The sequence below is a fragment of the Misgurnus anguillicaudatus genome, chromosome 24, assembly GCF_027580225.2.
Source record: "Misgurnus anguillicaudatus chromosome 24, ASM2758022v2, whole genome shotgun sequence".
NCBI lineage: Eukaryota > Metazoa > Chordata > Actinopteri > Cypriniformes > Cobitidae > Misgurnus > Misgurnus anguillicaudatus.
This window is the reverse complement of record NC_073360.2, coordinates 28,797,024-28,941,202: the sequence shown is the minus strand read 5'-3', so window position 1 is coordinate 28,941,202 and position 144,179 is coordinate 28,797,024. Positions and strand designations below refer to the sequence as shown.

Here is a 144,179-nt window from a genome sequence, read left to right as displayed (position 1 = left end):
GACTTACAGAAAACGTTTGATCTCTGTCATTGCCAACGAAGGGTATATAACAAAGTATTGACAAACTTTTGTTATTGACCAAATACTTATTTTTCACCATAATTTACAAATAAATTCTTAAAAAAATCAGACAATGTGATTTTCTGGATTTTTTTTCTCATTTTGTCTCTCATAGTTGACGTGTACCTTTGACAAAAATTACAGGCCTCTCTCATCTTTTTAAGTGTGAGAACTTGAACAATTGGTAGCTGACTAAATACTTTTTTGCCCCACTGTACATACTGGTACCAAATGTATACATCTGTACCTAAATGATACATTTTAACCCAGATGAAAAAGAAGTACACTTCAATTAAAGTGCTCATTTTCATGCACTAATTTTGTACTTAATATACAAAAAATCTTCTTCAGGTCTTCTTTAGATAATCTTAAGAACATCTAAGTGTTAAGAACATTTCTATGTGCTTAAAATGTATTTTAAAAATCTATTAAGGTACCACCTGTAGTAAAGATTTATTTAAAAGTTTATTCAAGTACAAAATTAGTGCATGAAAATAGTGCACTTTAAGTACAGTACATTATGGAAGTGTACTTTGTTACCTGGGAAAACTTTTCCAAAGGGTGCTGCCCTAGTGACAGCTAGGGACCATTCTTCGACTATTTTTTTCTGACAGTGTAGGTATGTCCAAAAATTTTACTGGTTCAACTACTTACATCCAAACCGCTCTTGACAGTTTATTTTCCTGCTCCGAAATAAAGTTAAAGGAAAACTTTATTAAAGGAAAACATATTTTCAATATTTTACTATGTTCTTACCTCAATTTAGACAAATGAATACATGCATATCTTATTTCAATACGTGCACTTAATCTTTGTACAGCTCGTCGTGAATGTGTTAGCATTTAGCCTAGCCCCATTCATTCCTTAGGATCCAAACAGGGATCAATTTTGGAAGCCACCAAACACGTTCAATGTTTTTCCTAAAGTTGCATTTAAGCATATATGTGGACGTGCGCGTCGCGAATGTGCCGCCACAAACTACAAGTCTGGAAAAAAACTGGTATGGTGTTCCCGATTCTCCCGATTTTCACTGCTAAAAGGGAGTTTGGGAACTTACAGCAAAGCACAGATGACAACAGGTTTACTCGAGACAGCACAAGCTAGCATGAAGGTAAAGCTAATCTTTTACATTAGATAGGCGCACGCCATAGAGAGCCTGTTATAGCGATGACGCTGGTAGTGATGATTCTCTCAGACCAATCAGTGATCTACAGTGTTTTCACATCACGCTTTGGTATCAAGTGGCTCGCTTGAAACCCCAACCGAGGTGGTACTAAAAAAGTATCCGGTACTACATACAGTACTGCACCCAGTGAAAAAGCCCCCAAAAGGAAGCTGACCCGACCTAAACCAGGGGGTACTATGCAATGGAAAAGCAGCTTTCGTTTTCAGCACTTCGACCTCGGCACGCAGTAATATTGATGGATCGTCTAAGTTGAGGTAAGAACATAGTAAAATATTGGAAAATGGTGGTGTTTTCCTTAAAGGCACCAATGGAATTTGATGACACTTAAAAAATGAAAGCAACTCATTACAAGCAGTCTTCCGAGGTGGCAAAAAGCAAAATATGTGTTTGGGGTGACATGTTCGAGTATCAGACACAGTCGATCAATTTAAATCTAAACTTAAGACATTCTTCTTTAACAAAGCATTCACATAAAATGTCCAGTAAATGTACTTTTCCCGCAGTAGTTATTTTGTCTAGACTCTAGAGAAAAGTACTCACATACCTCATATGGGTAATATACTATTGCCGCAATAGTTAGCCTGTCTGGAACCGAGCTGACCTAAACCACTCTAATGTATGACACTTGCATTACATGCGAATGGCCCCTACGCTAATAGAACCCTGTTTTTGTCTCCCTGTCTCGTCCTCGACCCCGAGGACAATGAGACAAACAGACCCAGTTCCTCTTGCTGTGAAGGTTATCGCACCACTGATCTACTGGCTGTCCTTCAACGTGATGACCAGCCGATGCCCGACCAACGACCACCGGCTAAACCAGTTTAATCCGCTTACCCGCCGTCCTATCCCTACTGTATCTACATTATATATATATATATATATATATTAATTCCTCCCAAGGGTTTTTGTCCTTCTAGGAGTTTTTCCCAATGGGTTTTTTCCTAGGGGATTTTTTCGTCCCAGGGAGAGTCAGCCAACTTTGGCTTAACCTAGCACTTTACTGTATATGTAACACTATTAATACGCTTGCTTGTACGGTTTAACCTTAGCCGCTATCTCTACTTCTTATATTATCTATTGATTTTCTGTGTTCTCCTCTACATCTTCTCATGTAAAGCTGCTTTGCAACAATTAACACTTGTGAAAAGTGCTATATAAATAAAATTGAATTGAATTGAACATGTGTGTGGCTCGTCATGTCAAAAAATGTGCCTGCTGCAAACGCATCGAAAGGGTTCATGATAAAAGAGATGCTCATGTCTCGCAAAACACTCACTTAACACTAAACTCTGATTACACATGAAATTAAGTTAGTATCTATAGCAAACCCTTATGAAGCATCTGTAGCAGGCACGCATTTTGACATGACGATCCACACACATGACGATGTTTTCACGTTTCGCATTCGTGCCTCCTCGGAAAAGAGGTCACGAGCCGCCACTGATTTCAAAGAGTAAATATTTTAAACAGGCACATCGGTGACTGCCACTGAGTTGTCCCTGAATGTCCAATATTTGTTACCCAAACAGCAGTTGTTACCAAATCAGTGTTGTCAAATATAAATCAAATTACCCCATCGCTCACTGACCCATGATTCACACAAACAATAGCTTCCCGTCACTGACCCACACCAGACTCGTACCCGATAACACGCACGTACACCCGCACATGCTGATAATGCACAACCGTGATAAAGGCCCATCAGGCTGAATTGCCCACAGCTGTGGGACCCCTTGTTGCGCTGGCAACGTTACCCCTATCATAGAGAGCGCGCGCCTATCTGACCTGCTAATTTGGAGCATATGTAAGTGCTCTTAAAGTGCCGGGCCTTTTGACATGCCACAAACAGCAGCTGCCACAGCTGCCCTCCAGAAGCTTCATTTAATTCAATTACATCTCTGGGAGATATGCAAACGAGCCCGGGTTCGGAGAGGGTGCAGCCGCCAGGCAGCCAATGAGGCTGGAAAGGATAAGGTTTGGGGGGGTAGGGTGGAGGAGTTGGATAACAGGCACCCATGATAAACCCTCTCCAAGTCGATCCACTGGAGTTATTTACCATGATGCTCACAACCCCCCCCCACACACACACACATAACCACATACCCCCCTCCCAAGTGTCAAGGCCCAGGTGGCCTGATACGCAAATGATTGGGTGAGGCGGTCTCACCCCTCACCCCCATCAGAAAGTCACAACCACCTATGCCGTGGTGTGCAGGGGAGGCCTGGCACCTGGAGGGGTGTTTGGATGCGGGGGGGGTTTAATCAGGGTCATGCCGACTCCCATCACACCGATCAGTGAGACCCGGCCCCCGGGCAGCCCTGCAATTAATGCAACTTTCAAGAGAAGAAGGGGGAGATAAATATCCACCATCTGGCAATTAGGGTTCACGTAGCTGAACAAGCGATTGCGAGACAATTCGTCATGACACTAGCAAGAAGCGGCGCTTGATACTGGCCTGGCGCCCACAAACCAAGCGCTGCGTCTTTTAAGCGGGTGTCCTGTGAAAACCGGTGCTCTCGATTCTTCAATAGAGGTTTGATCATGGTTCTTCTGCGTCTTCTTTCGGAGCACATGCGTTTGAGGGCACAGACCCCTCTCCATCTGTTGGCTGCGGTGGAGCGCGGCTGAATGAAGCCCAGATCACGGTGATCAAATTAACTCCCCCTCCTCGCAGGGGCACAAAGGTTGTCAATGTGCTCCGCGTCGCATTTCAGCGCCTCATTGATGTTATGATTACTCATTTAAGCAAACAATGCGTGCCAAGCAGCCCTCTTTGAATGCCCTCTCGTGTGAATAGACAGAGCGGCTTGTTGAAAGATAGTGATTTAATAGGAGAACGGATTCTTTTCAGATAGTTTTTCTTCCCCTCCCCGCGTATTGTGAAACACAAATGGAGGGAGGACAAATACAGTGATTAGCAGGACGATTAATCCCAATTATTTGAGTTGCAAATTCAAGACCTTTGGCGACACCAAACCGTGGAGAACAAGAGCGCCGGGCAGAGTCAAGAACAGGACAAAAACACGAGAGAAGTCGACCGTGAGGTCAGAGAAAATTTAAATATACATTCCATTACAAATCAATGGAAAAGGAAGGTATGGTCTGCTTTCTTTCCATTAAGATTTTGATTAATTTTTAACCTCAAATTATTTAATTTAGTTTAATAAAAAAATATTTTTAAATAAAAAAATATTTTTAAATAAATATAAATAAATAAAAATAAATAAATACATTTTATATATATAATTAAGTTAAATAAATTAAAATAAATTAATAAATTAAGTTAATTAATTTCAACCTGTTTTTAAGTTATGCCAACTATACCAACTAGTCAAAAACTTCAAATAAAATGTTCAGTTGACTTGCATAAATAATTTGAATAAACTTGTATGCAACACTGCCACGTTTTTTTACAGTGGTGACGCATATTGAAATTGATTCAATCTCATAAATTCACAAAGTTTTTCGTTCTTCTTTTCCATGATCACATTTTCTTTTGAAAAACACATCATGTAGCCTTGAAAAAAAAACTTGTATCTTATACGGCCAGCACCTCACCCTTAACCCACGTTCAGGTCTGATCTGTTGACCTCAATCTTACAGTAATTGCCGACATGCCCTCAGCATCCCTCCATTGTTGTGCTTCCCCATAAAGGGATAATTATACACTTTGAATTATTAAGGATCATTATCAAAACTCGCTCTTAACTTGTTTTGCTCTACTGTACGGTTCCTCTGATCTTCGGCAATCATTACTTATTAAAACGCTGGATGGCTTTTCCCTGTTGGAATATGGAGAATCACGGTTTGATGAAGCAGCCATACCGCAAGCCCTTGGATCTTAACTTCACTTAAAAGGCAAGAAAATATTAGGGTTACTTACTGCCATCGCCACCACATATAAAGAGCAAATGTATAGTTATTGGTTCATTTGGACTCATTACCGTAGTGGCAGATTAATTAAACTAGTATTTCAAATTGAATGTGTATTTATCTGAGATGTGTTTGTAGAGTTTGTTCTCCAGGGCACTGGCGACAGTGGTGGCAAAAATCTCTTGGCTGTCGATACGATCTCGTGCGTTTTAAATCATTTACTCAGCCGTCAACCTTCCGGGAGGAAAATTGTCTGCAAAATAGTTTTAACTTGTCAATGCTTGACAAGTCTGATTTCTAATGCATAATTTCTAGCATTTTTAAATGTAAAAGACCTTTGGAGACAGTTTTGGGGCTTCTTTGAAACTGTAACTTGTTAAGCTAATTATAAATTAAAAGTAGTTAAACATCCAAGCTACTCTTTTGAAAACAAGTCCTACACTACAAGCTACTAATGAAAAGTAGCTGACTACATACAAGCCAATTAATAAGGTAGTAATTTCATAAAAATACAACCTGATCAGGCGAGAATTAGTACATGGGTGATTCTCACGAAACCATTGAAACAACACGGCACTAATGATTTTAGCTTTAAAATGTGTAATAAAGTAATATTAAAAAGCATCAGAATTAACACAATACTGTGTTCTACCTTGCACAATGTGTGATTTCAACATAAGAATTTATAATTGTAAATGTTATCTCATTTTCTGCTGAAATTCTCATTACCGCAATGTGTCCAGCTGTGTTTGAACATGCGTTATGTTGTAATTTAATCAAATTAACACAAAAATATTAAGAAAAAAAAAATGATGACAGAAAAAATATTTACTGAATATTCATGTATAATAATAATGAAGAAAAATTAGGAATATGATGTATCCATGCCTGATGTTCTCATCCTCCGCAACACTTTTTGAGAACAGTTTAAGCACACATACAGAATTTTAATAAAGTTTGATTTTGAGTGATCAAGCACATGGACCAGTTACTTCAAGACGGCTACCAGGTAAGATCATTTTTTTACAGTTAATTTGAAATATTGTCTTGTCAGAATGCTTACACGACATTTTGATTATCATTACCGCAACAGATGCTTATTAAATGTTAATTTAATTAATAGAAGCATAATACTTTGATTTTAAATGCATGTGCAGAATCTCCAAATTATGTTCTTTCAGGTTTGTCATGTCATTTTGAAAATATGTCAGTGTTGATGTTTTCTGACTGTTGCGGTAATGAGATTTTTTAGGACTAATTTTTTTAAATTATGTTACAAAAAGTGTTAAATGATAAGTAAAAGTTTTTAAATAAATGTTCCCATTTACTCCAGACTTTGTTTTTCAATGTCTGGTGGGAAAAAAAGTAAATTTATCAATTTTTAAATTTTCATGCTTGACATTTTTAAAACCAAGTTTTCGTGAGAATCACCCACATATTTTACGAGTTGGTTAGTTTGTATTAATTTGTACGAATTATAAAAGTACAAAAACATCTAATTATCATAAAAATAAATTATTACGAAACCCCACCCCTAACCCCAACATCACAGTGGCAACGGCAAATCGTACAAAAATTTATGAATGTAGTTGTATGTATTAATACGGATAAGTCACCTCGTAAAATACGTACAAATTGCCATGAGATTAAGTTTAAATAATCTATATATTAATATATAATCATAATAGCGCTTCTCTGGGCTCTGGTGTTGGGTTTTGAATGAAAAACTGAATTAGAGTAAAAGCAGATAAATCTTTGATCGATTAAGCCAAACTGCCGGAATAAAAACCAATTCACTAAAACAAATCAACATCAATATGGACAGTTGTTGCAGTACAGTATGACAAAAAAGTATTTTGCCTACATTGCTAAACTATTTTGAAAAAGCTACTATTGAAAATTTACAAAAGTAAGTAGCTGCTATTAGTTTGTTACTCTACACATACTTGGTATACATTTATCCATTCATTGTTTTAGTTCTGCATTAAAGGATTAGTCCAGATAATTTACTTACCACCATGTCATCCAAAATGTTGATGTCTTTCTTTGTTCAGTCGAGAAGAAATTATATTTTTTGAGGAAAACATTCCAGGATTTTTCTCATTTTAATGGACTTTAATGGACCCCAACACTTATTAGTTTTATAAAAAATATGCACTTTTAAACCACAACTTCTCGTATATCTTCGGTCCTGTGATGCGCCAGCGTGAGTCGCGACCTCACGCAATACGCCATCACGTCAAAAGGTCACAGATGATGTATCGAAACTACGCACCAGTGTTTAAAAGTGTGGAGAAAGAGGACCGTTCCAACGTTGTTGTATGAGGAATGATACTAATTAATGTCTTTGTGTCAGTTTATTGTTTAAATGGTCCACAAATGTGCGTTTCATATATCAGGGCTCAACATAAAGGACTGCCCGGTGGCCCGGGGCAAGCGTGAGAGACGTTCGGGCAAGTAAAAAGTATTGTCACTTGCCCGATTGGGCCAGTGGTTCACCCTCAGTCACTAAAATATATTTTTTTACATATTTTATATTTTTTTAATATATATTTTCATCAATGTATATTATTTTACATCTTGGAAGCAGACATTTACTTGGGTAAAAAAAACACAACGAAGAAACAATGCAATATTTTGCACAATTTGCTGTCAGTTTACATCTAAAGCAGAAAAGTTGGGAGCCTTTTTTCGTTGGAACATGTCTGTTGTATGTATACCTTTATATTTGACTTTTGAATTATTATTTTTAAATATGTGACACTGACATTTTTTTATTGGGCCAGTGAAAATTTTGGCAGGGCAAGTGAAAATTTGAACCACTGGCCCGAGCGGGCCAGTATAAAAAATTATTTGCGTTGAGCCCTGTATATGTGACACGTGACCTTTCCACGGCATTACGCAATTATGTGGGGTCACGCTGGCGCGTCACACAGCTGGAAGGAAGACGGGAAGTTGTGGTTTAAAAGTGCATATTTTTGATTTTTCTTGCCGAAAATGACATTCGTTTTGTTAGATAAGACCCTTATGCTTCGTTTGAGATCATTTAGAGTCCTTTAAAAACTGCAATTTTAAACTGCATTAAAACTGTTAAGTGTTGGGGTCCATTAAAATGAGAAAAATCCTGGAATGTTTTCCTCAAAAAAACATAATTTCTTCTCGACTGAACAAAAAAAGACATCAACATTTTGAATTGACATGGTGGTGAGTAAATTATCTGGAATTTTCTTAAGAAAATGGACTAATCCTTTAACCACAAAGGATACAAGCAAAGTAGTATTTTACATTTATGCATTTGGCAGATGCTTTTATCCAAAGCGACTTGCATTGCATTATAAGATAAACATTTATATCAGTATGTCTTCCCTGGGATCAAACTCATGACCTTTTGCGCTGCTAAATAAATGCTCTACCACTGAGTTATACAGGAGTACAGTATACTGTTACTTTAATTTGTAACTGGCTCATATATTTACCAATAATCTGCTTTATTCACCCTGAAAGAAAAGATTCAACTTGACAAGGCCCATGCATATTTAAAAGCTTTGCTCCCTACAAGGGCTGCCTAATGATTAGTTGGTGTACTGTGTATGATAATTATGTATATATAAATACAAACACATACAAATATATTTTAAGAAAAAAAAGTCTATAATAAATGTTTATATTTATATATAATATACATTATATATAAATATAAAAATGTATATACACATGCAAATATTTCTTAAATATAAACATGCATGCGTGGGTGTATTTATACATAATTATTATACACAGTACACACACACATAATATTATTATATAAACCAAAACTTTTATTCTGCAAACAGGCAGCCCTATGTTTGGGCTGTGTATTTTAAAAAAATTTTTTACATGTGGGATATTTCATTGGATATATCTGGACCATATGCTATAAAAGACACCTGGACCTAAATTTAGAAACACTGAAAACACAGTTTGTATACAGAGAAATCCGCTAGCATTAAAACCTGGAGAGGGGAGAGTCTATTTATGGCTCTACTTGTGAGTTCAAGCACTGAGAATAACACATGGTTATGAAAGGCCACAGCCAGAGTGGTTATATCACGTGTCCAAAAACATTAACATACCTCCTCAAGAGACTTCATAAAAGCTCAGAATACAAAAACAGGCAGCTGTTTATTTACAAGTCAGCACACAGGGTCAACGTTAGGTCGGTTAGCTTTAAAAGTGCGCCCCTGCTGGTAGATGCCATAATTACATGTTGGTTTAAAAATAGCCATGACTTGTGTAGAAATCAAATTTGTTCAAGCAACCGATTATTTTAAGTATATTAATTTCATTTTGTTACCAATATAAGAGATTTTTATTTTATTTTATGTTTTTTTGTGTATAGATGTAGCTCTTGCATAGCATTGCTGGAGATCTCAGTGGTGTTTCATTAAAGTATAGCTTCATCCCAGATGTTTCTCCTAAAATTGCGGATGAGAAACAAATAAATTTAATGAAAAAAGTTTATATTATATAATCTTCAGTAATATTGACATTTAATTGAAGACTTGGCAAATCTGTGTGTGCCATTTTTGAGATCTCTTTAAAACTCTAACGGAGATATTTATAAGATTTCGGGGTCTTTTCTCAGGATCTAGAGACACATAAGACATAATGCAGGCAGCCTGTCGATGAATTGCAAATTAAGTCACTTCATATTGGCTTCATCAGAGAGATCGGACAGTTGCTTCTCGATGTAAACATAAACCGAGTGCTCATCAACTAAGATGGCAAAATCTTAATAGCATACTGACATAAAAAAACAATGGTGAGCCTTATCTGGGGTGTAATAATGGCCTAAGATTACTTTTCAAAAAAAATGTGTCATTGAGTTCCACATGCCAACACCACAACGTGCAACGTGCGCTACGAGAAACACGTAAGGCATCGAGCCATAAACGTGCACTAGCACACGGCCATTTCTCCTTCCTGCGGTCACAGAGAAAGCTGCGATATCCTCAGACAACACGTGTTAGTCGCCTCACCTGTAGATCAGCCCTCCCATCAGACAAATCCAAAAAATACCACTTTGTCCCTTCTGGTTAAGGAGCGATGCGTGAGTCAGATTAAATAATCATTGGGAGCGGGGTGCGTCTCACCTTGGGCACATATTGTCCCCTGTCAGTGGAACCTTCGGGGACAGAAGGCTGCGCGGCGGGGGTGCGTGGTGGGGAGCGCTCCGCTCTGATGAAACGAAGCTGGCTTAATGAAGGCATGGCCCGTGGCTTCCGCAGCTCTGCCATATGTTTCGCCAAATGCAAATGGCCCCCCAATTCAAACAACTTTTTCATCTTGATCTATGCAAATGTGTTTATAAATACAGGCTTATAAATATGACATTTCTCGTTTTAAAGAGCGAACAGAAAACTTCGACCCCCGGCGAAAACGGCCGACGGACATGGGGCGGATTAATGGCGTCCCATGGGATGCGTACGGACTGATAAACGCACAAGCATGCGAGCGCAGAACATGCCTTTAACGTTAACGAGAATACGTTTTGGTGAAATTTGCTTAATCTGCTAAACTTTTATGATAATATACAGAATAAAAATGGATATTATTTAACTTAGTATGGGTTTAAGCGTGTTACGGTCTTAAATAAATCTACAAAAATGTAAAAAGGGGGTTATTGTCTCACTACGGTCTTCTGAGGTCCTGAAATTTAGCTGTGGCCTTCAATGTGTTTATAACTAAAGAGTTTATGTGACACTAATAGGATGCCTATGTATTTTGTGATACTCTCTTTTCACAGATGGCTGGTAGAGGTGATCAGACTGTCAGAGGTGACTGCACCTGAGGCTTTGTCTTTGTGCCAACGTCTTTATCAAAATCCTCCTGCTCACTGTGCCAGATCTGCATCCAGTGACACCACATAAAAGCCAATCAAACACTTTCAACACAGCTTGCCATCAGGTTTCTCTTAAATTCTGTACAGGAGCATTCAAATTCACTGCAGAATAGGTTCCCAAAAAGGTTATGACGTCTACATTTGTAAGATATCAAGCACAATATAAAGGATTAGGAAAATTGTTGGTATTAGAAAATGCTGAGACAACAAATTTAGAAATTAACTTGAAATTTAAACAGTTTAGTAACACTAACTGCAGTTAGTGAATGCAGGCTAAATATCATATACTTTTATTTAAATAGTAACTAGCATTTAAAGATTATGTACTGTACCTGTTTTTACATGCATCTTATATAACAGTAGACATAAACTAAAATCTATTTGAATATTTCAATATGGGGTGGTTTCACGGACAGGGATTAACTTAAACCAGGACTAGGCCTTAGTTTAATTATGAAATATAACTAGTTTTAACAAACATGCCTTACTTAAAACATCACTTGTGTGCATTTTGAAGCAAAACAAATGGCAATGATGTATTTTAAGTTATAAAACGGTTAGTTCCAATCCTTGATTCTGATTGGTCAATAGGTGGGCTTTATTCACGATAAAACACTGCTATGACTGCTTCACCCAACGGTTCTATTTAATATCACTGCGCCCTTAGCAACACATAAACATATAATGAGACAAAAGCTGTGTCTGAAACCGCTCCCTATCCACTATATAGTGCACTATATCGGGTGTCGGCCATTTTGTAGTGGTGTCCGAAACCTGAGTGAACAACTTCATTCCCACATTCATTCACTACTTTTTACCCACAATGCACTCTGATTTTGAGGGTACATTCGATGTACACTCGTTCACTCATATTTCCCATGATGCAACGGGAGACGAACGCGTAACTTGAATCAGCTGAAGGATACTGACAGTAAACACCAAACATTTTCTTCTTGTCAGTTATTTTCTACTTTTGGAAAATAAACAAATGAAAAATAATTGCGTTATCTTTTATTTAAAATCTAATACACATTTTTATTAAACAATGAATAAACAGCAGTAAATAAATATTATAAGCAGTTGTTTTGTTCTCTTTATTATCAACTAATACAATAAACATGACAAATGTGAAAAACAGTAAGAAAGTAAGCTTTACCATTTCACAGCACGATCAATAAAGCCACACAGGTGTTTTTGATGAATCTCTGCGACAGCTCTCTGACGCATGATATTTGCGTCAGTGTCCGAAATCGCTCACTCATTTTCATTTGCTTCTTCCCCATATAGTGGACTCAACTGTCATTCCCCATATAGGGAATAGTGAATGAGTGAACAAGGGAATGGTTTCAGACACAGCTAAAGTTTGAGAACAGTTTGTTGTTTGTATTTGAGCTTTCATGTTATTGTTCGCAGTCAGGGACTATTTTTTCTAGCGGAAGGAATGCTTTTATTGATTTAACTTCATGAAAGTTGCACTAATATTTTTTTTAACTTTAATATTGTGTGGTAACCGTTTTATAAAAGCAATAAGGTACTCGAGGCAAGTGCTGTATCGTGAATAAGTAACGGCTGAAGGGGTTGAAGATGTACTTATGCAAAGTCCTGCAATATACATTAATACAGGATGTATCTCTTCAGAGTAATGTACAAGTAATGTCCATTGCTTTGATGATATTTGTATATTTTTATAAATGTGAATATTTTCTTTATTTATTGTACTTTTCCACTGTCATTGTTTAAAGGGGCAGTGTGTAAATTTTAGCGACATCTAGTGGTGAGGTTGCGAACTCCAACCAACGGCTTAATCCACTGCTCACCCCTCGCTTTTGAAACACATAGAAAAGCTACGGTAGCCGCCACCGGACAAACATGTCATCGTCGGAGACAACTTAGTAAAAAAATTTGTCCGTTAAGGGCTTCTGTAGAAAAAATGGCGGCACAAAATGGCGACTTCCATGTAAGGGGACCCTCGGTGTATGTAAAAACGTCTCATTCTAAGGTAATAAACACATAACGGTTTATTATGAAAGGTCTTTATACACCCCTGATAATTTAGTTTTGTATATTATTTTGCATTGCTGTCAAGAGATCCTCCTAAAAATTACACACTGCATCTTTAAGCACCTGTACATCAAAATAAATTCTTCATACATGTAAACACACAGTACATGGCAGTAAAATAAATTATTTTTGTTATTTAAAATTTTACTAAACCTGAAGCTTTTTAGATTTCTTTTCATTTTCTCTTTTATTGTATTGTAATACATAGAGTGGTAAAAGCATTTCCTATAAATTATACAGTACTGCAGGTAAAAATAAAAAATACTTGAATGTATTTAAATATATACTTAAATACCAGCAAGTAGTAGGCCTACATTGATATTTTCTGTGCTAAATAATATTCACAACAAATATATTTATTAAAAGTATAGTTCTTCTTTAGTAGTACTTCAATGCACTTCGAGAAAGTATACTAAATACCAGTAAGTAATACTTAAATAGATTTTTAGCATATTGAAATAAATGGTGTCTCAAATTAGCACAGTTGAGTTCAATTAGATCTTTGTTCCTTTATCTAAAGACTATTATTTTATGTATTAAGTACAAAATTAATGTGCATGTGAAAAAAGTACATTTACTGAGTGTACTTAATCGTTTACGGCATATTTTAGTGCAGTTTTTAACATGGGGTGTATAGTTATGTAGGCTTCACAACAAAAAAACAATTGAAACTTTATGTCCATGTTCTAGTTTTGGGTGTTGGTTTCGTCATATTTTCATTTTTGTAATTAAAATACACAAAATTTTGTTGTGTTACCATTTACTTTTTTGTTGTTTATTGAAGTTATAAACTTCATAATTGTATTATTGTTGTTTAAATTAGAAAGCCTATTTAATGACAAGTTCCCATTGTGACAACTTGTCCTACAGCCTTCTGTAGGCCTACATTGTCACAACATGCACTCACCGCTGGCTTATTAAACAATGTACACCTTTTCAGATTTGTACTGTACTTTATCCCCCCCATTAGAATGTAATATGACATGTTTAATATCTGGTTCAATAGTGCTTTGTTAAATGAGTATTAGGCTCGTTGTCTCTAATTACACACACAATGGTAAGAGTCCGATGCGCAGTGTCTGGTGTGGATCTGAGTTATTGTAACCCTGTGAGCTCATTAGCCCATGTGCACCTTCGTTAATTTGGGGGGTTATGAACTGGATGATAATTAATCACGAGCCTGGCAGAAAGCGATGGCCTAGCGCGCGGCTGTGAGAGCGCATATCAAACAGGCAGCCGCGCGCCCGCCCGAGTCTTGTTGTTTGCGCGAGAGAGAGCGAAGTGTTTGCGAACAGACCAAAAAGGGAGTGAGAAATAAAACACCAACTACAGCCTGCGATTACTTGCCACGGTTATCTCGTTTGATATCGTGCGCACATTCCCAACTATTTAAAACATTTGGCCACTATTTGACTTTCAGACCTAGATTCTGAATAGAGTATAGACATATCAAGGTCATAAAGATATTTAAAAAGCTGTCTAAAAGTGAGATAAAAAAAAATGTATGCCACAAAACATATAATTGATGAAATCGATTGCCAGTACTTACCAATTTGCGCTGTTATATGAGGTTCCCTCCAAAATGATGTCACTTCCCGTTGTTAAAAGACAGGTGAAACGTGACAGGGGGCAAATGAAAAATTACGTGTCTTGGATTATTTTTGCGCCATTCTTTAATAAATTAAATAAATTAAAGTTACAAAAGTTTATGACAGCCAACAGCAAAAACATTGTCACACTAAAACACCTCTTAAAAGTTGTGAAATTTAAACCCAATTTTGAGTCGAAATTAAAACCGGGTTTATTTGTATTTCTAAAATGTATCTTGAACTTTACATATAAATAATCAAAATATTGTTGTTGTTATCGTCATTATTGCTGCTGCTGCTATTATTATTATTATTATTATTATTATTATTATTATTATTTATTACTATTATTTATTCAAATGGCTTCTCAACCCAAAGGCTGAAGCCTCCAGAGGACGCATTTGCAGGCTGCATACGTCATCAATACTATTTTGGAATATTAACAATTATAAAGTTGACTGTTATTCTTAGTTAATCGTAAATTGTTTTAAAGCTTATGACTTGCGAATGTAATGCTCAGTTAAATAAACCAGGCTTGATGACGTATGCAGCCTGCATATGCGACCTCCGGAGGCAGCAGCCTTCGTTTTGAAAAAGGGTCTACGACTGTCACCTGACAGTAGGCCTACAGTTTTGTCAGAGTTTGCGAGTTGCTGTCTTTGACACAATGGCGCCATCTAGCGAAATGAATTGTAATCATAGACTCTTGTAGTATGTTATTTGGTCACACTGCAAAAATGACCACGGTAGCATATTACTTGCCTCTTCATCAAAGTAATATTGTGTAATAGTCTATTTATAATTAAAATGGCTTATACACAATTCTAAAGAGGATATTTCACAAGACTTTTTTAAGATGTCAAATAAATCTTTGGTGTCCCCAGAGTATGTATGTGAAGTTTTAGCTCAAAATATCATATAGATAATTTATTATAACATGTTATATTTGCCACTTTGTAGGTGTGAACAAAAATGCGTCATTTTGGGTGTGTCCTTTAAAATGCAAACGAGCTGATCTCTGCACTAAATGGCAGTGTCGTGGTTGGATGGTGCAGACTAAGGGGCGGTATTATCCCCTTCTGACATCACAGGGGGAGCTAAATTTCAATGACCTATTTCTTCACATGCTTGCAGAGAATGGTTTAGCAAAACTAAGTTACTGGGATGTCATTTTTCACATTTTTTAGGTTGATAGAAGCAACTATAGCACTTAAACATGGAAAAGGTCAGATTTTCATGATATGTCCCCTTTTACTAGTACCTAAAACGTTTTCATTGCTTACTCGTTTATCAAAAGTAATAAAACGTTGATTTGAAATAGATTTGGCATTAGAGTTAAGTTGCAGGGTTCAATGGGTTAATTCCAAAGCAAAAACAATTAATAATAATATAACATAGTAATTTGAGTTTTTAAATGCTGGTAGCACCTTATTTTGTCAATGTTATTAAATCATCGTGAACGTTCTGCAAAGTGTTATGTAACTTGCTGTTCACTGTGACACCTGTACATCTTCACCCCATAGATTTCCCCTGCGTTTTAACAACCTAAACTGGGTGAGCAAATCAATTATCATGGGAAGTCACACCACTAAAGATGATAACAAGGTTCAACTGGGTGTTCATTTCATAGCCACCGCTGTTCAATTGTTTGAATACACAATACACTTTGTGAAACAGCAATTGTTAGAGACTAAATAAAACGTTTCTGAAGAAAAAAGACTGAAACAAATGATGTACAAATAGTCACCAGTAGAGGGCAAACAGCATTCAGAGGCACCACGTTATAATCATGGATATGTTTGTTTAGATTGTTGGTTAAGTCTATGTATAACTAAAGCAGTGTGTGACATAGTATGACAATAATAATAATAAATGTTTGAAATAATGTGGTTGAAAAGGCTTCCAAGACATTCTTTAGATTGGAAGATTAAAAAATTAAGTCAAACACACTGGATTGTGGAAAACTGTATTTCTTATAATATTTATAATGTTTACACAACACATATTTGCAAATGTAGCTATGCCATGCATGTTGCGTTTTGCAAAAAGTAATTACATTTATTCATGTGATTTATTAAGGGATGATTTAACATTTTTTTTAAGAACAAACAATAAGCACAGTAAACAAAACTATGTTTACATACAAGATTATGTGTTAGGAGTACAGCACTACTATATCGTTTTTTAAAAATAGCAATATTAAACACGGTTAAACAATGAAAAGTTAAGGATTGCTAAAGTTAAGGATGAGGTAAGAGTTTACAAAAAATGTGTGTCTTTAGTTTTCTGTCAGTTGACTTTGCACAGTCAAGGGTTTTATTAGAGTAATATGCTGTATATAATTATCAACCATTTAATTGCAGGTCTAATGACAGACATATGTATGCTTTATCAAAAACAACACCAAACTATAGTACATCCTTAAAAGAGTCATTGGTAAAGAAATACAGTTGAGGGAGGAGGCTCCAAATATGTGGGTTTAGTTAAACAGTAATGTATTTGACAGTTTAACCAGTTATGTTAAGAGAGTCATGGTATCAGATATAATATACTACAGTACGTTTATACTGTAGGGACTCTTCAACTTTAATCCCAAATGATGTCACAGGGCACTGTTAAGACTGCTGATGTTTGCCTACTACACATGCATGGTTTTAAAGCACACAGCACTAATTATAGCCCGAACAAAATTAACATTTATTACAAGAAAACTGTGCAGTGTAAACAGGATACATAAGTCTCCAGAGGGGCTTTATGTGGATATGTGCTATGATCTGAGTTAACTAGACCTAATCTTTTTTTTTAATTATATACAGTATACGTCAAAACAGTTTTACAACTTACATTGAAATTTTTATTATGCAAATCCTTCAGCAACCACAAACATGAATTCAAGGAAAACATGCAACATAAACATATAAGACAAAAATGTGCAAAGACAAATATACATTTGTGTGTAAATAGTCCAATTTAATAGTCCAAATACTATATCACCTTCGTAGAAAAGTATACATAGTAGGCCGATCTGTTGTATTATTTCTATAAGATTATGTGTAGAAACAGTTATCTACATTCTCCTTATCAATGGGAACATTACAGTTAATGTATAAAAAACTATATTGTTGTCAGACTTTAAGCAAAAATGTATAGTTGTGATCCTGCCTGTAAAATCCAGGCTAAATTCTTATATATTTGATTTCGTTCAATGATTTTAATCATTGATTTCACATCATGGCCTTACTCACTCAGTATTAAGGTTACAGAATATTCTTTACATTATGTTGGTTGTTTTTTGTATCAAAAAAGCTTAGGCTGGATATCACAGGCAGAGTGACATTTAGCAGCTATATGATCCTAAAAACAAATTATTAACATAACCCCCCCTCTCTCTTTCACCATATCAGAGTATGCAAGTGTGTGCATGTGTGTGGGGCTAATCAACATGTTCACGGCGTGCAACATCCTCACAGGATATGAGTCACTGCTAAATGACCTGTTAACATGACAGGATATAGTAAAACTGCTACAGGATTAGAGCTGCCATTTAAATATGTTGCTTTGCCCTTTTAGTTTAAAGGATAAACATATTTGCGAGTTGTTAGTTACAAATGCATGCTGTTCCTTAAATCTGGATACTAAAATCTTCCTCTGAAGTCATTATTTTTGCAATTTCATTAGTAACACTAGTAAAGACAGACTTTAGACTTAATTTCTTATCATATAATCAAGATAATATAATCTATTTGTGTCAAAGGAAGATAGTGTTGTACCACAGAGGTGGCCAAAACTGATGTCCGGTGGGAACATTTGTGCAGTATTTGCTTTTAATGCCCCCTCATGCTAAGTTAAACCATTAAAATATAAGGTAAATGATACAGAATGGACAAAATACTAAACTTTTAAGGTACTTACTGGACAAAATAATTTGGAAAAAGCAAACCACAGAGTATTAGGAAATCTGGGTTTTATTCAAATACACTAAAATATATATAAAAAGCTTACGGGTAATAAAGCAGACATTGACTTCAATTTTAGCTGATATTACTTGTTAATCAACTTTTGTGGTAATATTTTATATACTGTCAGAAAAATAAGGTCAAAAAATGGTCCCCAATTGTCACGACAGCAAGGGCACCACAAGCTATTTTGGGCCCCATGAAAGAATCTGAGGTTGGGTCCACTTCCACTTTCGCACCAAAAATACAAACAAAACCTAGCTATCTGCAATTTAATAATACATGCCTATTATTTTTGCTATTGCTTGTGACCACTATTATCATTCTTTAGTCAAAAACCATGTCTGTAGGTATGAGATGATTTATTGTTCAAATGTAAATTTAATAGAAAACAAATAAAAAAAACTTAAACAAAGATTAAACATACATGATATACATTTAGTTTCATACACTAGATAATTGTGGCCCTGCCTGCGAAAACCAAACTGAAGTATTTTTTGTGATTTCATGTTTTATAAAGTCACCCTCATAATGTAAATAACATTCTGTGAAAATATAAACTTGATATCTTTCATTTTGACTGAGTAAGATCATGTCAGCAATTGAAATCAGGGTAATTTTGCCGGAAATGCAGAAACAAGCCATTACTTTGTTTTATTTGTAACTCTTTGGTAGATACATTTATAATTTCTATTACATTACAAATATTACTATTGTGGGGCGGCTTTCAGGAGTACACCTTTGCATCTGAAGAGTAATTTGAAAATGTACAAATTAATGAAATCATATAAATTCGTACAAAGTTATTCGTGTAAAAACGTACGTTTATTTAAAAAAAAAAAAAAACGAAACCACACCCCTACCCCCAACATCACAGTCAAGGCAAATTGTACAAAAATGTACAAATGTAATCGTAGGAATTAATAGGAATTAGTCACCTTGTAAAATACGTATTGCCATGAGATGTCATTGGAAGAGTTCATATTCAGATACCAAAGGGTGCATTAGTTCCTCAAATGATACTATACCAAAATTACTGTACAAACTGATACTAAATCTGTACCTAAAAGTAAAATATTAGGTCCCTTTTAAAGGGTACTGCCCAAGTGACAGCTTGGTGCCATTTTCTGACAGTGTTATCATTGTCCTGCGTTATGTCTTTTTACAATAAGGATGTAAATTTTGTTAGCATTAGCAAGTATTAGTTAACATGAACTAACACATCTACAGCATTTATTAATCTTTGTTCATGTTATTTTCAGCATTTCCTATATTATTAAAATGAAAAGCTGTAAAGATTAACATTTCTTAATGCACCACAAACGAACATGAATACATCCTAACAAATACAACCTGTTAATTCTAAAAGGTTACCATATTTTGACTTTGCACACGTGTAAATTTTGCCAAGCCTCCTTTAATTCGTCTCAAAACTGAGCTTCGGTTAATACTCCAAACGCACCAACGCTACATGCATACAAATACATTAAAGGGATAGTTCACCCAAAAATGAAAATAATATCATTAATGACTCACCCTCATGTCGTTCCAAACTCGTAAGACCTCCGTTCATCTTCAAAACACAGTTTAAGATGTTTTATATTTAGTCTGAGAGCTTGTTGACTCTTCATTGAAAATCTACGTAGAGTATATTGTCCATGTCCAAAAAGGTAATAAAAACATCATCAAAGTAGTCCATGTGACGTGGGTCAGATAGAATGTGCGAAGCATCGAAAATACATTTTGGTCCAAAAATAGCAAAAATTACAACTTTATTCAGTTTTGTCTTATCTCCCGCGTCTGTTGTGAAGTGCATGCGCGAGACTAAAGTCACGTGACTGCAGTGACGCCGGTGACGTGTCATCCTCAGACATGTTTGCAAAGTTGTTGTTTTTTTCAAAATTACAGCACGCATCTCCCTCAGACTGTTAACGAAGGCTGGGTGCACAAAAAAAACAGCTGGGGCGCACCAGATAACACGTCAGCCGCGTCACTGCAGTCACGTGACTTTAGTCTCTCGCATGCGCTTCACAACAGACGCGGAAGAGAAGACAATGCTGAATAAATTTGTTATTTTTGGACCAAAATGTATTTTCGATGCTTCAACAACACACTCTAACCGACCCACTGTTGTCGCGTGACTATTTCGATGATGTCTCTACCACCTTTCTGGACATGGACAGCACATCGCATGTAGACCCTCAATGAAGGGTCAACAAGCTCCCGGACCATATTACAAAACATCCCAAACTGTGTTCCGAAGATGAACGGAGGTCTTATGAGTTTGGAACGACATGAGGGTGAGTCATTAATGACATTATTTTCATTTTTGGGTGAACTGTCCCCCTAATGCATCTTTGTTAAATATTTGGATAGAAGTGCAAAGATGTCAATTGTTTAAAGTTGGACATCACTTTAAACATATTTTTTAGCTGAATGTTTTATAGACAGCAAAACGTCAACAATATCACTGATAGGATCAATTATGTCGCAGAACTACTGCCTAACTAGTCTAAACATATTCGCATATACAAAGCCCTGATAAGCTAAATTGTTCCCATGAGACACTATGAAACCAAATATTCTACTTCCTTTGGTGACATCAGATAAGGAACCAGATAAAAATAAAAACTAAAATAAGTCACGCATGCATTTACATGAAATATAATGTCTACTGCTTAGATGTACACAATCCTTATGTACACCAAATCACATGAACAGGATTTCCTCTCTATCTCCTCAGTGTCACATACTCTGAGCAAGATTCCTGTTATCCATGTGATCGCTGTTTGTTCTTCACTGAATGAGCTGCCGATAACACTGTGTTGTCCAGATCACCTCTGATTTCCTCAAAAGGATGCACCTGTGCCCTGTGGAAGAGCGCTTTTTGCCCGAGCGCACAGAAAATCACAACAGAGCCCACGTCATGCGGGTCCCCTGGAGGACTCTGGGATTGTGTTTGCAGACGTATGAACCCGAACGGCTCACAGTTACAAAAGTGCCAACAGCAGTGTGGTCCTCAGGGCCGATGAAAGATTTCCTAACAGCTGCCGTTTAGAAAGTGACAAAGAAAACATGTAACTGTTATTGCTGCTCTTAAATTCAATGGCCTAGCTGACAGGTAAACATTATGTCCCCTAGGGAAGAGTACTGTATAACAAACAACACTATTAGCCAATGACTGATAGATTACTAATGAATATATTAAATGATGTTTTTAATCATTATTATCAGGTCACTTATAAATAAATATAGGTTGATATTACATATACTCAGCCCAGTCTCACGAAGTTTCGTTATGTAGTCACGTGTTTTTTTGGTTCTTTTTTCGTGCTATTATCACGAGATTTCGTGTTTTTTCGAAGTCGTATGGCGAGTTCCTGTTTTCGTGTGATTGTGACGTATTGGTTACTCGACTGTTTTGTCCTATTTTCTTACCATTGTCGCTTCGGTTTAGGGTTAGATTTACATAAAATGACATCCCTAACCAAACCCAACTCTAACCCTAACGCCAGGCGACATATAAAAAAATAAATCAGGAAAAATAGTATAGATCAATATATTAAGTGACATTCTAATGCAAGCACCAAATCTAACCCTAAACCGAAGCGACAATGGTTTAGAAGTGGGAGAAGGCAGTCGAGTGGCCAGTGCGTGGTGGTCACACGAAAACAGGAATTCGTTGTACGACTGCGAGGGAACACGGGGTTTCGTGATGATGGCACGAAAAAGGAATCAAAAGAAATACGTGACTATATCACGAAACTTTGTGAGACTGGGTAGATATACTAGCTTAAAATAGTTTGAATAGTTTTTTGCTGGGTTATTTTCCTTAATGCATTCTCAAAATGATGAGCTTTGTACAAATCGACGAGTTTAAGAAAGGCGGGGCATAGAGGTGCAACAATAATGTATGGTATGTGGAAAATTATGTTTTTTAACTATAAACCATTGTATAACACCAAAATGCACAAAATAATGTTATTTTTTAGCTATAATAGCATACAAAAGGCTCTTTAACCTTTAAAATGGTACCATTTTGAGATAAAGCTAGAAGTGACCAAATACATCAACGTTTTCCCTATTTAAGACGAGTAGTTATACGAGCAAGTTTGGTGGTACAAAATAAAACGTAGCGCTTTTCTAAGCGGATTTAAAAGAGGAACTATATTGTATGGCGTAATAGCACTTTTGGGAGTACTTCGACTCGGCGCGGTAACACCCTCCCTCTCCCATTATGAGAGGGAGAAGGGGAGCGGACTTTTCAGGCGAGTCGAAGTACTCCCAAAAGTGCTATTACGCCATAAAATATAGTTCCTCTTTTAAATCCGCTTAGAAAAGCGCTACGTTTTATTTTGTACCACCAAACTTGCTCGTATAACTACTCGTCTTAAATAGGAAAAACGTTGATGTGTTTGTTCACTTCTAACTTTATCTCTAAATGGTACCATTGAATGAATGGGGCTAAGCTAAATCCTATCGAAGCGTCGCAGCGCGCTCCAGCGCTTACGTGCACGCACACAGATGATAGAGGGATGTATCAACAATTCTTAGTTAAGGTAATAACATATTTTAATATTGAAAATGAGTAGACTATTCCTCCAACCCAACGGCTAGATTTGTCCCTTTTTGCCCAAGACTGGGTTAAAAACAACCCAACATGTCTTAGAGTGTATGTCACACTGTGTGACATGATTGAACTACCCAAGGAGTCAATGAGACTTAAGAAAACTATTTTATGAGCATTGTAGGCTTAAATAAAAGTGGCCAAGTCGACAGAGTTCCTGTATTTCCTGTTGCTAATGAAGTTGACTCACCGGAAAACCTTATCTCACGAGAACAAGTAACACTCTGTGGCAGGTAGTCTGTTTTATACAAGAACCAGAAAGTGTTTATATCTCATTTCTGGTTACATGCATGCTTTTAGGAATTGTGCATATTTGTTTTGTATCTTTATAGTGAGTTTTTCTCACCACAGTGTCCTTTACTGTATCTCACTCACTGGGATTGTATTTTATTGAGGTGTAAAACCTGCTATGAAACAAGAAGTTGCTGCCGTAAAAAAGTGAATTGAAAATGCTTGTCTTCAAGTTAAAAGGTTACTGTAAGTGTAGACAATTATTTAAAGGAAAACGGCATTATTTTTCAATATTTTACTATGTTCTTACCTCAACCTAGATAAATGAATACATATCTATCTTTTATCAATGCGTGCACTTAATCTTTGTACAGCGCGTGATGAATGTTTTAGCATTTAGCCTAGCCCCATTCATTCCTTAAGATCCAAACAGGGATGAATTTAGAAGTCACCAACTTTCATGTTTTCCCTACAAGTAAGTATGGTGGCACAAAATAAAACCTGGCAATTTTTTAAGCAGATAAAAATGACAACTATATTTTATGCGAAAGAGCACTTAGTTTGCAGCACTTTGACCTTGGCATGCAGTAATATTGACGGAAGTTTGAGCGAGAGGGGTAGGAGTCAGGAGTGATGATGTTACTGCGCCTGAGGTCAAAGTGCTGCAAACTAAGTGCTCTTCCGCCATATAATATAGTTCTCATTTTTATCCGCTTAAAACGTTTATTTTGTGCCACCATACTTACTCGTATTACTACTCATGTAACAGTCTTTAAAGGTGCAGTGTGTAAATTTTAGCAGCATCAGGTGGTGAGGTTGCGAATTGCAACCAACGGCTCAGTCCACTGCTCACCCCTCGCTTTCAAAACGCAGAGAAGCTACGGTAGCCGCCACCAGACAAACATGTCATCGCCGGAGACAACTTAGTAAAAAAAGTTTGTCCATTAAGGGCTTTTGTGGAAACATGGCGGCAAAAAATGGTGACTTCCATTTAAGGGGACCCTCTGTGTATGTAGATAAAAAACGTCTCATTCTCAGGTAATAAAAACATAAAGGTTCATTTTAAAAAGGTCTTTATACACCCCTGAAAATATAGTTTTGTATATTAATTTGCATTTCTGTCAAGAGATCCTTCCAAATATTACACACTGCACCTTTAAATAGGGAAAACATGGAAGTGTTTGGTGGCTTCTAAATTAATCCCTGTTTGGATCCTAAGGAATGAATGGGGCTAGGCTAAATGCTAACACATTCACAATGCACTGTTGAGGTAAGAACACAGTAAAATACTGAAAAACGGTGGTGTTTTCCTTTAAGCAACAGTATGTGTAATGTATGATGTCACACTTTTTATCTGACGCAGCTTAAATGTTTCATTTCACTGTATATGAAAATACATAAATGAATACATGTTTTAGGAAGGGGGTCCCTCACAAAAGATGCATTATATCTGCGTCTGCCTTTTTTTTCTTGTAAATGAGCTTTTATGTTTAGGTTCAGTAATTTCACTTTAAAGGCAATGAAAAGGTTATTAGTCAGTAACTGAAATGCCTTTTTTCACAATTGTTACTTTAGTCATTTTAATTTAACAAATTTGACAAATTTTAACAAATTTGTCTTTGCAACAAACCCTCTAAGTAGTACATGCAAAAATCTCCACTTCTAAAGTCTCCGGTTACTCTTCATTTTCTGAATAAAGGTAAAAGGCTTAAAAATTGGGTTAACACCTTCCTTTAGCTGGGTAAAAAGCACTTGCACCTTGGCGTACACGCATCGTCGTTTAACCTATTCTTCTTTCGTGCACTTAGAGGACTTTGCTGAAAAACCAAATATGGCGTTTACCAGATTCTGCCAACAAAAACGGTATTTCTGAATGGCCTGAGGCCTGGAATAAGCAGATTTGAAGCTAAAGTATTTGATGAATGTATAATATGTGCTGAGAGCTTAAGTCTTACGCCGATTATGCTTAAAGGGACATTCCACTTTTTTTGAAAATATGCTCCTTTTCCAGCTCCCCTAGAGTTAAACATTTGATTCTTACCATTTTGGAATCCATTCAGCTGATCTCCGGGTCTGGCGCTAGCACTTTTAGCATAGCTTAGCATAATCCATTGAATCTGATTAGACCATGATGCAACATGGCTGCAGCAGGCGCAGTGACACTACACACTGCCCAAAACTATTTCCCTGCCATTAAAAGTAACCAAGGGGACTATTTTAGGGCAATGCGTAATATCACTACGCCTGCTGCAGCCATGTCACACCAGCAAAGTCATTGATTATTACTCCAGAATGAGAGTTTAGTTCATAGCTATATCTGGATAGAAAATCGCAGCTTTTAATTTTCTGTCGGTCTTAGTACACAATGTAACTACAGTAGAATCAAGTTTTAAATAGAAAAATATCCACAAAAAAGTGGAATGTAACTTTAATAAACTGATTTTTGCTCATTTCCCCGATTTCGCATGGCATGTACCAGCTTTCTCATGGTTTTCTCCATGTGAGCATGTCTCCGCATGTGACGTTTATCTTTAAGTAAGTGCAAAGTAACGTATAAAAGTCTCAGCTCAACTAAAACAGTTGGCAGAGAAGCTGCGAAAATTGAAGCTTATGTTACATCTACTGTACAGGTTCTACAGACACGAGAAGAGATATAACAGTATAGCTTAAGACTAGTATATACTAGTATAGGCGGTGACGTCACTGCCTGCCAGAAACCTGACAATTCTCCAAGTCCTCTGTAAACGCAGTTGTCTGCATAGCCGGTTTATTGATTTGCATGTAAACGCATGAAAACAGTTTTCTATAATAAGCAGATTTTTGATAGTTATCCGCTTATTCTGTGCATGTAAACACACTCAATATCATTATCTCATTTTGACAGAAGTGGCGTTCAGCTGCTCTTGCATCTGAGCTTCATTTATAGCTTCATGAACCAACTTTGTTAAAGACAAAATACAATATACTGTAATGTCATCTCATTTATGAAATTCCTTTGACAGTATCGTATAGCACCTTTGGAAATATATTTACTGAGAAAATGGTGACGTGTTCAATACTTATTTCAGCCGCTGTACACACACACACACACACACACACAATCCCCAATCGGAAGTTATTATTCCGTCAAAGATCAGCGCTCTTGGATGTTACGTTAAACTTAATGGGAGTTATGTCTTGTCACATCGTGTGGACGATTAACACTTGGAAAGAGGAATGTAAACACTCGTTTTTTTCTGGAGCTATATCTCTTATCAGAATGCGAAAACACTGTGGAACTGCAGGTAAGCACCGCAGCTTTTAAATGTGGACATTGATCATTTATTTAATCGCGACGTGACTATTAAAACATGTTATGAGATATCGCCACTGGTATATTTATAAGCAGCATGCAAGAACATCTCTCTGACACTTATAAAAAACAGTTTTATATAGTACTGACAAGAACAAAGTCTAATAATAACCCAGTGCTCGTATTGCGTTAAGATGAAATGGTAAACCAATAGTAACATTATAGAAGTATAGTTTTATTAACTTTTACCTCGCGACAAAACAATAACAACACAAAAGACACTAAATATGAATAAGAAAACAAGTAATAGTTTGATCATGACACCAAATACTGCTGATTTGATCTCATTTTGACCATCAGGCCAACATGAGAGCCAGGGAATCCCTGTCAGAGATGTAGCCCAGAGAGGGCGGTGGTCAGCGGGGCGAGTGAACACTGACGTCCGCTCATGCTTTGGTTCTCATACGTACCGAATCTCACTAAGCAAACGTTCAAACAGGCGCTATCTTGACTAATCGACTGTAGATTTAAATATAATACATATATATTCTCGACTGAACTAATCTTAAAACTACACTTTGTGACCAAGAAATTGTAATATTTAAAAACGGTGAATCCGTCCATTGAGTTAATTTGAGATTCAAAGCAGCCGAAAGTGTTACCTGTCATTCTGGCCGCCCTCAAATCCATGGCGGAAGTAGTAGTTCTCAAACTAGTTCTCTTTAAAATTACTCCGTTGTTGTTTTCTAGTTTTCGTTTTTCAAACGTGTGCCGTCGAACTGTTGTATAAAAACAATATCGCTCTCGGAGTCGTGTGATATAGCTCTATATCATCACGGCTGTGATTGCCTACTCGAGCGATATTGCTTAAATATATATATATATATATATATATATATATATATATATATATATATATATATATATATATATATATATATATATATATATATATATATATATATATATATATATATATAACGGGAAAATAAGTATTTGAGACATCAGCATTATTATCACTAAGTGGGATATTGACACAAAATTTCCACCAGATGTAGCAATCAAGCCAAATATTGAATTCAATACAAAGAAATCAGAACATTTAAGTATACAAGTTGAGTCATAATAAATAAAGTGAAACTATATTTTCCCAGCAATATATATATAAATAGTTAGATTTTGATATTATAAATCTAAAAAAATACATAAACACATACACATATATATTATAAAACATAAACGTTTATTTTTATGCAATTAACCAAAAGTAATCTTTTGACAGCACTACATTAAACTCACATACCTGGGAACTTGTTACCTGTTAAGCTTTCATTATTGCGTAAAAAATGATTTAGTAGAAACCATGTGTGTGTGTCAGCATGTTTTTTCATGCATGTTGATCCTTAACAAAAATACATTGTATGGCAATAACCTTAGGAATTTAATCCTTGCTGTGCTGATCTGTAGAGGCCTGTCGATAGATGACTCTTTTTAACCAACAGAAATTACACAACTATTATACTGCATTTGAATAACATTGAGAAAACCAAACAAGAAACACACAGCTGGTGAAATTCACAGCTAAAGTGTTATATCATTATTCTAATATCCTGTTCCTCTTTGGACTTTATTTACAGTACAACTAATACAATTTTTTTTGACTGCCTAAACTCAAAGTTCATAAATGCTTTGTTTTCAGAAACTGTGCCCCTTATGAGATGTACTAATTTAAGCAGTGCTTTAAAACAAACAGCAAGAGGAAATAAAGGAGGGGGGTTTCATGCTTCAAAACACATTCCACTGTGAAATAAAACTAGTTTGACTTGACTGAGTCATTCTTGTGTGTTCACAGGAGACACCCAAATTTGTTAGCTAGCTAGTAATTTGTGAAATCCAGGTTTAGTTTTATAACCTAATGGTTGATTTCAATCTTTGACATGACCTTACTCAGTGAATTTAAAGATATCAAGGTTACTTTCCACAAAATGTTCTTTACATTTTTATCTAAAGACAGTAAATCACAAAAACTTACTTTTACAGGCAAATTTAAAAATTAAAACGCAAGATCTTTGCTATACTATTATCTGTGGCGACACATCGACCTAAGACAGCATCTACTTGGTTTCAAAACACCACAACAGCACATTTTACTTAAAGGGACACTTGACATGGATATGTTTACAGAACTTCTTTTAAGCAACTTATCTGAATGGCACCGACTTCTGGGAACTATATTTTCAGACAAAGAGGAGGTGAAAAACAGCTACTAGATCCACATCCACCTTGACCTCATCCTTCATGCTGGAATGTGAGAAGTGGAGAGCTGAACAAAAGCAGTCTGCCAACACAGCCTCATCAGATACAGACAGGGGGAGTAAGGGGGGGACCTGCATGGAGAGTCAGGTCATTACACCCTTTCCCTTTCCCACACAACCTCAAACTATGAGTTCTCATAAGTTTCTATTAACACAATGTTTAAATGTATTAAACAAGTAGCAATGATTGTCATGTAATGACAATGTTACACTCGTGATGGCAACACAGAGGAAGAAGATTCTCATTAATCTACTCTTAGTTCCTCCCTCACCAACAAGGCATCAGAAAGTGGATTTCGCTTTCTGCTGAGAGTTTCAGAAACAAACTATTTAGGAACCGAGAAAATATAAAAAGTTTATTAGAGGACTTTGCAAAATTGGCCAAGTAAGTTTTAGTTTTGATAAATGGTAGTCACTGATCCCAGTAATATTCCGTCATATAAATGCATGGACACGGCATGAATTCACACTATATAGGAGAATGAACAGGTTTCCAAAACACACAGGTGTGACATTGACCCACAGTTCAGAATAAGTTAAGTGAAAGTGTGGGAAAGGAAGCCCAGCTGCAGATTTTTTCTAGTCCGTCACCATCCCAATTCAGGATTACTGGGATCAGTGGAACAGGGGAAAGAGTCCCAGTCCGTCTGGATTTATGGGGCAAGAATGGAATTTAGAATTTAAAGTCCCACAAATTCAGTTCAACTGGGTGTTTTTCTATACATTACTAATGTTGACACATTCATGATAAGCGCATTATCTAACACGATTACAGAAGACTGATGGTCTGAGGTCCCGTAAGTTTTTTTTTCAACTTCAACTTGGTATTACTGAAGAAGTAAGTACCAGAGAAGAATGACTTCATGCTTTCATTATGGAAAGAAAAGCATATGCAGAGAGCCAATTCAGCCATTAATAAATCGACATTTTTGCTCAACCTTATTGGTAGAGTAAGCATTCACATAAAATGTCAAGTAAATGTACATATCCCGCAATAGTTAGCTTGTCCAGCACAAAGCATTCACATAACTCATCTGGGTAATATACTTGTGCCGCAATAGTTAGCCTGTCTGGAACCGAGCGGATTTTAAACCACAATACTGTATGACACTTGGATTACATGCGAACGGCCCCTACGCTAATAGGATTCTGTTTCTCTCTCCCTGTCTCGTCCTCGACCCAGAGGACAATGAGACAAACAGACCCAGTTCCTGCTGCTGTGAAGGTCATCACACCACTGATCTACTGGCTGTCCTTCAACATGATGCCTAGCTGATGCACGACCAACGACCACCGGCTATACCAGTTTAATCCGCTTACCCGTTTTATATCCCCATCGTGTTTATATATATATAGATATGTATCTCTCTCAAGGGTTTTTCTCCTCCTAGGAGTTTTCCCACAGGGTTTTTCTCCTAGGAGGTTTTTTCATTCCCGGGAGAGTCAGCCAACATTGGCTTAACTTAGCACTTTACTGTATACGTTACATTATTACTACGCTCGCTTGTACGGTTTATTCTTAGCCGCTGTATTCTATTTCTTATATTATCTATCGATTATTCTGTGTTTTCCCCTACATCTATTTATGTAAAGCACAATTAACAATTGTGAAAAGTGCTATATAAATAAAATTGAATTGAGTTTGGGTCAACCAATTGGGTGTTTGAAATGTTAATGACCTCAAAATATTTAAACCATTCTGCAAGGGGTGCCAAAAAAGTGTCTAGTTCGGTAGGTGCAAGTATTACATCTGGGAATAAACACAGAAAGCCTTTTTATTGCAAATTGCAAAAGAATCACCTTTTAGTGTGGCAATACACAAACAACTTAAGCTTTATATTAAGTTTATACATTTAAAAGAAAATGATAGATAGTAAACAACTGCAGTAGTAAACAAGAAGTTGAACAACTAAAGTGCTCCCTAACCAATTTCTGGCATGTAAAAATTGGCAATTATTAATTTGCATTTCGCTTTTTTTACATGTAATACATTTACTTTCTATTTTTTCTTCTTTTGCTGTTTGAGCATCTTCCTTCTTTTCAAGATCATGTCATAAAGTCGTTCTAGTCCTTCTCTGAGACCGTCACCAATGATGGCGCAGGTGGGCTGCAGGTGCCACGGAGTGCCGGGTCCCAGTTCATTTAACGCCAGCATGGTCTCTATCTGTGAAAGCGACAGAGCCTGTCTCAAGTCCTGCTTGTTAGCAATAATCAACACGGGCACACCTTGATTCTCAGAGGAACGGGCGATTTTGTAAAGTTCAGTTTTGGCCTCTTCCATTCTCTCTGCGTCCAGAGAGTCCACAACATACATGATACCATCCGTGCACCGCGTGTAAGACTTCCACAGAGGACGCAGCTTTTCCTGGCCGCCGACGTCCCAGAAGTGAAACGTCACTGTTTGCGAGTCTCCCAAATGTACTTTGACTTTTTCTGCATTGAAACCTTTGGTGGGTACAGTGTTGACAAACTCGTTGAACTGGAGACGGTACAGCACGGTAGTTTTGCCTGCAGAGTCCAGGCCCAGGATGGTGATGTGTGGAGCATTACCGAATGGAAGATTGGATAGAAAGTTGGGTTGCTCTGATATTCCGTTCCCCATTTCCCTCAGGAGTGTGAAAATAAAATGTGCTTAGGATGAAAGGGTAAAATGCGCTCCATATGTCCTAAATCTCAGTTTCACATCCAATATATACCTATAAAGTGAAGGGGGAGAGTCATTACATTTACATTTATGCATTATTCTTATCCAAGGCAATACAGTGCATTCAAGTCAAGTTACTTTTTACAATGTTTTATGGCTTCAAAATAAAGCTGCAATGATTAATTGTGTGTCCCATTAAAAATGCCTCTGAAATCGATGCAGAAATGATTTTGGATCGATTCTGTGTTAAATGGACAGCTTGTGCGTGTACTACGGCATTTGGTAGGAAGCAGTGTTGGGAGTAACGCATTACAAAATATATTACAGTACTATATTAGTTTTTGCTGTAACGCAGTAATATAACACATTACTAATAAAATTTTGGTAATATTGTACTCGTTGCAGTCTTAGTAACGTGCGTTACAACAATGCATTTCAAAATGAGACTGTTATTTTTATTTTTGACCAATGCTGCATGACCAGCATTCACACAGGAAAAAGCTGCGGGTAAAATAATAGTATGTCTGTTTCCAGGTGCTGTATGCAGCATGTTCATTTTTAATTTAATTTTGTATTTGAACTGCGATTTGGACACGGTGCGCGTTAAATATAGACGCGATTCTTAAAATGCCGCTTCTGGGAAGTCCGCGGCTGCATAAGCATTTACTAAAGTGGTCGCAATCAGGTCCGGTAGCGCCACATACGCATGCAGTATAAAAAAATAATTTTGCAAATGAGAGCACCAAGTAAAAGCAACAGAAAGTTTCTATCGGTCTCCCATGCTGCTTGAACCCCAGAAGCTTGTCAGAAAAATCCATATCAACACCAGGAATGACAAGGTAAGCTAACATTGCTATGGTTACAGTGCATATACATAATAGATTGCTAGGCTATTCGTATGCTATCTACAGTTTTATTACAAACAGCAACCTAAACTACAACGTAACATTAATGTAGACTTAAAAATGGTTATCTAAATATAATTTAGTACACTTAAACATCACTGTTTAAAGTTTTTACCAGCCTTTGCATTGTTTGGCAAAAAGCCATGTTCCTCTGTTTGTCTGTGTTTTATTAGGCAATTATGTGTTACCCTACATGTAATCCTTATATTGTACTGAAATGAGCTGTATTCCTTGAGGCCTAATCCTCCAATAGCACTTTTTGATAAGTTGTGTCAACCCAGTGCATGCCAGATTTGTGCTGTGAATCTGAATTAAAAGTGAATTAAAGAATAGAAATGAAAAGAGGTTGCGTGTCTTGCCATGTTATTAGTGTATAGGTTGCATTATAGTGGGCTCTAGCTCTATTGTGTTTGGTATGTGTACCATAATTTACCAGACTTTTACCAGATTATTTGTGTATGTTTATGATTCTGACCGTGATTGTTACTGTATTTGTCATAAGTCTTCACTGTGCCTATTCAAAGCTCGAGGGCCAACACATAACTTCTAGATTATAAGCTGCAATAAACTACATTTTAACATTTTATAATGCCTAGTCATACTTCTGTTCTTTTGATGAAAGTAATTCAAAAGTAAAGCAAAAGTAGTGTAACTCATTACAGTTCGGGGACAGTAATATTGTAATGTAACTAATTACTTTCAAATGAAAGTAATTTGTAATTTATAATGTATAACACTTTGGAAGTAACTTGCCCAACACTGGTAGGAAGTCCTTATCAATCTAAAATCATTATGAGGCGGAGTCGTTTATAAAGTGCATTTAAAAAAGCAACACTCATTAAACAAACTTGAAGCCCTACTTCAAAGCACCTCTACACAAGATGAAGAACAATGCACAGAAAAATGAGGAAATAAACAAAAATGTAGTTTATATAGATGGTTTCATCGGACGCATGCGGTGACGCGATACGTGTCTGGTCCAAACTTTACTTCCGTTTCAGGGTTTTTTAATGGTCTGACTGAACTCTTGAACAAATACCTTGTTGAAAATAAATGTTTTTGTTTCCTAGGTAATTTACATGTTGTTATTGTTATATAAATAAACTACTTTAAAAGGGCTTTGCTGTTATTTATTCTTAGCGGAGTTTACCGGAAGTTACGTGTTGACCACGAAAGCTGCTTGTTTGAAACTGTCTATAATAACGCATTGTATTGTCTTTAAACATACATTACATATTATCTAATAAAATTGTATATATTTGATTGACTATCAAAAACGTAGTCAATAAATGCACAACATAACTACATATGCCTTTTTATCTTGCATTGAAATGGCCCTAAAAGAATTTATAAAGAATTTATAAAGCCATAAAGAAATTATATAGATACATCATTAAGTTGTCATTAAGTGCACCCCAGCAACACACACCTACAAAACTGAAAGAGTGACATCTTTAAAAGGGGATCATGAAAATCTGACTTTTTTATGTTTAAAGGAACACGCACAGATTTTGGAAATTTAGCTTATTCACAGAGTTAGACAAGTCCATACATAACTTTCTCATCTCCGTATATATATATGTTAAAAGATCGCTGTGTCTCATATCACCTTGTTATTTGTACACGGTGTGACTATACAAATCACAACACATAAATAGGAAAATGTTCGCGTTATTTTGTCAGTTATTGGGAGCAGTTTGCTAGCTGGAGCCATTCACTTCCAGACTTTGTGCTAAGCTAAGCTAGCGAGAGCTGCGTCAGACAGAGTTACAGCACGCACGGAGATGAGAAAGGTATGTATGCACTTATCTAACTCTGGGAGATACGGTGAATAAGCTAAATTCCCAAAATCTGGGCGTGTTCCTTTAAGTGCTATAATTGGGTCCCCAGTGCTTTTATCAACCTATAAAATGTGAAAGAGAACAACCTAGTAACTTTTGGTAAACAATTCTCTGCAAGCATGTAATTAAAATTTGGCTTCACTTGTGATGTCAAAAGGGGATCTTATTACCGCTCCTTAATTTGCAGCACTGCCATTTAGTGCAAAGAAAGAGAAAAAAAAAATTGACAGCACAATTGAGTATCAATTTCAACATACTACCATCATGGACTTCAGTGTTTGCATTTCATCAGCTCATTTGCATTTTAGAGGACACACCCAAAACAGCAATTTTAACATGTTATAATAAATTATCTATATGTTTTTTTGAACTAAAACTTTGCATATGTACCCTGGGGACACCAAGGATTTATTTTATATCTTAAAGTCTTGTAATGTCCACCATCAATCTTGAAAAGGACATTCACAAGAAAAGCTTTATTACAGCATTTACACAACTCTAAGCTAAGGTTCAAGGTATACATTTTATCAGTACAGGTGTCTTTGTGTGTTCCCTTGGAATCGACTTCACAACCTTTGCACTACTAATGCAATATGCTACCAGCTGTGCAAAAGAAACAGAATCTCATATAATGTGCTTTTTAAAAAAAGTCACACACACACACACACACACACACACACACCACAAGCCAAAAGTTATTTTTACTCTTTACTAACACAAACATATGTAAACAGTCATACATAAATATATATTAGCTTATTCAATGGAGCCACCCCTTGTGTAAATTCTTAAAAATAAAGGCTCTGAAAGGGTTCTTTACAGCAATGCCATATAAGAACCATATTTAGTTCTCTTAACACAGTAGTTCTTAAACTTAAGCGTGTGCCCCCTTTGTGTAGGGTGCATCCCTTTGCGACCCCCTACAGGAAAATGATAACAAAAACAATGCACAACTGTTGAATAGCCTTATTTTTCTGATGTTTAATTACACCAAATTTATGATAAATTAATGCATTTCATAAAATGCCATAAAACTGCCCATCCCCAGTTTGCTCTAACCTTTCAAGTCAAAGGTTTTAAAATAACCATTTCTTTTTTACCTTTTTATGGCCTAAATAACCATTTTCCACTACATATAATCTTTTGTTATCCTTTATTTATAAAAGTGCACTAGGCATGCTGTCTCCAAGCATTTACAATCCAGTTAAATAATTTTAAAAAACGTTTTGTAAAGATGCATGTTGCATAGTGTGATTGAGACGTTTTTAGTCAATGAGATATACAAAAAAAAGCCCTTGAACTTCGCCCATTTCACCATAGGCAATATTACATCCCACTAATTCAGTAACGTAAAATTTAAATAAAAACTTAAAGAAACAAAGCTTTTGGAAATCTTACATATGTTATATGGCAGTGTTTCCTAAAAAAAGAGTTACGGAGGACTACAATGAAAGTGTCCGATAGACATTTCTGCTTTCTATTCACGCGCGTCCACCTGTTGAACCGACTATTTCATCATCCTGCATAAAGTCGCGCAAACGTCTCACTACACACTTTATCGCCCATAATAGTGACCATAATCGTTACACAGCTAAACAAAACACAACAAACCAAGCGACACAACTGCAATTCTCGTCAACATTATTAGATATGGTAAGCGCGTGATCAACAGCCCGCGCCTTGAGCCAATAACGCGGTTGCGAAACTTGCTTTTATCTAAGATGGAGAAATATCTATGTTTCCTAAGCATTGCCGCCATTATGATGAAAGATTTAAAAAAAAAAACTAAAGTCTTACCGTAGTTTAGCATTTAGACTTTGTAATGAAGTGTCATTTATTGTAGCTCAGCCTCTTGCTCTGCCTCTGACTGAACGCAGCTCGAGCCTCCCCTGCACGCACGCGGCCTACAGCTCATTTGTTTATCTTTAAATTGATTGGTCAGCGGAGGGCACGCGTCATGAACATGGGTGGTTGAAATGTGTAATGATGGTGTGCGTTAACATCTCTTATTTTTAACCACATTTGTTATATTTATCATATTTATTAATAATTTCATGTTAATTTGTTTATGTATAAAATTAATAAGGAATACACATTCTAATATAAATTCTTAAAAATAATTCTTCTAGCATCTCTATGTTGTGATTTTATTAAGATTTTAATCATTCTCAGTGATTATATGACACTATGTATTAGGTTATGTGATTATTATTTATTTTTATTATTTGTGTTTTATGATTTTTGAAAAATTTTTTTGTTTCTACTGTTTATTTGAACTGTAGGCATACATTGGTTTTTAACTTTATTTTGTGTAAAAATATTTCAGAAAGCGTTGGATACTAAAACAGTCCTGTTCAAAACAGTAGTCTGTTTAAACTAGCTTTATCTACATTGTACAGTTGGCATAAGCTTTTATCCAACATATCTTGGAGCCCTTACAGGTGAGTTACAGAAACATTATCTGCAAGATGCAAAATAATTTGTTTAGTATTAAAACAGGTTTATTTTCTCCAGGAGTTGTTCAGCTTTTCCTCAATTCTGTCCATTAAGGCACTATATGCACCTCTTCTGCGCCGATGTCTCTGTAACAAAATGCAGAAGATGGAAATGTTATATAGGCTAAAGAAAAAAACAATTAAAGTTGCCTGATCATTGACAAATTATTATTATGGGGGTTTTCTCACTGTATAAGATGCGGATTTTGGTGGCCATGGCATCTTTGGTAGAATTAACCTTGGATCCCATTGAAGATCAGCAGGTCTGAAAGTGTCCATTCTGCTCATTTTGTCTCTTTGAGAAATGTTCAGTTCAGGTTGGCTTTCTGTGACTGTAGGGATCAAATACACAATTTCAGTATTTCAATATAGTAGTTTAAATTTATATTTCATTTGCACTGTGCATATAATGGGGATTTACACTGGTATTCGTCATCATTTCTAAAAACTACTTTACCTGTTCTTAGGTACTGAGATTTAAAGATCAAACTCCCAGGATCCTTTTCCAAAGTAGTGATTATATCTGGCTTTCCTTCAGCACACTGCAAAGACAATGAGCTTGTGCATTTCATTCAAACACTGCCATCTAGTGTTAATATTGTTCAGTGCAGATAAGGTGAGCAATCTTACAAGAAACTTACAGGTCTAAAGTTATGAGGCTTTGGATCTTTGTATGGCCCCAGAGGATTCTTCCCTGCTCTCACAAATAACAACTTTGATTCTAGTGAGTCTGGGGGCTTGTAGCGTGTGATAAATGGCTTTGCTTTACATCTCTTTTGCTCAAGTTCAGGAAACATTGAAGTAGACAATATATTGATATTTTCCTTGAAGATGGGTTTATCTTCCAGGTTATCTTTGGATTTAACAAGCTGAATATTTTTTCCATTGATTTGCGGCAAACCCATAGATCTGTACAATTTTGGGGTGAAGTCAGGTGCTTTAATGCTCCATGGATCAGGGCAAACTGCTGGTTTGGGTGGGATGTATCCATAACTCCGACTTGAGATCAAGTTTTGGCTTACAGAGTAAGGCATCTTTTTACTGGTGTCCACAGATGTAGCAGTATCCAAATGCTTGGAAAAATTCATTGGTTCATTGTTAATTAGCCATGTGTCCTGGGAATAAACATTACATAAAATGAATAGTAACTGATATTTTCAATGGAGTAACTATTTCAGTATTGCAATAAAAACTAAATATGCAAAAAAGTCAAAGACAAAAGTCTTGCTTTCTATAATTGGTAGGTTGTAAAAGGTATTAGATGTAATAAAAAAATGTATTAAAATAAAAAAAGAACCGAATTTGTAGCAAAAACCATCAATTTAGAATTAACGCTGTCAGACAAAAATGGTACAAAAGCTGTCACTGGGGCAGACCCAGTTTAGGTAGAGATGAGGTACTAATAACTTTATGTTGCTAATATTCACCCTTTAATAAAGGTGTGCTTTTTAAAGCCCCAGAATTAGCTTTTGTGCCTTTGTTTCTAACAGTGTAGGCAAAGTTTAACAATTAACTTAGAATCAATGTAAACCTACCTTTTTGTCATACAGCTCAGTATCATGCAGATATGGCTAATATAGACCATAACCGAACAAATTGCTACGTATTGATCATAAAATATGGCCAGCTTAGCATGAAGCTTGATATACAAGAGAAAGAGGTTGCCAGGCAGCGCAAGTTTCGAGTTCTCATTCAAAGTCTCTGCATGTAAGCACAGAAGGGACTTTGTTCATGAAACAAAAGCACCTTAGCAACCATTAGACTATGAATTAAAGTCATGCTCTGTATGGCAAACCTGTTTATTGCAAGGAATACCTATGTTTAATATATTGTCAATAAATTTAACAATTATTAAAAAGATCTAAACAATACTAATAAAATAAATATAAAATAAATCAGGTTATTGTTTTTCCTCTTTAAAGGTGCAGTGTGTAATTTTTAAAAGGATCTCTTGATAGAAATGCAAAATAATATACAAAACTATATTATCAGGGGTGTATAAAGACCTTTTTATAATGAACTTTAGAATGAGACATTTTATCTATATACAAAGAGGGTCCCCTTACATGGAAGCCGCCATTTTTCTACAGAAGCCCTTAACGGACAAACTTTTTTTACTACGTTGTCTCCAACGATGACATGTTTGTCTGGTGGCGGCTACGTAGCTTCTCTATGTGTTTCAAAAGCAAGAGGTGAGCAGTGGACTGAGTCGTTGGTTGCAATTCGCAACCTCACCACTAGATGCCACTAAAATTTACACACTGCACCTTTAAAGGTATTTGCAATTACAGCTTTTCAAATAGCATATTTTACGTTTATGCATTTGGCAGATGCTTTTATCCAAAGCGACTTACAGTGCATTACAAGGTATACATTTATTTTAGCATGTGTGTGCCCTGGGTTCAAACCCCTTACCTTTTACACTACTAGTGCAATGCTCTACCAATGAACTATATAGGAGCACAGTTTATTGCTGATATTTTCTTGCTCCTTTGTCATATTTGCCTGAGTTCTTTAACTACTTTAAATGTGTTTGTTTTTAAGGCAGTTGTTCTCAAACTGGGATGCATGACCTCCTTAAAGGTGGGGTGCATGATCTCTGAAAGCCAATGTTGACATTTGAAATCACCTAAACAAACACGCCCCACCCCAATAGAATCTGGACCTTCTTTTGACAGACCTGGCCCACACATACGGAACCCAGGCAACAATGTTGGTTAGTAGACACGCCCCTTACTGCTGATTGGCTACAAGTGTGTTTTGGTACTCGGCCCGATTCCAAAGTGTTTTTCAAAAATCATGCAACTCCGCCTTTAAGGGACATATTAATTTATCATAAAGTCTGTGAAATTAAACCTCAGAAAAATAAGGCTACTAACTAACACCACTAAATTGTATAATTTAATATGCTTTGTCATGAAATTTCTTTGGGAGGGCCACAAAGGGATGCACCCTACACAAAGGGGGCCGCAAGATCAAAAACCACTGTTTTAAAGGGATAGTTGACCCAAAAATGAAAATTCTGTCATCATTTACTTACCTTCATGATGTATACATTTCTTTGTTCTGATGACCACAAAGGAATATATTTTAAGGAATGTTTGAAACCAAACCGATCATGAGCCCCATTCACTTTCATAGTAAGAAAAAAGAATACTATGGAAGTGAATGGAGCCCCGAATGGTTTGGGTACAAACATTACTGAAAATATCTTCCTTCGTGTTCATCAGAACTAAGACATTTATACAGATTTGTAACAACATGAGAGTGAGTAAATTATGACAGAATTTTCGTTTTTGGGTAACTATCCCTTTAAGGTCAATATGGGCTTTTAAAATAAACCAGTAGAGGTCAGCAAACAGCATACTATACAATAGTTTACTTAATTTTTCTTTTTCTTTCTTTCTTTCTATCTTTCTGTCTTTCTTTCTTTCTTTCTTTCTCATATATCTCTCTTTCACATATTTCAATTTCTAAACAGATATGTTTAATATTTTCAAATATCTTACATAAAACATAATTTGGTACCTTTAATGTTATGCAATAAAGACAGCAGGCACTGGAAAGAAAGATGGAAGGGGGAGGTCGGATGGATAAACCAGAGACGACAAAGATATTGTAAATACATTAAAAGCTGAAAGTTCACTAAGAGACAGACAGAGATTATAAAACTGTTAAACTATCAAAATTAAACTGTGCCATTATACTGGAACGATTAAATTGGCCTATAATCTGTACTATAAAATTAAATGAAGATTTCTATTTTCAGTGGGAATTCGGGGCAGAAGAATATAGAGAACATGACCAAACCCCGAACATTACCACAGTCAGGTCAAAGGTCACAGCTGGGTTTTATTAGGGTCATGTTTTAAAAGAAGCGAATGGCTTATGACAGTCTCTTGCTTGAAATATAACTCCAATGTCAAGCTGGTGGCACAATGAGGATGTTCAAACCTTCACACACAGCTGACTAAACTTCAGGTGCATCAAAAACCTGTTTGAACAATGGAAACAAGCATCCTAGTTGAAGGAACATGTGTGGGTCACGTGACCCCAAACACTCGTAAAAGTTCAGACTGAAACACCAACACCATTAGCCAGACCCTCAGTTCTGCTTCAAATTAAAGAAACACACACACGCCATTATTTCAGGTGGCATGGGTGGGCACATAAACTTACATGTATCTTTAAACATATATAGACTGGACTTACATGTATCTTTAAAGAGTATGACTGACCTTTTGGATGTCTATTACTTCTTTTTAAACCCTTTGGCTCCATTTTAAGATGCAGATACTGTGTTACTTTCATTGCAAGTCACACCTTAACATCATGTCAAACCATTGGCACTTTTGATTGTTTAACAATCTGTTGTTTCATTAGCTGTCACAGCTGTTTAACTCCATAAAACCCTTTCGTTTCGAAATCAAAGTATAAACATTGGGAATATGTTGTGGTTTCAGTTCTTCCTAATGAGTATCATTTAGTGAAGATATACAGTGTGAAGGAAGAATGTAATTATTTCATACACATTGTCTGCACCCGAAAAACAGATGGCTCTCAATCTTCATCCCGTGAATGTTATTCACATCTTTGTGAAGGAGTGGCACGCCCTTGATAAAAACAGTTTAACAGATGGCCTCTGGATATGCGATTCCCTCACAAAGTCTAACAGGCGTCACAAAACAGATTGTGTTTAACTTTCTCAGAGCAAAACTTTTGATGATTATCATTGTGTTGATATAAGCAGCCCAGAGATGACCAGTCAGAGACAAATGATTGTATTTAATCTTTAATAGGGTCAGTGATGAACCAAAGCTGTTACTCAGAATTAGCAGAGCTATGGATTTTGGTAGTTTGCCATAAATTGTATTAATGAATCGTACTAATTCTGCATTCATTTCATGAAGGTCTAACTAAATTTACACAGGGCAAATCAGGTAAATCATAGGTGCAAAATATATATATTGAAATATAAGCAAAAGATTATTTCAAACTTCTGGAGAAATAAGTTATATATTTTTATTATGATGTTTACAATACCATTATAAGCAAGCTGTTTACTACAATATTTAATGGTGTTTAACATCCCACCAACAGAACCCAATACTAACAAAGACCATTTTACATTAAACGTTCCCAACTTCCCATCATAAACAATTTTATTTTGTTAATACGATACTTTCCTATACTACAGTATACGAGTATAGCCTAGTATTTTTGCACTATCTATCTATCTATCTATCTATCTATCTATCTATCTATCTATCTATCTATCTATCTATCTATCTATCTATCTATCTATCTATCTGTAGCCTGTTAATCGAGGGATGCTCGACCAGAGAGGAGGTGTGTGTGGTCCGGACAGCAGACCATGAAACACTCGTGAGACGTCCTAGTAATACTTTTTGGGACAAACTTTATTGTCAATGAATGTAATGTCCTATAACACGAAAATTATGATGTCGGTTCCGGTCGGGATGTAAAACGGATGTAAAACGGACTAAATTATTGCTTTTAGAAACGCGCTTTAAAGTTGTCGGCCAGACTCCAGTTGGAGAAAGAAATGCGTCTACAGCTCAGCTTCGCTATTACTTTTATTATTTTCAACAACACTGTCAGATGCCAGAAAGGTAAGTCGATTTATAAACCTTCCGTCTTTTTAGGTACTGTACTGTGAGGAGGTAAGGATTATTTGGGGGTTCAGACGTTGTTTGTTTAGACTTGATGTAAATTTTTAGTTAATGACCAGACGAATTTGTTGTGGTGCGTCTTACCAGATGTTTTCTGACGAAAACAGACGACAACTATCATTACTTTACTGTCTGAACTCAAAATTAACCCACATAAAAATTCTGTAGTGTACTATAGTGAACTTAAAATACATAAGTTTGCTGTAATTGTGAACTGAAGTAAATTGGATACTAGCATGTAGTGTTTTTGAACATTGCTATAGCAAACATAAAAGTATAGTAGCCTACATTGTTTACCAAAGTTTTATCAGTTTACTATAGTAAATATTACAGAATATTATAAAACGGTTAGTTCCAATCCTTGATTCTGATTGGTCAATAGGTGTGCTTTATTCACGATAAAACACTGCTATGAGGTCCGTGTACGTTTTGATAGTTTGTTTTTTCGTTTAAACCAAAAAACAAAATAACGAGAAACCACACGTTTTTTGTTTGTCGTTTCAAACAAAAAAACAAAAACCGCTAAAATAACAGCCGTTCTTCCGTTTTTGGTTTCTGAATCTAAAAACGAAAAACGACTAAACCAAATTCAAATAACGGTTCGATTTTTGGTTTTTGGAAATTCCTTTTTTCATTTCTCTGTTTGAAGATCTACATTAAAAGAAAGACAGGTTGGCCACGTGACGCGGAAGTTATAGTAAATAGAGCCTATCAAAATAAAAGCCGGTCATGCAGCACTAACGTAACACCAGAGTAACGTTAGAAGAAAAAAAAATCAATAAATAAATAGGCTTTGTTGTTACTGTTAGCGCAGAGTTGTTACTGTTAGCGCTATATTATATAATTAAATTAATATTTAATGTGGTTTCCACCAAACTGTTCCCCCTTTCTACCAGCAGGTGGCAGTATTTAAACGACTGACTGTATTGTGTTTTAGTTTATTCTTCCTGGGGTCTCCTCAAAATTCATTACATGTTTCACTTATATTTTTACACCATTCACACACCTACACACAATAACAATATACAAGACATAGCAGCTCAATGTCAAAGAAAAGAAAAACTTAAAAACAGCTCATTTTCTGGTATTATTCAATCTTCATAAAAATCAGAGTATACACCTATCAATAATCACTGTGTGAACAAGAAGTTTTAACTTCTTTTGAAAGTGTTTTTTATTATTTTCCAGCACCAAAAATCCTGGTAATGAGTTCCATGCCACCATAGCTTGATAAAACACTGACCGCTGGTTTGTTTGACTTAAAGGCAACACACATCGCATCTCACCTGTTTGTCTAGTGCAATAATTATGTGTATCTGAAAAAAATTATAAATTGTTTCTGGAGTTTAGGATACAATAATATTTCTCATAAATGTTACTAAAAAATTCTTAAGTCTTATTTTTACAGTTAACCAACCCAAACTATCATGCATAACAATCACACTGGTTCTATATGGACAGCCCAAAACAATTCGAGCTGCTTTATTTTGAGCAACCTGGGGCCCGTACCATGAAAATGGTTAAACAAACTCAGGGTTACAGGATTAGTTTCAGGTTGACAAAACCAAGCCAATTTTCAGGCCTTGTTGGTACAAGCTATTTTCATGGTACCCAAAACCCAGGATTTGCACAAACTAATCCTAAACAAAGCTGGCTAACCAACTAAACCGGCTTCATGGTATAGGCCCCTGAAGTCTGTGTAGATTGTTTTCACTTGTATTTGACCAAACAACTGAGGTATAATCCAAATGAGAAAGCACTAATGACTGAACCAGTTGTTTTGTTGTCCAACAAGGAATGAACTTCCTACATTGTCTAATAATAGCCCTGCTTCTACCCATTTTCTGTAAAATTTGGTTTATTTGACTATTCCAAGACAACTTGCTATCAACATACCTAATGATTTAGTTTCTTCTACTTGTTCAATCAAAGTATCTCCAGATAACAAGTTTAATGTGGGTGTCGTGTTTAAAAAAATTTTTGACCCAACTACCATACATTTTGTCTTTTTTGATGACTAATCTATTAGCACTAATCCATTGTGTAACTAAGGTCATTTCTTTATTTAAGATGTTATTAAGTTGATCTACTGTTCTTGCAGATGCATATAATGTACTGTCATCTGCATATATTGCCAACACAAGGGGAAAATCATTTGTAAAGATAGAAAATAAAAGAGGCCCTAAACAACTACCTTGGGGCACTCCACACCTCATCTCTTCAACCTCAGAGTAACTACCATTAAAATACACACTCTCGGTTACTGAGATAACTCTCCATCCATTTAAAAGGGGCTGCTTCAAATCCATAACAACATAATTTTTTGATTAATATACTATGATCTAAAACATCAAACGCAGCACTTAAATCCAACAAAACTGTACCAACCAAATTTTTCTTATCAATTTCCGTTAACTGATCAGTTTCCGATCAGTAATCTGAGTCAGTGCTGTAGTCGTGGATTGACACATTTTATATGAATGCTGATAAATTGTATTTTACCCATTTAATGCAAAATACCCCTGTATTTGATCGTACACTACTTTTAAATTGAACAGTTTTAAATTCCCTGAGTAGAAAGGGAGGAGTGAGAATATGTGGGGGTGCAGATGGACAATGCTGTGGACTCGCACCCGGGGGTGGGGGGTATTTGGTCATATTTCAGACCTCTGAATGAAATACATGGTTGGTTGTCTTCTCTTGTCCAGTAGACTTTCCTCTTTCACATCTGCTTACACGCATCGCCCAAACATTAATTCAAATTGTATAATGTGAGGAAGCTTATACTAGACGGATAAAATGTTTATATAGATCTATAATAAACAGAATTAAGCCTTAGGGCAGGGGTCGGCAACTGGCGGCCCGCGGGCCAAAAGTGGCCCGCCAGCAATATTTTCTGGCCCGCCGGATTAATTTGAAGTCCGTTTTTTAATTTTTTTTTAATCAGACTTTTTTATTTTACAATAACAGTTTACAAAAATGTCCCCGTGTATCATTCCTTCATTCGTTTTTTCAAATCAAAACCAAAAAGAAAATAAAGAAAAACGACTTGTTTTTCTATTATTTATTTCCTGAACTAAAATCAAACGACTCGTTTTCTGAATGTGCGCTCAGATCAAAAATAAAAAAATGAATGAAAACGGGGTCCGTGTACTTTTGCGTCCATTCATTTTTCCTTTATAAACCATGATATGAAAAATAAAATATAAACGGTTGTTGTATTTTTAAAATGCAATGTTAAATTTCAAAATTTAAATTCAAACTGTATTTAGAACATCCAACCCCAAAAAAACAAATATTGATGTATTTTCAGATTTTTGTTTATGATTTTTGCACCTTTATTATACATTTAAAACTAAAATTAAAAAACGCGATTATTAGCTATTTCACATTCAGACTTCTTTGGCAGTGATCGCAGTGCTTTTCTTCATGCATGTAAACATCATCATTCTACGCATTTTGTACATTTCTTCAAGTTTTGTCAAATTATGTTAACACAGCAAGCAAAAACCGAGACTCTAGTCCGGCCATGTGCAATAGGAACACACTTCTACCCTAAATAACCTTAAATTTGGTTACATGCCGCTTGCCAAAATAACTTGGAGAAGTACTGTACACTGTAACAAATTTCTGTAATTTCTACAGCAAAATTTTACAGTTACTTCTTGTTCTGTCATTTTACAAAGTTTAGCTGTACATTGCAATGCATTGTGGGTCAAAAAACTATTACAGAAGTTGACAGCTTTTCCCCCACAATAAATTACAGGTATATTTGCGCTTGCCTGTAAATGATGCAGTATTACAGTTATTCACTGTTGAATGTGTTGTACGAGGCAGCTTGACGCCATTTTATGTCGGATTGCAGAGGAGCAGGGACATTGCCACGCCACTCATGCACAAAATGTAAGTATACTATTATAAATAGCTATTATAATTGTTAATGTTGGTTGAAATATAGTTTACCGTGTATCAGTTAAGCCCCACAATAAAGTTAATAAAGAATTTTTGAACAAGCAATCCCAGGTGAAGCAGTTTAGTGGTTAAAATAAAGTAAATGGTATAACTTTCATGTTAACCCTTTTCATATTTAAATTGGACTTTAATGCGTTAACGTCACTCAGGCATGCAAGCAGGGTGCGTGCATGCGCGTACATGCACGTCCACATTGATGCATAGGTCTTATACATGCACACATATATTTTGAAATATTAAAATATTGATAGGATCAGATAGAGAGTTTTTAACAAACGTGCGTGTTCATAGGCGCAAATTCTTTCTCCGCCGGTGGGCGTGGCAGCGTCAAGTAATGCTAAGCAACGAAAGAAGCTCTGAAGCGCCCACGCGATTTGAAGAGGAGAAAAGCGGCGCGGTCACGTTTTCCGCGTGGTTTCAGACGCGACATGTAAAGTAAATGTAAAGCAACTGTGCGCGTATGTGTTGGCCATTTCGGTGGTTGCTCGAGCCGAGCCCCGGAGGACCCAGGGGATCAGGGCATATCTGCGTGTTTATTGTAGCACTTCCACTCATAAAACAACAACCTTTTTGGGGTTATAATGTTTCCACCTGCGCTGAAAACGCGTTCTGATGGTGTACTGGTAGCGCAGATTGATACTTTTTCGCAACTATAATTGAGAGAGAACGGCCGTTTCTCAACCGAAGGCTTCAGTCTCCGGAGGTCGCATATGCAGGCTGTATGTCATCAAGCCTGGTTTATTATTTTCATTGCAAGTCATAAGCATATTACAACAATGTATGATCAACAAAGAATAATAGTCAAGCTTTCAAAAATGATATTGCTATGAAAAATTACTGTACATTTGAATCTATTTTTCTTTGTCTTTTAGGTGTTGGCAACAGCAACAGACGTTGAAAAAAGACTACAGTTTCCTGACTTAATTGTCTAAGGTAGTCTATTTTTTGTAATGAGTTGTAAGCATTGCAAAGACGGGCTATGAAGGACACAAATTAGTTTAACGTGGATATGTTCATGTGGAAAGCAACAGATTTTTTGCATGTAAACCATTTGTTTATGCTTAGGTGAATCAGCGTTTGGATGCTGAGCATCGGGTGGTTGTGCCTCCACATCCCAACTTCGTGGCTGGAATGGCAGCTTTGTTTTCTATCTACTACAACTTCAATCTGGTGTACCAGGAGGAGCAAGTGCACACTGGAGATCATTCAAAGGTAACTATGTGCTTGAAGTACAATGCGGTTTATCATTATTTTGTAAAGTGTGCTATTATGAGTAACAGAGATTTTATTTTGCTTTAAAGGTGCAGTGTGTAATTTTTAGAAGGATGTCTGGACAGAAATGCAAAATAATATACAAAACTACATTATCATGGGTGTATAAAGACCTTTTCATAATAAATCGTTATGTTTTTATTACCTTAGAATAAGACGTTTTTATCTACATGCACGAGGGTCCCCTTATGTGGAGGTCGCCATTTTGTGCACCATGTTTCTACAGAAGCCCTTAACGGACAAAATTTTTTGTCTCCGACAATGACACATTTTTCTGTTGGCGGCTACTGTAGCTTCTCTATGCGTTTCAAAAGCAAGGGATGAGCAGTGGGCTGAGCCGTTGGTTGCAATTCTCAATCTCTCCACTAGATGCTGCTAAATTTTACACACTGCACCTTTAAGTGTGCTTACAGGAAATTCCTTTAACATGATTTTTTAGTTGATAAATTGGGTTAAGTTAGCAGTTATTTACCCAAATGCTTTATATCATTGCAGAACCAATTAATTGTAACATTCAAACATTGACAATAAAGATTTATTTGATTATATATTTTGAAAAGTAGTTCTGCATTGGGGTAACTGAGCATTTAGGTAAATAAACTGCAAACTTGCTTATCTAGAATGTTTTTCAAGTCTGAAAGCACTATAAAGTTGCTTAATACACTTAATATGGTGTATTATGTTATGAATACTAAAATGTTATATTGTTGTGGTTTGTTTTATGTTTTGTTGTCCTTTGAAGCAGGGGATAGTCGGGAAATTTTCAACCAGAGGACCTGCTGCTTGAGGTTATGTTAATGCAACTAACCTAACCATAACTCATGCAATTTTGTGACTAGAAATCCAAATCATCCCTTCAACTGTTATGACCCTATATTTCACTATTGTCATTGCATTGCAGAACCACTTCCTGGTTTAGCTTGCCTGGACAGCACAACTGAAATTAAATTAATAATAATTACCAGCTGAATTTTTCTGTTGCAGTTTTTCTGCACTTAAGCTGAAAAGGGCAAATCAGCTTGATTTGCACAGCCTGATGTATTTTTGCACTCTCATGTAGAGCAGTTAAGGCACTTTTTCATAAAGTTTATTTTCATGTGATTTTGTGATTTCAGATGCTTCATTGGACTGAACCCATCCAGTGGGACCAAGACAGCAAAGGTGGTTAGCCAAAAAAGAGGGAAGGTACCGGAGAAAAAGAAGAACCGCATTAACCCTCACGTCTTCTCTCTCCTTAAGCGGCTGATAGATTTTGAATGGCTTCAATTGTAAGTCTCAAGCGACTTCCTCACAATATGAATGGACAATGTTCTAAATGTTTTCTGAATTTCACTGAATGTTAAGAAAATGAATAGAATATGCTGTTAAGAAAAAGACATTCTGAAAATGTACAGTATTGTAACACTGTATTTTGTTTTAATAATAAAATTTCATGATTTTGCATCTTGGACTATGGTTTTATTTAACAGTTGAAGAGAATCTTATCCAATGATGTTTGGATTTAAAGCAAGCCTGGTCTTATTTAAAACACTTTACAATAGGCATCAGCAAAGATTAACTATTTATTTTTTACAACAACACAATGTATTGTAAAATATTTACAGATTTTTGCTGGCAACTCGAGTTGGCAGCAAAAAGATGTAATTATTTCAAAACACATTATGTTGTTGTAAAAAAGATTCTACAATAACATATTGTATTGTGAGGAATTTACAGATATTACCTGGCAACTAGAGTTGCCAGGTAATATCTGTAATTTGAAAAGAAAACAAGATAATGTTGTAAACTACATTACAATAAAGTAGTGTTTTAATATAAAAACCTAATACTTTGCTGTAATTTATGTACAACAATAACCTGTAAATGAAATCCAGTATTATACTGTAATTCATTTTTACAGTTATTAAAAGCAAATTCACAAAACTTTACAAGACTTTACTGGCAACTTTTTTGCCAGGTACTTACTGTAAAATCTACAGGCAAATTCGTTACAGTGTATTCCATCATGTAAGCAACAGGTGTTCAAGGTGTTTGCTTTAATTTCTTTTACATGTTGTAAACATACGCATCGTCTATTCTTGGGCTATTAGACTTTCACTGACAACCTAAATTTTGCCTTGTTTTAGCCAAAATTGCTTGCTGGGAAGCCGGTGCATGCGGAAGACAGATACACATTTTATAATTAACGGCTATTAAAATGAACATGCAGTGTTGCAGTCAGAAACAATTGTCTAGTTTTAGATTCAGCCTGTGCGCATCTGTCATCGCAACAAGTTATGGTTCAGACACAGGTATTTAAACGCAAATCAACATTCATTCACAACGAGAAATGTTCAAAGTGAACGGGAAGGACTGTGCGAAAATAGAGAGATTATGCAGTATAAAAAAAGACCGACGTCCGTCTGAAACAGTAAAAAAGTAGTTTGTTATTTATATATATGATATAATTTTCACAAATCAGGCCCTATCTAAAACAATCAAATTGGCATGAACACCGACTGCTTGTTGATTGAAAATAGCCGTTAATGGTAAAACCCCTCAGTTGAAACTGGAAAACTAAGCAGAGGAAGAAGACCCCCAGTTTAAGATTAATGTAAAATAATTGTGTTATTTTACACTTGTATTGAAATTGTTATTTTTTTCATTAAAACCTTTAAAACCCGTTTTCATTTAGTCATGGAAGTAAAATCTTCTTCCTTTATTTCTTAACGCCATTCCAGCATCTACGGCTATATTCATGGCGACGAGAACCAGTTAATCCATACACAAGTTTATTCAGACAAGTTGATTTATACACAAGTTGGGGGAGGGACAATTTGGTATCTCCAATTTGCCTAACTTTAATGTTTTTGGCCTGTGGGAGGAAACCGGAGTACCTGGAGTAAACCCACGCTGACACAGGGAGAACATGCAGAAACTCCACACAGAAAGGCCACCTGCCCCATGGAAGTAAAAAAGCAGGCTTTTAATTTCTTTTTAAATGGCTATCCAATATATCATCAAAAAAAAAATTACAAGTATATAAGAAAAGGTTTGTACTGTAAAAATACTTTATTTGTTACGTTGTTACAACAGGAGATAAAGAATTTACAAACCGCAAAGTCTCCGCAAGGTTCAGCTCTTGGACAGCGTCAGTTTTTTTTAAGCATTACTTAAAAATGTTTCTCATCTCACCATATCCACAGGTACAGAGTCATCATATACAATAAATCCGTGAGGTAGCATTTAAAAACATTTAAAAACAGATGCATTTGTTTAAAGCAAAGCATTTATTTACCAGGCTGCAGGTGAAGCAGCTCTTTGTGCCTTCTAACGTCTCATAATTAGTCCATATTTATGTCCAAGAGACTCAATAATAATCTTTCACATTCAATCCTTAAATCTTTCATATTTAAAAGCGTTTTCGTGCTGCTGCGCATTCATGTATCCTATGTGTTAAACAAACCCGCGTTGTCGTCCCGTTTCGGCGCATATTACTATAATGCGCTCTTTAAATAACAAAAAAAAACATATTGCGCCATTGACTTTAGACTTTAGACCAGGTTTTTGTTGCGCTGCATTGCGCCGGGTGTAAGATAGAGCCCATTATCACAAATCAACATTTATTTTCAAAAATTGTAGATGTTCAGTCTTGCCAGTTATAATCTACGCGTTTTAATATAGTCTAAATGAGTAAGAAAGGCTGTGATGTTCACGTGCATAAAGCCGCGCTCTGCGAATTCACAGCCAGAAGAAGCCTTAATGTGAAACAGCAAACTGTGTAAGTAAAGTAAATAAATTACAATTATTTGCTTTTCAATTGTAAAATACTATTAAATAATTAGAATAACTTTCTATTTTGATTATCTTTTCACCAGTTTAAAAACAAAAAAGAGAAAATCACATTTTTCGTTTTTATATTTATTGGTTAAAAAAGAAAAATGAATGGACGCAAAAGTACACGGACCAAACGGGTTCGGACAAATTTTAATTGAACACCTTAGCAGACATATACCAATGAAATAAATTTAAACAGATCAGGTACTAACAGATTACATTTTAATAAGGGTTTTAATAAGGGTTTGAATAGCAACCATGCTTTCCTGTAAGTCTCATTCGCTTACAGTCCGACTTTTGAACTTTTTTCATTATTATTTATTCGCGTATATTATTATTATTATTATTTATTGCTACACTGACAAATAGCAAGAATGTCCTGAAAAAAATATGTATAATAGCTATCTTAACGGGCCGCTTTTTATCGTTCTCTTTATCTACCAGCGCATCCGCGATCATAACTGTCATTAGAGTTTGAGCATACTTCTAAAACACAATCGATCAAATAATTGCAGAGGTATGACTTCATGAATCATTTGCAAATTTACCTCGTAAATCATGTCAATTCATCACGCGTGAAGACGTTAAACTCCGTGACATTGCAAATTACTGAAAAGTAATTGCTGGCTTTTAGAAACCACTACAAAATATGATAAATATAAACTCTTTTACTGCAATAATATTTTAACTAATACACTTTTAAAGTAGATTTGAAAGGAATACTGTTGTTTTCTGCTTGAACTTGGGGCTCGAGCGCCCGACCTAAGGTTCGACCTGCCTTCGAAAACAGCAAGTCAAGTTCGTTTACCGTTAATTATTAAGACTAAATGGGCAGGTAAATTCGTTAAAAAAATGAAAGTAATCCGCCAAAATATGGTTTTACATGTCTATTAAAATAAAGCCATTATTAATTTTCCTAACGCATAGTTCTTTGATCTTTACCTCCGTTTAAAACATTATAAATTTGGCAAAGGAGGATGTTCAGCAATTTGAACAGCAACTCCGCAACCAACTCGGTTTATGATGGTGAGAAATTTGAGTGAGAGGCTTTGTCCTATTTAATTTATTATTTATATTTCATTATAAATACAATGAATACAATGTTAAAATAATATTTTTATTGGCACGAACACAATTTTTGTATAACATTTAAAATTATCTGTCTCTTTTCGTTAGAGACATTTGAATGTGAGAGTCTGGAAACGAAACGTGACGTTAAGTTTTGCGGACCCGTCAGGTCGGGAAATAAAGCGGGTGAACACAAATGAATCTATGAATAGAACCTTGTCGGAGCAGTCCAGCGGAGACCTCCTTACCTTAGGTGTGTATGTGTGTGTCCCGGTTAAATATTAATAAAAAAAGGAATAGTTCAAAAGTCGGACTGTAAGAGTATTTCATGAGAGCATAAATGCCTGTAATATTACCACTATAGTACTTGATCTGTTTAAAATGATTTCATTGATATATTATGCCTATAAAGGAGTTAAATAAAAAAAATGTCTAATCCAGTAATTAATTTTTTTATCTGAGCACACAATCAGAAAACCCATGGTGGTTAATTTTTTCATTTTTGTTTTTAATTTGAAAAAAAAACGATTGAACGAATGATACACAGACCCATTACCATGTTTTTAGCAATTTTTAATGCCGTCTTTCGTCTTTTAAATAGGAAATAAAGACAATGTTTCTTGACAAAAGATCAGATAGCCTATACTAGGCTAATTCAAAATAAGACGTAAGTGTGCCAACAACAGTTGGCCCGCCATCTACTGGCTAAAAAAAATATTGGCCCGCGGCCAAAGTTACTTGCCGACCCCTGGCCTACTGCATTAGGACATGATGTTTGTTTGATCTGAGCTGCTAAGAAGCTGATGCAGTGTTAGAAGGTTAAAACAGAAAGGCATGCAGGTTTAACTCTGGGCTGGGGGTGAATGACGATAATGATAACTAGTTGCAAATAAAATCGAAAATGAAATCAAAATGAACAACAATAAATACATCTGTATCAGTAATCTTGATTTAAAACACAGTTACCAAAGACACAATACAGTCAGTCGTTTAAAAACTGCCACCTGCTGGTAGAAAGGGGGAACAGTTTGGTGGAAACCACATTAAATATTAATTTAATTATATAATATAGCGCTAACAGTAACAACTCTGCGCTAACAGTAACAACTAAGCCTATTTATTTATTGATTTTTTTCTTCTAACGTTACTCTGGTGCTGCATATTATTATGACCGGCTTTTATTTTGATAGGCTGTATTTACTATAACTTCCGCGTCATGTGGCCAACCTGTCCTTCTTTTAATGTAGATCTTCAAACGGAGAAATGAAAAAAGGAATTTCCAAAAACCAAAATCGGACCGTTATTTGAATTTGGTTTAGTCGTTTTTCGTTTTTAGATTCAGAAACCAAAAACGGAAAAACGGCTCTTATTTTAGCGGTTTTTGTTTTTTAGTTTGAAACGACAAACAAAAAACGTGTGGTTTCTCGTTATTTTGTTTTTTGGTTTAAACGAAAAAACAAACTATCAAAACGTACACGGACCCTATGACCGCTTCACCCAACGGTTCTATTTAATATCACTGCGCCCTTAGTAACTCCGCTTCGCGTCGTGCCTAACAACGCCCTTCAGCCGTTACTTATTCACGATACAGCACAACCTCTCGTACCTTATTGCTTACATATAGTATACTGTAGTTATTTGATTATAATACTATAATATACTACAGTATATTATGTTTACTGTTGTAAAGGCTATAATATATTATAGTATATTTTCATGTGGCTAATCTTCAGAGCAATTCTAATTAATTTATGGTTATAATGGAAATTGTATTGGTTTTAATGGAAACTATAGTGGTCTCGGTGGTGTTGGTGTGATATTTTCTTGTAGATGGAATCAATACAACACCATAAAGTCCTGCCAGGATAAAGCCCAAAACAACCCACATAAAGACATTTTGGTAGACAACTGATGTTCATAATAATATTTAGAAAACACTAGAATTTGAGTTTTTTATTTCAGCAAGGATTTTTTTTCTATTAATGAAGATCATCCATCATATTACCTTATTCGTGTCTGTATCACTTTTCAAAGCTACTTTGACTTTGTTGTTTGAATGATATAAAGTTTGTGTGTATTTTTGTGTGCCTATAGTGGACCCTCCTGAATGCAGTCCTGGGGGTTACAGTGTTCTCCAGAGCCCGTACAGAAGCACCACGTTCAGCTCGCAACATCTGCTCCAGTCCTCTCTACAGGAGCTTATTTGTGACCATACACTCGCTCCTGGATGGTACCAGTTTCAGATCTTTGACAAGCCAGCCCGTATGCCCACCACATGTGTGGAGGTACAGTACATCTGTGTCATTACTTAACAGCGTCCTCATGTGCTGACTTAAACACCATATTAGTTTTGTTTTTAGATGGAACTTATTTAACAATGGTCATAAAGAAACGTAAAGAATTACTTTTATCTAAAGCAACTTACAGTGCATTCTCACATTTACTCTTGATATATGTACCCTCGCCAAAATAACGTTGACCCCATGACATATTGTAGATACGTTGAAACAAGAATTTCATGCCATCATAAAAACTAGGCGAACCGCTCATGCCCCCAGTCACCATAATTTTGTTAAATAAAATCAGCTCATGTTTTTGTTACAGAGCAAACATTTTTCACATTTTATTAATCTGGTGCTGGTCAATTACAGTTTAGCACTGCATTTGCTAGTTGACCAAGAATTTCAGCTTCTTTTATGTAACCATTGACTTTGTTTATTAGTTTTTTTGGGGTAAATAAATTGTAAAGAATAGAATATTAAGTCACATAATTTAGATAGCGTTTGTCTGTAAAAATTAGATTAGGTTAGGTTCAATTCTCTGCTTGCTACAATGTGTAATTTTGTCTTGGGAACCCCAACAGGTGAATCACTGTGGAACACAATCCCCAGTTTGGCTCAGTTTGGCGGATGGAGAGAGTCTGCCACGACCCCTGGAGGTGAAGCAACTGCGGGCCTGTGCCACCTGGCAACTCCTTGGAAGCGGCAGTAAAGATTGTTGTCTTTTCCGGTTGCCCGTCACTGTACGCAACTGTGGGAACTTTTATGTCTACTTGCTTCAGCCAACGCAAGGATGCATGGGCTATTGTGCAGAAGGTAACTGCTGAGCTCGCAGAGTATTTTTTATAAGGTACAAGGTCTTTTGGTGAACAAAGTCATTCATTTTTCTGATTTGGCATTGTCATAGATTCCTGTTGTCAGAGTTAGTGTCAATTCTGTTACTGTCAAACTTTGTTACCAAGCTAGAGTAACAGTGTTGACAGTATGTAACCTGAATGTCAGCCTTGTTACTTAACAAAATTGAGTTGACACTGACTATGGGAAATCATGATTTTCATTTATATACAGTATACAGTAAGACACTTTTTATTTTAGTTTTATTACATTTGTCTTGCTTTTAAGGGCTGTTCACATTATAACTATAACGTTAACTACGATAAATATATTAGCGTCCACATCATAACGATAACTTCAAATCGATTTAAGTTGGCTGTAAGTGGTTTATAAAATCGCCCAGAAAGTGATCCCAACGATATTGTTCAATTTATCTTTATCGTTATAGTTGTGGTGTGAACTCCGCTATTCTCTTTAATATTAATATAAAACAATTTTCAAAACTATAGTTTTTTATAGTTATAGTTATTTTTATAATGTGAACTGCCCTTTAAAGCACTGCAGACCCATCTATCGAAAAAGTCGCTAGATCACTTTTTAAGGGTCTGAATTTTCTAAATTATTAAGTTGTCAACACTAAAGAGCAGTGGCGGCTCGTGACTGCTCATCCGAGGGGTGGAAATTCAAAATATGTGTTCGGAGTGTCATGTTTGTTGCTCGTCTTTTCAAAATATGTGTTTGTTGCATCTTGTGAACCATGTGCATCACGTGTTTTGTCAAAATAAATGCCTGCTGCACACGCGTCAAAACCGTTTATGATAAAAGAGACGCTCACGTTCACAAAATACACGCAAGACACTCCCTTAACATTAAACTCTGATAACGTATGAGATTATGCGAATATCTGGCAAACTCGCACGTCTCTTTTATCATAAACCCTTTAGACGCTTCTGCAGCAGGCACTTATTTTGATAAGACACGTGATGCACATACTGTAGGATCTCTCGATGCACAGAACACATATTTTGAAATTACGAACCACACACATGACTGGCTACATACATGTTGTGACGAACTTCGCATTGAGCACCCTCGAAAAAAGAAGTCACCGGCCGCCACTGCTAAAGAGTCAATAAGAGCCTAACCCAACGCTATTTCATTGCAATTCGTACATATTTTACTAGGTGGCTAATTCGTATTAATTTTTTACAACCATATACGTACATTTTTGTACGATTTGCCTTGACCGTTGTGGTTAGGGGTGGGGTTTCATTATTGTTTAATTTTATGCAACCTGATCTCACGAATTTCTGTGGCATAGTCACGGAATTTTGTGCTAATTTTTCCGTGGCATTCTCACGGATCTCCGCATTTTTCAGTGGCCCTGCTACGGACTATCTTTTTCCATGGGATTCTTACGGATTGGTTACTCAACTGTTTTGTCCTATTTTCTTACCATTTTCACTTCGGTTTAGGGTAAGATTTACATGAAATGACATCCCTACCCAAACCCAACTCTAACCCCAACGCCAGGCAACAATTGTTTAAAGTTTAGAAAATATAAAAGAATAAATCAGAAAAAATAGTATAAACCAATATTTAAAGTGACATCCTAACGCAAACACCAAATCTAACCCTAAACCGAAGCGAAAATGGGCCACGGAAAAATGCGGAGATCCGTGAGAATGCCACGGAAAAATTAGCACAAAATTCCGTGACTATCCCACGGAACTTTGTGAGATCATTTTGATTTTATGATAACTACGTTACGTTTAATGTCATACTAATTCATATGAATTTGCCAACTTGTAAAATATGTACGAAATCTCGTGAGATCAGGCTGAGCTAACCACATACCTTTTTGCTTTGTACAGAGATGTCTGACTCCAGTCAAATGGGCTGCGAAAGAAATAGTGATGGGTCCTGCAAGGGTCAGTGCCTTTGAAACACACACAATACAGTAAAACTTTCATTTACACGTTCATCTAAAATTTGTATTTATCTGTAAAGAGTTTATTTTCATCCACGCACCAAAACAATTTCGAGTTTGAAATCATCTGGAATTTTCCTGCCCCCTACGTCTGTTCTAAATCTAGCAGAAGTTAATATGCTTGTGTTTTTTTGTATTTCCACTTGCAAAAACGTTGACCCACTTACGTGTCTAAAGATAAACACCACGCAGAACACACATACTTTAGCTACTGTATGTACAAGTCAACTATAACATAGAGTACTGTTGTTATTGATCGCAATGCGTCTTTCAGCTAAAAACAGTTACTGTAGCTTTAAATTTGATCTTCCATTAAAGTATTTTTGTGCTTGTTTTCTCAGATCTCCAGCCTCCATCTTCTTCAGTACCACTGATAGTTGCTGAGATGTTGGGCAGCAGTGTGTACTTGAGATGTATGTTTGATGACAGTAGTGGGAACAGCTCTCTGGGTTATATAGTGACGTGGTGGAGACTGTCGCCTGAGGGTAACAAAGAGGAACTCAGGAAAGATACCACAGTCGAGACCTTTGCTTTAATCGAGCTGGATGGGATAAACCTGCGACTGGGAGACAGGGTAACCACTTACTGTAATATTCATTATTATTCATATTCATTCATATTCATGAACTGTAACTTATATCCTGTAATGTTCTCTCAGATCTATTGCAGTATGGCTAGTTTTTATCTGGACTCTCCAAACATACAGAGTCTTCCTGTGGAGAGCGATGAGTTTTATGCAGGGATCCAAGTATGTCCTTTTAAATGCTATACTTCAACAATATTTCTATTGTATCGCAACCACTGTGTCTCATTTTTTATTCATGAAATAGACTAATGCAGGTGTCAGTAAAATCAGATATGTTTTTCTGAAGACCTCATGTATATTTATGCATGTTTTTCCAGCTGAAACCACAATCTGCCTCTATCTCAGAAGATGGGAAAGAGTATGAACTAGAAGTAAGGAGCACTGTACCTGTACCATGTTCATCAGAGAGATGCGTTCTGCTATTACATCTTACCACTAGTAGTCAAAGTAAGTTTTCTGTTCCCCACTGTAGTGTGAGGTATTCAGGTATTCATTTATAAATGGTGATCAGTAACCCTAAAAAAATGGTTACTACATTTTTCGTAAGTGTGTAAAATTGATTGTACGTATGAGGATTTAAAGGAACAGTCCACTTTTTTGGAAAATATGCTCATTTTTCAGCTCCCCTAGAGTTAAACATTTGATTTTTACAGTTTTGGAATCCAGTCAGCCGATGTCCGGGTCTGGTGGTACCACTTTTAGCATAGCTTAGCATAATCCATTTAATCTGATTAGACCATTAGCATTGCGCTCAAAAATGACCTAGACTTTCTTCTTTGGCAGATGAGGAAGACCTGGGTGTGGATTTAGTTTTGTCATCCTGTGAGGTAGAGCTTCCTCAAGCGCTTTGTCATAACGGAGTATGCAGCAAGGCTTCTGTACTCTACAGCGCAGTTACAGATATATGGCAGGATGGAGACAGAAGCACAGAAATACACATCCAACCCATAAACAGCACCAACTTTCTCTGGAATGGGTACAGGCCTCAAAGTGTGCAGGTGGGCCAATTTAAACAATACTGTATGACCCAGTCCGTAAAAATCCCAGCCAAAGTCTTTATTTTGTGATTTACTGTTTTTTTAATACATAAAATCATCCTACTTAGTGTAAAGAACATTCTGTGAAAATATAAGCATGATATTTTTTATATTGACTCATCAGACAATGTCAAAGATTGAAATCAATGTAAAATCTGTGAGTGAAATTGAACTTTGTTGCTCCAAATCTCAATAGATGCAAGTATGCTTTAGGAGTCTTGACACGATATACAATATGTATTTTCATACATATTTGCATATAAATACATATACAGCGGAGAAAATAAGTATTTGACACATCAGCATTTTTATCAGTAAGGGGATTTCTAGTGGGCTGTTGACACAAAATTTTCACCAGATGTAGCCTTCAAGCCAAATATTGAATTTATACAAAGAAACTTCAGGAAGACCTTCATCAGGTGCTCCACGTAATATCAATTAGTACTTGTTCTCTTCATGTGTTCAATACTTATTCCCTGTGTCATTTCACTTTATTTATTATGACTCAACTTGTATACTTAAATGTTCTGATTTCTTTGTATGAATTCAGAATTTGGCTTGATGGCTACATCTGGTGGAAATTTTGTATCTATAGCCCACTTAGAAGTCCCCTTACTGATAAAAATGCTGATGTGTTAAAAACGTATTTCCCCCGCTGTATATGAATATATGCTGAACATCATCTATTTTGAAGATATATTACAGTTTTTCTCAGTCGCTATGGGGCATTTTTCGAATCATTCTTAAAATTAGCAAAATTTAAGTGCATTTCTCAGAACAATTCGTACAAACTGCACAACATCGTGGATTATCTTCCTGTAACTGTAATGTCAGTCACTCCCATCAAAATGGCAAATCTTGTGTGTAATTGTTCATGAATAAGACAGTCAAAATGATTAGACATGTTGAAAAAACATTTTACAGTACAAATATAAAATAACACAATTTTAATGGTTCACTGTATTCTGCATGTACAGTGTCAATGTCAAATTTTCTGTAACTCAAGAATCACTTGATAGCAATTTATCAATTCAGTTCACATCTAAAACAAACACCTAAGGAAAACATGCTTACAGTAACAGATTATGACACAAAGGTCAACAATTTTGCATGACATGTCTTCTGCAATGAACTTATTCCTAAATGATTTAAGGTGTAAGACCATTCAACAGAAACCAGTTTAATGTATTTTGATGAAAATGATGCAATTGAAAATGTAGCAAATAGCAGACAATTGTACATAATCAACTGCATGATTGTACCAAGCATTTGCGATTTGTCCAAAACAATGAGAAAAGCTTTAATGTTGTGCGCAACTGACTTGATGGTGTGGAGGTTAAACAAAGTGTTTTGAAACATTTATTTCTGATCTGAGAAATGCTCCAAAGTGACTGAGAAAACTGTAATTTAAGTAAAAAATATAAATCACTTGGACTAGAAACCTCTACCGTACCTCAACATGTTGCACATCTCACACGTATACACGTACAGCATGACACCTCAGCTTTTGTTTCATAATATAAAATGTGTGACAGAATGAACACCTCACCTGATATGTTTTTCATTAGAAATTGCATTCTGAATAACAATTTGACTGAAAGTTGAACTTAGTTCCTCTACCGAATGATCTGTATTGGTAGCTTAACTAAACTGGTTTACATCAGAATTGTTTTAAATATGTGACCCTATCTGTGAAATCCCAGCTTAAAGGAATATTCAATTTTCTTAAAAGAAAAATCCAGATAATTTACTCACCACCATGTCATCCAAAATGTTGATGTCTTTCTTTGTTCAGTCAAGAAGAAGTTATGTTTTTTGAGGAAAACATTGCAGGATTTTTCTCATTTTAATGGACTCATTTAAATAGACACCAACAATTAACACTTAACTCAACACGTAACAGTTTTTTTCAATGGAGTTTCAAAGGACTCTAAACGATCCCAAACGAGGCATAAGGGTCTTATCTAGCAAAACGATTGTCATTTTTGACAAGAAAAATAACAAATATACACTTTTAAAGCACAACTTCTCGTCTAGATCCGGTCCAGCGTGACCTAACGTAAATGCGTAGTGACGTAGGGAGGTCACGTGTTAGATATATAAAACGCACATTTGCGGACCATTGTAAACAATAAACTGACACAAAGACATTAATTAGTATCATTTGACATACAACAACATAGGAACGGTGGGGCGGAGTTTCGCGTTCGTCTTCTGTGACCTCTTGACATCATGACGTATTGGTGGGGTCACGCTGGCGCATCACGACCGGATCTAGACGAGAAGTTGTGGTTCAAAAGTGCATATTTGTCACTTTTCCTGTCAAAAATGACAATCGCTTCGCTAGACAAGACCCTTATACCTCGTTTGGGATTGTTTATAGTCCTTTGAAACTCCATGAAAAAAACTGTTAATTGCTGAGTCAAGTATGAAATGTTGGGCTCTACCAAAGTCCACCAAAATGAGAAAAATCCTGCAATGTCCTCCCCAAAAAACACAAATTCTTCTCGACTGAACAAAGAAAGACATCAACATTTTGGATGACACGGTGGTGAGTAAATTATCTGGATTTTTCTTTTAAGAAAATTGAATATTCCTTTAAGTCACGTAAGATAATTATGAGATTTGAAGCATCAAAGTTTGATTTCAATCTTTGACATTCTCAGTCAATATTAAATATGTCAAGGTTATATTTTCACAGAATGTTCTTTAAATTATATAGGATGATTTTATGTAGAAAACAGTAAATTACAAAAAAATTACTTTAGCTGGGTTTTCACAGGCAAGGTCACACATATTCTTGTACATATGGACTACTGTAAATATGGGGCAGTGTTAAAAAAATCTTGTATTCCCCACATCTAAAATAATTTACTAGATTTTTCAAATAGCAAGGAATTCTTACCTTAAAAAAATGCAAATTTCTTCTTTGTAATTGAAGTTTGAAGTTTATTAACTTACCTGCATAGCAATACATACGTTTTCTAGATTTCAGACTTTTGGACCCCATGCACATCATCTGTATAACCTTCTTTTGTATAACCTTCTTTTGTATAAAACTATTTTAGATCGTTGTAAAAGACGTTCCATCTGCACACTGTTACTCGTTCACAGACCCTCACATCATCACATTTGACGGCAGGTAAAAGCCTATATTTATAAACAAAGCATCATTCTTTGTACTATGACATAAAGTGTAAATCAAACAAATCTTGTGTTTATCCACAGGATGTATGATAATTACCAGATTGGCACATTTGTGCTGTACAGGAGCACGTCTCGGCCCTTCGAGGTGCACGTTCGGCAGTGGGAATGCGCTGGCGCGACGGCCTACCCCACGTCGTGTGTCTGTGGCTTCGCGGCCAGGGACGGGGGTGATGTCATTGCATTTGACATGTGTAACGGGTTGTCGGGAGAGACAAAGCCACGCCTGACGGTCAAGAGCGGAGAATTGGTTAAAAGTGGCATCCGGATCGCAGAATCTTACCAGGGCCGTAAAGTCACAGTGAGTTTTATTGGATACAGAAACATCCTATGGGGCAGTGGTTTTCAAACTGTGTGTTGGGACTCACTTTAAAGTCTGTGTAAAGTCATTTATTTGGGGCGGGGCTCAAACGCCCCTAACACAATCACGAGCATCCATTCAGGTTGTATTAAGGCTTACTTAATACAATGTATTGATATATTTATTGTTATGATTTCCTCCATTCATATTTTTACTGTCTTTCTTATATTGAATTAACCTCAATATGGCAACCCAGTAAAGGGACAAACTATATCCAAAGCAACTGATATAAAATCTTTATATATTTATGTAGTATTATTTAAATATTATAGGGGCGGTTTCTCAGACAGGATTTGGATTAAATAAATCAAAATTAACTTTTTTGTCCATATTTCTATTTAAAAATATTTGGATGGGTCCTGATAGATAGACAGATACCCGTCTAAGTGGGTCATGTAATAAAAAGTTTGTGAACGCCTGCTCTAAGACATACCCTAGAACTTGAAAGATAATAATGATGAATTAGTTTAGTCAATATATGTTAATAAACAGTTTTAATTGGTCAGATTTCGTTCTCATCGGGGGCATTTGTTCGAGTGGATGTGGCTGACTGGGGAATGAGTCTGACTCTGAGGGTCCCGGGCTCCGATCGGGGCCACACTGAAGGATTGTGTGGAACATATGATGGACTGTCAGTCAATGACTACCACAAACAAGATGGAGAGACTGTGGAGAACAGCACTTCATTTATCAACGCCTGGAGGTTAGAGCTGATTTTCATTGAAAAAAATTGAGAACGGTAACACTTTACTTGAAGAGGTGTTCACAAGACTGACATAAGACCTTTATAATCATGACATGACACTGTCATTAAGTGTCATTTGTTTAATTATGTCATTTGTAATGCAAAGATGACATTGTTTCAGATGTCTTTGTTATGACAAGTTGAAATTAACCAATACATCATAACTTGTCTTGACAACTTGACCTTACCAAGACAACATAACTGGCCACTTTTTACCAGTGATACAAATTGAATTTGTCATTAAAATGTCATTAAGTATTAATACTCTGTCAAATAGTTTTATAACAACATCATGAATATTCTTCAGTTCATAATGTGTTTTTAAGTTTCCTCCAGTTGTTAGAGAAATAAAATCGATCATCCAATAATACTAATTAAAATTGATAAAATTATATTTTATTGCATTTGGAGACCAATTCACCTAAAATTAAATGAAAACATTACAATAATGGGTTAAGTCATGCAGCGTTGGGTCCATATTGCTGCAAAAACATTTAATTACATTAAATGTATTAAATATTGTGTTTCAATACAAAAAATTCAGAACTCTATGTGCGAGGAAGAACACGTTCTGTTAGTTGTCAGTTTTTTATGTATTATGCACATACATAAAGTTAAGTATAATCTTTTGATTATACTTTAGTCTGTTGCATTTTGTTAAGGTATTTAAAATTATTTGACAGAGTTATTGACAATTTTATTGACAAGTTCAATTTGTACCACTGTAGTTGTGGTGAAGATAAATATTCGTGATGCTGTTATAAAACTTTTTGAGAGAGTATTAACACTTCATGACATTTAAATGACAGTTTAATGGGTTTATGGGTTAACCCATTAAGCAAGGTAGTTTCTTAAGTTTGATAATTATTCTGCTATGTCATGTTTATGACAGATTTATGACAAGTTATGATGTATTAGTTTATGTCAAGTTAATGTCAACCTAATGTAGCTCAATTGGTAGAGCTTTATGTTAGTAACATCCCATAATGCATACATTATTCTGAAATTAAATGGATAGATTAAATTCACTGTAAGTTGCCTTGGATAAAAGCATATACAGAATAATATAAAGCAGAGATCTTCAACCTTTTACGGTCCAAGGTCACGTTAATGCGGGGTTCGTGAGTTCATAAATTGTGAAAATCAATGAATCAATTACAATTAAATAATAAAATGTAAATTATTAATTTTAAAATAAAAAATCTAAATAAAACACAAAATATATATTTAATTTGTTTAGTCTGATTGTCATGTGGCCATTAGACAACATTACAATTAATCAGAAAACTAAGAACTGAGTTTTTTTATGTACCAATAAAAATTACTAAATTAATTTGTAACAATAACTAAGTAACATACTATTGATAAATGGATGAAAAATCTATATTTTTAAAGTTAAACATGCAAATGTGCTCTTAAGTTACTGAAATATTGACTTAAAATCTCAGGGGGTACTTCAAGCAAATAATATTTACAATAACATTTTCATTTCAACATTTTCATGTTGCCTGATGAAGATCAGTTGATCGAAACATTGCAACGCAACTTTTTTTCAGCAAGCAGAAATTGTTCTTTGTATATTTTGAGACTTTTTGTCGTCTTATCCTACGCACCTATCTATTGACTTCAGGTGTGCGATGCTAATTTTCATCATAAAAAAATAATTTTGCAGTCAAATAATATTTGGAGGACCCCAGTAAAACCCCCACGGACCCCCAAGGGTCCTCGAACCTCCTGTTGAAGACCCATGACATAAAGGGCTTAGAATAAAGTCTGAGCACGTTGTCAAATTTAGGCTTACAGTTGTGCATATATAACTAGACTTTTATCAAATTTGAAGTAGCAAACTCATTGTTCTTGTTTCTTTTCTTATATCTTTACACCAGGTTAGCACCCCGTAGCAGCTTGTTTGATAAGATCCCTACCTATGAAAGCAACTCCAGTCTCAGGCAGTACTGCCGCTGCCAACAAGAGAAACAGCCATCATCTATCGGAGCATTTCACCCATCCGCAGTTTCCTCAAAGTGTTCAGCCTTTACTCATGTCCGATCTCCCACCATCATCCCTACGCTCGACGTGACTGCAGAATACAGATCTGTGCAACCTCGCCGAGAAACGACCAACCCTGCTGGTAGGCCCACCCAAAACCGTCCACGGTCAAGAACCCAACCTCAGAGACGCGTTACGAACCCCCAGAGGTCACAGACACAAAGACGCGTTAAGAGCCGAGAAAAGCGTCAGGCCCGCTATCACTCCAGATCATCTGTAGATGTAAGAAAGTCAGACCTGGAGTCTACTTATGATTTCCCAGAAGACCATTCATCAAATTCACCAGATACACCTGCACCATCTTGGCCTACAGAGTCTGGCCTGATGGAGTCGGAGGCCCGGCGGCTTTGCGAGGAAACGTTACGGAGCTCCGCAGTGGGAACGGGATGTAAACATCTTATAGGTGAGGTGCTAAAGCAGGCAGTGGAAATGTGTGTGATGGACCAACAGCTAAAGGACGATCAGACCTGGTTGGTCGCCACGGTGCCTCTTCTGGAGAATGAGTGTGAGAGGAGGGTGGCAGAGGAGGTGAGCAGGAGAAAGGAGCACCAGGAGGTTCAGGATCTTCTCAGGTGTCCAAACATGTGCAGTGGAAACGGACAATGCACGGAGTGGGGCTGCTCGTGCTTCCCAGGGTTTGGCACGTACGACTGCAACAGGGTTTCTGGTAAGTGGATCTGTAGTTCATGATTTACAGTATGGGGAGAGCGGGGCACAACCTAACGCTTTTTGGTTTTGGCTCAATCATTATTATCAATATATTTTACACAAGCAGCACACACATCTCTGCTACAAATGAACATTTGAAGTTTGTTTCTATTACATACCAATTTTGGACAATTACACCAAACGTGACAGAAGTGCAAACATTACAACTTACCCCATAGGTGGGGTTAATTGTAACAGGCAGGGGGTTAGTTGTAACACATGCTAAAAATTAAGTTTGCAGGCAAATATATAAATACTATTTTGTCTATATACTTGAAGTGGATATTGTTTATATATTTGTCTATAATAGACAGCTATCCACACCTTTTCTAACAATAGTTCAATTATAAATGTCTAAATATGTGAGAAAAAGCAGCACAATTATGACAAAACATTTTTTTTTATATCTGAACCAGTCTGTAATAACCATACTAAAGTTTCAAAATCAAATTCTGAGATCATGAGCATCAAAGTCTGATTTTAGCCATTCATTTCATTATGATTTCAATCTTTGATGTGACCTTATTTAATCAATATTAAAGATATGAACAAAAATAAATTTGGACATGATTTTTGATAAGACAGGCACATTTATTTTGTTGGCAGCCAGCCATCATTCGTGTGTAGCCTATTTAAAACAACTGGAAGAATTACGCTAACGTTAGCGGTTTTCATATCGTTATTGCTAAGGGGGTTAGTTGTAACACAAGGTTACAATTAACCCCGCTGGGTAAAAATATTTTCTAACCCACCAAAAAAGTTTCTAAGAGCTGCAGACATATTTCAAAACGATGCTATGTTTTAGTCAACAAGTCACTGATTAATATGACATAGCATTGGATTTGGTATCTTACACACCCAACTTAGGAACCGGAAAAAAAACATATTATGAAAAATTTACTTGCATACCACCAAAACACTTGTTCATCAATAACTCTCGTGAAAAAATACCGGAAATATACAAAACGCTAAACTTTGTAAACAGTCCATGTTACAACTAACCCCGTGTTAGTTTTTTTGCCCTGCGCACTCCTACTCTAAAAATGTGGGAGTTTTTACAATTGAAGTATCCTAAAACATGTCCATGTTTGATTTTGTGTTAAACCCAAGCATGATTTAAACAACTGTTGGGTTTGTCCATATTTGACCCAAGCATGTGTTGAAACAACCTAGCATTTTTGTAACATTGATAGAGTGCATATTAGTACCTCAATAGTACATAATGGGACCAAATGTATAAATGTCTGTACCCCAGTAACAGCTTGGGACCATTTTTGACTATTTGACATGCAGGGCACAAAATAATTAAAAACCTCACAAGACATTAATGCAAGTTTAGCCATTTTAGCAGGGATATGATAGCAGCTTACATCCATTTTTTCTCACATACTACATTCATTGAAATTTTTATTCAAATGACTTTGATCTACTTTTCTTGGGTTTTAGCCTTTTTGTCAGTAAATGTGTTTTTCTCTTCCAGATGAGACTCCTGAGATCACAGAGTTGGAGAACGGAGGGCTGTGTGATGTTCGATATGGCGTCTGCTCTTCTGTTAGAGTTCTCGGTCATGGCTTTAAAAACTCATACAGGCTTAAGTGTGAAGTCGTGAAGGAAAAGGTGACAAAAAGTACTTTTCATTCTAGCACTGAATTTGACATCAAGACAAAATGGTGCTTAATGTGAATGCATCCAAGCTTAATTTTGGACTGAGATTCACATTCAGCAGTGAATAAATGAATATGTGACAAACAGAACCATTGTGTCATTATACACTTTTTAAAAACCAATGATATTGGACCCACTTACTTTTACTGTTTTTAATTGCGTGCATATTTCTGTTAAAGGAATAGTCTACTCATTTTCAATATTAAAATATTTTATTACCTTAACTAAGAATTGTTGATACATCCCTCTATCATCTGTGTGCGTGCACGTAAGCGCTGGAGCACGCTGCGACGCTTCGATAGCATTTAGCTTAGCCCCATTCATTCAATGGTACCATTTAGAGATAAAGTTAGAAGTGACCAAACACATCAACGTTTTTCCTATTTAAGACGAGTAGTTATACGAGCAAGTTTGGTGGTACAAAATAAAACGTAGTGCTTTTCTAAACGGATTTAAAAGAGGAGCTACATTTTATGGCGTAATAGCACTTTTGGGAGTACTTCGACTCGGCGCAGTAACACCCTCCCATTATGAGAGTGAGAAGGGGAGCGGACTTTTCAGGCGAGTTGAAGTACTCCCAAAAGTGCTATTACGCCATAAAATATAGTTCCTCTTTTAAATCCGCTTAGAAAAGCAATACGTTTTATTTTGTACCACCAAACTTGCTCGTATAACTACTCGTCTTAAATAGGAAAAACGTTGATGTGTTTGGTCACTTCTAACTTTATCTCTAAATGGTAGCATTGAATGAATGGGGCTAAGCTAAATGCTATCGAAGCGTCGCGGCGCGCTCCAGCGCTTGCGTGCGCGCGCACAGATGATGGAGGGATGTATCAACAATTCTTAGTTAAGGTAATAACATATTTTAATATTGAAAATGAGTAGACTATTCCTTTAACTTGTCAAAGCGTCGTCAGTCAAATCCATTTCACTAGAGGAATACCCTTATGAATAAACTCCATTCCGCATTTTAGCTACAGCCTTGACTTGCCTCCCAAATCCATTACACTTGGCTCATTCAGAGTCCATATAAATTAAACTCCATTTAGTTTTTTTTACTACTTTTGCGTTCAGCATTCCCGTGACACACAGCAAGAGTAAAAACAAAGCTTTTAGGCAAGCAGTTGTTCAAGTTAGGCATCAGAATACAAGAAAATGTCATTTACTTCAGTAATTTTTTTGTGGGAAGACCCACCCACATTTTTTGCTTCCAACACTATGTATATGTATGTATACACGTATATGTGTGTGATTTTTTGCTCTGTTTGTTTAGATAGTAGATGGTGAATGGTCTTTGGATGATGCTCGGTTGGTCCCTGCATCATTTCAAAGCGCTTCCTCACTAGAGTGCCATCTTCCTATAGATGAGCCGCAGTCCTCCAACACGTCACACCCACCAGTCTCACGCTGGCAAATCAAAGTAAGTCGACACTCTTTAATGTGTGATTGAGATAGAGAGTGTGCTTATTTACAAAAGTAACCTTTTTTCGATAGGTGTCTAATGATGGACACAGCTTCAGCAACGCAAAGATACTTACTCTTTTTGATGGAGCGTGTCAGATTTGCACAGTCAGCACTGCAGTTATATGCACCCTTAAGGTTTGTGAAATCTATTTATTGGTACAGTGATTTTGTGCCATGCTTTCCATATTATTACCATCAGAAAATTATCCATAAAACCCAAATATCTCAATTCAAACATGTGACCCTGGACCACAAAACCATAAGTCACACGGGTATATTTGCAGCAATAGCCAACAATACATTGTATTGGTCAACATGATCACATTTTTTAATGCCAAAAATCATTATAACATTAAATAAAGATCGTGGTTCATGAAGATATTTTGTAAATTTCCTATCGTAAATATATAAAAAATGTATTTATCATTAGTAATATGTTTTGTTAAGGGCTTCATTTGGACAACTTTAACTCATTCCCTGCCAGCCTTTTTTTTTAAAGTTGCCAGCCAGCATTTTTTTCTGCTTTCAAAAAACAAACAAACAAAAAAACAAATAAACAAAACGGGGGGAAAAGTTTCATCCTATGTTCATTTATAACCTCTTAAATATGGGTAGGTTTCTTCAAAAATACCAAATTTTGAGCAAAAAGCTGGCTCCATGGATGATTCCTTCTGCGCATGCCTTGGCTCCAAACTGACGTTTTTACGTAACATGGCGGCGCCATGGTCGGACATTTTTAGCTTCAATTTATTACAATGGAGTGAGGCGATGTTGCGTCGTCTTTTTTTTACAGTCTATGGTTTTGAATGCTTATGTCTTCTGTATGAGAATTTTAGCTATGTTTTGGACCATACCAGTTTATATTTATTCTTAAGCCTAAAGTATTTATACTAAAAAGAAAAAAGTTTCATTTTAATTTCATGGGAGACGATTTTCTCCAAATGTAGATTTTTTTGCCCCCTCAGATTTTCAAATAGTTGTATCTTGGGGAAATATTGTCCTATTCTAACAAGCCATACATCAATGGAAAGCGTATTTTCTTCAGCTTGGAAAGCATTTATTCCTATATGATGTATAAATCTCAATTTTTTTTAAATGACCCTTATGACTGGTTTTGTGGTCCAGGGTCAGACTTTTTAGTAAAGATCCAGTTATCCAGATGTCAACATCACAAATTCACACAAGTACAGTATTGACAACCATGAATCTACAGTTCTCAGGAAATTAAAGTTTTCTGTGTGTTCTACCATGATCTGTTTGTAATTTGTTCAAATTGTGTTTCTTTTCTAGCTGTTTATCGACATGTGATGCAGATTTACTGCATGTTTTATCTTTACAAAGACTGTTATTTTTTGTCATTATGTGTGCTTAGACTTCTTAAATACAGGAAACAATTTAGCTTTTAGTCTTTATGTGCCACAAAGTCATGGTTTAGAGGACAAACAAAGCTTGCATTGTTTATATATCATACCTCACACTTCAGTGTTAAAATCTAGCACGAAATGTTTGGATAAGCGAGTTGTTTGGTTTATAATTTTTTTATTTTTCTTAAAACTTATTTCTTCAAATGTTTCCTGAAATAATGCAAAAATCTCTTCAGAACAGAACATGTAATATTGATGGATTGTGTTATGGAGAGGGAGATCACAGCCCGAACAGCCCGTGTTTAACCTGCAGACCGGATCTTTCCAAGTACAGCTGGTCTATTGCTGAAAGTATGTTCATGTCAATGTTACGTACATCCATGGTTTGAGTTCCAGTTATAAACTCAATTTTTTACAACTAAGTTTGTGATTATTAAATTTGGAGAGCAATTATTTATTTTTATTGCTTGCAATGATTTTTTTTGTTCATACTGTTGCATCAAAATGCAGGTTGTGACGCTCTCCTTATGTTTTATATAGAAAACAAGCCGCCGGTGTTTCACACAGGCCAGGACAATCTGAGGACGTTTTACGGAGAGAATTTTGTCTATCAGTTTTCGGTCACTGACCCGGAGGGATCTGCGCTCCTTTTCACACTTGAGTCAGGGCCCAAAGATGCTGTTTTGTCTCCAGCCGGTCTGCTCATCTGGAAAGCCGTGTCTATCAAACCGGTGACCTTTGAGCTGACTGTCACTGATGACTGTAACGCAGAGACACGGGCAACAGTGAAGGTAAACAAAACACATACAAATAGTATGAAATTATATAGACTTGAACCAGCAGAATCTCTTGCTATGTACTTTTTGTGCTTCCACTTTTGAACACAAGGGGGTGCTAACCGGCTTAGAAAAAAATTACATCTGTATAATTCAGTTTTTTTAGGATTACTAATCATTTTATTGGTCAAGTTGGACTTAAAATTATATTTTATGCATTTAAAATAATTTTACACCTTCAATATTTTCAGGTCTCACTTCAAACCTGCGACTGTCAGAACGGAGGTTCCTGTGTGACCAACATTAACTTCCCACCGGGCTCTGGTGAATACCTGTGTGTTTGCCCTGCGGGTCTGGAGGGGGGGACGTGTGAAGTCGACGTAGATGAGTGCAGGTCAAACCCGTGTCTTTCAGGCACATGTGTGGATGGATTAAACTCCTTCACGTGCAGCTGTCCGAAAGGCCTAACAGGTGAATCCCATAATGTACTATAGAAATGAAACATATACACTGTTAGTATTTTTGTCTTGTTTTCAGTAAAAATATCTAAAAATTCTTAAATTAAGGTGCTTTTTCTTGATGAGCAAAACGACCCAAGAAAATAAGTCAAATATCAAATTTAAGTGATTTTGTGCATAAAACAAGCAAAAAAAAATCTGCCAATGGGGTAAGCAAAAAAATCTTGAACATTTTTCTTCAACACTAAATTCAAGAAAAATTTAAAAAAAATATTTGCTTACCCCATTTGCAGATTTTTTTGCTTTTTTAAGCACAAAATCACTTAAAGGTGCAGTGTGTAGATATCAGTGCCATCTAGCAGTGAGATTGTGAATTGCAACCAACCGCTCAGTCCACCATTCACCGAAAAACATAGAGAAGCTACAGTAGCCGGCACGGGACAAACATGGTGTTGTCAAAACAAAATACAGTAGTGACAAAATACGCTCTGTAGAGCAGTTTGTCCATTTAGGGCTACCGTAGAAACATGGCGGCACAAAATGGCGACTTCCATGTAAGGGGACCCTCTGTGTATATAGATAAAAACGGCTCATTCTAAGGTAATAAACACATAACAGTTCATTATGTAAGGTCTTAATACACCACTGATATTATAGTTATGTAATAGTACATTTCTATCATTAGATCCGTCTAGAAGTTACACACTGCACCTTTAAATTTGATATTTTTGATCTAAAAACTACACTTATTTTCTTGGGTCGTTTTGTTCATCAAGAAAAAGCATCTTAATTTAAGAATTTTTTGATATTTTTACTGATAACAAGACAAAAATACTAAGAATAAATAAAAAATAAATATACATAAATAATTTTTTGCAGTGCATGTATATAATATTTAACTCTACTGCTCTGTACTACAGGTGTGATCTGTGATGTGGATGTTGACGAGTGTTTATCAGCACCGTGTTATCCAGATGTGGCCTGCAGAAACACCATGGGCTCCTTTTTGTGCGGCCCCTGTCCTGATCACCTTACTGGAGATGGAAAGACCTGCAATCGTATGGGTTTACCAGGTACATTTCGTTTTGAAATCAGTAGCTGTTTAATACGCCAAATTCTCATTACAAATCTCATTTTTAGGAAAGGCATCGGATAAAACTGAGGAAGGTATTCATGGTATTAATTCACAACGTGAGATTAACCATGGTTTCTCTAAACCCAAGCCGGCTGCGGGTAAGTAAATAAAATTAGGCAGGGTTCCCACGGGTCCTTGAAATCTTTAAAAGTTTGTGAATCTGTGGGAAAAACTCAAGGCCCTCGGAAGTTTTTGAAAATATAAATACATAGATACAGGTCATTGAAAGTGCTTGAATCTATTTTATGCAATAAGTTTTCTGGAAAAATCCCTGTGTAGTGTAGGATAATATCATAAAAATTCTAGACTTTTTAAGCACACGTGCTAAACTGTTCACTTTAAATGCTTATATCTTCTGTATGCGAATGTTGATTCATACCAAAATGCTTTTTTGTATAATTGTGTTTGACACATGAAAACGTCTCGGGTTACGTATGTAACTGTTGTTCCCTGAGAAGGGAATGAGACGCTGCGTCTCCCTTGCCATACTTACTGCGTCCCTGTAACGCCGTCTTTGGCAATATTTCAGATAGTGATATACTTCCTGGCTCCTGTGTCACCCTGTCTTTGTCGTTAAGCCTCACCATTGGTTGAATTTGATATACACGTGCAGACGCACTTACCATTGGAGGCGTCCCCAAAGTGTCACCGCAGTAACGCAGCGCGAGTTCCCTCGAAAGGGAACTGTAACAATGTACCTTAAAAGGTAACACAATGTAACCTTGATCTCACTTGAAATGTGTCCCCACATTTAGTCCTTGAATTTGAGGGTATTGGACCTGGAAAGTCCTTGAAAGGTCCTTGAATTTGAAGTTAATTAATGTGTGGGAACCCTGAATTAGGTTTTTATGGTAAAAACCTTGTAAAGGGTTTACCTGTACCTGCAATATATGTTGTACGATACGAAATTGTACAAAACTTTGATCATTCGATTCTCTTTAACCTCTATAAAGGCCAAAACCCGTGCTCCAGTCGTCCTTGTTACCCTGGAGTCCAGTGTTTTGAAAGCACATATACATCTGCTGGTTACATCTGTGGCCCGTGTCCTTCTGGACTCAGTGGCAATGGACAGACATGCACGTCTCGGACAGCAAACAGTCAGTTTCTTTTCTACCCCTTAAAAAATTCAACAGCTTAATCTTTGTTCTATTGTTTTTAATTATGAAGTAATTTTATGTCATTTTTACTCGCTTGTAGGGCAGACAAAGGTTGTAAAGGAAAGCGACAAACACTCTGATGTCACTTCCACCAGGAAGTCAAGTGAACTTCCTAGTGGAGCTGAGAGATCTATCTCATCATCATCTGGTGTCCGAAAGACCTCCACACACATCCTGGACAGGACGAACTCAAAAGCAAAATTGAACGAGGACGAATTTGAATCTGCACTTATTGAGGATAACAGAACCTGTGCTGATTCTCCATGTTTCTCCCAAGTGCCTTGTGAACCCACTGCATCCGGCTCCTTCAGATGTGGTAGCTGCCCACGTGGCTATGAAGGAAATGGACTTAGCTGCAAAGGTAAACACGTTATGCATAAATAAGCGTACATATAATGTAAAAGTCTAGTGATATTGATAATTGCAACCGGTGTATTTGCAGCTGTTTGCCGTTACCCGTGCGGTCCGAATATGGAGTGCTCGCAGCCTAACACCTGCACCTGTAAAGAGGGTTACACAGGATACAACTGTCATATCGGTCAGTCACAACCCGTATTCATGTTGCATTAAGTTAAACATTTAAGGATTTGTTTTTAATATTTTAAACTCTTGTGCCAATAGCTGTGTGTCGACCAGACTGCAAGAACAGAGGGAAGTGTGTGCGTCCCAATGTTTGTGAATGTCCACCGGGGTACAACGGAGTCATTTGTGAAGAAGGTAAACTGTCTGTAGTATTAAAGGGTCCATGTCACAAGACTTTTTAAGATGTAAAATAAATCTTTGGTGTCCCCAGAGTCGTATGTGAAGTTTTAGCTCAAAATACCATATCCATAATTTATTATAACATGTTAAAATTGCAACTTTGTAGGTGTGAGCAAAAATGTGCCGTTTTGGGTGTCCTTTTAAATGCAAATGAGGTGATGAAATGAAAATACTGATCATAATGATGGTGTTTTGTTACAATTAAAACTCAATTTTGCTGTCAATTATTTTCTCTCTTTTTCTTTGCACTAAATGGCAGTGCTGTGGTTGGATAGTGCAGATTTAGGGGCGGTATTATTATAATAAGATCTCCTTATGACATCATAAGGCAAGCCAAATTTCAGTGACCTAATTTTTCACGTGCATTTTTCAGGTTGATAGAAGCACTGGGAACCCAATTATAGCACTTAAACATAGAAAACGTCATATTTTCATGCCATGGAGGAAGAGCACTTTGTTTACAGCACTTTGACCTCGGCGCGCAGTAACATCATCACTCCTGACTCCTCCCACTATCACTCAAACTTCAATCAATATTACTGCACCCGAGGTCGAAGTGCTGCAAACTAAGTGCTCTTCCGCCATACAATATAGTTCCCATATTTTATCCGCTTTAAAAATCACCACGTTTTATTTTGTACCACAATACTTACTCGTGTAACTACTCATGTAACAGTCTTTAAATAGGGAAAACATGGAGTCTAAATATATCCCTGTTTGGATCCTAAGGAATGAATGGGGCTAGGCTAAATGCTAACACATTTACAATGCAATGTACAAAGATTAAGTGCACACACTGAGTAAAGATAGGTATGTATACATTTGTATGTATACAAGTTGAGGTAAGAACAAAGTAAAATATTGAAAAACGGTGGTGTTTTCCTTTAAGCTACATTTTAGCTTGAACAGATTTGGAAACGTCTGACATCTTTTTTTTTTACAGGATTTGGACTAATAAACATATAAGTTTACACTTGTGTTTTTCTTCTTAGCCAACTGCGATCCCCCTTGCCAACATGGTGGGCGCTGTTCGTCTAGAAATCTCTGCACTTGTCCTTACGGCTACGTGGGACCAAGATGTGAAACTAGTAAGTGCAGCCCTGCTGAAAAATCCAGCTAAGACCAGCATAAGTTTAAGGTGGTTTACACTGGTCCTCCCAGCCTGACAAAGCTGGTCATGCTGGTGGGCCAGCTGGTCTTCCAGCCTGACCAGCTAAGTCCAGCTAGACCAGCTTAAAAAGTGACCAAAACACAGCTAGACCAGCTTCCTACACCAGCAAAACCAGCTAAAACCAAGCTGGAGACCAGCTGAAACCAGCTCACCAGCTTATGCTGGTCTTAGCTGGATTTTTCAGGAGGGAGATGTTTGATGTATGTTTGAATACGAAATAAAGTTGATGTTCATAATAAGTGTGTTACTCAGAAGTACAGTATGTTTACAGTGGTGTGTAACAGACATTGTGAACACGGTGGCGAGTGTGCTTCGCCTGATGTCTGTAAGTGTAAGCCGGGCTGGTACGGACCCACGTGTAACTCAGGTGTGCTATTTCATCCTTTGGCTTTGATCTCAAATTTAAGTGTTGTACTACAATATAACATGCGTTTTACTGTTTTTGCTCTCAGCTGACTGTAAGCCTGTGTGCTTAAATGGAGGAACTTGTATCAAACCAAACGTCTGTGCTTGTCCCAGTGGCTTTTATGGTTCACAATGCCAAATTGGTACTTTTTGTTATTTCTGTTATTACTGTTTTATATGAATTCTGATAAAAAAGGCAAATATATTGGAAATATTTATTAAAACGCTTGCGGTATTAATATTAATAAAGTTGCTTGTGTTTTATAGCTCTGTGTAATCCACCATGTAAAAACAGAGGTCAGTGCATGAGAAACAACGTGTGCTCGTGTCCAGAGGGATACACCGGCAAAAGATGTCAGAAAAGTGAGTTCTTAGTATATTTAATTTTGGTTATCATTTGTTTATGTATTTAGCAATGTACAATACTATATATAAAATAAACATTTGGCCGTATGTGTGTGATGCATTTACTTATAGGTGTGTGTGATCCCATGTGCATGAACAATGGAAAGTGTGTCAGTCCAAACACCTGTTCCTGCCCATCTGGATGGAGAGGAAGTATTTGCAACATCCGTAAGTGAATGCTGAGTTATTTTTTAACCCAGCGTTTGGTCAAAAAGGGACAAACCCAACAGTTGGGTTAAATCAGTGGTTTTTATTGGCATGCACCCCCCTTGTGTAGGGTGCATCCCATCCCTTATTCATGGCATAAGGGTCAGTGACGTGATATTAATTATTTTGGGTCCGTATGGATAAATTAAATGTAAAAGGGTTAAAATTTCAAAATAAATATGCAGATTACTTGCATACATTCTCTTTTTTGAGGACCAAGTCTAAAATTTCTGGTTTTATTTCATTTTGAAAGAATATTTGGGGGATAATTGCAAAAAGGTCAATGTGGTGTAACCGGTCTGTGTCATTTGGTGTAACTTGCATTTTTTTAAATTTAAATATAAATATATTCATAAAAAATTTGGAATAAAATATAATCATCTAGTTTAGTGTAATATGACTTTTTTACATACATTTTTACATCATTTGTCAAAGATTAATTAGAAAACAGAGCTGTTTTCAGCATATGTCAGGACAAATATTACAAAAACGCATTAAAATGTACATTTAGAAATAACTAATAAAATGATATTAATTTTTTTTGTTGATGATTACACATACATGCCATCAAGGTGGATAAAATATTTAATATTTCTCAATCTTTGGTGCAATTGCCGGTTACACCATTTGACATTTTCAGGTCCATTTAGTCTTAACTTTTATAAAAATGGTGCAAATGTAATTTTTTATTGCATAAAATGAACATAAATACACTGTGCATTGAAATAAACCTGATGAAAAAAATGTGTTTGTCACTGACCCATAAAACAATCTCAAACGTAGAATTTGAATTAAACAAAACAAAACATATTAATGATTAAATGCAGTGCTGTCAGTTAGTAGTAGTACTTTTTTGAGGTTTAATTACACAGAATTTATGATAAATTAATGTATTTTATAAAATATCATAAAACCGGGCTCCCCCGGCACCATCTCGTGCCCACACCCCTGTCTGGGAACCACTGGGTTAAAGCGACCCAGCATTTTAAGTTGAAACAACCAAACGTTGTCTGAAATGTAAAAAATAATAAATAAGCTTTGTCTGAAATGTTAAAGTATAAGGAAATGACATTATGTATATGCTGTTTGTGTAGCGGTGTGTTTACAGAAGTGTAAAAATGGTGGAGAGTGTGTTGGGCCAAACACCTGCCACTGTCCGGCTGGATGGGAGGGTCTGCAGTGCCAAACCCGTAAGTCATAAGGATTCCTGAATGAGCGTACTGAATTTTGACTTCTATAGTTATGTTGAATATAATTTTTTATATATAGGCTGGTCCTTAGCTGGCACGGGGGCAGTACCCTTTCAAAAATTACACCTTTGTACCTAAAGAGTTCATATTAGTATCTCAAAAAGGGTACCAAATGTATACATATCTGTACCTAAATGGTACATATTCGAAGGGTCCCGCTTGAGTGACAGCTTGGGGCCATTTCTGACTACTTCTTTCAGTGTGTCTTATTTATGTTGTTTTATATTTGTAAGTTTTATTTTGACATCATATTAATTAACCCTAAATCAATCTCAACCAATCATTTCTTCTACAACAGCAATCTGTACTCAATCGTGCCTCAATGGGGGAAGATGCATGTTTCCAAATTTCTGCCACTGCCGGCAAGGTTACTCTGGACACTCCTGTGAAACTAAAGTAAGCATTTCTTAAAAGCATTGCCTTACGTGATTTCAAAGTGTTGTGTTGGTGTTGAAAGTATTAAAATTGTGTTTTGTGAATCTTAAATCATTAAACTTGTGCCATTTTACCTACAGACTAGATAATGAAGATGTAAGACAATGAAAACACATCACTGAAGGCTGTACAGTATGTGTGTGTATGGATCAGTGTTCTTAACTCAAAAGGTTATAAGAATATTTAGGTTATAAGAATATTGTAAATGTCTCTATTTGTGTGCGAGTTTGTGTGAATGTCTCAGGCAGTCATGCATGTATCAGTATTGACTGATTTTATTTGAATTCTGTTACATTTTTATCTTAAATATGTAATGTGATGTGCAAATGTTTTTATTGTAAACGTGTACAAATTATTGTCCTGTTTCTATTGGTTTTAAAGGTCACCTAATATGAGAAATTAACTTTTCTATATTGTTTTGGAACATAATTGTGTATCTGCGTGTGCACACAACCACCCTGTAATGATCAAATTCTGCCCACTCCTTTTTCCAAATATCCATGAAACGTCAACAGTCTCATGGGACAGGCTTTTGGCTATTGGTGAGCAAACTGACATCACTTTGCGCAGACCCCGCCCACAACTGTCCAAAAACCAGTTAGGTCATAATTTCTATAAAAAAAATCTATCTTTTTTACATAATTCATTTAAGTAAGGTAGTTGTCTTATTAAAAATTGTGTATGTTTCTGGTATAGATAATGGTAAACGAGGAGCTCATTTGCATTTAAAGAGACATACACAAACAGCAATTTTTCCAAAAATGTGCCTTTTAAACATGGTATAATAAATGATCTATAGGGTATTTGGATCTGAAACTATACTTGCACATTCTGGGGACACCCGAGACTAATATTGCATCTTGAAAATAATGCCATAGGTGACCTTTAAAGAAATGTATATTTGTAATTAGATCTACAAAATGAATAAATTTGATTGAAATAAAATGGATCTACGTGTTATTCTTTCCATAAATGTATTAAAAATATTGCCAATGTGTAGATAAATCATTTTCATAATTATCATACACAACACATTTAAAAAAAGCATTTTAATCCTTGTATGATGAAGTAAATTAAAGAGTTACACTAAACACACTACAATAATAAAAAATACCAAAAGTTCATGTACATGTTAATGCAGAAAACACATCACACACTTACAGGCACAATACTTTTCAACAAGAAAACACATCATTTTAGCACCACTTTGAAGAGTCACCAGTGAGGTCAGAGGTCAGACTGGTGTGACATCAGAAGATTTTCAGCCTCTCCTCACACTGCGGGCCTGAGAACGGAGCTCGACAGCGACAGGTGTCGGGCGACACACACTTCCCCCCATGCATGCAGGGTCTTTTACACACAGCTGCTGACAAAATACAAACGTTTGTTCACAGTTAACTAAGTGCAGGAAAACCAGTGATTGTGTTATATGTCATTTAATGTTGGATTATGCCAATAAGTAAAATATAAAGGCAAAATAAACTATATAGTGTACAGATGATGTATGTTGACCTGTGTGGCAGGCTCCACCGATCCATCCATCTGGACAGCTGCAGATTCCAGGAGCAACACAGCTGCCTCCGTTCCTGCATCCCTGAGGACAGATCGCTGCAAAAAAAATACATTTTCACCACACTGTATATATATCAACGCTAACATCTGGACACAGATAACTTATATTTATGTCGAAATCAACTTGACCACAAAAGCAAATAACTTGCTCCAGTAGAGCTCAGTGGTAGATCATTGTGTTAGCAGCGCAAAGGTCATGGGGTTGAACCCAGGGAACGCATGCTGATAAAGTCGCTTTGGATAAAAGCATCTGCCTTATGCATAAACGTAACTTTTAAGAAAAAAGACTGTCTAATAGATTGAAGTCTAATAGATTGAGATTCACAGAAAGTCTAATAGATTGAGAGGTTAATGGTAATTGTACTGCATGGTTTTAATTCAATTTTATTGATATAGCACTTTTCACAATTGTTTAATTGTTTCAAAGCAGTTTTACATTAATACATGCAGGAAAAAATACAGGGGACAACAAAAGTAGGATAGTACAGCGGCTAAAATTAAACCGTACTAGCGAGCAGAGTAATAATGTATTGTATTCTAAGTTAAGCTAATGTCAGGTGACTCCCTACACTGCAAAAAAATGACTTTCTTATTTAGTATTTAAATTAATTCTTAAATCAAGATGCATTTCTTAATGAGCAAAAATGTCCTAAGAAAATAAATCTAGTTTTTAGATAAAAAATATATAATTTAAGTGAATTTGTGCTTAAAACAAGCAAAAATAGCTGCCAATGGAGTGAATTTTTTTTCTTGAATTAGGTGTTTAAGAAAAAAGTAAACTTATTTGAAGAATTTTTTCTTACCCCATTGGCAGATTTTTTTTGCAAATTCACTTAAATTTTATATTTTTCATCTAAAAACTAGATTAGAATTTAGAATTAAGAATTTTTAGATATTTCTAATGAAAACAAGACAAAAAATACGTAAGTAAGGCATTTTTTGCAGTGTAGGGGTTGAAAAAATAAAACTAATTTTATTTGGGGGAAAAGTCCTATGGAGAAAAAAACGCTTGAGAGAGAGCCAAGCTGATTCTATAGAGAATAAACTATATATAAGATACTATTTTTGTCACGGTTAATCCGTGTCATGTCTTGTCTCTGTTCCGATTGTTATCACCTGGACATTCATTGATTAATTACCTGCCTCATCACACCTGTTTGTCATTTAGTCTGTGTATATATACCTCTGTCTTCTGTTTGCTCACTGCTGGATCATTGTCATTGATACCCTGTCTGTTCCTGTGTTCATGTTCCTGTGTTCCTGCCTTCACCATGTCTGCCCTCGTGTTTTTATTATTAAATGTTATTTATTTTGAACCTTGCGTTTGCGTCCTGTCCTTACAACCCTTCCGTGTCGTGACAGAATGATCCAGCCACATTGGACGCAGCAGGTTCATGGAGGGCGGCTCCCCCAGGAGTTTCGTCGAGGGGGAGTAGTGACATCGGGGTTCGTTCCCCATCAGCCCCGATGTCTCTTGGGGACCACCGTGAGCGATCGCTCGCTCCTGCGGGAGGAGGATCGGCCCAGGCAGTCCCCCAACGGTTGAGTCGTTGTCGATGGTCCCTCGGAGGACCACCATCCTGCTCGCAGGGGGATCCGGAACGGACCACGCCCGATCATTTCCCCGGGGTGGCTACCGAGGGTCTCCGGTTCCGCGAGGGGATGGGAGATGATTTCCGGGGGCATCTGATCGTCGACGATTCCCAGGAGGGGGGTAATTCGTCTGCCTCGGTCCTCGGAGTGATCGCTCCGGTTCTCCTGGCGCAGTCCGGCCTACCGTTCCTGTTGGTCTCATCCCGGCGGCTGCCGGCTTCGCCAGGGTCCCCAAGCCCTCCACCCCTCCCTTGGACTCTCGCTACCAGACTTTGTTTTTGTTGTGTTTTATGTGAGTGTCTGGTAGCCACTCGTAGAGGGGAGGGTAATGTCACGGTTAATCCGTGTCATGTCTTGTCTCTGTTCCGATTGTTATCACCTGGACATTCATTGATTAATTACCTGCCTCATCACACCTGTTTGTCATTTAGTCTGTGTATATATACCTCTGTCTTCTGTTTGCTCACTGCTGGATCATTGTCATTGATACCCTGTCTGTTCCTGTGTTCATGTTCCTGTGTTCCTGCCTTCACCATGTCTGCCCTCGTGTTTTTATTATTAAATGTTATTTATTTTGAACCTTGCGTTTGCGTCCTGTCCTTACAACCCTTCCGTGTCGTGACAATTTTATAAAATTTTATGGGAATTAAAACAATAATTTACCATTAAATCCCACTGGAATAAGACCGATAAACACACACTGCAAAAAATGTTTTTCAAGAAAAAAAATCGTAGTATTTTTGTCTTGTTTTCAGTACAAACATCCAAAAATTCTTAAATTAAGATGCTTTATCTTGATGAGCAAAACGACCCAAGAAAATAAGACAAAAAATATCAAATTTAAGTGATTTTGTGCATAAAACAAACCAAAAAATCTACCAATGGGGTAAGCAAAAAATCTTGAAAATTTTTCTCATCTTTGAACACTAAATTTAAGAAAAATTCAAGAAAAATTTGCTTACCTGATTGGCAGTGTTTTGCTAATGAAGAAAATGCTTAATTTAAGAATTTTTAGATGTTTTTCCTGAAAACAAGACAAAAATACTAATAATTTTTTTTCTTGAAAATCATTTTTTGCAGGGCACAACAAAGGAATTTTGTAATGTAATTGTTGGTGACCAGTTCATAATGGTATTTGCAGTGTAAACCATTACAAATTGTATTGTTTATTTCAGCAGGTAAGATGTTTCATTTCTTGCAGCGTGTTAACTCAATGGAACAGCATTAAAGTTTGGTGTAATGTAAATAACATTTTATAGGATTAACAAACCATCTTGGCATCTTGAGCCGGTCCAGCTGGAGGGACAGATGCATTTTGCCTCTCCATTCACAGCAGTGCACTCACCACCATTCCAGCAGCCACCATCACAATTCACTGTTAAATACAAACATACACTCTCAAAAACAAAGGTACAAAAGCTGTCACTGGTGCGGTACCCATTAAAAATGACACATTTGTACCCAAAGAGTGCATGTAATATCAAGGTTCATATTGGTACCAAGTGTATACATAACTGTACCTAAATATTAGGACCTTTAAAAAATTTATATTAAAGGTGCCGAAGAATGTAAAACTGTATTTACCTAGGTATAAATGAATAATAAGAGTTTTGTACAAGGTGAAGACATATCGTGAGCCTTAAACACGATTGTTTCCTCCTTCTTATATAAACCTTGAACACCGCTGCAAAGCAGGGCAATCTTAACATAACACCAACTGTGACATTACAGTCGAAATGTATGGCCACAATATTAAATTACACATTAAATTAAAAACAAAGTTGTTAAAAACAAAGTTGTGACTGCTGAGTTAGTGTGCTAGTTAATGATACATTGCAAAAAATGACTTTCTTACTTAGTATTTTTGTCTTGTTTTCAGTAAAAATATAAAAAAATTCTTAAATTAAGATGTATTTTCTTGGTGAGCAAAATGACCTATGAAAATAAGTCTAGTTTTTAGACAAAAAATATAAAATTTATGTGAATTTGTGCTTAAAACAAGCAAAAAAAAATCTGCTAATGGAATAAGAAAAAAAATCTTGAATTAAGTGTTTATGAAAAAAGTAACCTTATTTCAAGAATTTTTTTCTTGTTCCATTGGCAGATTTTTTTGCTTGTTTTAAGCACTAATTTACTTAAAGTTTATATTTTTTGTCTAAAAACTAGACTTATTTTGCTCGTCAAGAAAATATTTAAGAATTTTTAGATATTTTTACTGAAAACAAGACAAAAACACTAAGAAAGTATTAGATTTTCAAGAAAAGATTTTCTTAGTATTTTTGTCTTGTTTTCAGTAAAAATATCTCAAAATTCTTAAAATAAGATGCTTTTTCTTTATGAACAAAACGACCCAAGAAAAGTCTAGTTTTTCAACCAAAAATATCAAATTTAAGTGATTGTGTACATAAAAGAAGCAAAAACATCTTCCAATGGGGTAAGCACATTTTTCTTGAATTTAGTGTTTAAGAAAAATGTTTAAGAATTTTTTGCTTACCCCATTGGCAGATTTTTTCGCTTGTTTAATGCACAAAATCACTTAAATTTGATATTTTTGGTCTAAAACTAGACTTATTTTCTTGGGTCTTTTTGCCCATCAAGAAAACGCATTTTTTACTGAAAACAAGACAAAAATACTAAGATTTTTTTTTCTTGAATTTTTTTTTGTAGTGTGTATATGCTAGCATTTAGGCTGAAGTTCTACTATTGACGTTACAGTTACGTTTTACATGTACATAATAGAATAATTAACACAAACACTCAGAAACGTTCACAACAATCTCCAAACAATTGAGTATTCCTCAAAATTTGTATCTTTGTCTGATAAAAGGCTCAAACATATAAGGACTGTTTACTTAATGCGAGCTACAGACATGACCATCATGAGCCTCGCTGTGAAACAGCCAATCAGAGCAGAGCTCAGCATTATTATTCATGACCCTTCCAAATAAGGCAATAATAGACCATTTAATTCAAAGGACAAATCCTAGGGTTGTAATTGGACACTTTCTGGATACTTTTTGCACTTAATAAAGTTACATACCTTTAATGTAGATATCAGAGAACAATTTAACATATTATTTCAATGTATTCTTTGGCACCTTTAAATATGTGTTACTTGACTTCTTCAAGTATTTTTTAACAACAGTTACCTTCATGGCAATATTTTCCTCCATATCCTGAAGAACATCTGCATTTTCCAGGTCTCAGACACTGTCCACCATTTTTACACTTTGGATAACAGTTTGCTATATTAAACAACAGGTAACAATCAAGTCAGTTTTAACTTTTACTACTAAATAGTATACTTTAAGTGCACGCACGCTTCAAATCCACAAAAGAACAAATAAAAGGACACATCACCAAATTGGCACCTCTCTCCCTCATATCCTTTCGAACAGAAGCAGGTGTTGTTGCGGGTACAGAGGCCAGCATGTTTACAAGGTGGGTCGCAGATTGCGTTAGGGTCAAAGACAAAAGGAAGAGCCACCCCGCGGGGCCCGTCAGACGCTCCCATACAGATCCCGCTCAGAGTAGCCAGTACTGCCAGCAAAAACAATCCCATTTTCATATCCACACTCTTACAAAGACCCAGAAGAACTGAGAGACTACAGGACAAAGTGTGTTTGGACTGAATAATGAAGTGTGCTCACTCGTGCCCCTGCTGGAGAGACACAATTGTGCATGTAGACGCAGATGGTATAGTATTATTAACAGAGGTGTGTGCGCGCGCGTGTGTGGTTTATGGCTTAATGTAAGCACACTACAATCAGTACCACAAAAGATCTTTATTTTCCTTTATCTTTGATGCACCTAGTAATCCTTCATCACCATAGTATAACCAGTTGTGGTAAAAAACATAAACAAGCAAATAAATATAAACTTTCTCTAAAATAACAATAGCAGCTTATATGGTATATCATATGCAGTTGTATGCATAATAAACCAATAACTCTTACAGTTAATATCATGTATTTACAATCTTTTATAAAGTCAAAACTGTGTCTCTATAATGTCAGTGTTAATATTGTGGAAAGCAATATTGTGTCCTCCTATATTCACTTCCCAGGAATTGTGAGGAAATGGATTCTGCAGATGTCTTGAGTATTTCCCTCCTCCTGAATGCAATTCCAGTTCAATGTTTTCATGCTGTGTCTCTGTATGTGTGAATGTAATAGCTTGATGTTTTAGCAATGGCTGGGATTAAAAAAGTATGTCTCTAACTTAAAAGGAGCCCAATTGTTTCTATACAGTATATGGTGTATAATGTATTCGCAACATCTGGTAGGTGTCAAAGATTCAGGTTCTTTCACAAAAGAGACATGTTGTAATGCTATCTGCGTGAAATTGGTGGTTTATTCCTTGTCAGTCGGGTCATGAAGTAAAAGACTCTTTGTTTAAGAGGTCCATTAAAGTGGAAGCAGAGAGCTGAGACTTTAATGGCATCAACAGATGTGCAAAGTCTTTTTCTTAGATGATCTATTTGACTGGGGGAATGTATACATGTTCACATACAGCCCACATACAATGGCCAACCATTATTAAGCTTTAGTTTTATTACTAAACTACTTTATTTTAGATGTAGAAGCATAAAAAATGTAGGCAATGGAAGTGAAACAGGTTAGCATTTGGGTATTTTTTTTTAAAAGACATGCCAAAAATAAAGAAACACGTTTTTAATTAGCAACTGGATGTTATAATGAGCAATGAATAAATAAGAGCAAGTGTTAACATTCATTAATATGCATTGAAATTAGTCAGAACCATCAATTGTATTTAAGTATGTTTGCGCCATCTAGTGGAATACTGTGGCAGTCACACCACACTGCTCTGAATAGATTTATTTATATCAACTAAAAAATATGCCTAATTTTAAATATTATAAAATACATTCACACTTTATACCACTTGAAACCAAAAACAACTTTTTTATAATAATTACCAAACACAAACACAAGCTTACCTTATACAGATTGAAGCTGTAATGTGTCAGAGAAGTGGTTTTTCACTTCTTTCTCCACTTAAACATCATAAGGTCGGTTTCCCAGACAGGGTTAAGATTAAGCCAGGACTAGTCTGTGGCACTGATATATTTTAAAATATTTCAGTTAGTACAGCTCAAACATGCATTTTAGTCTTGGACTAGACATAAACCCTGTCCGAGAAATCATCCCGATGGTTTTGACTGCTGTCGCCATGTTGGTTTGCTTACTGTGAGAATACTGCTTTCAATGTTATAGCCAAACTGGGTGATTCTCGCGAAATTAGACTTATGAGATGTCATGAAACATTTTGATAAAACATGTAAATGCAAAAGTAAGAGTATCAAAATAAGCAGCATACAGTTACAAACATCTCTTAATGAACTATTTTGCACATTTCAAATGACATCATACAAACAAATTTTGTTTTTTTTCCACATTTAAAGGGAAAATTTTCATTACCGCAACGTGTTCATGGCTGGATTTTGGTTCTTTGACATTTATAATGAAATTTATAATGAAAAAATCTAAAAAGTGCATGTTATACTATAAACATTTACAGTAAAGAAACATGTGTTATTTTGTGATCATTGGTAAATGTAGAGACAATAATAAGGAAAATAAATGTGTCCAAGAAAAATGTTCTCATCCTCCGCAACAATTTTCAATCATCGTTTAAGCCCTCAACCAGGTAAGCAGATAAAAGTTGAAATGTTGTTTGTCATAGTACCTAGACAACTTTATAGTTCTCATTACCGAAACATGAGTTTGTAAATGCATATATTTATTGTAATATCATGTTGCGGTAATGATCATTTTTTATAATGATAATCTAAAAAATGTAAATAATTCTATAGTTAATATTTTTAAATCCTCTAAAAATAACGGTTATAGTAAGTACAGACCTTAATCTTATATGTGCAAAAAAAATGGCTTCCATCGCTTTTTTAAAATTCTGATGCTGAACACCTTCTAAGTCTGGATTTCGTGAGAATCACCCAACTTTGTTTACTTTATTAAATGTAAAGATGCTTTGTAACAATGCAAAATTGTGAAAAGCACTATATACAGTATAAATAAATCTGAATAATTGATTTCAATTGCTATGTAGGCTAATTAATACACAACAAAAATTCCATCAAATAAATCAGATTTATTGATAAATCACCCTAAAATAATAACAGTTAAATGTCCTTCAAAAATGCTTTTGACATATAAGTGCCATTCCAGTATAAACAAGAAAATAAAAAATAATAAAATAACAACATCATCATCATCATCTAATCAATGATCTACATCAATGTCATGAAAAAACATCCGTTATGAGATTTAGTGGCCCAAAAATAAGATAAATATCATCTCTCCAATATAACTGGTTGCAAAACAATTATATTACTTAAATCTCTTTCCAAATACAAAACAAATTATTTTTCATATTACAAACATTTTATTTTATGTTTGACCAAAGCATTGTCAATGTCATCAAAGGCTTTTTGTGTTGGCTGTCAGAATGTGCAACCTAAAAAAATATTCACCATTTGGAAATGATTCTGGTAAATTAATTTCCTCTGTAGTCAGAAACACACATTTACATTATGGACAAAAATATTGGCACCCTTGATAAATATAAGCAAAGAAATCTGTGAAAATAAACCTGCAATGTTTCTCTTTTTAAGCTGTGACAAAAAGGTTTTTCTCTAATACACACTGTACACAATTATTCGCACCCCTTATAATTAATCTGAAGTATATTTCCAATGATATTAAAATTTTCTGACCACCTCAAGGTGACTAGAAACATGTTGTTGTTCAGTCATGAATTCCTGCTTCAGGAAGGGGAATAATTATTAAGTAACACAAACCCCAAATCCCCTTAATCATTCATCACAATGGGTAAAACCAAAGACTAGTTCTGCATGAGCAGCAACAGATTGTTGAGCTACACAATGTAAAAAGTGGCTTTGAGGAAATAGATAAACCATAAAAATATCTATTTCCACAATGAAGACTTTTAAATCAAATGGAGATAGCTTTCTTTGCTTATATTTACCAAGGGTGCCAATATTTTAGTCCACAACTGTATATATACAAACAAGTCTGAAGGGATAAAGATCTGTTAAAGGCGGGGTGCATGATCTCTGAAAGCCAATGTGTTTGAGCCCCCCGTTTAGGAATTCGGTAGGTCCCATCAGTTAGAAAAGTCATAGCATAAATCTACGGACCAGTCTTAAAAGTTTTGTAAAGTTTTGTGGGTGTAGCTTGAAAGCTCTAGGAGGAGTTACAGTCAGAAAAAGTGGGGATCAGAAGAAGAATAATAATAATAACTAGATAGGTACATTTCCTGAAGAAAATGTGAAGTGGTGCTTGCCGTGGCAAATTTCGGGGGACAGTATATGATTAAACTTCCAGTCACTAGTCAAACGGTCCAACCCCCGTGTCTCTATGATGTTCTGATGCTGAGATATAAGGCTTTGTTTACTCTGTTGCTAGGGTACTGTATTTGTTGATATTTGAAATCACCTAAACAAACACGTCCCTATACCAATATAATCTGGACATTCTTTTGATAGAGAATCCCATACATACGCAACAATGTCGGCTAGTGACACGCCCCTTACTGCTGATTGGCCACAAGTGTGTTTTGGTACTCGGCCCGACAGCCTTTCCAAAGAGTTTTTTTTTTTAAATCAAGCACCCCGCCTTTAATGCTAATGCTTTGGGTAAATGTAGCTTACATATACTGAATATGAGATATTCATTTAAATAAAATGAATAAAAGACTGTAAAGTGAATAAAGTAATAGCCACACATTGTAAAAAATATTAACGCATAAAGATATAGTGGTTTCGGATTTTTAAAGCCCTATGGTGAAACTTCTCCAAAAATACACAGTGTGTCTAAATTAACTCTACGTGCAAGGTAAGAATTAATGATGGTGTAATAAAGCAATCAAGCAACAACTCTCACTGACCAATCAGCTGTGTGCACCTCATCTTCTGGCATTCATATGCTTGTATGAGAGCATGATGAGTGGGGAAAGAGCATCAATGTATCATGTGTCCATGAGAAGATGTTGTGTTTGCACCGCAGTCCACATACAGATACTTCTCCTGAGACACCTGCTCGATATGGCCAAAGCATACAGTGGTAACGGTCATCCTAGGGGGACACATTTTGGTTAAATAGAGTAAAGATTTGGAATAAGAAATCTGACCACAAAACCAAAAAGGTTGCCAATACAATAAAATTATCGATTTATTTATGCCAACAATTATATTATAAATAATTTAAAAAATTATATGTGAAAGATTTATTAGTTTTGCTAAAGGCACAAGTTGGACAACTATACAGGCAATTTTCTCAATTTTTTGATTTTTTTAACCCTCGGATTCCAGATTTTATTTAAAAAATACCTTTACGAGTGGTTTTGTGGTCCAGGGTTACAAATATTAGAAATATTATCTTGGATTATATTTTACATAAGTAAACCAACCCAATATGCAACCCAACATCCATTAAAATATTGCATTAAAAAAACAAATCTGATCTGATTGTATAAATCAAATCTGTACAACATTTACACTTAGCACTTGTGTTTAGCAAGCATCGCACTTAATATGGTAATGTACTGACAATAATTTGTCGTTTTGTCATATACCACATCCGACAGCCAATCAGATTGAAGGATTAAATTACTTAAATAAAAAAAAAAAAAAAAAACTTACTGCATCATGACAACAATGTTATGCACTTTAATAGAGTCCAAAGTGCAATAATCGCTGCAAAAAAAAAGAAAAAAAAGAAACGCAATTAATAAAATGTGCATTAACTGTGTGTGTATATGAAAATCTGTAACTGATCAGATACGCACAATATGTAGCTCATCTCATCGGCTATGATGGTGGGAACGGTGTAATCAATCTAAAAATAAAAAAATGAAATGGGTAACTTTAGCTATCTGATGAAGTGAAACGCATAAAGAAAAACTCAATAAACTGCTATACAGAATACATAAAAATCACTTTTAGATTTCTGTTATCTAAATGCATTTGATTTAGAACAGCAATATTATCTTACTTGCCATAAATACATTTGTAGGCCTAAACTTAACATTTACCTGAAATCATCTGTATTTTATACACTGACAGAACTGAATGAAACACACACCTGTCGCATATCAAGAGGGAGAATCATGGTGACGTTGTTGACGACAGACTTTCCAATAACGGTCTTGTAGAACTGCACCTGTGCTGTGACGTTGGCCACGTGAATTGGATAGTAATTATTGTTGGTAATGTTCAGGGTGTTCGTGAGAAAGTAAAAAAAACATTTATATATCAAATAAAAGCAAAACATTAAAAAAATTGAGAAACCTCGGGCAAGTCTTGCGTTTCAACACCACATAAGAATTACCGTGATATTTAGGTAGATTATCCGTCTGTCTTTATCGTAGGTGACGTAGGATGACTTGACGCCGACGTAGGAGACATCAATGGTCCGTGGGAACAGAAAGAACACAGCCAGGCCAGACAGCAACAGACAGACAAAAACTGATATTAACACGTACAGCGTCCTGTGACATTGCAAAAACACCACATAGTCAGACGGAGCATAGAAACATGGCTGTCTATGTACAGGGACAGTCATGTGTAAAATCAGCAGTACCTATACAGCATACGGGTGATTCTCACGAAACCATTGAAACACCACGGCACTAATGATTTTAGCTTTAAAATGTGTAATACAGTAACATTAAAAAGCATCAGAATTAACACAATACTGTGTTCTACCTTGCACAATGTGTGATTTCAACATAAGAATTTATAATTGTAAATTTTATCTCATTTTCTGCTGAAATTTTCATTACCGCAATGTGTCCGACTGTGTTTGAACATGCGTTATGTTGTAATTTAATCAAATTAACACAAAAAAATTTAGAAAAAAATAAATGGATGTTTTGTTAGACTACTTAGATGACAGAAAAAATATTTACTGAATATTCATGTATAATAATAATAAAGAAAAATTAGGAATATGATGTGTCCATGCCTGATGTTCTCATCCTCCGCAACACTTTTTGAGAACAGTTTAAGCACACATACAGAATTTTAATAAAGTTTGATTTTGAGTGACCAAGCACATGGACCAGTTACTTCAAGATGGCTACCAGGTAAGATCAATTTTTTACAGTTCATTTGTAATATTGTCTTGTCAGAATGCTTACACGACATTTTGATTATCATTACCGCAACAGATGCTTATTAAATGTTAATTTAATTAATAGAAGCATAATACTTTGTGCAGAATCTCCAAATTATGTTTTTTCAGGTTTGTCATGTCATTTTGAAAATATGTCAGTGTTGATGTTTTCTGACTGTTGCGGTAATGAGATTTTTTAGGACTAGTTTTTTAAATTATGTTACAAAAAGTGTTAAATGATAAGTAAAAGTTTTTAAATTAATGTTCCCATTTACTCCAGACTTTGTTTTTCAATGTCTGGTGGGAAAAAAAGTAAATTTAAGCAATTTTTACATTTTCATGCTTGACATTTTTAAAACCAAGTTTTCGTGAGAATCACCCATACAGTACCTACTTATAGGGCTACCATCTCTTTTATCATAAACCCTTTCACGCGTGTGCAGCAGGCACTTATAATGTTCACAAATCTTTATCAAATGAGCCACCAAGTGATTTGTGGTGCTTTGGTAACATGGACAAATGAACCCTAAACAGACATGATGTGGTTTTCACACCGGATATGCATTTGCTATCATAAATGGGCGATAACATCTATTTGGTTCCTCATTTTGCGTTTTGACTCATATGTGTATCTAATTTAATGCTAAAAATGCTTAGCAAGATGCAAACATAAACTTACGTTCGTCTTGGCTTTAGCCTTTGGTCACTGTATGGTATCAAAGCAACTAGCTGGTTGTCTTGGTCTGTGAAAATTTCCAGTAAGAGACAATTAAAATATGCCCTCACTTTGCTTAAATCATACAATAAAGGAACAGATGGACAGACAGATGCAAACAGATAGATTACCTCTCGGGATCCTTCCTGTCCCTTGACAGCTTGGACAGGTGACACTGTCCTTGCCTGTGAATTCAACATATGGAAACTGTGACACATCGTGGTTATCATCCTCTGTGTGGGGCTCCGAGTCTTCAGTCAGAATCTCTTCATCTTCTTTTTGCTTTGGTAGAATTAACAGAGACTTTCCCATGTTTGGACCTGTCTTTAAAGAAACTAAACATCATATGTGAAATGAAGCACATGGTTTAAAAAAAAATATATTATTCAGGCTGCAATAGAGATGGGCGTAAATGTAAATAGTACATTTCATACAGAAATTTCTATGGAAAAACCATACATGCACATCACTATGTTTTCATATCCATTAAACACGTTATTATAATATCGTTTTTATGGATATCAATACGCCAAACATCATGGATACTACACTTTTGCTGTAATATAAAACTAACGTTACTATTAGTGCTGGTGTATGGTTACATCAGCAGATAAGACAAGACCGGGGGCTAACGACGGAAGAGTCATCTTCTTTTTTCATATTATATAGCAATAAAGTGCATTAACTCCATCTTATATCAATCCACCAAGTCGTTTTTAATCCTACAAAAAATAATCGTTGTCAATATAATAAGCAGGTTACTCTGCTGCGAATGGGCCGCGCGACAAACCCGGTCAAATCCCACACGAAATATCTTTGTTTTAATATCGACGTATTTTATAGTGTGAAATTATGAAATGTTAATCAAAATTTTACCTTATTTTATCTGGTTCTGCCTTTAATTTGCATTTAAGTACAGTTTGGTGATGTCTGCACTCCGTCCTTGTGTTTGTTTCACAACAATATTTCGAAAAGCCCCACCTCCTGTCTTGATCGGCGTCGTATGATTGGGCAAAAGCCACTCACGTCAGTATTACTAGCCAATCCCGCTGCCGGAGGTGGTTCTTGTCTACGCACACCTTATTCTTATTGGCTATCGCAGTGTTGTCAATGCAAGCCTACAGCCGTGTATTTTGTGCTGCGCGTGTCCGGTTTTGCTACTTCTTTCTTGTTTACTTTATGCTTTAAGTTAAAATACAATCATCACAATAAAAGTGTTAATTTTGCCTTATAAATGTAAAAACATCGTCATAGGACTGTTTACAATAACCAGCTTACCCTTGCATTGTGTAATTATGAAAGGCTATTGTGTGTAACTTACTTGTAATAATCACTTAATGTAGTCTCATTAAGCATTAAATGAAATTTTAATGAAAATAGACTTAGACAAATAGGAACAGTGAGATCAGTTTTATGGGTTGCAGAGATGGTTATCATCAAGTATATGAGGTGATACAGTACATCAGGTGACACAGTGGACATTTTTCTACATAAGTTAAGGCTATGACTGACTGTATACATAAATCAAGAAACTTTATTTCTTTATAAGGAACTTTAACCACATCAAAAAGGTACTTCATAATAAGAATGTAAAATACACATTCTCAATACAGTTCTAGTTGGACAGTTTATCTATTTGTAAATTCATCTTAAATTATTTCACATTTCATATTTGTTTTGCATTCATCTCTCCCTGTCCGTGTTGTCATGTGTTATTTATTTAAAATATTTGTTGAATTATTTAATTATTCAAACCACATGAAAAAACACAGTGATAACTTTTAGTAAACTGTAGTGAATTGTAATAATGTATTATATTATGAATGTTTATGCTATAGTGCAGTATTAATTTTAGTAAACTGAACGTAAATACTTTAGTATACTTTATTTACTATAGTAAGTTTCAAAAACAGCAGCAACCTACCAAGGAATCTTTTCTGTAAGTTTACTACAGTTTCTGTGTGGGAATTCTGGGAAGATCATAATGAACATAATCGCATACTAAAAGAAACGAAAAGAAGAACGACGACGTCAAGACGTCTAACTAGTTATATGTACCATGCAAAGTTACTCTGTCAACTAGTGGTTAAGAGGGGATTTGAACGACAAATATTAGTTTAGGCTACAACCTGTAACCCTGGCAAGTGGCGATCATTAACCCGGCCTACATACAGTAGTACTGCATTGGACTGAACCATTTTATCATTCAAAGGTGGATTACAGGGCGTTGTACTAGTAAATGATTTGGGTTAATCTTCTCTGGTTGGGTGTGCAGTTTGTAAATACTGCTCCGTAACTCAGTTATTGATTGTTAAAAAACAACAGAAATGTTTAACAGACCAGAATTTTAAAACGGTAAAACATTTCACTCACGGATACCCCTATGGTTTTACGCATACAGTGTTTGCAAAGGCCCTCTGAGCTCACCTGAGTTTCGAGTTACTTCGGCGTTGCAGGAAATGGAAGACGCACCTGTCTGAGAAAAAAAACAAAGCGTTGTTATCGAAACTTTACTCGGCCATTTTTGGGATTTCAAAGTAAAACATAACGCCTATGTTTTAAAGGATCTCGAGAAAATATGCATCAGGGTATAATCTTTACCCTGTTTTTGTTAACAGGTAGGGGCGTTTTCTTATCATTCTTTACCAAAGCCCATGTGCGCGGGTGTTTGCTACTGTATATTCAACATTATTGTTTTATTATTAATAAATAGGCAATTGTGCAATAAAACATATTTTAGTTTATTACACAACTGGATCTCAATACGTTTTTTGGGGCCTACTTGTATAAGATTTGACCATGGAGATCGCTATGTAAACTTCTTAAAGTGACCAAAGACCATAATAATCATTTCTTATGCATTCCTAATCGCGTTCAAATGTAAAGTTATTACTATTGAATGTCAGCTCCACAATTTAAACAATATATCAGACTGTAGTGTACATGTTTGTAGGCCCATAGCTACTTTAAACAAGACTTTGCCTAAAAATGGTTGCAGATTGGTTTTACAAAATTCTAATAGATTTAATGGCTATGATGGGAATTGTAATGTTTTTAATGAATGTTATGGTTTCTGTGGTTCTCTACTGGTATGTCTTATTTTAGTGGAATGTTATCTGATGGATGAAATTCAATAGAACACCATTAAATCTTATAAAGTAAAATCACTAGAAAGTATATTGTTAAGGATAATTAAGGAAAGGTATGTATTGTGTGGTAAGGGGTCATCATGTCCCACGCTATTTTGGTTTCGGTCAGGCGCGTGAGTCACATCCGATTCACACACTGATACAATGTGCTTTGAAATCAGAGAAGTACCTAACTTACAATCTGAGGTCACACTGTGATGTCACCAACTTGTGTCATTTTGTTTTGAAATGCTTTTAAACAAAAGTGGGTTTGTCAGGGTCCTGTTTTCTTGTAGTGTCAATTCAGTATTCATTTTCAGAGGGACCGTGTAATTAACTAGTTTTGCATGAAAACACACTTTAATTATAGCTGTTACTGTTATATAAGCTCTCTTCTTTACTTTACTTTAGTTACCAAAAATGTCTAGCAACAGGAATCTGCATAATGAAGCATAAAATGTTGTCAAATTGTTTGTTTACTACACAGTTTGTTTACTAATTCCTGCATGCAAATGTGTTTCCCAATCCTGGTCCTCGAGGCCCCCCTCCCAGAAAGTTTAGATGTCTCCTTATTTAATACAGCCGATTTAACTCATCAGCTTGTTAGGGAGACATAAGCCGTTTCTCAATACCAAGTATGCCAAACTCGGACTTGTGTCCTTCGTAGTTCGAACTTACAAGTTCAGACTCGGAAGAACGAACTCCTGACGCGAAATGCATTCTGGGAAACTTCGCTGTCATAAGTCCCACACAAGTCTCCTCTGATGCATCCTCGATAAAATGGGCGGATCAAGAACACATCCGGGGATTTTATGTGAACTTTGAATTGGAACAGTACTTGGGCCGCGACTGATGACGTTTCACAAGTCCACAAGAACGCAAGTACAGACAAGAACGCATATTGAGACGGCTATGTTTACCATTTTTGAAGTAGGCTGATTAGTTGAATCAGGTGTTTTAAATAAGGAGACATCTAAGGCTGCGTCCGAAACTGTCGTTAAAACAGTAGGTACTGTATAGTATGAATCCTGGTAGTATGAATGAGATTCGGACGTACTACATCCGCCATGTTGCTAAATCACGTAACATACGTCGTCGTCACATCATGTCATTTCAGCGCGAAAACAGCCGCATGCCTCTTCGTCTTCGTTGGGTAACTCCTCTCCCGGGGCATCATGGGATAGTGAAGTGTCCATCGTATGCAAACTGCAAAATCTAACCGGAAGAAGTAGGTCATCCGGGTACTTTTCGCATACTGTTTTTCGAATACTATGTATTCTGACATACTACTCGCATCGCCTACTGCTTTTCGCGTACTATATAGTATGAAGTAGGAGGTTTCGGACGCAGCACAAAACTTTCTGGCAGGGGGGCCTCGAGGACCAGGATTGGGAAACACTGGTCTACACTATTGATTAAGTATGCGCTTTTATTTTAAGCGACTTACAAGAGAGCATTTAATATTGTGTCAAATGAATAATGTTATTATTTTATCCATGAATGTGTTTTTGAAAATGCTTTAACATTTAAAAAAAAAATCCAAAGCGATTTACAATGCATTCAATCTACACATTTTTATCAATGTGATTCCTGGAATCGAACCCATGACCTTTATGTTGCTAACACAGTCCTGTACCACCTGAGTCACAGTTTTACACAATAATGTTTACATGATACTGTGAAACTTCTGGCATAATATATTTATATAAGTGGCTTTTATTTCTATTGCTTTGAAATTTCATATAATACTACAGGATATTAAAACATTGTTATTTAAACAAACGCATATGCTGCCTAAATATTTGTTGGGCTGTATTGAAAATGATGTGGAATATTGATTTACGATTTAGTCAGCTTGTGTGAAATACAATTAAATTTTGACTCTAACCATAGGCCAAATTGGCTAAAATAAAGCAATTGCTCCTACTTAACTCTTTCCCCGCCATTGACAAGTTATCTTGTCAATTAAGAGAAAACGTTTGCATAGAAAATTTGTTCCTGATGAATTTTTATGTTAATCTGCAATACCGCATTTACCCAATTTATGAAAAAACTAAGGCCAAAACGTTATTTACTAATTTTAAACTCTGTGTATGTTTTGATTGTCGTTCTGAATTCCTTCACAAAATTCCTTCACAGAAACGCAATTGTTTCAACTTTTTGCTAAAAAATTTGTATTATTAATGAAAAATATCTATATTTAAGAGTTTATAAGCAGAAAAAAATATGAAAAATTTTGAAAGCATAGGGTCTATTCTTTCATTTGATATATTTAAATGTTTATATCTTTTCATAGAAGGCGTTTTGTGAAACTTTTGTGAAAATCACAAAAACTGCTGGTGGGCAACTTTTAAAAAAAATGGCTGGCAGGTAATTTGTAAAAGCTGTTATATTAACTTTTTTCTGTTAAATTAATGTTTTCTCTCCCACAGGTTTCACTCAAGCCATCAATGTGATCTGTCCTTATCCACGCCATGTGGTCATATTATTCCAGCCGGTCACTCTTCGCTGTGATTACACCACCACGGCTCAAAATCCCCCTCTGATAAGCTGGAAATACAAGTCCTATTGCAGAGACCCAATCCAAGCTGCAATGAACCCCAGCAGTGCTGACAATGCCATCGCACAATCAAACCCCAACTACAACCCCAACATAGAGTGCGCGGACAGCGTCAGGACCGTACGCATAGTGGCTTCAAAACAGACGGCCGTCACGCTTGGGAAAGAGTATCAGGGTCGCCAGATCAGCATCACTAATAGTAAGGCATCTTTGGCTTTAATATTTGGAATCTTAATTTACTTTTTAATGGGACAGTGTCTTTATTTGAGGGAAAAATGAATATTACCCATAATTTACTCACCCCATGTCTTTCAAGATGTTTGTCTTTCTTTCTTCTGTCGAAAAGAAATTAAGTTTTTGAGCAAAACATTCCAGGATTATTCTTCATATAGTGGACTTTAGTGGACCTCAACAGTTTACAGTTTAAATGCAGTTTAAAATTGCAGTTTTAATGCAGCTACAAAGGGCTCTAAATGATCCCAACCGAGGCATAAGGGTCTTATCTAGTTAAACGATTGGCATTTTTGCCAAAAACAAAAAAAAGTACTTTTAAACCACAAGTTCTTGTCTAGCACAAGCCGTGCAATGCGCCAGCGTGACCATATCACATCAAAAGGTCACACATTACATAGTTTTGCATACGTGTCATGCGTGACCTTTTGACGTGATACGTAAGGCATCTGAAGCATCACACGGCTAGTGCAAGACGAGAAGTTGTGGTTAAAAAGTACTACATTTTTTTTTTGTTGCAGAAAATGACGATCATTTCGCTAGATAAGATCCCGATGCGTCGGGTGGGATCGTTTAGAGACCTTTGAAGCTTGCATTGAAATAGGTGGTTTTCAGTGCAATAGAACCATTTTGAAATGGTTGACCGACATCACGATGGAGAGACACCATCGTGATGCCACGCCCCCGGCCCACTTCGCTGCGAGTCGACACACACTAGCTCTCTTTTATAGACTATAGTTAACCTAAAATCTTTGCAGGAGTTGGTCTATAAATGAAGAGTTTCGTTGCAAAACAAGATAAATCCATTTTTTTACATTTTTGACAAAACATGTTTATTATTATGATATCATGTTATTATTTTGTTTTACACAGTGGCCCCAACTGAAAATTATAGGGGCGCAACCAGAAAATTTAGGGGCACAAACTGTAAATCAACATGCTAACCAAATATTCACATTTCTACTAATTTCCACTGTATTACTAATAAATACTTTAATGATAGATGCAGAAAGTACAATGTGCTGTTTTCAATTCAGTGTCACATCACAAAAAAGGGCAAATTTACTGGTTGCACATGTGCGACTGGATGTAAATTCAGTGGCACACACTCAAATTTTGGTAGCCCTGTTATCAGATTTTTTTATGAAAGTGGGATATTCCTTTAATGCTATCGTGTATCGGCGATCTGACAGGCTGACGATAGGACGATAGAAGGCAATTGGTATTTTGAGCGTATGTAGCCATTGATTCATCATGACTGAATGTAAATGCTGTAATATTAAACCGGCTGATTCCCCCCTTCCGACTACCCTAGCCATATCCCGATTATCTTATCCCGATGGTTCTACAGATTATTTTATCAGATTTTCCCTTGATGTGAGGCATGTTAAGAGTGTCCGAACCTGATAGGAAGAATGTCGGAGCCACCCCGATCGCGAATCGTAAATATTAAACATGTTAAATATTTACGATTAGAAATCCTGATGTATGAGGGGAACCCCGAGGACAAATGCGCACGCTTTTGAGATTATCATGTGAAACGAAACAATATCCAATCAGAAAGTGAAATGATGGGAGACGGTAGCTGGCGCAGTACAAAGTGAAGTTGATGCAAATTGAACTTGTACAGACCATGTTCCCGCTGTCTCAATGACTTCACCCAAACCCTTTTCTTTTTACCCTTTAAATTTTCTGTGAAAATCAGTCCAAACACTATCACTGAAATTTCTTCCTGCATATCGTCTGCCATGCTTATTCTGAAGTCTCGCAAGATTTTGCGAGATTTCCTGTGTTCACAGTCGAGACTTTGGTTGAAAATCTGTTTCTATCTATAGGAGCAAAACGCTTAAATCTAGGATTGTTGTGGTCACATTTTGAAAATCTTATAAGATGTAAAAAATCTTTTGGTGTGTACCCAGCATAAGATGTCATTACAAGAGTAATGTCAGTTGCTCAATTTGCATTGTTTCAAACGCCTATGTTTTAGTCCAAATCTCATTTACGGTCGAGCGCATCCAAACCTGATGTGTTTTGCTCAAGACATGCAAGAACCAATGGCATCTGATTCCATTGAAGTCAAACGTAGTGGTCCTTGAAAAAAGTATAGGGTTTAATTGGAAGAGTTAAAGGCGGAGTCCACGATGTTTGAAAAACGCTTTGGAAAAGGAGACGGGCCGACTACCAAATACCAAAAACACACTTATAGCCAATCAGCAGTAAGGAGCGTGTCTACTAACCGACATCCTTGCCGGGTTGCATATGTGTGGGGCGGGTCTATCAACAGAAGGTCCCGATTCTATTGGGGTAGGGGCGTGATTGTTTAGGGAATTTCAAATATCAACATTGGCTTTCAAACATCGTGGACTCCACCTTTAATGTAAGAATTTTTATTTTGCATATAAGAAAACTGAATGAATGATATCTTGGCATTTCAGAAGCGGACCTTACTATTTCTCAGACGGCGTGGGGTGACAGCGGTGTGTACGTCTGTAGCGTTGCTTCGGCCCAGGACCTTTCGGGAAATGGCGAATGTTTCACAGAGCTCATTGTGCTGGGTAAGTGTTTACCTTCTTACACAAAGTAAGACACAAACATCTCACCATGCTTGATTTCATCACAGACATAAGTGTACGGTTAGTCATTTTAGAGTTTAGAGACGTTTCTAGAGTCTAGCTGTCTAGGAAGATGCTTGAGTTTGTTTATTTGCTTTTCCATCTCGTGGTTCAGTTTGCATGTGAAGGATTCAACTACATGATAGATTATTAAGTTTTTTTTACTTGGGCCGATGTGGTGGGGTCTTTTTTAGTAATTATGGCTTTATCTTTCTTTCACAGAGAGAAAGTCAAATACTACAGACCTGCTGCCTGGCATTGATTTACTGGTCATGGAAGGTAGAATAAGCGTTCCTCTATAGAGGTCTAATTAGGTTTGGGTTTTTACTCGAATCCTTCACCAGTGTCAGGTCTCATTCATGGTAGCAACTGGAATTAGGCTTCTTATCAACTACTGAAGGATCTTACAAAAGACACTTTTAATTCAAGTCGAAATTATTAATTTGTAAGAGTAGAGATAGATATGATATGAAAAACTTGAAACTAAGCACAGCTATGTTGGAAGTCGATTTAGTAGGACTATGGTCGGTTACTACTGTATTAGTCTCAGCCTCAGACGTCACGCCCACAAACTGTTGGCTGAACGTCTGATGTTTTTCGTACACTTTTCTGGAAACCCTGTGAAAATGTTAAAGTCGTCTTTGATTGGTTGGAAGAAAACGGATTTCCAGGAGATGCGAGTGTCGCGATTAGTTTCAGTCCCTGGAAAACAAAGCTCTGACGTTCCATTGAGGAAGAGAATCAGTCGTGTTCACGTGGATAATAATGACCAGTTATCATGATCAGCTAAACATTGGATTCTCAAAAATATGCAAAGTTCGCGGCATCGACTCTCTGAAAGACGTCCAAGAGTTTTCTTTAAGGCAGTTAGTGGAGTCAAAAAGTTTGGTTCTCCTGAATTGCTTGTATGTGTTAAAAAGTGGAGAGATATGCTTCAAACAGACGATTAAACAGGATCGTCTCATTGGTGTGGCTGTTGATGAAGTGCACAACGTTGTCCTATGGTGAGCAATGTTGTTTATTTAGATACTATTCGGTTGCGGCTGGTTATTTCAATAACTGACTTGTTGCCAGCCGGCTCGTTATTGTGGGGAGTCCGAAACGTGACGCTAGATGAAACAAACTGTGATTGGTTGTTTGACATGTCGGTCAAACAGCTTGTGGGCGGGCTTTGTCCAGAAAAATCAGCGAAAAACACCAGACCTTCAGTATTGAAGGTCTGGCTACGCGAGACTACTACTGTATATACGGTTGAGTGGTTGTTGTACACCAATCAGAATTAAGATGAGATGGATGATTTAAGCAAACAGATTTTTGTTTTTCACATTTTGTTTTTGTATGTGTCTGACCGTTGCATAGGTTGTGAGAGTTGAGTCATACTGTGTCTGTGCATGTAGGATGTTGTTATGTTATCATTTTGGAATTGAGCCCTGGCAGTGTATTGTGCAGCAAAACCTGTCCAGCGGGTTTCTCTTTATGCGTATTGAGGTTTTTTACTTGCTAGCTGGCAGCAATTTTTCTAAGGAATTGACAGACCTGTGCACACATGCATTCACTTTTACAGACCTCATGACATAATTATGTATAAGTACTTAAGTCAAACAGTTGTGTGTTAGAAAGCCATTTAATGTTTATTTATTCATTTAGCAAAGTAAATGGCTACCTTGAAAATGGTATTGTTGTTTGTTTCTCTCCAGACTGGTTGTTGGTGGTGTTGGTGGTCCTGGGCTTCTTGTTGCTGTTACTCCTGATCGGGATTTGCTGGTGTCAGTGTTGTCCTCACACCTGCTGCTGTTACGTCAGCTGTCCCTGCTGCCCGGAGCGCTGCTGCTGTCCCCGCGCCTGTCAGTGCTGAAGCGCCAAATCCACTTTCCCCTTCTGTTGTTTTTGGAGTTGTTAAGTTATTTACAAAATGTTTGTGTATTGCATAATGTGGTGTTTAAAGGTATAGGTCACAGCTGTAAGCCAGTAGAGAGGGCTATATATTTTTGTATATAATAGGCACTGTAAAAAGTTGGATAAACTTAAAATACGACTTAAGTTGGTAACACTTTAAAAAATGCAACTAAGTTTCACTTTTAAAGTTGAGAAAAGAACATTTTTTCAAACGTTACCAATTGAAGTATTTTTTTTTAAAGGATTAGTTTGTTTTCTTAAAAAATCCAGATAATTTATTAACCGCCATGTCATCCAGGATGTTGGTGTCTTTCTTTGCTCAGTGATTTTTCTCATTTTAATGGACTTTAATGGACCCCAACACTTAACAGTTTTAATGCAGTTTAAAAATTGCAGTTTCAAAGGACTCTAAACGATCTCAAACGAGGCATAAGGGTCTTATCTAGCGAAACGATTGTCATTTTTGGCAAGAAAAATTAAAAATCTTGGCCTGAGCTGTCGACACGACAGATCTCGTCACAGTTATATTTGTTGGTGCGTCCTAGAATGTGAATAAAGGCCAATCCTTGACGCACATGACTGGCCACAGATGTCACACACAAACTGGGTAGATGTTGTTCTAGGTTTTCTAGATGTTAAGGCTTTGTCCTTTCTGCGTCTTCGTTTGTCTACTGCAGTATCAATGCGGCTGCGCTCAAAGAAGTGTATGGCAGTTTGGCACTGTGCTCGCCATGATGCCCTGTCTGCAGCGATCTCCTCAAAGTCATTTGGGTCCATGTTGCAGCGTTTCAAATTGGCTTTGAACCTCACGCAATACGTCATCACATCAAGAGGTCACGGATGACGTATGCGAAACTACGCCCCAGTGTTTACAAGTGCGTTGAAAGAAGACCGTTCTGACGTTGTTGTATGTCAACTGATAGTAATTAATGTCTTTGTGTCAGTTTATTGTTTAAAATGGTCCGCAAATGTGCATTTCATATATGTTACACATGACCTTTCCACGTCATTACGCAATTAGGTGAGGTAGTGCTGGCGCGTCATAGGACAGGAGGAAGACGGGAGGTTGTGGTTTGAAAGTGCATATTTTTTATTTTTCTTGCCAAAAATGACAAGTGCTTCGCTAGATAAGACCCTTATGCCTCGTTTAAGATCGTTTAGAGTCCTTTGAAACTACCATTTTAAACTGCATTAAAACTGTTAAGTGTTGGGGTCCATTAAAGTCCATTAAAATGAGAAAAATCTTGGAAAGTTTTCCTCAAAAAACTTAATTTTTTCTTGACTGAACAAAGAAAGACATCAACATTTTGGATGATATGGTGGCGAGTAAATTATCTGGATTTTTTTTTTAAATGTACTAATCCTTTAAGTTGATCCAACTTTTTACAGTGTGTTGCTAGGACTTCTCAATATTTCGATTTTTCCAGATTTTCAAAGCGTATCTCGGCCAAATATTGTCCTATACTTACAAATCTATCCATATATCAATGGAAAGCTTATTTATTCATTTATAATCAAAAATTGACCCTTACAACTGGTTTTTGTGGTCCAGGGTCACTTGTAAAGTGAAATGATACATTTGTGAGTGAAAACGATTCATATTTTGAGCTTATTTACCAAAATTAAAATGTAAACAAACTCATGAGAATGCTTCATCAAATTTACTTCTAACAAATCTCTTTGATTCAAGCATATCTTGTGAAGAATTACAATATGACATGAAACGCATGAGAACCAATGAGATTTGAAGTTGCCATATTTGAATTAAAGCCTATATGGATTTTAAATTGGCTAAACAAGATTAAAATATAAATCCTTTTCTCTCACACACTGGTTTCACTCAAGCAGACATTTATTTACTCACTGGAGTCATTTCAATTACTTGGATTAATGATGGATAAATGTGCATGTTGAGCCACACATAATTTAATGGCATTTTAATCTAAAATAATTTGTGTTTAATTAAAGAAAGAACTTTTCCTTAACTTATTCAACCAAATTAGGCATAAATATTTGTATGCATTAATTGTTGCATTAAAGGTCAAATGCATTACTGTGGTAGACTCATAGATTTGTTAGTAAAAGAAAAGCTATATACACAATATAACCTATTACAATGCGCACAGACCATCAATTACAATTGGGGTGGGTGTTAATAAATGCATTACTTTATATTGCATTCTTTTGTATTATTGTTTCTAATGTCTAACACAAATGGTAACATTTACTGCTTTACAGTATACGAGGCAGGTAAAATGGTAAAGTCGGGTATCGCCAGTCAGTACGCCCCCACCGTCTACGCCCCAAGCATGTACGGACAACCGGCTTACGGACAACCGGGCATTCCCATGCTGCCTATGCCAGGACAATTCCCTGGACAACCCTCCAATGGCTACGGCAGAGACTTCGATGGGGCCAGCTCAGGTTTTTATAAACATTTTAAACTAAAACACATTGATTTTTATCAATAATAGTTGTTGATTGACAATTTGTTCTTCCTGTACAGTTGGTCAAGGGTCGCAGGTGCCACTTCTGCAAGACCACAACAGCGGAGGAAGTAAGAGGCATAATTGTGTACTACTGTAAATTAATGCTGCATCTATGCTTGTATTTGGATCACATTTTTCTCATTTAGATGTGGTTTGGCTTTGAAAATACTTTACAGTTGTGAATTTAAACTGGGCCTAGAATAGACCCTTGTGGTACGCTCATGCATGAGGAGAACAAAGCTTTGAAATAGCACTTTTTCAAAATTTTTGACAGGGGTTAGGTGCAGCAAATATTTCTATTCTGTTGTGACAGGGGTCAGCAAAAAGTTTTAGAAAGAAAGAAAGAGACATTGTTTGTTTACATCAATGTGAAACTTAATTCTTTTTATAATAATTATGTTCTTAGAGTCATAGAAACCCCTAAAGTAGTCAATATGTAATGGCTAATTAAATGACTAATCCCATAATTTTGTTGGTGATGTTAACTAGGTTTTTGGCATTAGTTGTCTGGTTTTTGTTAGTTTCACACATCTAAAGTTGGTCTTGTTGTTTTCAGACCGCAGTGGATACCGTGTTCAGGCCGATCAAGATGGAAACCCAACTCGGGTACTTTACTACATGGAGCGAGAACTGGCCAACCTCGACCCCAGTCGCCCAATACACGCTCCAGGCAAATACAATCGTCGTGAGTTTTGGGATGGGGTCTGTCCTTTATTCTCACGGTTTGGGGTTATTGTACCTTACTTGGTTTATCTTGGTTTTGGGAAACAAACCTTTTATAGTGGGAGATGGTTATGTTGGTTAAATGCTTTTCACTTTAAAACTTGTTTAGGTTGTGGTATTTCCTAGGTTATGGTTCTTCTTCCTCATTTGCGTGCTCTATTTCCATTTGCTCACTTATGGACTTCCGGTTTACTGTATGTTGTTTTTCCCTGTTGATATCTCTCTTTCTTGTCCTCCAGTGGATGCTATGAGTGAGGTGACTTCACTGCATGACGGTCTAGACTCTCGAAATCGAGGTCGTTCGAGACCTCCTCAGCTCAACACGGTCTACGATGATGTGGATGAAAACATGAGCACCATAAGCAGCGTCTCGCAACACATCCGACGGGAAGAACCCAGACGTGGCCCTGACACTCGAGGGCGTGCACGCTCCATGGAAAACTTGGACGATATTGGCCGGAATTACAGAGATCGAGATGACTATCCACCTCCTAGCAGAGGCGGTGGGCAAAGAGGTGGCGGGAGAGGGTGAGTAATTCAAACTGAGTAATAGTCATTAAAGTCTTAGTTTTTGGGGCCGTTCATATTTCATGACTAAACTGAAAGGAAATGCAAACGCACTGTTTTCCTCCTTAGTGCACTTGTAGCATCTGCCGTTGCTATTCAACCATGAGCCACACTGTCCATAGATTCAGTAATGCTTCTTCATGCATTTTTTTCTATTAAAATAATAGCCGCTTGACAGATTGTACTACTCTGGGCACACTATAGTCAGCTGTTCGTCTATCTTGAGTTGGTATGATACAATTTTAAAACGTAGAGGGTGAAGCTTTGGTTGGTTCTAAATATCTTCCTGTTTAGTTCGGACGATGAATGGAGCAGCAGCGGACGAGGTTACGACCGAGACCGAGACGATGACCGTCGTCGCCGTGACTACACACCCGATCGTCGCCGCAACGAATCCTTCCGCGGTGCCGGCTTCCAGGGACGTCGCGCCCTTAGCCGAGATGACTTGATGAATCTGGAGCCCGACCGTGATCGCCGAGGTCGGGATGCTTACGATGACAGCTTCCTACGGGAGGCCATGGAGAAGAAGAAGATGGGGGAGCAGCAGAGGGCTCGCAGTCGAGAGCATCTGGACAGCGAGAGCGACCGCTCTGACCGTAACAGAGGGGCACCAAGAGGACCTCCACCTCTGCCCCTTGCCCCAGCCTCTGGAAACCCAGATCGCCGTGGCAACAACCACTTCCCACCTCCACCACCGCCTTACATGGAGGACAATGATAGCTTGGCATCATCCAAGAAGAGCAACTTAAAAAAGGTATGAAATGGTATTAAAAAAACACAGTTTAAAAAGTTTATACTATTGTTATGTGCAAATGTGTTTTATCATTAACTCATTCCCTGCCAGCCTTTTTTTGAAAAGTTGCCCACCAATTTTGAATTTCACAAAATGCCTTCCAGGAAAATTGTCTTCTAAAAATATATAAAAATACAAATATATAATATTAAAGAAAAGACCCTCTGCTTATAAACTCTTAAATATTGGTATTTTTCTTAAAAAATATATATTTTTAATTAAATAGCTGAAATAATAGCATTTTTCATAGATATGTACACTAGGTGTCGCCTTGTCTACGGCAGTTCATTGGACAGAATGCGTCAAACAGGCGGAGATAGCAGCTTTACCTAGATACTTCCTATGACAAGACCCCTGTTCTAAGATGGCGGCAGTTTTGACGCATGCTCAGAGCCCCAATGCGCGACATCTAGTGTATATATCTATGAGCATATTTGTAAAGGAATTTTGTTAGAGATCAGATTCAGAACGATTATCAAAACATACACAGAGTTTTGCTTCAGTTTTTTATAAATTGGCCATCTAGTGGATAATTGCGGTATTACAGATCAACATAAAACCTCATCAGGAACAAGTTTTTTCATGCAAATGTTTTCTCTTAATCATTGATGAGATAACTTGTCAATGGCGGGGAAAGAGTTAAAGACAAAGGAAGATGATGCAGTGCTGTAATATTCAAAGTAGGGCTGTCAAAAGATTAATCTCGTACAAAATAAAAGTTTGTGTTCGCATAATGTGTGTGTGTGTACTATGTGCAATTGTTATGTATATATTATAACACACATATGTATACATTTTAAAAAATGTCAAGTATAACCTTTTTTTAAATTTTGTATAATATAAAATATATTTAAATATAAATAAATAAATAAATAAATATATATGTGTGTGTATATGTATATATATATGTATGTATGTGTATATATATATATATATATGTATGTATGTATATATGTATATATATGTATATATGTATATATGTATATATGTATATATGTATATATATTTATATATTTATTACTATTATTATTATGCACACACTCATATTAGGTAACACAAACTTTTATTTTGTATGCAATTTTTTTAACAACCCTACTTTAAAGCCATAATATATGTTTCATACTAACACCATACATTTGTGTTTCTGTTTGAACAGAATGGAGCTGTGAGTAGAGAGAGTTTGGTGGTATAACCGCTCGAGTAAAGATGGTTGTGTGTTTCAGCGGTGCATCTCAACAAAGGGTTAAGGGCTGAGATTTCTGTTTATATTCAAATGTCTTGAATTTTTATTGGATGTTTTTATGATATGTATTGTATTGCCACAATTGCTTTAGATTATGATGTACTTTTCTAGCTTTGGCTTGTTTGTAAACTTTATAAAAAAAACTTTATTTTAAATAATTGATAACAATAATGCCTGGTTTGATGTCTATCATCAACTTTTACACCAGCATCAGTTTCACATTTTTATTGCATACAGAACAGTCAGTCAATCTCAGTTTTCAGGTATTAACTTTTTAAAATTCAGATTATTTTAATGTAATACACAGAAATGGAGCTGGAATTTTTTTGCTGTGTGTGAGGTGTGTAGCGTCTGCAGTTGAGTGATTGTGCGTTCATTTTGTGTTTTTTAATGCCTCAAATGATTAAAAATGCATCAAAAGAAAAGTTGTATAAAATATCCTGTGACCGTGATTTATGTTTATGCTGTGTGTATATATGTATTTTTTTATACATTTTCCATAGAAATATTTCAGATACTAACTCGGATCTCATATCTTATTCTTACAATGGGTTGCCATAACGATGTTGTGCAGTGATGTCATAGCCTCATAGAGTTTCATTGTATAAAAACTGCAATTTACAATAAAGTTTTCTATCGTGTAAAGCTACTGTATGTTGTCTCTGTAAGGATTACTAAATGGTGGCCACTGGATGGCAGTCAACTGTTCATGTACACTAATAATATGGTATAAAATAATAATAATTTGTTTCTTTACACAAATAATACGACTTACACCAAATGTTAATAAGAATGCAATTTTAAAGAGGTTGATCTTTGTGAAGCAGCATGGTTAGGTGTAGGTGGCACCATGCACTGATGTATTTCGGCTGTAAGCCAGCAAACCTCTAAGAGGTTAATAACAGTGCATGTTTGCCATAGGTGAGTGTAAAGGAGACAGCGTCACTTTCACCAAAGTGTTAACAGGCTGTTATTTTGTGTTGCCTGCAGTGAGTTTATCTGAAATAAGCATCTTTCCAACACAGATGGAGAAGATGGACCAACAACTGCCTCTATGTGAGAGTGAAACGTAGTTTCTGAAATCCACTGTTGGTGTCCTGCCAAGATCACAGTGGAGAGGTAGCCATCAATGTTTTCCTCCATCTGGTGTCTTAAAGCAGCCATTCCTTAAGATAGATTGGCCTGCGTTTCGAAGCAAAGATGAGGAACAGTGAACAGTGCTTGTTATAAGCACCATCAGCAATAGGGCAGATAATCCCACAGCTCAGACTGACATTTCAAGTGGTCTGTCTGTAAAATTATAGGGGGTATCGGTGTAATGAACACTTTTGTTTGTTTTCTTTAATAAAAACTTGTTGCATTGCAGAACTGAGTATAACAGTACATATCACATTTACTTACACAAGACAGGAAAAACTGATTTTCTTTATATATGCAAATAATTGTCTGATATGAAAAAGGTTGTTGTCCGAAATTTAAACCAACACCAAAGAGTTTTTTTTTTACCTTAAAATAACGTTTCCAAAAAAGTTTCAGTCATTCATCCACTCGAATTAGGGTGAAAGGCACTTTCATATTCGCTTTGCAGCCCTCTATTTGCCAAAACCGCACTAAAGAAGTTTCCAACCGTCGGGTCGCGGTCCTGTAGTTCGAGTGAAAACTACAAAAACTTGCTTTACGGCAGATCCAATCAGAGCCAGCTATGCTGCAGTATTTACGACAGTGGTAATGGACAATTACGCTTCTAACCTGTAGGGGGAGCAAAGAGCAAAAACTCTACAGTTGCTTTAAAGAGCACCTATTGTACGATTCGCATTTTAACATTTCCTTTGGTGTGTAAGTGTGTATTAATACATTTTAACAATATGCGAAAGGTACAAACACCAACGTAAACAATGATGCGGGTTATCGTCTTCAACGTAAATCTCTTTTCTTGGACTACAACAAACACACGGATTGTAGGTAACAGTTTACTTGGGATTGGTGATGTAAACAAGACCGACATTATCATAATTCCTCCCGCTTCGGACTCACAGCCTGTATGTTAACTCCTGTTAGCATTGCATTATGAGCGAATCTTTCAAACATGGTAAGGAGCGTTACATTTCCTGCTGACGTCAGAAGTATTCAGGCCAATCACACGTACAGATTAGCTGGCCAATCAGGGACACAGAGCTTTCCAAATCTGTGCGTTTCAGGAAGAGAGTAAAATCTGGAGCTAGAAAAATCTACATTATGTGAAAAATAACACATTGTATTATACCAAATACACAAAATAACGTTGCTTTTTAGCAATGAAATAGGTGCTCTTTAATTTTCAGTTTAAAATTAAGCATTGCTATTTAGTGTAGTGCAATGGTGTATTTGGATGTGTGTTAATGTTTATAAAATCAGGCTGGGTAAACACAAAAACAATCCTGTCACATGCATGCCGAGAGAGAGAGAGAGAGAGAGAGAGAGAGAGAAAGGGGATGGGTGGGAGCAATTGAGATGCAATAGGAGAAGAGAGAGTGCCATCACACTTGAATTATAGTCATTCTGTTTGTCTGTTTCGGCTGAAGACGTCTGATAAGGTAGGTCTGATATTTTTTTAGCCTCTATTCACACTTAATGCTCTGCCAACATACACGAGGTGAAGAACCAAGAGTTGTTTATTTGGTAGATGACATTTTTTCCTAAAAAAGTTTCTATTTTTCTTTATTTAAAGTTATGGCAGAGTTTGCAAATAAAATTAGGATGTGGTTTTAATAAATATATATTAAATGCATTTAACTAATTTGCAACTGTAAGAACAAGCTTTAATATAAATATGCAGTGTGTAAATACACAATTTGCAATGTACAAAATCTGTAAAGCTAATTTTGGGGTTGTTACTGAAATATATCAGAGCATCAGATGTGATGTCAGTGTGGTTGCAACAAGATTTTTTTTCCCGGGAATTATAAAATAGTTCTTCTTATCTAATATATCGGTTTAGTCCATGCTTGAAAAAATGACATTATCTCTAGTGTAGGATTATAATGTTGGGCAAATCCACTAAGACTACATAGATGGCAGCATGGCAGTGGTCCAAACCCTACTGTGGACTGATATCCCATAGTTTTTGGAGGTGTTAAATGTCATCTGCCAGTTCTGTCATTTTTATTTAACTGTACAGACTGCTGCCAGGTCACTTCACATTCACAGTATACGTGCACTGCAGACGTCTACAGTATATTGAATGATTACTGTAACACAGCACTTGTGGATCTCGGTTACTTCCACCTGCCACATTTGCAATTTATATTTTGTACGTATGTTGAGCATATTTAAGCAATGTGGACAACGTCATTGCGTTACAAAACACTTTCTGGTTGTCAAATTTTATGAAACATAGCATATAACCTAAAGTAGGCTACACTCTATAAAATGATATCAAATCAACATTTTTTTTTACTTTAACTTAATAAATTAAGTTAAACTATTTCAACTTCTTTTTCTAAGTTATGTCTACTTATCACAAGTTAAAAATTAAAGTAGGTTGAATTGACTTGCATAAATAAGTTTTTTACAGTGTAGTTATTCTCCTTTACAATTTGTGAACTCGAGGGGAATTGACTTAATATATTTATTAAAAATCACCTTTACACCAGTTGGTAAAAATCATTTTTACACAGTTATTGTTGAGAACATTGTAGCAACATTGTTGATGCTAATTGGTCAGATTTTTTGTATCTAAAATTTCTGTAGAAATGACAGCATTACTGGGTATTACTGGCAAGTAGCTGCCAGTAACTTACTGTAGATTTTACATTTATGTTATTTACTGGCAACAGTTTGTTCAAAGTTAAATGAACATTAAACATTTTCAGTCTTTATCTTCTACAGTAAGTTTCTGGCAACCAGCTGCATAATTACAGCAACAAAAAAAATTACAGTGTAAAGGGATGATATTCATATACACTGCAAAAAATGACTTTCCTGCTTTTTTGTTTTGTTTTAAGTAGAAATATCTAAAAATATTTAAATCAAAATGTTTTTTCTTCATGAGCAAAATGATCTAAGAAAATTTTTAGACAAAAACTATTTGTTTTTGAAATTTTGTACAATTTAAGTGAATTTGTGCTTGAAACAAGCTACATTTTCTGCCAATGGTGTAAGAAATGTGTCCTTAAAGTGTTTAAGAAAAAAGAAAACCTTTTTTTTTTCTCACACTATTGGCAGATATTTTTGCTTGTTTTAAGTTTAAATTTACTTAAATTTATATATTTTTTTTGTCTATAAACTACTTATTTTCTTAGGTCATTTTGCTCATCAAGAAAAAGCATCTTAATTTAAGAATTTTTAGATATTTCTACTAAAAACGAGACAAAAATACTAATAAGTAAGAAAGTCATTTTTTGCAGTGTAGTTTTAAGTTTAACCACCACTACACATTTTGTATGTCTCTTATATCTGCACTGCAAAAAATTATTTTCAAGAAAACATTTTCTTAGTATTTTTGTCTTGTTTTCAGAAAAATATAAAAAAATCTTAAATTAAGATGCTTTTTCTTGATGAGCAAAACGACCCAAGAAAGTGGGTCTGGTTTTTAGACGAGGGGTGTCAAGTTTAAGTGATTTTGTGCATAAAACAAGCAAAAAAATCTGCCATGGGGTAAGCAAAAACATCTTGAATATTTTTCTTAAACACTAAATTCAAAGAAAATTCAAGAAAAAATTTGCTTACCCTATTGGCACAAAATCACTTAAATTTGATATTTATGGTCTAAAAACTAGACTTATTTTCTTATTATTTTCTTGGGTCGTTTTGTTCATCAAGAAAAAACATCTTAATTTAAGAATTTTTTGATATTTTTACTGGAAACAAGACAAAAATACTAAGAAATGTTTTTCTTGAAAATAATTTTTGCAGTGTAAGCTGATACATTGAATCAGATGTGTTGGATTAGGGGACATTCTGTAAAAATAGGGATAAGGAAATGTGTTAATGTCCTTTAGTGTTATTGTACGGTAAACATAACCCTCCCATAATGTGCATTAAGAAGTGTACATTTATATTTGACTCAAGCTTTTAAAAGTATGATGATGAATAGAATCTGGTAAAATTATGGCATGTCCATATTTTTAGAGAATACATTTTCAATTGTCTCTCTAACGAACACCTCATTAATGAGCACTTAAACAGTTGTTTTAAGTCTCTTCTGACTCTGTTTTATACAGGATTCATTAATTATTGTCAGAGTCACCCTGTTCCATGATTCCTCGTGCCCTATCCACCTTTCCACTACACCATCATCTATGCAGTCAGTCTTCCCAAAGACAATAGTAGCACAATGGATCCTTTTTCCCAGCACTGAACGCCCTCACCCCACTTCTGCAACCCTGACCTCCAGGCACACTGACATCATGGCTCGAACCAAAGGCCTGGTGGGGATGGGTTGTGTGTGTAATTGTTAAAATAGAGTCTAATCATAGATACACCATTAATGAGCAAAAGCCTGACTCACTGTAAAACAACCTGGGGTGAGGGTGTAGAGGCGAGTGGGCGGTGGTCTGTATTTCAAGTCTGTAATGAATGCATAGTACTCATTCTGGATGCTGATTGGTTAATATATTATATCCAATTATAGGTATAGAGAACTGTTATATAATTAATATTAGTCCTTCTTTCAGGTCAAAAGGTTGTTACATTCTGGATAACATTTAATGTTGCAATGTGTGTAATGTTGATGGTTTATATTGCAAAGCTATTATATATTGATATAGTCGTATTACTATATTATATATAGGGGTGTACAACAGCTACACCCCTATATACCATAAAGCACAGCCTCTCATACCTTAATTTCTTAATTATGGCACTGTAACATCCAATGAGAGCGCACAAGAGAAAAACAGTGAGACGTAAGCAGTGAATGGGTTATTGTTGTGATTTATTGTACAATTAGCTGCACATCAACTTCCCTGTGTTGTGTGGTGTCAGTCTCCAGCCTGCCCGTTCTCTTCTATCCTTGGGACGGTAACACAATAGCCACTATGTACAGAAGCACAACGGGCAGGGGTGTGTGTGTGTGCCGTTTGTTAGACAGAAGTGTGTTTGAGGCTGTTTAACATTTACATCTATGCTGATTGAGTTATTTTTCTGGTAACACTGTTATAAGAGGCTGTGACAACTGGAACAGCATGCTGGAGACTCAGTGCCATTGACTAAAAAAAACAATTGTTTGAAAATCACTTTTCATTTGCTAGAGCCACTCAACATGATTAAATGTTGTTAAGGCTTTAAAAGTGGCTAATTTATTGCATTTGGATCAAACTAAAAAATGCTGGGTTTGTTTTCATCCCTCGGTTGTCTCATGGTTGTTTCTATGATAATTCAAAGCACACTTTGTCCATATTTTACCCAACAATGGGTTAAAACAACCTAGCATTTGTTTTTTTAGTGTAGCAAACATCAACAAACACCAGATTTCAGTAGTTAGTGTAGTAACCCTGTTAATGTGTGAAAATGAACATTATAACATTGTCAACCCAAAAGCCAGTGTTTATAATATTGGCATTTATGGGGGTCAATTTTATGAGTTTAAAGGGATAGTTCACTTTAAAATGAAAATTCTGTCATCATTTACTCAGCCTCATGTTGTTCAAAACCTGAACACAAAAGAAGATATTTTGATAAATGATGGTAAACACACAGCAGATAGTGACCATTGACTTCCATAGTAGGAAAACAATATTTTGGAAGTATTGTGATAAATGATGAAGAAAATATTTTGTTAAATGACGGTACCCATTAAATTCCATCATATTTTTTTTCCTACTATGGAAGTCAATGGTCACTATCTGCTGTGTGTTTACCATCATTTCTCAAAATATCTTCTTTTGTGTTCATCAGAAAAAAGATATTCAGGTATAGAACAACATGTGGATGAGAAAATGATGACAGAATTTTCATTTTTGAGTCAACTGTCCCTTTAAACTAATTCTTATGTAATTAAAGGGAAAGTTCACCCAAAAATGAAAATTCTGACATAATTTACACACTATTATGTTATTACAAACCTGTATACATTTCTGATGAACACAAATGTAGATATTTTGAGAAATGTTTGTAACCAAACCGATGAGCCCCATTCACATTCATAGTAGGAAAAAAGAATGGAAGTGAATGGGGCTCATGAAAGGTTGGGTTACAAACATTCTTTAAAATATCTTCCTTTGTGTTCATCAGAACAAAGACATTTATGCAATTTTGTGACAACATGAGTAAAAGATGACAAAATTTTCATTTTTGGGTGAACTATCCCTTTAAATTAAAAATTATTAGAAAAAGTTAAATTACTTTATCGCAGTAGGAAACACTAAAACCTTCTAGATTTTGTTTCATACCATGTTTCTGAAGCTTTATAGCCAAAGCATCAAGTTAGCACCATAAAGCAGTCCTGATCTGTCACTTAGGCAGTACCTTTTCAAAAAGTACATGCACATTTCCACCTTATTTGTACCTCAATAGTACATATTGGTACCAAATGTATACATATCTGACCTAAATGATACTTATTAGGATGTTTTAGGGTTGGGTACACTCAACCTGATTTTGCCAAATTGAGAGATGTCCTCAGGGCAGCATATTGGGTTTGACCCAAGGAAATAATTTTTGTAAATAAAACCTAAACCCACCCCAAACCCCAACCCCTTACCATAACTAAACCTTTAAAACAGATGGAAATAAATAGTGAAAAACAATGATCTACAACAGTGGTTCTCAAACTGGGGACCTGTGATATGGTGCCAGGGGGACCCCAGTTTAATGTCATTTTATAAAATACATTAATTTATCATAAAATCTGTTTAATTAAACCTTAAAAAATAAGGATACTAACCAACAGCACTACACTGTATAATTGAATATGTTTTGTTTAATTCATTTTAAGTTTTAGAATGTTTTATGTCATACATTTTCTTTGGGGAGCACGAAGGGATGCACCCTACACAATGGGGGCCGCATGCGGAAAAAGTTTGAGAACCACTGATCTAGAAGCAGCTAATCCTGGTTGTAAGCTTAACTTGAAACAAACTGTAAATGTATTTTTGAAATCTGATTGATTGAAATGTTGTCCCACTTGGCATAATCAGCAGAGCCCTGGGGTATTGCCCCTGGGACCATTTTTTGACCAAAATTGTTTTAACTATATCACCTTTATTTTTATAAGTTTACTTAAAACTTTTAAAAACTTTACCCGAACTCAAAAATGCAATACGGTGAAGCTAATCTTTATGATTTAAATTTGCTCTCTCTCTCTCTCTCTCTCTCTCTCTCTCTCTCTCTCTCTCTCTTAATCTCTCTTGATGGCACACTTCATGCATGCCTCTAATCAAAATGCTTACATTCCACTCATGCCATCCAGTGTAAATGATGCACATATTTTCTTCTCTTTCTAAGCGTGTGTGTGTGGTTGGATTGACCTACGGGCTCTAAACGTCCATGTATGCAGGACCAGTAGGAACAGTGCAGTGCATTGTGGGTCGAGTAGAGTGCTTCATGAATGGTCAGAGTAGATGGAACAATGCTCCCTGCTCTGAGCGTCTGACATTTCCATATAGAACGGAGGAGTTAAAAGGAGAGATACCACCTCCTTCTCCCCCTCCGCCCATCTCGCCTGGGGCATGGTACAGAAAGTGTCAAGAGCGGCCTCCATCCCATCCGTGTGTGTGTGTGCGTGTGTTTATTGTGTGTGAGTGTTTGTCATACTACGGTTTTCTCTGCTGATTAATGGTTTGCTTTGGTGAGGAGAAACAGCGTGGATCTGTTTGTTGGCATTTGTTGGAGCTTGGTGAGTCGGATGCATATTAGACACATTCCTAGAAACGGGTGACTTTTAAAGGTTACCAATTACATTTTTTGTTCATTTGTCAGTGTATTTCAAATGTCTTGTAGATTTTAGTGTTTTGGGTATATAGGGAAGGCAGAGAAAGAAGCGAAACAGTGCTGTTGTTACAGTAGACTATAACTGTATATTTGATTCTTATTCTGTTGTTAGATGTTATTTGAATTGAATGTGTGTCTAGAATTTAACATAAAATGTCATGATTACAATATGAGAGAAAAGATAAAGAGTTTTATGGTCAGGTTGCATGATGATGTGTCACACAAAATTTACATTATGTATTTGGCAGAAACTTGTATTCGAAGCAACATACAGTGCATTTAAGAGATGCATTTTATCAGTATGTGTTGAAAAAACTGGAGAAACACATACAGTACTCCTGCCAAATGTATTTTGTGTATTTGGTATAATACAATGTGTTTGCGTGGTTAATTGTTCAAAAAACACATTATTTTCCACATACCGTACATTTTTGTAGCTCCAGATATCCCTGTCTTTCTAAAACGTTCTGCACTGATTTTGTACAAAGCTCATCGATTGGTCTGAATATGTCTGACGTCAGCCGAAATGTGACGCTCCTTACCATGTTTGAAAAATTCGGTCACAATACAGGAGTTAACTTACAGGTTAAAGGTTACATGTTAACTTACAGAGTCAAAGCAGGTGGAATTATGATAATGTCGGTCTTGTCTACATCATCAATCCCAGGAAGTAAACTGTTGCCTACAATCCGTGTGTTTGTTGTAGTTAAGTAATGAGATTTACATTGGAGACGATAACTCGCATCATCGTTTACTTTGGGGTTTGTACCTTTTGCATATCGTTTAACATGTACTAATACACACTTACACACCAAAGGAAATGTTAAAATGCGAATCGTACAATAGGTGCTCTTTAATAGAACAAATGCAGTATATATATTTGTGACCATCCTACATAATGTAAAGAACATTCTTTGAAAATATAACCTTGATATCTTTAATAATGATTGAGTAAAGGTACGCCAAAGATTAAAATCAATGTGAAATCAAACTTTAATGCTTCTAATATCATAATTGGATTATGAGACTTAGATTTCACATATGGGGGGACATTTGTTTGGTTGTCTTTTTAGTTGAACTGTCCTTTAAAAACTCTACATCCTTTAGTTGGTCATATGAGTCAGTTTCCTGGGTAACAGGGCCTTTATTTTAAAATAACTAATGAATCATTATGTCAAATGTGCCACTGTTTTTACATGAAGTGTAACACAGAGTCTCTCTTAAGAGCGTGTGCTATAGGAAGAGTGGGCCTACACTTACTGAATTGGACCCGGGCCTGTCGTCTTTAGTCCGAAATGTGGGCAGGAAGCTGCTGTGTAGTGAAGGTAGACTACTGAGAATACCATCTGTCCCATGAGCAGCCTATAGCCATGTAATATTCCAAACTAGGAAGACAAAAAATGTGGATATTATACATTAATTTACGCATGTTATACCTTATATTGAGTATAAGCAGTAAATATAAGACTTAAATATTAATGCTGGGCAAATATTAATCGCGATTAATCGCATACAAAATAAAAGTGATTTTTTTGCATAATATATGTGCGTGTACTGTGTCTAATTATTGTGTATATTTAACCACACACACATTCATATATTCATTTTAGAATTGTTTTACTTATATATAATTTTTTTTCATTTATTTTTAATAAAGAATATATAAAAATATAAATAAATGTATATAAACATGTAACTGTTTCTTAAATACATACATGAATGTGTGTGTATTTATTTATACATAATAATTACACACAGCACATACTCATATTATGCCAAAAATCACTTTTTTTTATGCGATTAATCGTGATTAATCTTTGCCCAGCACTATTAAATATACCTATAAATAAAAACACTAAAACCTATGACATGCATTTAATTTATACAGACATTTTGTTGGTTCATCAATTAAAGTATTTTTGCATTTAAAATAATTTAATAATGAATATGTAACACTTTCACTAACATAAGTAAATGCATTGGCTAACATAAACTTACAATGAGCACATTTACAGCATTTAGCCTTGTTATGTTAGTTAATACAAATACATTTGGTCATTGTTTGTTTATGTTAGTTCATTATGTATTAAATAATTTAAACAGACACAACTTTTTAAATAAATGATCAATCAATCAATCGAATAATCGTTAACTTAAATAGTGCAATAAGCCTTTAATGCAGTGGCATATAGCCAATGACATAAAAGTGTCTTAAAACCGCCAGCTTCCTTGCGCAAATTAAAATATTGTATTTTGTCTAAAAAACATGATAGTGGGATTGCAAAATGAGTCAATATAGTTAGTGTTTTGATTAAAAACAGCCTCGTCTCACATGACGTTAAAAAGCCCAGGTGTTTCCTCGGCATCGAGCATTGTTGTGATCATGGCTAGTTTAACTTCTGCGCGCTCGCTTCATATTTTTTTCCGGCTGTATGTGTTTTGCGCAGGCGGTGCATGATCTTACTTATTCGACAAACGTTAATTTTTTATAGATTTAATTTATCGACAATTAATCAAAGATCGATTAATTGTTAACATCACTAGTTTGGACATAAATGTGTTGGCAGTGTGAACACAACAACAATGAATCTACATTAAACCAAAGCGGTTTTATTAGACATACTGTTTTGATTATCTTGTTAATGTGATGTCACACAAACAAAGCCCACCCATGGCCACGGACTGACTGGATAATTTTACCCAAAAGCTTTTCTAAATTTGTTTGTTACACATTGTGGCGCTAAAGTGGCTAAAGTTTTGGCTGTATTCATAGGAATCAGATCAAATTTTTTAACAGAAGCCCTCACTGTCTATTGGTAAGGGAGTGAGGAGTTGTAGCTCATTTGCATTTAAAGGTACACACATGAAAACAGTGCTTTTTTGCTTTCATCCAATTAGGCTCATATTGGACATGCTATAATAAATGACCTGTGGGGTATTTTAAGCTGAAACGTCACAAGCACATTCTAGGCACATATTGTTAAAAGTGGGCATAACATGTGCCCTTTAACTAATGTTAACAAAACATTTTGGTAAAAATAGGCAAAAAGCTTTCATTGCCCTGGTGAACCCTGGCGTGGGCTGGCTGTTTCATGGATGTTACACATGCCCTGATCCGAGCAGAATTTGAGAGCTGTTTGTTTACAGTCTGACTCATATGATGGGCTCATATCTGAGCTGGTGAGCTCTGCTCTGAATGCTGGCATTCAGTCATTATTCATTAGCCTGTAGTTGTTACTCCATAAAACGAAACACATCTGGTGATAATACTGATGGTTTTATTATGTAATAATGTGTTTTGACTCATAGGCCACCATTTATGATCACTCCCACCAAAATTGTGCACGCTACTGCGAATATGCCCTATCAAAAGCACATTCATATACAAGTTCTTGTTCATGCGGCGTGGGAGGGTCAGCAGTCATGTTTTGCCACCATCTGCTCCTCTGGTATATTTAGAGGGTGCCCAGGTTTGCGGACACAGGCACGTCACAGGCAGGCAAACAGCAAAGCATGCTGTGATCAGAAAGGTTTGAAAGTGCACTGCTTTTTTACACAGATGAACATTTGAGGAGCTCAGAGCCGTTATATGCCACCTCCGCCAACTCCTCAAAAATTAGATAAAGATATTAACCAAATGCTTTTTTCGATACTTTTATCGAATGTAGTGTACATTTCTTACAAGTTAGTTATATTATATTCTGAGACCTACTGTGTGAAAAGTTGTGCAATACATACAACAATTTCCAATTTTGCATGCATATAATACGCCAGTCCTTTTCGTTCACTTAATACGACTCATCTTTTTGTGTCGTTTTATGTATATATGTATTTTACCATTGTCGCCTCCAGCAGGCATTTCAATGTTGATTCACAGTTAAATCAACATCAACGAAAAGGTTGAATTTCTTTTGATTTTACAGACGTTGAACATACAACTGACATTATTTCAACATTGATTTTAAAGCATTTTATTAACCTTTTGCAACCGTTTATTAATTCATTACATTTATAGCGCTTTTCTGCAGCACTTAAAGTGCTTTACATATGAAAGGGGTAATCTTCTCAACCACCACCAATGTGAAGCATCCACCTGGATGATGCGACAAACCATATTGTGTCAGAACGCCCACCACACACCAGTATATAAGGGGATGATTAGTAGGTCAATGGGCAAGTTTTGGCCAGGATGCCGGGGCACCCCCCTACTCTTCTTCGAATGACATCCTGGGATTTTTAATGACCACAGAGAGTCAGGACCTCGGTTTAACATCTTTTCCAAAGGACGGTGCTTTTTGACAGTATAGTGTTCTCCAGCACTATACTGGGGTCTTAGGACCCACACAGACCACAGAGTCCTAACAAAGTTGATCAACAGTTGGTCTCACTAACACCTCTATCAGCAGCAACATGGTTTTCCCAAGAGGTCTCCCATCCAAGTATTGACCAGGTTCAACCCTACTTAGCTTCGGTGGGAAAGCTGTCTTGGGCTATAGGGTTATATGGCTCAATTAAAGGAACAGTATGTAGGATTGTGGCCAAAACTGGTATTGCAATCACAAAACTTGTGGCTAAAACTGGTACTGCAATCACACAGTTAGTGGCCAATACACAAAATGACAACATAAACATCAGTTGAGGGCTGCAACTCCACTTTTTAAATGACAATATCCTGGCCAGACCACTGTTGTCAGTGATATAAATATTTGAAATGAAAATGATTTCTTAATGTCTAGTGACATATCAGGGCCATTTTATGATTAATTAATATACATTTCTTACATACTGTTCCTTTAAGCATTAACTGTTGTATCAACTTTGTTTCAACGTTGAAACAAGAACTAACATTATTTCAACCATATTTCAATGTTGAAGGTCGGTCTTATGCCTGCTGGGTTGGGTTTCATGTTAGAACAACTTTTTGTTACATAAAATGACATCCTGACCCAAACCACAAATCTAACATCAACTCCACATGACCATGGTTTAAAAAATAGACAAAAACATGGAGAAACCTAAATATTAAATTACATCCTAAAACAAATCCCAAATCTAACCCCAAAACCAACCGTAATGGTTTAAAAAATACATCAAAATAATAAGAAACCAATACATGAAACGACACGAAAAGATGCGTCATATTAAGTAAACAGGAAGGAATGGCGTATCATATGCACGCAAAATTGGTATTGCACGACTTTTCACACTGCGTGCTATTTATTAGGGATGCACGATATATCGGCCGACATATCGTTATTGGCCGATAACTGCTTATTTTTAATATTATCGGTTATCGGTCTGATAGCAAAATTAGGCCGATAAATGAAAGCCGATAAATGATGGATTATTTTGGTTTGTTGAACCACTTCACTTGCTCATTGCTGGCCATGTGGAGTTTTGATTGGTGCTTTCTGTGACATAGCACGAAGATGACATGTGTTGCGGGCTTAAGAAGAGTATAGTCCAGCGCAAAGTCAAGATGTGCTATGGTCTGCGAGTTTTCCATTGTGAAAATAATATGAATATTTATCGGCCTATAGATATCGGTTATCGGCCCCCAAATTTAAAGAGTTATCGGTTATCGGTATCAGCCAAAATTTCCATATCGGTGCATCCCTATATTTATACGCATTTTATGAGAATGGGTTGCACACACACACACATTTGTACAACTATCCTTGTAATGACACTCATAGAGGTACAGTAATGCAATCCCTACCACCTTTTCCTAACCCCATATATCACAACTTGGTGCCTAACCCTAACACTTACCCTAAACCCAACCCTAAATCCAAGTCTTAACCCTCAGACAGCCCTTTAAAGAGGTGCTAGAAAGTGAGGACCGGCCAAAATTTCAATTTTTTAAGTTTAAAGGGGAAAATCTGATTTTTGTTTAAATGCTAAAATTGGGTTCAGAGTGCTTCTATCAACCCAGAAAATGTGAAAAAGATCAACCCAGTAACTTAGTTTTGTAAACCATTCTCTGCAAGCATGTGAAATAATAGGTCATTGAAATTTTGCATTTCATCAGCTAATTTGCATTTTAAAGGACACACCCCAAACAGCAGCATATTTGCTTGCACCTATACAAAGTGTCAATTTTAACATGTTATAATAAATTATCTGTGGGGTATTTTAAGCTAAAACATCACATATGAACTCTGGGGACACCAAATATTTATTTTACATCTTAAAAAAGTCTTTTTAAATGTCCCCTTTAATCAACTTGAATTTAGAATTTATTTAAACTTTCTTGACTGTGAGAGGTTGCTATGGATTATAAAAATAAAAATGCATTAGGTTGAATTAATTTAACTTTATTTTTTATAATTTATTGCAACTCCTCATAAGTTAGGAAGGCTGAAATTAATTGTAATTTCAATTTCATTAAATTTAAAAACAATTTACAGTGTGGTTTTACTACAAAAAATATGGTTACTGTAGTAAAGCCATGAATAATTTGGTTATTTGATTATATTCGTAGTACCATAAATGTCGGCCTGTGTTAGACTTCTTATGCGTGTGTTGTAGCGTGTGTGTGTGTGTGTGGGGTGTTGTGGCATGTTGTGCGTCCTGAGCTTACACAGGCTCCCTGTTGTCCGGTTGTTCAACCCACCCCTTCTGTCATCAGTAATGGAAGTCCCAATGGCAAATGTCCATCACTGTTGACTAACAAAGATTTTGGTCGTATTATTATAAGGGCTTTTTACACTTTTGTAAAATAATAACCCAGCGGAGGACCGGCTATACTCCGACACAAAGCCATGCTGGAGCCCGAGAACACACCCTTCAAGTGAGAAGTTTAAAACAGGGTCATTCTTATAGTAACTCAGGGTTTCCATTAATAATACTTTGCCTTTGGTTACGTTTGACTACAGGTAGAAATGCTGCCAGTTATTAATAATATTTTTGTTGTTTTGAAAATCATTTATGATTTTAATTCACTTCTGAATTCTATCTTCGCATGTTAAAGAGATAAACTGATGTCATTAAATTCGGTATTTAATTGTAATTATTTCAATTTTCTGTTTAAGAGTAAAACAGATTCAATGCAAAATATTTAGGGCTGGACTTTATCGATCAGGAACTGCATCATCTTCGGCATTACACCAATATTACCCAATAGCCAGTGAGTGCTCAGTGACATCAGCAGTTGTTTCAAAGTTATATTTTCGAGTATAAACCACTTTTAATTGATATTTAAAAAAAAAATGAACACAATATAAGTAAACAGGGTTCATTTTAATTGTAAGTTCATTTTTTTTTAGAATTTTAACACTGCATTATTTGCGACAAATTTAATATGATCTAAACATCAAACAACAACACCAAAGCTGTAACCACCTTTTCTATCTTAAGCACAACTGTATCATCCAATCCCTATAGCGGAAAAATACCCAAAAACCATGAAGGACGGTCATGCCCCAGACAGACACTCAAAAAACAGGGTTCAGGGATGTCATGAAAAAGAATGCACGTGTGGGCCACAGGAAAGAATGCATGGAGAGAAATAACTGCATATTCAAACCTGCCCACGGCACACATTCACCCAGCTTTTAGCTAAAACTCTCAATCTTTTCTCCCTCCCTCCCTCTTTTTGTGTCGTCTTCCATTCTCTTCACCTCTGAGAAAGGAGCTCAAGCAGAAGAACCAGGAGCAGAGAAGAACCATCAGAGGAACACTTCATTCCCTTCACAAGAACCCAAGATTTAAATCTGGACCTGGTATGAGGCAAGTGCTCTGGATGTTGTGTGACTCAATTGTGGTGCATGAATGGATTGTTTGTTTCTGTATCTGGCTGGCGGATTGCTTCATCCTTCTCATGCTAGTGCCAGGGTTTCAGCTTAAAATAACAGCAGTTTACTGCCACTTAGTTCTTATGTGATGGGCATATAAATGAGTTCTGTCTTACTGGAACAGCTGGTGCCAATGTAATTACTTGATTTTAATTATTGAGGAAAAAAGTTGAGTTGTTTGTTTGATGAACCAATTCTGTATGGGTTTATTGTTGCACTGCCTTTAAAGCTGTATACATGGTGTTGCTATCTTTAAAATGTTTTGTGTGTGTGGCATTTGTTAGTTGACTTGTGAATGTATATTTTAAAGTGGACCCAAAAAGTATTTGGTAAGAAAAGCTATAGTTAATGATAAAGTCATTGTATTGAACTATATGAGTAGATTATATATAATATTTCAAATTAGTTGGCAGAAACAAATAATGCTTGATCTGTCCTCATAAACTTTTGCAATACTGTTAACCAGTTGCAATGAAAGTTTACTTTAAGTTAGTGTCCTAGCTAAAATGGATAGCATTAACAACAGGCATGTAGATACTAACATTCAGTGCAGTAATTACTTTTTTCTTATGCCAAATGTTTTATGATTTAAAAATATAAATTTTCAGACAAAAATGGTCAAAAATCCCTTTTAAAAGGTCCAATGTATACATTTGTGTACCTTTGAGGTATTAATACGAGGTATTTTAGGTACCAAGGTGTACTTTTTGATAGGGAACCACCCCAGTGCCAGCTAGGGGACCATTTTGTCTCACAGTGTAACCTGACTTTTTTTGTGTGTGTTTTGCTTAAAGTGTGTGCTTATATTTCTGCCACTTAATTTTTATATAATAATGAACATGTACTGTATATATATATATATATATATATATATATATATATATATATATATATATATATATATATATATATATATATATATATATATATATATATATATATATATATATATATATATATATAATATATAATATATATTAATGCATTTTAAAAGTGTTTCTTAATTGTGCAAATACTCTCTGGGACCACTATGTATTAAAATCTTAAAGCATACCTATACAAATAATGGCAACACTTCACAATAAGGTTGTATTTGTTAAGAAATAAAGTTATTTATTGATTAATGTGCGTAAACTACAAAGGAAGAGATTTTGAATAATGTTTGTAACCAAACAGATCAGGGGCACCATTCACTTCCATAGTATTATTTTGTCCTACTACAATATGGAAGTCAATGGTGCCCCAGATCTGCTTTGTTACAACCCTTTTCCAAAATGTCTTCCTTTGTGTTTGGCAGAACAAAGGAATTTTTAACGTTTTGGAACAACTTGAGGGTTAGTAAATTATGCCAGAATTAAACATTTTGGGTGAACTATCCCTTTAATGTTAGTTCATTGTGCATTAACTAATGTTACAACTTTTAATAAAAAAAAATGTACTAGCCCTTTAGTGTACCTTATTTTGATTGGTTGATCGGCATTTTTATTGGTTTAAATCACAAAACATGTGATGTCCATTCCAGTGGACACAGCGTCTGAAGGGGTTAGTAAATGCTGAGATGAAATGAAAAAATGCTATAGAAGTATTATTCAATAGTTCATGTTAGCTAATGCAAACCTTAAAGGGACATTACACTTTTTTGAAAATATGCTCAATTTCCAGCTCCCCTAGAGTTAAACATTTGATTTTTTACTGTTTTGGAATCCATTCAGCCGATCTCCGGGTCTGGCCGTACCACTTTTAGCATAGCTTAGCATAATCCATTGAATCGGATTAGACCATTAGCATCGCGCTCAAAAATAACCCAAGAGTTTCCATATTTTTCCTATTTAAAACTTGACTATTGTGTAATAAGGCCAACGGAAAATTAAAAGTTGCGATTTTCTAGTCCAATATGGCTAGGAACTATACTCTCATTCTGGCGTAATAATCAAGGACTTTGCTGACATAACATGGCTGCAGGTGGCTCAATGATATAACGCAGCAGCCGAAAATAGTCCCCTTAGTAACTTTCAATGGCAGGGGACTATTTTCAGGCATTGCGTAATATTATTGCGCCTCCTGCAGCCATCTTACGGCAATAAAGTCCTTGATTATTACACCAGAATGAGAGTATAGTGCCTATCCATATTGGACTAGAAAAACGTTTAATTGTCCGTCAGTTTTACACAATGTAACTTCAGAAAAGTAAAGTTTTAAATAGGAAAAATATCTAAACTCTTTGGTTATTTTTGAGGGCGATGCTAATGGTCTAATCAGATTCAATGGATTGTGCTAAGCTATGCTAAAAGTGAAAGTAAGCCTATTTTCTTAATGTAAAGTGTTACTCGAATCGCAGACCATTCCCATCTCAAAATGGTTAATCATTCAATAACTGCCTCAAACTTGTGAGATATCATGGGAATCTTTTAATATAATAATCTCAGAGATTAAGAAAAATCTATTTATGAGCCACCATCTGCACTCGCCTTTTTCTCTGAAGTATGAGGAGATGCATGCGTGTGTGTGTATGTAAATTTCAAAGCATTAGACAGAGCATGCACACACAGTACTGAGCCCGTAAATGTAGTCAACAGAAGCAGCTGGGTGATGCTGTCTGTCTGTGGATGATGTGTCATACATGAACAGTGCTGCCTATATGCGCCAAAGATGCAAGGGCTGACGTCGTACACTCATAATGAGCAATTCTCTCCCACACACTGCAGCCCGGTACGGCGTACTCGAGAGCATCTACGTGTGGGTTAGGAGGGCTAATGTTGCCTCTTGATACTGATGTCATGTTTTTCTTTTCAGACATATCAGAAGGGAAGCTGAGTTGATGTGCTGTAAGAGAGCGTCACCTTGCTTGTGAGGGAGGAACAGCAGTGCTCACGTTGTTGGAGAGGGGAATTATAGTTGGTTGTGGTTTAGCAGTCTCTGCCAGCAGTTCAAGGTAGTGCCTATACACAACAAACACACAAATGAAAATTTATAAGGCTGATACAAACAAACATAAGTCACGTGAAAAGTATAGCATTCAAACATCTTGTATTTTTTTTAACAGAGGTCTATGGTCCAACAATAGACTGAGACCATGAAGAGCTTGGAGCTGCTGTTGTTACCTCTGCTGTTTGTTCTGAAAGGTACAGACTTGATTATTTACTATAGTACACAGTGCATGCTTCATTGTTTTCTTAAAAAGAAATACTACATTTGAAAAACAAAATGTCTACTTTATTTTGTCATATATTGTGAAATAAAATAACCAGTCCACTTTCTCTCTTTCTAAACAGATGTAAGTGCTCAGTGGAACGTGTGGATGCCCAGAGACATTTCAGCCATGACAAACTCCTGTGTGGTTATACCCTGCTCATTCACGTACCCCTCTGGTGTCAGGCCTTACAGGGGAATACATGGGATCTTCTACTTTGGCCACCCCTACCCCCAGCTCTTCCCTCCAGTGGTATTTAAGTCCCGCACAGATATTGTTCATGAGAGTTTCAAGGGAAGGACCAAGCTATTGGGTGACCTGTCACAGAAAAACTGCACGTTGCTGATAAATAACGTCGGAACAGAACATTCTGGAAAGTATTACTTTCGTGCAGATCTGGGCGGAGCGAACATCTACACTTACCCTGACTTCACAAACCTCCAGGTGTTAGGTATGTGTTTAAACCAGAATATGAAACGTTTTGATTAAAACAAGATATCAAATTACTCCATGATGTACTCAGCTTTAAGCAATCTGAGATGTATATGTCCATCACCTTTTATACAAACACATTTGGAGTTATTTTAGTAAATGTCCTTGCTTTTCCAAGCTTACAATGGGAGAAAACAGGGATCAGGCAACTTCTGACTTGGATAAGGTGACCAGGTGTCCCCGGGGACAGTCCCGTTCTTTGGTGTTCTGTCCCCGATTTACAGCATGTCCAAAACAACCAGCATCCAGCAAATACACGGAACCCGATGAGTATAGCTTTTGTAGTACCAGACTGGCGCAATCATGTAATGATTATTTTCACCAGCAGAGGGGGCCGCGAGCTACACTGATTTCTTAGTTTATTTCTTAGTTTCCCCTTAGTTACTGGTTAGTTGCGCACCACTGATTTAGCGGTGAAGAATTTACTACGAGACACTTGAGAAAGCGTCATCAATCAAGCTTTCATAAGATATGAAAACAGTTAAAGTTATCGGGGGTTAAGGTACCAGTGGCGGCTTGTGACGCTAATTCAAAATAAGTGTTCGGAGTGTCATGTGTGTGGTTCCTTTTTCCAAAATATGTGTTCTGTACATCGAGAGATCCTGTGTGCATCACGTGTTTCGTTAAAATAAGTGTCTCCTGCAAACGCATCAAAACCGTTTATGATAAAAGAGACGCTCACGTTCACAAAATACATGCAAGACACTCCCATAAGATTTTGCAAGTATCTGGCAAACACGAGCGTCTCTTTTATCATAAACCCTTTAGACGCGTCTGCATCAGGCACAATTTTGACAAGACACGTAATGCACACAGGATCTCTCAAAGCGCAGAACACAAAAAAGGAACCACACACATGACGGGCTACATACATGTTGTAGAAGAAGTCAACAGCCGCCAATGTAACTATGTTAAATTAAAGTAATAAACCATGAAGTGAACTGATCACGGTACTGAGCATTTGGTGTTGGCTAAAGTAAATATGTTTACATTTTGCATTATTCCTGTTCTTCACGTTTACAATGCTATAAAATCAGCTGAAGTAGAACATTCGAAGTAATTTTTGATGAGGTAATGTTATCTCATATCTGTGCATTGTCACGTTAAACACTACAAAAATTACTTTCTTAGTGTTTTTCTCTTGTTTTCAGTAAGTTACAAATATCAAAAAAATCTTAAAACACGATTAATTTCCTTGATTTAAGAATTTTTAGATATTTGTAGGCTACTGAAAACAATATAAAAATACTAAGTAAGAAAGTAATTTTTGCAATGAACCCACAACAATAAAAACTTTCAAAAAACGTTTTGTCTCCATTTTTTTAATTCATAGATAACAAAGAAATTGTAATGATATTTTGATCATTGAACTAGGAAATTCAGTTCAGGTTTTCATTTAAAAATTCTAGTCACCTTCGTCCATCATTCAAAGAAGGGATCCACACGGCTCCAATGGGTTAATAAATATCTTTTGCGGGTAATTGATGCGATATTGTAAGAAAAATATCCCTATTTTAAACTTTGTAAACTATAATAACTAGCTTCTGGTAGCGGCGCCATCTTGGATTCACGCGATTCACGAGCATCACTGCGCAAGGTACCCATGACAACGAACGCTCACTACAAAACGCTCTCGTGAATCGCGTGCGACCACAAGATGGCGTCGCTACCGGAAGCTAGTTATTAAAGTTTGTCAAGTTTAAAATATAGACATTTTCTTACGAAATCACATCAATTACCCGCAAATAAACTTTTTTTTACACCATTGGAGTCGAGTGGATTAACTCTGTGAAGGATGGATGCACTTTTTGGGGGTTTAAAGTGAAAAGTTGTTTCCTGACCCTTTTTTCTCCCATTAGCTTGGAAGAGTAAGGACATTTACTAAAATAACTCAAAATATCAGAAAGATGATGGACATGTGTATCACGGATTGCTTGAGGGTGAGTAAATTATGAGGTAATTTTGATATTTGGCTGGAATATCGATTTCAGTACTAAATGAGGTGGGACATGATTTTGTATTGAATCAAGAAAAGCTGCCACTCCTTGCTAGAAAACGCAATGCAATAAAAAAGTCTGGTTCTGTAGACATGTTTAACCTTCTCTCATTATCCATTATCCTTTATGGACTAAGTGATGTCATTGTCAGCTCAGTAGGAAAGTTGTTTGAGAGCTGTAGGAAATTGTTAAATGTGTACAGCAAAATCAAATTTTGATTTAATGTTGATGTTAACACACATTACCCATCTTTCCCCTAGATCAGCCCAACATCGATGTTCCAGAGGAGATTGTCAGTGACCAGAGTCTGGATTTGGTCTGCTACGTCCCAGATAACTGTCCTGACATGATCCCAGAGATCCACTGGATGTACACCGACTACCTGCCTGACCCTAGTTTTACCCCAGACAATGTTGAAGAGGGCAACACTGCTGTACAGTCCATCACCCTCACTTTTACACCCAGACCCATGCACAACGGTCAGCAGCTGGGCTGTCGGGTCCACTACCCAAACACCCCCTATATCTATGAACGCATCATTTCTCTGGATGTCAGATGTGAGTTTTAAGAGTTGCATATCTTTTAATTAAAACTCTTTCATGATGCGGTGTAGAAATGTTAAGCTGTGAACCGTAACTTTGGCTTCTTTATCATCATTTTGCTTCTCTGTGTATGAAACATAAAAATTGCAGGTTACTTGAATAACATAACTAACTTTTATGAATTTTTGAGTTTTTTCTAGTAAACACATTTAGATTTTAAAGTTTGTGTTCATCTTTGAAAATTAACTTGTTGGACAAAATGTGTACCAAGCAGCATATTTATCACTTACTTTTTTGAAAGATGTAGGTCAGTTCTGAAACTTAAAACTCGCAGCGGAAAAGGTTAATGAACAATTTATATATGTCTATATAATTATTGTACAGTAATTGCAGTTTGACTGATTTATTCTTGTAGACGGTCCCCGAACGGTGTGGGTAAATGTGTCTCAAGAGGTAATGGAAGGAAGATCAGTGATCTTACACTGTGATGTGGACAGTAATCCAGTTCCCACGATAACATGGTATTTTGGAGATGACGAGCTGATGTCGGAAACGGCCTCAAATTCTTCGCTGTTTTTGGAGAACCTCACACCTGAAAATGAAGGCGTTTATACATGTGTTGGTGACAATGGCTATGGGAGTATGAACACGTCCATGTATCTGGCAGTAAATTGTGAGTAAAAGTTAATGTGTTCTAGTGTTGGAGCTCTTAACAACATGTTGTAATGATCTGCAGGACTTTTTTTGTGTGTGAAATACGTACAATGCAGTGTGAAGGACCTGACACCTGATATTCAGTTTTCAGTGTGAAAAATAAACCGGAAGTCATATCAACTAATAGAATATTCACCCAAAAATGAAAATTAGCCCATATTTTACACACCCAGGTGTATATGATTAGGATATTATTTAATATAACTCTGACAGTGTTTGACTGATATACACCTAAAGGATGGTTTAAATATCTGTCCCTCCAGAAAAACGCGATTATGTGATTGCATGATTCAATGCATAATCAGCCAAAGTCCGCATATTTATTATTATTTATTTTTCAAATATGCCGCACTTTCACCACATAAATTGCAGATTTCCGTGTGCAAAATATGCGGGACTTGCATGATTTCATAATCCCTGTAGCAAAAAGTCAAATATATATTAGCAGAAAGTTAGAAAGAAAGAAAAGAAAGAAAGATTTTTTGGCAAGTTCCCGCATTTTTTGGCAAGTTCCCGCATTTTTTTGGCAAGTTCCCACATTTTTTTGGCAAGTTCCCGCATTTTTTTGGCAAGTTCCCGCATTTTTTTGCAAGTTCCCGCAAAAAAGTTCCCGCATTTTTTGCAAGTTCCCGCAAAAAAGTTCCCGCATTTTTTTGCAAGTTCCCGCATTTTTTGCAAGTTCCCGCAAAAAAGTTCCCGCATTTTTTGCAAGTTCCCGCAAAAAAGTTCCCGCATTTTTTGCAAGTTCCCGCATTTTTTTGCAAGTTCCCGCATTTTTTTGCAAGTTCCCCCGCGGTTTTTGCAAGTTCCCGCATTTTTTGCAAGTTCCCGCATTTTTTGCAAGTTCTCGCATTTTTTGCAAGTTCCAGCAATTTCATTGCATAAATATCCCGCATATTCCATTGCATTTTTTAAGAAAACATGTCGCAAGATCAGGACTTTTGCCCGCAACAATCACAAAAAACTCAGCATTTTTCTGAAAGGACTGAAATATGTGCTAATTTTCATTTTTGGGTGAACTATTCTTTAAACATATTGTCTTATTGACCGACTGCTCAGAGATTTTATGGGAAATTCAAATAAAGTTTCAAATACAAATTTTCATCTCCCATTCTCCTAGATAATCCAAGGTGACAATTTCAGGTCAATTAAAATTTTTTATAGCATGTTTCACAATTCATATTAATTCATATTAGTATGACCAGTATGGAAGTGTGCATTAAATAAATGGAGATATGTGTTGTTTTTTTTGTAAAATACATGTGCATTAGCAATGCCAACTTTAAAATCAATAGTCAAAATTAAATATCTGCATGATATTTGATATATTCATTATGGATGCATAACGATTGATAACGATTGATCTATAGCAGAATAAAAGTTTTTGTTTACATCATATATGTGTGTGTTAACTGTGTATAATAACTTTGTGTAGATAAATGCAAACACATGCATGTATATATTTAAGAAAAGTTTACATTTGTATATACATTTGCATATTTATGTATAATTTATATTATATATAAATATGAATACTTGATGTATAAATATTTTTTTCCTTAATTATACATGCATGTGCGCATATTTATACATACAAAATTAATATACAGTTCACACACACACACATGATGTAAACAAAAACTTTTATTCTGCTATAGATTAATCGCAATAAATGTATGCATCCCTAATATTCATAGATAATACAGTATTTAGTTTATATTGTATGCAGTCAGCAATAATGTTATGTTCCAGTTTCGTATGCGTTATGTAAACACACCAAAAGGAGCATCATGTGAATTCCCAAAAGAGAATTCCAGAATTAAATGTTTATTTATAAGTGTATGATTACATTTATATAAGAATTTTCTCATAACTGGAGCATAAAAAGGTTGTAAGAATAAAGGCATAACCAAAAATCGATGTATCTTCTGTATTTCCTCCCTCTGGAAGATCCTCCACGCGAGCCGTGGATCAATGAATCTCTGATAGCACTGGAGGGAACTTCATTTACTCTACATTGCAATAGTAAGGGGAACCCGATGCCCACATTGACCTGGTTGAAGAATGGGGAGCTGGTGGGCACCATCAAAGCAGAGGAGGGCTCTGTATTAGAGCTAAATGACATCACGCCAAAGGCCGATGGAGTTTACCGCTGTCTAGCGGAGAATGAACACGGCAAAGCAAGCAGCTCTCTTAACATAACAGTAGAATGTAAGTCATTGCAATAACTGTAATTATCACATGATGTGAACAGCAAACATTCAACGCATAGATTACAACATTAAAAAAATCTTATGAAAAAGCTACAGTGGTTGATCAAAGAAAGAATAGATTCTATACTAAAGTAACTTTTGAACTATTTCTACTATTTCTCCAGTCGCCCCAGTTCTCCTTGATGACTCCAAGTGCACTATAGTTCGTGAAGGTGTTCAGTGCATATGCATCGCCTCTGGAAACCCAGAGCCCACGATTGAATTTTACCTGCCTGACCTCAATATCACCATCAATGGGTCCAACAATCGTTACAACTTCTTCACGCACTCAGACCACTACACGTCCACAGGCATCATCAAGCTGCGGGACAAAGGCGAACGGGGGAGCAACGGCGATACCGCCGTCCACGTACACTGCAGCATCAGCAACATATACGGATCTGAGACCATCCGCTTAGACCTGCAGCAGGAGAGTAAGTAGATCATCAACAAAAATACAGATAACAACTAAATACTTCAATTTAAAAGTTTTAAAAAAGCTTGCCAATGTTTAACACCCAACCTGATCTCACAAGGATTTGTTTGTATTTTATGAGTTGGCTGATTCGTATGAATTCGTACAATGTGAATTGTACAAAAACAGTTGAAGAGCTCAGATGTAATACCATCTAAGTGCGTCTGACATGTTTTTTGTAAATTACGTATATAATGAACTGTATTAGATAATATATTATATTATACAATATATATGTATACAATATACATGCTGAGACAATTCGGTTAATATCATTATCTCATTTTTGATGGTGGTGGTGTTTAAAGGCTTTTGCATTTTAGCTCCTCATTTGATTATTAGGGGAAAAAACTATAAGAATTCCCAACCCCTAACTCCGCCCCTAAACCCAGTGTCTCAGGGGTAATAGCAAATCATACAAGAGTGTACAAATTTGGTTGTAGGAATTTATACGAATTAGCCACTAAAGTTTTATCTTTTTATCAACCCATATGGCAAAAAATATTTAAAATATAATTTTAAATATATTACAAATATAAAAATGGCCGTTTTAAATATCTTTACAAAAATGTATTTTTAACAAATATATTTTTTGGCCTTTTTTTATATAATAATATATTAAAAAATTATATATTTATATTCACACAACATTGAAAGAAATTTTTTTATGTTAAACATAACAGGTTTAAAAATGATCAAATTAAATATTAAAATGAATACAATACAAATTTGTTATATTTTATACTTTATACATTTTATGCAAACTTTTATATTTTGGCCAAGAAAAATATATATTTTTTGCCGTATGGGTTGTAAAATTAGAAATGCATTTGTTGCCCCTGAAATACATTTTAAAATATATGTTAATATATGAAGGTTAAAGGGGAAATAGCATGAAAATCTGACTTTTTTCATGTTTAAGTGCAATAATTGGGTCCCCAGTGGCAGTGCTTCTATCAACCTAGAAAATTTGAAAACTCAGTAACTTAGTTTTGGTAAACCATTCTCTGAAAGCATGCGAAAAATTAGGTCATTGAAATTTGGCTCCCCTTGTGATGTCAGAAGGGGATCTTATTATTATAATAATACCGCTCCTAAATCTGCACTATCCAACCACAGCACTGCCTTTCAGTGCATAGAGGGAGAAATTAATTGACAGCACAATTGAGTTTCAATTTCAACAAATCACCGTCATTATTATCAGTGTTTGCATTTCATCAGCTCATTTGCATTTTAAAGGACACACCCAAAAATGGCACCTTTTTTCTTGCGCCTACAAAGTGGCAATTTTAACATGCTATAATAAATTATCTGTATGGTATTTTGAGCTAAAACTTCACATACGTACTCTGGGGACACCAAAGAATTATTTTACATCTTAAAGTCTTGTGAAATGTCCCCTTTAAAACAAAAAATATTTTCAAAGTGTATTAAGCATATATTTAAAACATATGGAAAGAATTTAATTTTTAAGTTTTAATCCTAAACTCATCTAATTTTTACATATTTTATCAGAAGACAAGACTAAATATTTTAGGTCATTTTGCTTTTTAAGTAAATGTACCGTTTAATTCTTGGATATTGTAATGGTAGACAACACAGAAATACCAAGTAAAAAAAAATCCATGTTGTGTAGTGAAAACTTAATTTTGAGTTACAGTATCATTTGTAAGTCGCTATATACGATTCATGTATGTACTATTTCAGAAAAATACATGATGGCAGTCATAGTGGGGACTATTGGAGGTGTGGCGGTCATCGCCTTCATCATCGCAGCTGTGAGATACGTAGGCCAGAACAATAAAAAGTAAGTATCTTTCATAAGACAACAAAGGGAATAAAAGAGTTTCATGACCACAAAGTGTTAAACTCCCAAGCCTAGTCATCCATTTTCAGTTTTGTTTTAGTTTGTTTGTTTTTGGCATTTGGTTTTCAAGCCATAACCCACTCACAGATGATCCAATCTGATTGCTTGTTTAGATGGTGACCGTGCAGTGAAACTGCAGACTAACAGAACCATTGCCGGTTCAATTGTCCCTCCATTGCTTTTAGCCTCAAACCCCTGAACTCTGCAGCAGCTACTATCCTTCTGCGATCTCATTCTGCCACCAAAAACAAAGAGAAATCGTTCATTGGAAAACAAGCGAAACAAAAACACCCCCAAACACGACGCTGTGGCACAATGGCCTTTTTATTTAAGGGTGAAAATGATCCCCTTGTGTTAAAATGGATGCCCAGGCTTAAAGGAACCGTTGACCCAGAAATTAAAGTTCTGTCATGTTTCATTCACCATCATGTCAGTCCAAACTCAGATCATTTTCTTTCTTATGTGGAACACAAACAAGGATATATTACTACTCTATGTCAAAGACTTTATTTTTAAATATAAGTTCTAGATATAAATTCTGCTATAAATTACAACCATACAAAGGCAATATTCACCCTCAGTCCATCCTAGAGGTCGAGTTTAGCTCCATCCCTGATCACAATATACCTGAATCGGCTAATAAATCTCTTTAAAGGAACCACCATTTTTCAATATTTTACTATGTTTTTTACCTCAAACATAGATGAGGTATAAATTAATGCATACCTCTATATCTTTTATCAATGCGTGCACTTTTAATCTTTGTACAGTGCTTATTGAATGTGTTAGCATTTAGCCTAACCCCATTCATTCCTATGGCTCCAAACAAAAGTTTTATTTTGTGCCACCATACTTACTCGTGTAACTACTCATGTAACAGTCTTTAAATAGAGAAAACATGGAAATGTTTGGTGGCTTCTAAATTCACCCCTGTTTGGAGCCATAGGAATGAATTGGGCTAGGCTAAATGCTAACACATTCACAAGGCTGTACAAAGATTAAGTGCATGCATTGAAAAAGATAGGTATGTATAAATTCATCTAAGTTGAGGTAATAACCTAGTTAAATATTGAAAAAGGTGGTGTTTTCCTTTAACAATACTTGGAAATTTGGTTAGACATCCTTGAAATTTCATTGGTTCTCAAAGGATTCTTAAATACGCTAACCTAGCTCGATAGCCTGTTATCTTAGCCCCCCTTCATTTGCATTGCATAGCTTACTGTAGATTTCACGTGATGTTTAAGACTATAGACATCAGAAGACTGCGTGCGTATGCACAACGCCAGATTTTTTATACCCTGCATACATTGTACATGTAGGTTGTGCATGCGCTTATAGAAAAAATGTGTTATGAAGCCCAGGAGATGCATTGCATTTTGGCGCAATACGCATGCATGGCTCTGCATAGGTTTGCGTACACGTAAAAAAAATACCATTTGTGTTTTACAAAAGAAAGAAAACCACATACAGCTTTGGGACGACACGAGGTGGTGTGCACAATGACATCATTTTTATTTCGGGGGAAACTGTTCCTTTAAAGTGTTGCCACGGGTCAGCTAGCTTGTAGTATTGTTGAGTGCGAGACAGAGTCTGATCCTCTGACTCCACCCTCCTCAGAGAGAATGATAACCCTGGGCAGGACGTGGGATCTAAAGTGGAGAATCCCTCAATGTTCTACAGCGCAGTCAAGAAGGACAAACAGAGTCTCAGGAAAAAAGTGGTGAGATATTACAATGATATAGCAATTACACAGTATTTACCTGCAAAGTTATCATACAGATTTAAAGCGAGTAGACAATACAATACAACTTGTCTGTGGCATATGTGGCAAATTATTTATATATAGACACTGGCCCTTCTCTTGTTGTTATTAGCTTTCCACACTAAGCATTAATAGAAATTTCAAGTTACTTTATAGTGACCTGAAAAATTAAACGAATTTAGCGTTCGCTGGTAAGCACAACTATCGAAGTTATTGGTTACTTGAGTACTAAAGTACACACTGTGTAATGGCTACTCTTAGCACACTCTCATAAAGAACGGTAAAAAAGGTTGATATCGGACAGGTCCTAATATGCACCATTTAGATACAGATATGTACCTTTGAGAAACTAATATGCACCCTTTAGCAGTGGCGGCCAGTGACTTATTTTTTGAGGGCACACGATGCGAAGCTCGTCAAAACATGCATTTAGCTCATCGTGTGTGTGTCTCGTCATGTCAAAATATGTGTTTGGCACATCATGTGAACCATGTACATCACGCGTCTTCAGGATTCCCACGGGTCCTTAAAATCCTTGAAAGTTTGTGAATCTGGGGGGGATTCAAGGCCCTGAGAAGTTTTTGAAAATATACGTACATAGATACAGGTTATTGAAAGTGCTTGAATCTATTTTATGCAAGAAGTTTTCTGGGAAAAATCCATATTATTCCCTGTGTAGTGTAGGATAATATCATACATTTCTAGCCTTTTAAGCACACGTGTTAAGCTGTTCACTTTAAATGCTTATATCTTCTGTATGCGACTGTTGATTCATACCAAAATGCTTTTTTGCATAGTTGTGTTTGACAGATGAAAACGTCTCGGGTTACGTATGTAACTGTTGTTCCCTGAGAAGGGAACGAGACGCTGCGTCTCCCTTGCCATACTTCCTGCGTCCCTGTAACACTGTCTCTGGCAATATTTCATATAGCGATATACTTCCTGGCTCCCGCGTCACCCTGTCTTTGTCATTAAGCCTCACCATTGGTTGAATTTGATATATACACATTCAGACACACTTACCCCTGGAGGCGTCCCCAAAATGTCACCGCAGTGACGCAGCGCGAGTTCCCTCGAAAGGGAACTGTAACAATGTAGCTTAAAAGGTAACACAATGTAACCTTGCTCTTACTTGAAATGTGTCCCCACATTTAGTCCTTGAATTTGAGGGTATTGGACCTGGAAAGTCCTTGAAAGGTCTTTGAATTTGAAGTTAACTAAGGTGTGGGAACCCTGCGTCTTGTTAGTTGAGTATTTTGTGAACGTGAGCGTCTCTTTTATCATAAACTCTTTTAACACATGTGCAGCAGGCACTTATTTTGAAAAGACGCATGATTCACATTGTTCACACGACACAGGGAACACATATTTTGACATGACGCAGCGAACACATATTTTGACATGACAAGCAACATGCGTCAAACTCCGAAACACACGGACGTGAAGTCATCGGCCGCCACGGCGCTTTAGTTAAAACAGTGTACTTTTTAGGGTACCACTCCAGTGCCAGTTTTTGTAGTTTTTTCTGAAAGTGTAGATTACAAAGTGTAGTGTGCAATGTTGTAATCACATGCAGTGTTGGGGGAAGTTACTTTTAAAAGTAATGCATTAGAATATTAAGTTACTCCCCAAAAAAGTAACTAAATGCGTTACTTAGTTACTTCTCATGGAAAGTAATGCTTACGTAACTTTTACGTTACTTTTGCGTTACTTTTTCTTACTTGGCTGAGGCTTGATCTCTTTCAGGATTTGCAGGTGTTTTAATGACAGAGAAGTTCTGCATTCAGAAACTGCATATTTCTGTCGCAAAAATGTCAAGCTCTGTGCTGCAATCTCCGTTTTCGACTTAAACTGTTAGTCGCGATGCATAGAGTGTGTAATTCTACGTTAATATGTAAAGAATAATTGACGACAGGCTGTTGAATTATAAGAAAATAATGCACACCCAGTTCTAAAAAAAGTAAATTAAATATTAATGTGTAGATTTAAAAGTAATGCGTTACTTTACTCGTTACTTTGGAGAAGTAATATTATTACGTAATGCAAGTTTACTTGTAATGTGTTACCCCCAACACTGATCATATGATAATCAAGTTGCTTGTGGGTGACATCCAGTCGTACATTAAAATTTACATTTAGGCACTTCAACTTGACCTCATGGAAATTCAAACTTTTTACCGAGGTGGCTAATTTGAAGTGAATCGTACCAGAACATACGATTATAAAACAAACATAATGATACCCCACCCCTAAACCCAACATTACAGGGGCGACAAAAATTTACAAACTTAATCGTACAAATTTGATCATACAAATAAACCACATCGTAAAATCTGTACGAATTGCCTGTATGAATTATCCAAAGCGACTTCCAAAAGTGACAAAAAAATTATCTTAAGGAGAAAGTAGTATGAGAACAGTGATATTCATATTTTGTGTATTGCCATCAATATTTACTAAATCAAGAAATACATCAGAGATATAACGTCAATTCAAACGCATTGCATTGTGGGATCCGTATTCTGTGCAGTGTTTTGATGAAGTACAATGTTTACATACTTTGCACAGTACATACTATAAAATGCAGATATAGTTAGTGACTGACTGTATGTTACAATAGTAACAGCCATCATTACAATGTCGAGTGTGGATGGCGTGTCACAACAGAATCCAAGCGTTGCCTGTGCTTATCTTACACCACTATTCTCTCCTCTTTCATTGCTTCTCTGCATTCTCTGTTTCTCTGTCCCTAACATAGCTTAAGACTGAGCTCCTGGGCTCAAAGTTTAACTCCATCCTAGAGGAAGGCACGGTAAGACATTTCAGATGAGCATGCAAAGAAATGGGTGGAGATGAAAAATGCAGTTAGACAACAACCAAAATATACAAAAGTTTTGGGGGGAAAAATCCAGTTTCTATCACAATAAATTAATGAATTAATTACTGCTTTCTACTGCTGCCTTAAAGCTAACAGATCACCATGTAGGCTACTTGCTAACTCATTCTGTTCAGTAGCTAATAGCTAACTGTCTGCTTTTAAGATAGTTTTGTTTAGGACTCTTATTATGACATTATTACTGAGACTGATCCTGTAGTTCTAAATATTGTCCTTGCATTTTCTTCAAAGGGAGATGACAGTGATTACCAGTCTGTTGGCTCGGTTGGAGTCATGGAGAGGCAAGAGTTAAATTATGCCGCCCTTGAATTTCTCCACGGGCGACACCGGGATGGAAGCTTCAGGAGGGCCGACGGTGACGGCAGTGACTACACTGAAATTAAGACTAAATGAACCGCGATTCTTCCCTGATGCCTCGACCAAACGGGACACGGTGACCACTAGAGCCCACTCATTCATTACGCCCCAAGGATTCAATATTTTACACATTTTAATGCTTTAGTTTACACACAAATTTACTTTCGGTTATCATTTACTCATCCGCATGACTCCGTAAACACATTTTGAGTTCCTTTTGTGTCTTTTTGAACTCTAAAGTCATTCAAGGGATTTTTCAATACAATGAAAGTGAATACATTGGATAAGGAAAGATATGGCCTTCAAAGACTTACACTTTCATGATGATTTAATGTTTTTACACCGCAAAAAATTACATTTTTACTTAGTATTTTTGTCTTGTTTTCAGTAGAAATGTCAAAAAATTCTTAAATCAAGATGTATTTTCTTGATGAGCAAAATTGCCTAAAAAAATAAGTCTAGTTTATAGACAGAAAACATACAATCTAAGTCAATTTGTGCTTTAAACAAGCAAAGTTATCTGCCAATGGGCTGAGAAAATTTTGCTTAAATTATGTGTTTAGGTAAAAATTAAACTTATTTTTAGATTTTTTTCTCACCCTATTGGTAGATATTTTTGCTTGTTTTAAGCCCATATTTACTTGAATTGTGGATGTTTTGTCTAGGAACTGGACTTGTTTTTTTGGGCAATTTTTCTTATCAATTTTTTTTTCTAATCTTGATTTGGGAATTTTTGGATGTTTGTACTGAAAACAAGACAAAAATATTAAGTTAGACAGTAAATTTTTCAGTGTTATAGCATTGTTTGAAATGTCATCTTTTGTGTTCAATGAAATGAAGAAAGAAATGCGGCTTTGTAACAACATGAGTAAATTATGCCAGATTTTTTTAGGAAAGCGCTGTCTCAATGTAAATGTTAGTGTTTACAAAGCTTTGACACGCCTTCCTTACACCCCTAAAGCTTTGATTTTTTTATATCGGTTTATTTATATATTTATTAGGAATATATGTTAACCAGTTTTTGCCTGTAATCATACCAGATATTTTTGTCTTTTCTCACTTTTTCCTATTAGAAGGGTTACAGGATTCACCTGGTTAAGAAACTTGAAAAGGAAAATTTGAAATCTTTGACAGTTTGAGAGAACTGGTATGGTTAGCAGGCGAGTCTTAGTAACTAGTGGTCTTCTTCACTGTGTCAGCTGTAAGTCGAAACATCAGGGAACGAGGCACCGCGTGGTCCTCGATGTAAAAGCGCTCTACCCATTTTTGGGTTTGTTTGGAGGGACTAATACTCTCTCAGACGCAGACGTTGTCTTTTTTTAAGTGTATCTGTCTACACACAGTATATTCATCTGCTGATACTTACAATATGTACCCTGAAGTGATTGTTTAAGGAATTGTTCA

The 144,179-nt window shown here is 36.1% G+C and overlaps 7 protein-coding genes and 2 long non-coding RNA genes across 27 annotated transcripts; 4 read left to right on the top strand and 5 right to left on the bottom strand.

Annotated features, from left to right (window-relative positions):
• Window positions 1-30,829: 30,829 nt before the first annotated feature.
• arl4aa (ADP-ribosylation factor-like 4aa) lies at window positions 30,830-36,414 on the bottom strand. The gene is made up of 2 exons (XM_055196998.2): window positions 36,260-36,414; window positions 30,830-31,768 (listed from the first exon to the last, which is right to left on the bottom strand). The coding sequence occupies exon 2, from the start codon at window positions 31,672-31,674 to the stop codon at window positions 31,072-31,074; it is 603 nt and encodes a 200-aa protein (XP_055052973.1). The 5' UTR covers window positions 31,675-31,768; window positions 36,260-36,414; the 3' UTR covers window positions 30,830-31,071.
• A 307-nt stretch (window positions 36,415-36,721) lies between these two features.
• Window positions 36,722-38,668, bottom strand: c24h7orf78 (chromosome 24 C7orf78 homolog). 2 transcript variants are annotated; one of them, XM_055195505.2, is made up of 5 exons: window positions 38,493-38,668; window positions 37,599-38,072; window positions 37,415-37,499; window positions 37,147-37,289; window positions 36,722-37,044 (listed from the first exon to the last, which is right to left on the bottom strand). In XM_055195505.2, exons 2-5 carry the CDS (start codon window positions 38,043-38,045, stop codon window positions 36,964-36,966), a joined length of 756 nt encoding a protein of 251 aa, XP_055051480.2. In that variant the 5' UTR covers window positions 38,046-38,072; window positions 38,493-38,668; the 3' UTR covers window positions 36,722-36,963. The 2 variants fall into 2 exon arrangements, with proteins under 2 accessions (XP_055051480.2, XP_055051481.2); XM_055195506.2 differs by having other exon boundaries at window positions 37,147-37,283.
• A 3,628-nt stretch (window positions 38,669-42,296) lies between these two features.
• On the top strand, window positions 42,297-80,170 carry vwde (von Willebrand factor D and EGF domains). 4 transcript variants are annotated; one of them, XM_055196979.2, is made up of 32 exons: window positions 42,297-42,590; window positions 54,873-55,063; window positions 55,642-55,873; window positions 57,766-57,822; window positions 58,223-58,455; window positions 58,540-58,629; window positions 58,785-58,914; window positions 59,251-59,465; window positions 62,573-62,646; window positions 62,733-63,009; window positions 63,576-63,772; window positions 65,701-66,530; window positions 68,052-68,188; window positions 69,510-69,656; window positions 69,731-69,835; window positions 71,301-71,415; window positions 71,605-71,855; window positions 72,092-72,311; window positions 73,219-73,371; window positions 73,439-73,531; window positions 74,387-74,530; window positions 74,631-74,951; window positions 75,033-75,128; window positions 75,212-75,307; window positions 76,345-76,440; window positions 76,795-76,890; window positions 76,976-77,071; window positions 77,196-77,291; window positions 77,406-77,501; window positions 78,635-78,730; window positions 79,089-79,186; window positions 79,306-80,170. In XM_055196979.2, exons 1-32 carry the CDS (start codon window positions 42,524-42,526, stop codon window positions 79,312-79,314), a joined length of 5,154 nt encoding a protein of 1,717 aa, XP_055052954.2. In that variant the 5' UTR covers window positions 42,297-42,523; the 3' UTR covers window positions 79,315-80,170. The 4 variants fall into 4 exon arrangements, 3 of the variants coding, with proteins under 3 accessions (XP_055052954.2, XP_055052955.2, XP_073718792.1); XM_055196980.2 differs by lacking the exon at window positions 73,439-73,531; XM_073862691.1 differs by lacking the exons at window positions 73,439-73,531; window positions 74,387-74,530.
• On the top strand, window positions 46,263-49,337 carry LOC129431126 (uncharacterized). Its single transcript, XR_012367716.1, has 4 exons — window positions 46,263-46,553; window positions 47,495-47,555; window positions 47,688-47,834; window positions 49,010-49,337. It is a non-coding gene; the product is annotated as an uncharacterized lncRNA (long non-coding RNA).
• Window positions 80,171-80,259: 89 nt separating the features above from the next.
• On the bottom strand, window positions 80,260-86,070 carry seraf (Schwann cell-specific EGF-like repeat autocrine factor). Its single transcript, XM_055196997.2, has 5 exons — window positions 85,751-86,070; window positions 85,540-85,635; window positions 83,661-83,765; window positions 80,738-80,833; window positions 80,260-80,588 (listed from the first exon to the last, which is right to left on the bottom strand). The coding sequence occupies exons 1-5, from the start codon at window positions 85,956-85,958 to the stop codon at window positions 80,476-80,478; spliced, it is 618 nt and encodes a 205-aa protein (XP_055052972.1). The 5' UTR covers window positions 85,959-86,070; the 3' UTR covers window positions 80,260-80,475.
• A 3,933-nt stretch (window positions 86,071-90,003) lies between these two features.
• On the bottom strand, window positions 90,004-94,301 carry tmem106ba (transmembrane protein 106Ba). 3 transcript variants are annotated; one of them, XM_073862693.1, is made up of 8 exons: window positions 94,160-94,301; window positions 93,415-93,618; window positions 93,248-93,311; window positions 91,788-91,942; window positions 91,537-91,682; window positions 91,241-91,290; window positions 91,095-91,148; window positions 90,004-90,528 (listed from the first exon to the last, which is right to left on the bottom strand). In XM_073862693.1, exons 2-8 carry the CDS (start codon window positions 93,593-93,595, stop codon window positions 90,414-90,416), a joined length of 765 nt encoding a protein of 254 aa, XP_073718794.1. In that variant the 5' UTR covers window positions 93,596-93,618; window positions 94,160-94,301; the 3' UTR covers window positions 90,004-90,413. The 3 variants fall into 3 exon arrangements, with proteins under 3 accessions (XP_073718794.1, XP_073718793.1, XP_073718795.1); XM_073862692.1 differs by having other exon boundaries at window positions 93,415-93,607; window positions 94,160-94,300; XM_073862694.1 differs by having other exon boundaries at window positions 93,415-93,603; window positions 94,160-94,292.
• Window positions 94,302-95,685: 1,384 nt separating this feature from the next.
• lsr (lipolysis stimulated lipoprotein receptor) lies at window positions 95,686-110,170 on the top strand. 5 transcript variants are annotated; one of them, XM_055196989.2, is made up of 11 exons: window positions 95,686-95,901; window positions 98,844-99,170; window positions 101,638-101,757; window positions 102,037-102,093; window positions 103,512-103,658; window positions 105,949-106,134; window positions 106,217-106,267; window positions 106,756-106,869; window positions 107,162-107,450; window positions 107,784-108,243; window positions 109,439-110,170. In XM_055196989.2, exons 1-11 carry the CDS (start codon window positions 95,862-95,864, stop codon window positions 109,472-109,474), a joined length of 1,827 nt encoding a protein of 608 aa, XP_055052964.2. In that variant the 5' UTR covers window positions 95,686-95,861; the 3' UTR covers window positions 109,475-110,170. The 5 variants fall into 5 exon arrangements, with proteins under 5 accessions (XP_055052964.2, XP_055052965.2, XP_055052962.2 ...); XM_055196990.2 differs by having other exon boundaries at window positions 95,687-95,901; window positions 107,165-107,450; XM_055196987.2 differs by having other exon boundaries at window positions 95,688-95,901; window positions 106,756-106,884.
• Window positions 109,998-119,944, bottom strand: LOC141361435 (uncharacterized). The gene is made up of 2 exons (XR_012367502.1): window positions 119,696-119,944; window positions 109,998-110,815 (listed from the first exon to the last, which is right to left on the bottom strand). It is a non-coding gene; the product is annotated as an uncharacterized lncRNA (long non-coding RNA).
• On the top strand, window positions 111,985-143,165 carry mag (myelin associated glycoprotein). Of its 9 annotated transcripts, none has more exons than XM_055196983.2 (13): window positions 111,985-112,098; window positions 126,069-126,159; window positions 129,025-129,163; window positions 129,275-129,353; window positions 129,504-129,872; window positions 132,171-132,467; window positions 132,868-133,125; window positions 135,117-135,377; window positions 135,544-135,852; window positions 137,601-137,700; window positions 139,378-139,480; window positions 142,281-142,334; window positions 142,650-143,164. In XM_055196983.2, exons 4-13 carry the CDS (start codon window positions 129,305-129,307, stop codon window positions 142,809-142,811), a joined length of 1,962 nt encoding a protein of 653 aa, XP_055052958.2. In that variant the 5' UTR covers window positions 111,985-112,098; window positions 126,069-126,159; window positions 129,025-129,163; window positions 129,275-129,304; the 3' UTR covers window positions 142,812-143,164. The 9 variants fall into 9 exon arrangements, with proteins under 9 accessions (XP_055052958.2, XP_073718786.1, XP_073718791.1 ...); XM_073862685.1 differs by having other exon boundaries at window positions 126,069-126,166; XM_073862686.1 differs by having other exon boundaries at window positions 112,036-112,098; window positions 126,065-126,166.
• Window positions 143,166-144,179: the final 1,014 nt, after the last annotated feature.

What these genes read in the sequence shown, in the direction of transcription:
- tmem106ba (XM_073862693.1), bottom strand. Translation starts at nt 93,595, where the DNA reads ATGGGAAAGTCTCTGTTAATTCTACCAAAGCAAAAAGAAGATGAAGAG. An exon ending in AGGCTAAAGCCAAGACGAAC is followed by an intron (nt 91,943 to 93,247) that starts GTAAGTTTATGT and finishes GCAATGTCACAG; the next exon opens with GACGCTGTACGTGTTAATAT. An exon ending in ACGGATAATCTACCTAAATA is followed by an intron (nt 91,683 to 91,787) that starts TCACGGTAATTC and finishes TTTTTTACTTTC; the next exon opens with TCACGAACACCCTGAACATT.
- vwde (XM_055196979.2), top strand. Translation starts at nt 42,524, where the DNA reads ATGCGTCTACAGCTCAGCTTCGCTATTACTTTTATTATTTTCAACAAC. An exon ending in TCTTACCACTAGTAGTCAAA is followed by an intron (nt 58,915 to 59,250) that starts GTAAGTTTTCTG and finishes CTTCTTTGGCAG; the next exon opens with ATGAGGAAGACCTGGGTGTG. An exon ending in TAAACCCAAGCCGGCTGCGG is followed by an intron (nt 73,532 to 74,386) that starts GTAAGTAAATAA and finishes ACCTCTATAAAG; the next exon opens with GCCAAAACCCGTGCTCCAGT.
- lsr (XM_055196987.2), top strand. Translation starts at nt 95,862, where the DNA reads ATGCATCAGGGTATAATCTTTACCCTGTTTTTGTTAACAG. An exon ending in CCAGATCAGCATCACTAATA is followed by an intron (nt 99,171 to 101,637) that starts GTAAGGCATCTT and finishes TTGGCATTTCAG; the next exon opens with AAGCGGACCTTACTATTTCT. An exon ending in CACAGAGCTCATTGTGCTGG is followed by an intron (nt 101,758 to 102,036) that starts GTAAGTGTTTAC and finishes TTTCTTTCACAG; the next exon opens with AGAGAAAGTCAAATACTACA.
- seraf (XM_055196997.2), bottom strand. Translation starts at nt 85,958, where the DNA reads ATGAAAATGGGATTGTTTTTGCTGGCAGTACTGGCTACTCTGAGCGGG. An exon ending in GGGAGAGAGGTGCCAATTTG is followed by an intron (nt 85,636 to 85,750) that starts GTGATGTGTCCT and finishes TGTTTAATATAG; the next exon opens with CAAACTGTTATCCAAAGTGT. An exon ending in CGGCTCAAGATGCCAAGATG is followed by an intron (nt 80,834 to 83,660) that starts GTTTGTTAATCC and finishes TTTTTTTTGCAG; the next exon opens with CGATCTGTCCTCAGGGATGC.
- mag (XM_055196983.2), top strand. Translation starts at nt 129,305, where the DNA reads ATGAAGAGCTTGGAGCTGCTGTTGTTACCTCTGCTGTTTGTTCTGAAA. An exon ending in CACAAACCTCCAGGTGTTAG is followed by an intron (nt 129,873 to 132,170) that starts GTATGTGTTTAA and finishes TCTTTCCCCTAG; the next exon opens with ATCAGCCCAACATCGATGTT. An exon ending in CCATCCTAGAGGAAGGCACG is followed by an intron (nt 142,335 to 142,649) that starts GTAAGACATTTC and finishes TTTTCTTCAAAG; the next exon opens with GGAGATGACAGTGATTACCA.
- arl4aa (XM_055196998.2), bottom strand. Translation starts at nt 31,674, where the DNA reads ATGGGGAACGGAATATCAGAGCAACCCAACTTTCTATCCAATCTTCCA.
- c24h7orf78 (XM_055195505.2), bottom strand. Translation starts at nt 38,045, where the DNA reads ATGAATTTTTCCAAGCATTTGGATACTGCTACATCTGTGGACACCAGT. An exon ending in AGCCTCATAACTTTAGACCT is followed by an intron (nt 37,500 to 37,598) that starts GTAAGTTTCTTG and finishes TTGTCTTTGCAG; the next exon opens with TGTGCTGAAGGAAAGCCAGA. An exon ending in CAAAATCCGCATCTTATACA is followed by an intron (nt 37,045 to 37,146) that starts GTGAGAAAACCC and finishes ATTTTGTTACAG; the next exon opens with AGACATCGGCGCAGAAGAGG.